Consider the following 144,179-nt stretch of genomic DNA (forward strand, 5'->3'; position numbering starts at 1 on the left):
ACCTTGGTGAGATGTATGATACTCGAAACTGATAACTACAAGAAAGAAATATGAATAATATTTATTAGTAAAAAAAAGACAGATCTTACAGCTAACGAAAACAACAATTGAGGCGGCGGGCGTTTGAAAGAGCGGACTTTCTCTAAACACCTTGCTTTAGTAAACTTATTTCCACCGTTCAAAATAATCAAAGGGAAGCGTACATCATGTTTACAGTTATAAGAAGTACATCTCAATCTACACCTACTACCTTAAAGTAACAAACAAACAAGGAAAGAAGGAAGAATTGGGTATGTCTTGCACGCAAATAATATTTATAATGGCCCCGTCAAGCGAAATCCGTATGACAACGCCCAATTGCCTAGAGAAGCAGCACGGTATAAACAACATGCGAAAATACCAAGATAGATCAAGTGCATTGAAACAGAGTAGGAAATAGGAGTTTGTCAACAAGCCCACTTTCTTAAATCTTTCCAAATCAAGTGTACTACGTCTTTTGGGAAGAAGATATCGGCTTGTAAGTAATTTTGACCACATAGGTGTTAAAATGCCATTACCAACCGACACAGCCATTGCGAAGGAGTCTATGGAAAGAAGAAAGAAAAGCACTATGGAACAATTGCTGTCAGAGGAACACTGCTTCAATCTACAAACTACTCAGTGAGCGATCAAAAACAATAACAAAGAAGAGCTATGTACAACTCTACAAGGGTCTTGATACAACAAGCCATTACTTAGATTATGAGGAACGCTAAAAAACGTGGGAAAAGAGGAGCATATCACAACTTTGGACAGTGAGAGCACAGACGAAGAAACAGCACTACAGTGAGGTTGAGGACATAGGCAGTCGTTAGGATGAGGACGAAGGAAGAAGGTCGTGTATAAGCGTTGACCCTACGTCATGTGGCGAAGTGAGTGCGGATGGCGAGAGGACACTTAGAAAATGAGAAGAAATCACTCCAATTTGAAAAAGCGCAAGCTGTGAAATTTCACATAGGCAAAGAGTTCTTGGATAGCTGGAAGTCAGGCATGTGAAGTGACGTACTCACAGACTGCATCTTTGACTTGTACGTTGCTATGATAGTTGATTTGAAAGATTTCAGAGTAATTGATTAGAAAACGAGTAAAAACTCAAACCCATCAACTACCCACGTATCAACGCATACTGTTCGCAATCAAAAATACGCGACACACTACGCTTAATCGGCACCGTAGCTGCAATAGAGCAAATAAATATACATGCATATATGAATATGAAGAATTTTCACATTTTTTTCTCCGCATGTAAGCTATATCAATAGTTTCTTTCATCGGCAACATATGAGAAAAAGCCGCTGTAGCTACACAGAAGTAGCTTGGTTACGGCGGAACTGGACCTGAGAATCATCGCTGAGAAGATCAGGTATGTACAGTAAATCACTGCAAATACGTCGTGCGTGGACCAAGCAACTGAAAATAGGAAAAGAAATAGAGCAGAGCTATTGTAAGTAATGAATAATATGGTACAAAAAGAAGCAAAAGTACATACCAAGTCCATTTTAGAATGAAGACCTCCTTTAATCTTCAATACCTTCTGGAATTCCCTCTATTGGAGGACTATCGTCGATCGAAACGTGTGGTGACTGTTGAGTAGATGTTCCTCCAAGCTCCGTGTTGTGTGCCGGGTCCAATATGAGGAATTTGAGAACGTCGGAAAGGGAGATGATTCCAACTACCTGGAAGAAACTTGTTTCGGTTTTTATAGACTTATACAAATAAATCTCAATATGCAGAAAAACTCAGTGCGAAACCAATGATTATCCTAGAAAAGTGCATGAATATCAAAGATGGCCGTGATAATCTACAAACGATCCAACAGTAACTACGAAATAGGCACTTTGATGTCATCTCCCATGAAAGCTGACGACGTAAAAATCATACTACTCGAAATTTCCTTTTTCACACATTTTTTACTGTGATTACTAAGTTCTAAGACACGTCAAAGCGCAGTAATTGTACCTGGTTGCACACCTGAGTAAGCACGTAAACTGTGGTTTCGTTGTACTTTTGAGCAGGTACAATTACCTGTTCACCTACCTCCACCAACAAATCTACATCATGTTTCTAATGAATAAATACCACAATATAGTCACATTGCATGGTCTTCAACCGGGCAAACATGAAACACTTTTGATCGAGGCATGGGAGTTAGAAAGATGAGTGTGCGTTAAAGAAGGAAAGAGTGTGCGCTGGAAAGGGCACCCCCTCTCTTTATTCGGTTGAACACATTCAATGCTGCCTATAAGTCAGTTGATATGTTTAAGTCATCTAACAAATGCACAAGTCTTTACGAGGATGAAAACCTTGATTAGTGTAGAAAACATCTCGAAGTGAACTGTTAATAGAAGAATTATTGTTTAAAGGCATCACATCATTTGAAAGGAGAAAGGTAAACAAACCCTCTGCTCCGTATCCGTCACTATTAACCTGTGAACTTCAGCGCGAACTATAGCTTGAAGCACATCAAATAGTGAATCGGTCTCACGACAACATTGTACACCTTCGAAACACTGGAAAAAATAACTAGAAAAATTAGTACTGAGAAATAGAAATAGCGCGTTAACGTCCTTTAAAGATATCGTTCACCTACAAAACGAAAAGAATGCAACGAAAACAAGTGAGACCCACATCAGAACGATTTTTGAGTGCTTCCTGTACAGTACAGTCGAGCCTGTTGTACGATTTTTCAGCTGCCAGACTGATAACGTCGAATTTGGCGTATATATCAACAACCTATGCAAAATGAAGTATTAGAGAAAAAAGTTCAAATGGAAATAAGTAGTTTAAAAGATTGGCAAAAACGAAAGGGAAGACTGATTTATGCATGGAACGTCAAGATGATCTCCGAAAATAAATGTCGTTAACGTGAACAGTAGGTGTAGAAAATAACAAGTGAATAGAGCTCTCACCCGTCCTTTCTCGTCCACTAAAGGTAGAGCCGAAACCCTATTTCGCAGGAAGATCTCCAGCGCGTCGTGGAGTGGCGTATCCACATGAATCGTGACAACGTCGCCCCAAGATCCTATGCCCAGCTCTTTTGGCGTGCGTTCCATAAATGCTGGCCTTGGCAAGTCGCCCAGCTACAATGTTCGACTTCAGTAAAAAAAAAAAATCAAGAAAACTACAAATCAGGAGCTCACATATAAAGATAGAAATTTGATAAGTCTTTTATGTGTAAGGATATAGCTGATGTTGCCAGTGTTCTTATCCATAACTGGTAATCTATGAACTTTTGACTCGCAAAGCACTTGTACTGCCCGATGCAAGCTGAAAGGAGAAAAATAGCCAATACAGAGACAAAGAATGGATTCGAGAACAGTTACCTTTCGTTTGGATCGATCGTTACGAGAGGCTGGACGCCATTTTCATCTGATTCAAACTGTTCTCGCCAATGACTAATTTGCTCCTCTTCAAGAGCCTGCATTTTTTCTTCCTTATCGCCAGCTTCATAGTGCCTTAAACATACGATTAGAGAAGTTGTATTCAGATGAATTCGTTCCTTCTGTGCGATTAATGTTGTTCGAACTAGTGGAAAAATGGATATCAACTGAAACTAACGACGTATTCGCTATGAAGAAAAAAAAATGAAAACGCTTTTGGATTTGTAAAAGATAGATCTAAACCTTAATAATTGCAAATCTCCAGCTTACTTTATTAAGATCTTGATGAAATCCGTGATTGTAAGCATGCCGATAAAACGCTGCTTCTCGCTGTCCCACAAAGGTGCTGCACGAACTCCATTATATACAAGTGCGAAAAATGCTTTCCTTACCTACAATATCGTGTGAAAATTTATACGTGTGCAGTAAACATCGTTTCTTGGATCAATGCTAATCCGTTTGAAATCCCTGACCTATTAAACAAACATTAAACTCGTCGCTAAGATGCGTCGGAGTAAATTTTCTCATCAAAGATGCCGGTGATAGAAATTACGTCCTTTACACCGAAGATTTCAAGGGAAAATTCACAAACAACAGATGTTTGTTCTTTGAGGAAAGTTTCAAGAAATCTCACAATAGGAAAAACATACCGGTAGTTGTGTGTCGAAAACGACAAGTTTTGTGGATGTCGGTATAAGGTCGTAACATTTATGTGCTTTCATGAACAGTGAGTAAACAGCATCCTGGCAATCTGAAGAGAAAAATCATAGCGTAATTTAGCGTCTATGTAGGAAAACTCAGTTGCTTTCGCATAGAACCGCACCGAAAAACACAGTATTTATATCAGCTACAGTTGAACCAATGGTCATTGACTCAAATGAGTTGAAGAGGGCTGCCTGAAATGGTAACGAGATAGGAGAAGTACTTACTTTCATCAAGTGCCGATTGCCATGCTTGGAAGTCAAACACTGGGTCATACAGGGCCACTCGTGCAATTGGTGAAATGCGACATGGCTGCGCGCTTTGACGTCTTCTGGGTAGTTTCAGGATAATGACCGGTGGTGGATGATGGTAGAGCTGTGGCGGGACACCCAGATGCCCTTCCACATCTACATGAAGATGATGCCCAACACGGCTTCTGCCATAGTGACCCGTGGCTGGGAGTGATTTCACCGTGTCGTAGTTCGTCTGCGTGTAGTCGTCGTCTTCCTCTGCTAAAATGCTCTCCGCATCCCTAGCTCTAGCAGACTTCGATTTCTGGCCAAATAACGTGCGCCGGAGAGTTCCTGTGGCACGAGAGCGAGCCTGTGCCACCCAGTTGTAGGCTTTCTTGCTCTTTTTACGTGGCTGTTGGGATGGCTGCGGTTCGAGCAGCTCATTTGGCGTTGTACGACTGGACTGCGACACCATATTTACGGAGAACGGCAACGTGACTGAGGGAGAACGAACAGAACAGCAACAGTGGCACAGAATCAAGTGGTCGCTGAAGCAGACACGAACATGTGACTCATCTTCTCATTTTCACTGTCTCAGTCACGGGGTTAGATGAAAACAGGAGAAAAGCTGAAAAAAGCATATCCAGACCGAGACATAAAATTCTTGAGCGAGAGCGAACATTATAGCAGCGTGAATGTGCGCGGAATACTGGGAATATCTGATCTACGTTGTGACCAAAACGAATTTAAAGAGCCGTTGACTCAAAAAGATGTGAAGCGTGTATCTAACAAGAACGCATGAGTAAGTAAAGGAACATAAATCATAGTGGTATAACGGGACTGTTGTCTAAATTCGCCTTGTTTGAAAAGAGTTTTTATCGTAGTGAAAAAATCACCAATTTTAGAAAAACAAGTTAAAGAATCTACGAAGACTTAAAGAAGCGCTAGCAAAAGTGTGTCGCAAAGAAATGGCTAGAGATCCCGATCAATGACAGGCTCAACAGAGAAGAATCGCACAGATCACAACACAGAGAGCATTGGAAATGCAACTCAAATCCAACAATGGAGCAATGAAAAACCCCAGATAAATCTTTCAGGTTCACAACCATACGTCTAGATATACAACCTAGACACATTTCCCTAGCATTGATACAAGAACTTGTAGTTGCTACTGATTTTTTAGAATTTAAATCAATAGGGAAAGTGAAAACGTGAAAGAAGTAATTAATATATCGGAATCGACTAAATATCGATATGGGGCCAGCAACCAAATCCAAATGTAAGTAAACAAAGTTAAGACTGAAATATTTCAAATTGATCGCTCTCTGAAAAAGACAAGACAAGCGCGCTTCGACGGCAGGACGTTGCACTGGAAAACGAAAAGAGTCTATTCAGTGAGATTAGCAACAATAAAATAATCATGGAGATGGTAAGCACATAAATGGTTTCTATTTACAGCAAATAATGACTTTGAATGAAGTTAAAAAGGGAGAAAAACATGGGAATAAAAACTGCAACAAGACCACTTAAACCACAAAAACCTCAACCAACACGTCCGCATAGATTTCAGATGTCCAGCTCACTTCATATGCGAACATATCAAAGTGCAGTACACTTATCCACAGAAATCGACCAGTGTAATGATCGATTCCTTGCAGATGAACTGTTCTACCTAACTACGAACAAAGTTCAGTTCATGGCGATCATCACTTTCTAAGACGAAAAAGAACTACAGCTTCCCATTGACAGTAATTAGTAGTGGAAAACTCCATTAGAGGACAGGAAGCCAAGTTCTATTAACGTCTGGAGTTCTTTTTTTTCTGCCCTCGAAAAGTAACAGTAGCGCAAAAGTTTCGTTTAAGAGGTAAATTTTAAGGAAAAAAACGGAAGTCAGTGTTTTGGCAAGCTTGAGAACTTCATGCAGAAATGATATGTTACACATTGAAATCTACCACTAAAATAATCCATAATTTGCTCTTAAATCAAGAAATTTTCCCACTCTGCAGGCCAATATATCATTATTATAAAATTCGCATAAATGGAAATGAGAAAATGAGCGAAAACTATTTTCGCTCGGTTCGGAAACAAATTTTCGACCGTAACTCTTGTATGACTAAAATTAAGCAATTCCATCACTGGCCGTTAGAAGTCACCCAACCTATCTACAGCTCAGCACCTGTCCAGTACAGAACTCTAGAGAGACCGGAGGGGAACAATAGTTTGTTGACAGCTGAGACGATTCGATTCTTGAGCGAATATGGGAAAAGGGATACTGTATTTATGCAAACAACTAAGGGAGACGTCAAAACATATATGAGTAAATAGGTCATACATTAGAGTTGAGATATTTCATTCCTTCGGCGACGACGAAGCAGATTCACCTCATTAATCTGTAGAGCTGTTGCGCTTCGAAAGCAGCGTTCGAGAAGTAATTCGACATTAGGTAGTTCTCAACTGTGAGTAGGGCACGAGAACTAAGCAGCAAGTATCGCAGTGAAAATGCGAACCCAGCATATACATCCAGCAATTAGAGATATGAGAAACATATAGAACAACAGTTTATCTTACGAGGCAACACATTCCAAAGAATTGACGAAATGAAACCGCAAAGTGATAGAATTGCGCGATAATGATGACGCTAGCAACAAAGTCAACTTTACGCGATTTCATCTCGTCAGTAATTTGCGTGTAGAGAGTTGGATCGTCGGGTGAATTGGTCAGACCACTGATTCATCTGCTTTCCATAATCGTAGAGTTTTCTGGGACTTTCGCATAGTACGTCCCGAACCCTGCTACTATTACAACAAATTAAACATCGAAAATGCCCCGAATGCTACTATCAAAAATGATGCAAATCTAAACACAGATATCTTGAAACAGCATTAAAGGCATCACCCCACGAATCTGAGGTGTTACAGATTTCGGGTGGAGTATTCGTATACGAGATAGTAGATTACGGAGAGGGGAGGGGGTGGGTGATTCCGTCCATTTCTTCCTAATTGTCGTAAAAAACGGGCCGGAAGACACGGCTTAGAGCGTTCCGGTGCGCTATTTTCTACAACGAGTTCGATTGGAGCCTGAAATCCGTACCACCTCAGATTCGTGGGGTGATGCCTTTAAGTGAGTAGAAAAAACTGTGATTGCTAGAATTTTTTTGGGAATATTGAACCATAGTTTTAGCATTATTTAGCTGTTCCTTTCCTTGCCAGTGCAATAGTGTCAACCATTAGCATAACCCCGCACAGCGAGTACATAGAGTACAAAAATAAAGAAGTCTTCATGGGCGAGGGAACTCGGAGGAAGTGATATCCTACCTTTTCATTAAGAGAGTAATAAAATTTCGTTCATACATATAAAGTAATTTATTGTCACTCATATGTTACAACGTTTACTGACTAGAAAACGGCAGCAAGCAGAGAGTGCGTTCTTGTCGAAGAATGCTACACAAAAAATTGACAAAAAAAAAACTGAGTGAAGCAAAAAAAGACTTGAACGTGACTTGGACTTGAACAATATCTGTTCAGGAGGAGGGAATCCATAACATATTGTTAAAATTTTTAACTACATTGCATTACACTTGCTAGTGATGCTCTTTTCAAAGCATGCAAAAAAGAAAAATCAAGATTTTCAGAGCTAAGCTAGATTGAAAACTTTCACGGAAAGAGAAATGCAAGCAATAAGAGATCTGACCTTATAGTTGGAAGTGCCGTGGTACAGAAAACAGCTGTAGGATTTGTGGAGATGAAGGTGCGGCCGACGCCGACAGGTACGAATCAGAGGATGATCACAAAGAAAAGCGTACTATCACTATCAATATAAATCAATATAAATAGAATATCAGCTAAAAGTTTCGAAAGAGATAAGAAACGACCGTTTACAACAGGAATTTAGTAGATGATATCTTTTTTTGAATTTTAATAGAGTCCTATTCAAAAGCAGTTAAACTACACAACCGTTTAATTAACAAAATCATTCTGTAAAAGGGCACTGCGTCTTTTTAGTTGCGTATCACTTGAATCGTACAACTATATATTTCCTTTTAATGTCTCGCAAACCATAAAACATACATACCATGAAGCAAAAAAATGGATGGCAAAAGGTACCGCTAAGTAACACATGCTAGATGAAGAATCGTTTTTTAAAATAAAGAGCGCACCATTCTTGCGGAGGCTGAAGTTCAGAAGAAAAATCAACGAAATCTTTGCTTTAAATTTCCAATGGACTGATAGCGAAGAATGTGCGAGAAGTTCAATTCTAAATCAAATAACATTTCAATGGTGAAAATATGTTCAGATAGTTATCTATAAATGAATAAAAAATGATTAGGATTACTATGATTATTATTTTCTAGAGCTAATTGAACATTAACAAGATTAAAGGCAGCACACCATGAATCTGGTGATGCTAGGGTCTCTCTACCAAAACATTGTGTTAAGGAAGTAGATCACGAGTAATCGTGGCCCTTAAGTTAAACTTTCCACAAGCAATAAAAACGCGAGTTTCCTTTTGAGTTTTCGAAATGCTTGGCTCTGCAAGCCAATGAGATACACATGATGCAATTAATGTTTTTGTTATTAAATCCTGCGAAGCGCATACTTCTAGATCTCTGCAGAAACCAGATAACTAGGCCAACTTATAATTTCTTTCCACATCTCAAAACGGACCCCTATGAGAAAGATCACTTTCCGCACAGTATCACTTTCCAGATAGCAAACCTGACGAACAACGTTGCCCCACTTACCATGACCTAATCAGCCCCTGTTTAAGTTGAATGAGAAACAGCCATAAAGAAATGCCTGCACAAAACCCTTGGAGTTTTTCTAACATCGAAAAAAAAAGAACCATTAGTCATATTCACACTCGTTGACGCTAGTTTTCTCCGGATTCAAAATTGCACTAATGGCGTCGTTTGATTACGACATTAGAATAGGAGTAAATCATTGGAAAAGAAAAAAAAATACGAAAATAAAATAACTGCGTCAACCTTATTGTTTACACAAAATACCGTTAAAGAGATAAAGGTTAGGATGTTGTCAGAGTGACACTTCACTTAGTAGAAGCCCAGAATGAACCAATATGTGCACGACACTGCAATACATTACCATTCTCTCTTCATTAATTTATTTCATTTAATTTGTTTACCTTCCTTTAAAACGAAAGGGTGGCCATGTTCTCCATGGTTTCTAAGTTTTAGTCTCCAAAGGAAGTAAGATGGAAAAGGAATATAGTTTCGAAAGTTTGAGAAAAATTTCTAGGCATGCAGTGGACGAATAGTGTTAAAAGAATCTTTGAGTTGACATCTATCCGCTAAAATTTAAAAAAAAGAGAGAGCTACGCAAATATTATTCACCTTAAATCATCACAAACCGGCAATATACCACTTCAAGCTGTTCTGTTGGACTTAAATTGTTTCCAAAAAAGAAAGTTATCAACTATTCGAGAGATACGAAACATCTAAAGTCATCAAGAAGCACCAAAATTATCATGAATATGTGGTGAAGTTCGGCGCTGTCGCCTGTTTATCAACAAGAAGACTGCCGAGCAGCCAGCACAGAATGTCACATGTGCGGGAGCGAAAAGTGGCACAATCTTACAGCATTTACGCCACGTCTTCCGCATCAAACTTGGAAATTCACGTACAAAAAAAAAGATGGCGTGAAACGTGCAATGCCTAGAACCACGAGGAAAAGAAAAACTCTAACAAGAAAAACTGTACCAATTGTAAACACAATGAAGTGCTGTACGTCCGCTGAATATGGATAAAAACGAATTGATTGGCCTATGAGGTAGGAATAGCATCGAAAGCATTAAAGGAACTTGTTTATTCGACGTACGAAGACAGACGTTTATGGCCGCCAACTACGGACAAAAAAATCCGACGACTGCCGGCGCACATCGAATCGAAGCGCACACCTCACTGCCCTGCCTTTTCGAAAATTATCCCATGGCTTAAGTGAACTGCATCCCTCACTACTTAAAGGCAACGTTCAATTTTTACTCCGAACAGATCTCGAGAAGTTGGTAGGGGCTGAAACGTCCACTGTTTCCAAGTGCTACGGTGAAATTTCAAACGGAACCTCCTTTACAAATCCTGGAACTTCTAGCTTCAGAAGCACTCCAAGCTGTAAATCAACACGACGCCTGAAAACCACGTATGGTAAGACGATTAACAAACTTCCATAAAATAGGGGAAATTTCCACGCATCCGATAAGCAAGTTATCGACAGGTTAGGAGGAAAGTCATTGTTTTAGCTCCCCTATGTCCTCATCCAGTGTGGGATCCAGATCATTTTATCGGATGCGTTTTCGCAGACGTCTGACGTTCCCGAGTGCACCTGACGTTTTAAATCCCTGGATATTTGGCAGGAATTAGCGTTCCCACCTTATATTTTCAAATTATCTTCGGCCCCCTTCAAGTTAGCTAAGAGATCCCAACCTCGAAAATATCGCCGAACTCTGCTTTTAGAACAGAATCTTGTCTGAATTTCACACTTTAAGGTTAACAATGACCTGGAAAATTGGGTTGGGATTTCGTACAAAGTCATTGTGTCACAAATAAAATCCAATCAGAACTGATATTCCAAATGTTCGAAAGATAGAACGGAGATGCTGAAAACGAATTCAGCGAACCGACCTATTTGAATTCTACAATATATGCACGATGGAACAGAAATGCAAATTTTGACAAGAAAATCGGGAAAATCTACATCCAAACCAAACACTGCAGAATGAATTGCTGCAAGAAAGCAATGCATCCGTCATTTTCCGCAAAAGCAGAAGTCCTCATGCAAATCAAATTCTGAACGTTCTTCGCCATTATACAGCTAGAAGAGCACAACAGCTGAGGTTCTTTCGAGAAGGAAGCCACAGAAGGGGAAAATAGTACACACGGAAAGTTGCTCCTTGAAAGCAGTGCTCAACGCAAATTTTCCAGCAAAATTCCACTTGGTTGTCACACTACAATAGTTGTAGTTGGGAGCAAAAACATGTGGGATCCAAGTGAGTAGGAGAATCTTTAGATTTCCTTGTTCTCTTCTAGAAAATGTTCAAATCAAAGAAAATGCACAGGTTTTCTTAGCATACCCGCTGCTTTAAATAAATTTATTCGATCTATCAAAGTATAAATAATAAAAACTGTGATATGAGCGTCACAATGAGAATAAGAATCTCGAATGAAATAGAAAAAAAATGAATGAACGAAATGGAATAAACTACTAGAACGTAGATTTTATGATATAAATGCATGAATGGACAAGGATAGGGGCAGCGGTGCAGAAGTAACTCATATGAGAAGGCGTTGGAGGCAATGAATACATTTTTTGCTCGACCTGAACTTTGCTAGGAGGTATTAAAAGGAGAAGGCAAGATGATAAACTAATGCTGACCACAAAATGAGAGAGGGCGAAGAGGAGGGAAGGAAGAGAATGACATATGTTACGTGAATCAACAACGAAATTTGTCTGACAACAGCATCCAACAGTCTCGATAACAATAAGGCAGCTGTGCGTTTCGCTGCAAAACATCCACTGTGGAAATAGAATAGAATGCAATAATCACGGGCTCAAAATGTGGAATAAGGCAGTTGTGATACTACGAGTACAAATTTCAGATACTTTATAGATATGCAGGCTAGGACTGAAGGAAAATATGATCTTACCGCTTTAGGCGACGACCGTTATTTCTTAGGAGTAAGAAAATGGTGCAAAAAATGTTCAAATCCTCCACAAAAATTCCAATAGCAAAGGATTAGAACAAAACTACAATTCAAAACCTTTGACATACTGGTTACTGGATGATTTTTGGCTAACTTTTCTGTCTCAGCGACGTTACTGTTATCCTTCTAAAAAAGGTTTTCATTCTCAAACCATATATACTTTTAGTAGTCAAAAAACGCTTGCTACTGCATTGCCATCCGTAGTATGTTGGACGCTCTGTTTGGGTTCTGTATTATCAAATTATCAACAGAGCGGATGTTATTTACGGATATAATCGGGTGGTGCCGTAGTTCTGCACATGGCTTCGCTCGTGAAAATGAACTCGTAATCTCCAAACGTGAATGAGAGAGTGCATCCAAATATCCACAGACTTTTCCAGAAAATTATACAATTTCCTGAAATTCATCACCGGCGGGCAAAGTGGTAATTGGGCGGAGGAGGGACACTCAACCGCGCTCTTATATATCACGTGAAGTTACATGTTACAAGTGAGCAACTAAGTCAGTCGGTGACAGAAACCTAAGAATTAGTGTTACTACGACAGCTAAAGCTGTAGGCTAAAGCTGCTAAGAGAAGAAGGAAGATGGAGCTTCCAAAAAATAGAATGCAATTGAGTTGCCCTGCCTTCCCTTCCTCCCAACTACACTTTACCCGTCACCATTTCTTACCAAAGCAGAGATCCAAGGAATGAACAGAGATTTGTAATAACCACAGGAATCTACAACTATGAATTGTTACAGCGGAGGCGACAAGGCGTGCTTTTGTAATGCGTTGCAACTACAATCGATATAAACATGATGCAAAAAAAGAAAGAAACGCAAAAGAGAAGAGGGAGTCTAAGATAAGTGTGCATTTTCGGCTAAAAATGCGCGATATGTGTCCGTGATACGACATTTGAACAGGGAACGTGAGCGCGTGGAATAAGAGAAAGCACACAGCACACGATAAAAGCCCCCGTTGCTGACGCAAGTACACAGGAACGCAGAGAGCGAACGATAATCTCTTTTTCTCTCTCACCCTCTCTTTCATTCTCTTTCACTCACTAACTCTCTCTTGCTCTCACTCACTTACTCAGTCACTTAGTTGTATCACAAAACTATTCCAGCTGAAAACTGTAAATGGGCGGCAGTACACCATCACATCAGACCATGTGACAGCGATGAGATCACGTAGGCAGGAAAACCTTGCGGCTTATGTTAATGTGTTCAGTCATCCATACTATAGACTACATAAAAACGAATCACGAGAGTCAACTGAGACAAAAAGACAAAGTTGTGGGTGACAGATCGCAAAAGCTTCAGTTGGATGCCATCTAGTTATTTTCACATTAAAAAAAAAGAATGGAACAAAATTAAGTCCGCTTTACTAGTCGCAACGAGTTTACATTTAAAAATTTCTTTGAAATTTGAAATACCAGGTGAAATTCTCTGCGTATTTTGATGTTTAAGGGCTCGGTCGGGGCTACTGCGCCATTAAAATACTCAGAGGTTGATGTACTCTAAAATGTCCCAGAAAATACATAGCAAATCCAGTGAAAAAGAAGTAATGAAAGTCGAGTGGGAATTTCGAAACGTAATCTAGCGATACGATATCAGAAATCACTTTCGAAATTGCTTCATACCTCAAATGTTAATTTAAAGAAATAGATGGTCATGAAAGACATGTTTATTAGTCCAAGATCAAACAAAAATGTCTCTACCACTACATTTAGCTTATCCATGAAGAACATTACTAAACCAAAAGGGGAAATGGCGAACTTTTACCAGCAACTCAATATGGTTGGCCGTTGATGTTGAAGACCGCTTCATTATTGTTTGCAGCGCAATGGACTAAGTAATTGAGACCACCGGGCTACCTAATAAAGATAAAATTTATGGGATAATGCGCTGAAAGTTCGACAACACAACCCGAAGGGTCGGCTAGTAGTTGTAGGTTACAATGCTGCATTTGTACAAGTCATAACTGCCAAATTTGGCACAAAGAAGCACATAGAATCAAATAGTGCACAATTTCAGAAAACATCACACAAAGATTGCAGTGACGTGAACGCATTAGTTCTTATCGCACTTCAAGCTACTCATTTAATGTTTATTGTGCAATTAAGATCATAATATGGTAACTCATGCCCGCACCTGACACAATCTCGTTTCATGCATCATTAATAAGACATGATACCTCTTCAATTTGCGGGATTTGCTCTCAAATCTACTTCTACAATATTTGTAGAAGTAAGTTTGAGAACTAACAGCCTCTTTCCGAGGAAGTCGAAGTCGCTGGAACGTCATCAAAATGATGATCATTTCCTGTCTGTCTGATAAGAAAGAAAGGTCAGAGGTAATTTCGTTTGAAAGTTGAATTGAGGAGACTTGAGATTGAGGAGGCGAAACCTCGGATATTCGGATCGACCACCTCGATTTTTTTCCTTGCTCAATAGATTGTATTTCCTTGGAATGGCTCTACAGCGTTTGCTCACGTGTTGTTTCTTTGCACTACTTACGAAGTGCAATCCTAGAGCATCATATGTGTGAATAAGGTGACGAAGTGCATGACATTTGCATGATATGCGCATATCATTTTAATAAAATCATAGAAGAAATATCGTACATCGCTGGTACCCTCAGAATATGAAACAATGAGGCTCTTCTTCTAAACGGACAATGTTCTGAAGAATTTCGCCTCGGCACTCATCATTTGGACGAGTATTAGACTAATAACTCAAGGTACGCAAAAACACTGAACAAACAACATTTAGAAGTCTGATAAGGTGTTTCATCAAATAGAGGAAGAATTTGGGCGTTTACGTGCTTTCAAACCCGGTTTATCTTCAAAGAAAAAAGAACTTAGCAAATAGAAAATTGTATTGTTTGAGAGGAACCTCAGTGGACAAAATGAGGAGTGTGTTGATTCTTCCGAATGGGTGTTCACCAATGTTTTGTACACTTATTCGAACGAAGAAATCTAATTTCTTATACTAAAAAAAACTTACACGATCTCGGAAAGGGTCCCTCTCGCTGGAAAAAAAGAAATGTGGGACGGGAAATGAAGAGGAGTTGTGCGAGAAAAGCAAAAATGACGAGAAATCGACTAACTGCCGCGGTGCACGAGGGGAAAATTGCTTAAGCACGTTGAACGCTGCTTCTCATCTAACAGAAGGAAAACGAGAGAAATAAAGCGAAAGAAATTCATTTATCCTATGTGGCAAAATTTACTGCATTGTCCAGTATTTGCTGGTGCTAAAATAAATGTCAAATTCCCAAGAAGGTAAAAGCAAGCAATCTAAAGCTAAAATTGAAAAAGTAGGATCCAAAATTCATGAGGAAGCTGCTTTCACCGCATGCAAAATAATGGTACTTCGTATCCGTACGCCTGCGTCCGATAAAATTATTCAAGACCTTGAATTTTGAATAACATGCAAGCTACACGACATATTTCAGTCCTCAAACATTTGAAAGCAGAAGTGACAAACATCAGTTCATATAGTAATTTAGAAATAAAGGATAAAGTGGCGGCGTTGATCGATGCCTTTGGGATTCGGAATCCCGAAGGTTTATGAATGTGTGTGCAATGCATCATGCGAGGCAGGCGGCATATTAGGTTAGTGTTTTTATCATCCCGGATGAGTCCATCTCCAATTTATCTTAACTTATCGACTCTGAAGATTGGATGGCACCTTGGTGCAGTTTCGAAGCACCGATAGTGCAGCCGTAGAAGCATCCATTCCCGACTACAATGCACCTGCCCAATTACTCAGAAATGTTTTATAAAACGGATGTACGGAGATTTCTTTATCAAGTGTTGGCGCAACATCTAATCCAAGAAGTCAAACAATGCAGAGTGATTGAATCTCTTAACTGCAGAAAGTTTGTCTGTACAAAGACTGAAACATCAGTTAGGTGGTTACGGTATATATAATGTGATATAGAAAAACGCTATCCGATAAGCAAACTGAGCGCAGCAAAGTTAATCTCTTTTTTATTGAAGAATTTGCAGCCGGCACTTAATGTTCGGAAATGCAGACATTGCGAGCTTTGACATGTAGCGTGTGCCTAAAAGGTTCCTTTCTTTCTGTTTATTTTATGTTCTGCTTCCTTTTTTTAAAAAAAATTCTCATCAGGACTTAACTTTTCCTTGATTCCGATCAGTCATTTTCTGCGGCACTATCAGAATCTTCGGATTCACGGTGATGACATGTCGAAACCCAGTGGAAAAAGGAAGCGAAGAAAGCATCGTAATGTTGCAATGCGAAAAAAAAAATTAAAATAAACAAAATGTTCAAGATTTTTTCACACTAGCAACAGAAAAGCATACTACATCTTACGATACGATCTCAGAGTACATTATGATACGTTGTTTTCGGATATTCCAGTGGTAAAAGAAGATGCCTTTAGATACAGGAGCTGTAATTAGTCCATTTGTTAAAAAGCAACTGCTATTCGATCCTCGGAAAACAACGTCCAAAATATGTAGAAAGCGTTCACGTATGTGCGTATGGGGAACCAATTCCTAACCTAACCAAATATATGCTGAGCTAACCAAATATATGAGTTGAGTCGTTTCATGAAAAGCCTCTGGGGAACGAGAAAACGAGGCTATTTTTGCGAGTTTTCAGTCATCGTATCAAATGCAGGCGAGAACATGCGTTTGACGGCGACCGATTTAAAAAAAAAACTCGCATCATTCAAGAATCAAACCACACTCATAGAAATTCTGGTTGGATCTACTGACAGTGTTATAACATAGCCAAACACTGAACAACTCAAATGCAACTGCATCTTTCATATGATCAAGTTCGACAAGGTGTACTATCCCAAAAAAAAAGAAGAGAAGAATGAAATTCTCTAGTACATAACACTTAACTTTTCACTGTTGCTTTCACTCAGCGTGTATTTTCGTGAACCTTGAGCTTTGCAAAATAAATACCAATAACGGCCTCATTCGTTTCCAGTTCCACTACAACGAGCAACGCATAACAGCCGTTGAATGCGATTACTGCGAAAAATAATGCTGTGGCGGAAAAATAGAAGCCTAGTTCCACATCACACCCCGAAAGCTACTATGGCTACCTGCATCAACATCTCTGGAGTGAAAATAATTATAATATTTGAGCAAATACGACGGAAACAAACAGAAGTCTTTGAAAAATGAAGTGCTGCAATGGTTCAGACAAACAAAACAAGAAAAATAATTACTGAAAATGACGAGAAAAACCTCAACTAAACATCAACCACTAGGAAATCGGGAGCAAATTCAAAACCTATGAAAACTAACCTTCAAGGAAGTTTGTAACAGTTTTGAAAACTAAGATTGCGACGTGCTAAATTTCGATTATTAACTAATTACCATCAAAGGAGAAATATTAATGATTGAGCTAAGTAAAAGTAATATCACTTGAAGAGGAAGCATGAAATCACAGCAGCAGCAATAAGCGTTTCGTAGACCGCTGTGAGACGGCTAATGGGTAGTAGTCTTATCAAGCAACCTCACTGTCAGCAATCTTTATCGACATCGACAAAAAAAGGGTACAACGAAAAAGTGACATACGAAGGGAGAAGTATGGACGAGAACTACAGTTAACAACATAATGTAGCAACCAGCAGGTTACGCAGAGTTCCTTTTGGCGGGCTGTCACTCAAGTCACTGAATCGTCAGTCGAAAAAAACAGGCAATCTCTGGATCGAAGCAATAAAACAAACATGAATGAATCGAAGAAATAAGGAGAAAACCTTACTACTAGCAGGATATAAGCGACCGATTAAAATAAAAAATGAAACTCCTAATAAAATAGCAGCGCCTCGATTTCAGAATAATTAACAAGGCACTTCTTCTTGACAGATAAGATGTCTTTTTTCTTTTGACATTCACGATGTAATTTTGCAGCTGCTAATCGAAGAGATCCTAAGGCAAATTGTAAAACTATCAGTGATGAAATTAATGATGATTACAGAGTGTAATCTTTGGTTGGCCGTTTAGACGACAAGGGATCAATCCTTTAAGACGAAAGTTAATCACGAGAGGATTCTTCTTAGGCACGTCGATTCGCTTTTCACTTGTAGATGTAAGCCAATACTCAATATTTATTCATACACTGATGAAGGTGTGAAGGTTCAGTGAATCTCGATGAATCAAATGATGATTGTACCGATAAATAACGCTCAGAAAACATGCTCCATCCGGCAATTTGAACACTATGGTGACGATTGTAATTTGGACAACGGAAGCGTGTTCTAGTGGTGTGCACACAGCGATGTGGATGTTCTGGAAGCGGCGCGGAACTAGGTGTATCCGCCAAACTCAGATCGATATGGCGGAACAGCACCGACACCAAGCGGGTCGACCAGCACACACTGTCGCCCGCCGCGCTTTAGAAACGATCAGAGTCTACAATAAAAGTCGATCCGCGAGCGTTGAACGAGCAAACAAGGAACTGCATTAAACAAAACCACATTGCCTAACTGACGGCAAACTCTAATCGTGCAGCGCTGAAACTGTTTTCGAATCCTCTGCGCTGCACGACAAACGAACACTTGTTTAATGTTTAGACAGAGGGGAAAAAAGTTGCCGGATTCGTGCAAAACGTTGAAGTTGAGAGCATTGGAGAACCCACACGAGGCGAAACAATTATACAAATCTGTTTCGCCGAGAAGGATGAATCCAGATAAACCGTTGCGGCAAAATTAATTTGTGCAGATGACGTGAAAAAAGAGGACTGCTGCGAAAATCTGATAAGAGGCAGGTAGGACGTGGAGAGACTGGCAGAAACGAAAAAGGGAGGTCATCCTGTTCTATGTGATTATATGAAAGAAGATTGTTGAATTGCTTGAGGCGACTGGTCAGTAGATGACTAAGAATGTATGCTTGAAACACAAAAAAAAACCGGAGAACCTTCTTCAATTTGTCACTTTTGACAATAAAAACTCGCAATTACTGAAGGATTAGAGTTACTACGGTCGCTCAACTTATATTTCTGTCTTATTTTACGAAAGGAAAAAGTCCACGACACAGTCTCTGTTAAGGAAAAAAAAAACTTAAGGACGAAAACAGCAGAAAACAATCTTCAGGACGGGGTCTTTGAGAACGTTTTCGAAACGCAACAGCATGTCAAAAGCAGTTGGAATTTGATGAAATATTAAACTCCGTAACCAAACACTGACAAAACATGAGTTATTGGAAAGATTTTCGTCAATACACGTGAAAAACATCCAGCGATACTAGAAGGTTCACTACCAAAGGAATGAAGATTTAAGCACGTTCCTCCTCACGTATTCAATGACTGTGTGCGATTTTTCCAAGCAATATCGAAAGGTATGCCCACTATATACACAAAACGACTTTTTCCAACGAAAATAAAGCTTCGGTAGCGATAGCCAGTTTTCGAGACGTTTGATGGCGAGGGAAGTTGTGTCTGCACGGAGAAATGAAAGGCCTAACCTCAAACTAGGGGAAAAAAAACAAGCGCTGAAAAATGTATCAATTGAGATTACACTAAGATTACGCGCAGAACGGCAGGTCAGCGCGTAATCTTCTGTTGGCGGCTCTACCTTCACTTCTTACATTGTCATCTTAGGATTCTTCAGAACTAGCATCTACTGTCTTCCAAGCACTAGATCAGATAAGCGATGGAAAGAACTCCCCCCCCCCCAAAAAAAAAAAAAAAAAAAAAAAAACAACCAATGCAGAGAATGAAGACCTAAAAGCGAGACTCGTCCTTTATAAGCGGCAGAAGCGGTAGAAGGTACAACATGAAGTAATCTTATAAACAAACAGAAGGAAAACACCGCAAAATCTCTTAAGAAGGTTTCTGGAAACCTTCTAAATGATATAGCTTGATTCTAAAAATTCCAATTGTAATTATGTACAGTTGCTCTAAGAATAGGAAAGCTTTGATGGAAATAAAACTCCGCCAGTAGGTTCCAAATATGAAAGAAGGAAGATTAAAAAGTCCTCTAGTTTCAACATTGACCTTGAATAGAGGAAAAGTGTCTAGCGTTAACCAATCTTGGTATGCAGGCAACGCGTTCCTCAATTCAGAATAGTCTGAAGCATACAAACGTGCATTTGGCCTAGGGAATAAATTGCGAGAGCCAGACGATCTATTAATGAGCTAGACAGGTCTGCTACTAATTTATCGACCTCGGAGGGGTGAAGGATTTGTTGTTTGCCCTTCTGGGGGTTTCGAGCAGCATCTGCAATCGAACCTCTTACCAACTACCCTTCACTGCTACACTTATACTAACAATGTTGTTATCATTTTCGTGGAATTTTCCTTTCCTGGTCTGAAAATCTAATATTCAGAATGAGTAAATCAGTAGGAACCGATAATCTTACCTAGGATGACCCCAATGAAGAACACAAGCATAACAGTAATAAGAACCAGATAGTGATGTGGGAACCTATGAAGCTTAACGCAAGGATAAGCTCACTACGTTAGAAGGACGGGCTGATGCAAATCCAGCACTTTATTTCGCAAGCGCTGTGGATGTTTTCGCTTTTTGTCGCCACGATAACATACTATATGACATGTTCGGAATAATAGAGGAGACTGTAGTCGCGATTGTTTTCTTCCAGGAAATGAAACGTCTCAGCAAAGAATGTCGAATATGAGAATATGAGTCAAATAGAATGAAGTCATCGCTAAGTGATGTCGGCGCTAACCATAAGCTTTTCTCAAAGTGCAGAAGCAACGAGAAAGTCATGTCATTAAAGAAACTAAGAATAAGTTGCTTTCATGACCGCTCCGAAGATAGGGACGAATGCAGTACGGAGAACTCTGGATTAAACAAAGGTGCGCCTATGTCAATTCATCACGAGTTCACCACGTGTTTACGGGATCGCCATTAGTATGTACCAGACAAATTTATGGCAGTACCAACAAATATTATTGGAGAATTGCATCGCAGCGCAGCCGTCATCTAATTCCAGAGAATTGGTCTGCTATTTTCTTCGCATAGCTCATAACGGACTCCCTACTAGCAAAATGCAAAGAAACTTCGGTGAAGAGTAATAAAATTAGATGAAAGTCTGCAAAGAGCCTTTTGCCTCAAGTAAGAACCTAAAACTGTGCATAGTGAAGAAAACAAAATCGATGTACACTGACACGAGTTCCGGAGCATCGAAATGAAAAGGCGGTGGTCCGCCCCTCTCCGACAACTATCGATTGCCGCATGGAGTGAAGAACATCTAGCGCTCACCCTCACTGCACCTATTCGTAGATCTATAACGGCTATATGAAATCCATTAGCAGAAATGTACCAAAGAAGTTCGCGTCAGACCAAATTCCCTTCAGCAGGAATACTGTAGGATAGAAGAGACTCAAAAACGAGAAAAAAGGAAAGCAGCACTCGGAAAAGAAGTTACTACTCTTATATTAACCAGAAATCATCCAAGTACATCCACAGATTCACTTGAACGGTTCTAATACAAAGAAATGAAACAAGCATCGAAAGCGAGTATACGTTATTTAGTGGAAGAAGAGTTCAAAGAATAATGTGGATACCAATAAAGTCTATGCCTACAAATTTTTTTTCTTGAAAAAAAGTTGGTAAAATTTGTTGATTTTGAACAGTTCAGAAATAAACCACTGAATAAACCATCAGGCGCTGTGACTTTGAACTGTGGCGCGTGAAAGAGAAGATGCGGATAATAATATTTCGAGACAAAATTTTGAAATCACCTCTTTGCTAAATGCATGCCGCAAATTTGTCCGCATGAAAATGTACACGGAAAATTACCAGACATGAAATATTTGCCCGCCCAGCCAACCGCTCCACCCAACGTTAGATCCTTGGCGCCCCGAGGTTCAACCCAACTTTAACTCAAAATTACTGTTGAAAGTTCCTCATTAAACAGACTTGTGTACGTCGACAAAAAATACTTCTTTAGAAAGTGAGAAGATATCAAGTTCTATTAAGATTCAGAAAATCTGTTGGTATTGCATTCAAGCGAATTCACGTGGAAACTTTGAGCAAAAAAAAGACCGATTGCACCCATTTGTATAGATATATAATAACATTTGAACACTTTGACGCTTTTAACTATAACATTTTCATAAAAGAAACACTCTGAGAAGAAGCGGCAGGAATACGCAACTAGTCCACAGTCAGCTTCAAGGCAGCATAACACGAGATTGACGATGATGGGATCTCACGAAAGAATAGGGTTATAAGAATCGGTCACTAGAATGAGGGCAATCATGCTCAATTTCCCCCAACGCCGTGGGAAACGGCTTTGACGGTCGAATTTTCCTACAAGACGCCAAGTGACGTGTAACATTTGCGATTCCAGGGGATCGTTCGTACTCGTAACTACACCCGTAACCGTACTTTCTCATCGAGAGGTCCCAATATCGTCAATTCTTAGTATGCTGTCTTTAACGTCCGCAATTATCGTGGCAATGAAACACTCTAAAGAGTAGCAGCTAGGACAACCAATCCCGAGTTGTCATTTGTGACTGGACAATGTGTTAACCTGACTGGATGAATGCGCTCTTCTTTTCCACTCAAATCCAAATTTTATGCGGAACTAGTAGACTCTGATGAAACTCCTGAGATATTGAGATATTCCGCTGCACGACTCCTCGGGAAAATTGTGGTGATCACTTTTCAATATAAATCGAACCTATCTCACCAGAACGTAAGGAATATTCTGATTCTCTTTCTGCAAACTCCAGCTGAGTTTCTATAGTTTGAAAATCCAAGTATGGCAACCGAACACATGACCAGTTAGACAACACAAATAATTTTTAAAAAAATGTTTAAACGGATCTAGTATGAAACGGTTGTAAGAAAATGCTGGTAAATACCTCTTTGATAAGCAGTGCTGTATGTCCAATCGTCGGTGAACTAAGGTCAAGACCTGAATCTAAACTACGCATTCCAGGACGGTACAATCTTGAGAGCGGTGGGCGACCATTATTTCGTGGCTGAGGAGAAAACATCGGCGCTAAAACATCAAAAATATTTCCCAATACTTCATGTCTTTTTTCGTAAGCGCCTCCACCAACTTCACCGTTCCTCGTTTTTAGTTTCCACGCCTGGACCGTACAAAATTTTCCAAATACCTTCTGGCTGTTGTGCTGCCATGGTGTTAGGAAACGTCTGATGTTTACATCTTGATTTCCACTCACAAGTTGGCATGCCTCCATCAGTGGACGCTGATGCTCGAGCTGACACTGACATCGGCGCAGGCGGTGATGGTGGAGTTGCTGGTCCCGATAAACTCAACTAAAAAGAACGCATTCTTTGGCAGAAATGAAAAAAAAAATTCTCCGAGTTTTTCACGTAAGAATTGCGAACCATGAATAGTTTTTCTTCCACCTTCTTTTAGAGGCAGTATAAGACGAATCTCATGTGGTGAGAGAACCTGCGGGAAATGCTAGAGATGGGGACGTTTATTGCAGGACCCGAGGTGGTTGCGTTCATCTCTCCCTGATCGTAGTAAAAAAACGTCGTGTGAGATGCCGTTTTGTGGCGATTTCAGTCGCGACGCGCCACCCTTGTGCATGCGCCGCATCTGCGTACGAGCCGCCGAAAGCAAGAGGCAATGAGCTCTACTCGATTACCTATTGAAGCGAAACCATTGAACAAGCAGGTGAGGGAGCCGGAGCGTGAACAATGTGGTACGTTCTAACGTATTTCGTTGGAAAAAAACTCCGTTCCCACGACTTTTTTGCGACGATTAGGAAAAGCTGAGCGGAACCATCCCTGATCTCGCAATCTACAACCCAATCTCTAGCTTTTCCGGCCCATTCCCTCACCACGTCAGATTCGTGCTATGCTGCCTTTAATTTCGTGTTACTGCGGTTCCACGACATATTGGGGAGAATGACTCTTTCGTTCCGCCTACTACTTGCAATGAAATTACTACAAGCGGTCTACTAAGAAAAAGTGAGAAAGTGTCCAATATTTACAAAATTTTGCATATTTTACTTGATGTGACATCATGATTTCAACAATGCTTGGTGCTGAAGTGTCCATCAACTCTCAATTAGAAATCAGAAAATTCTATTCTACCACCAAGTTCGTACACAAGAGATGTATGCAATCACGTTTCTCGCCTTATGTTCCGATAGACGGTAGCCAATTGTAACATTAAAATAGGGCAGACTTTCTAAAAAGTGCGAGTAGAAAGAAACAGCTGTAGACAAAAACAATGCATTTGCGGTGATCTCAGTAAAAGGTTTCGTAGCAATTTTGCTTCAATCGTGCAAGACTCTTCTCTGTTCCAAAATGTACGACAAAGTTCTGTTGCGCAAGACAAATGAAGCTTCAGGGAAGTTTGGAAGATGGAAAATTTTTGGGTAGAAACGGAAAGGTATCTTTCATCATATTCGACAAAATCATCTTCCTGATCAACTGTTCCATGAACTTGTTGTCCAGAACTACAGGGAGTATCATGAAAAAAAAACCCGTAGAATTCAAAATGCAATTCCATTAATTGGATTGCACTTCAAATGAAGAGACCTATTGCCTTTTCTGAGGGTGAGAGAGCATTTTAAATAAAAACGGACTGACAGTATCTTTCTCTACAGAAATCGATTTCAGTGCCAATGATTCTATCAAGTTAAGAAATAAGACATTTGTGTTTTGAAGTGGAAAATGTACATAGAAAAAAGAAGTATTTCCGAAACCTATGTATAAAGAATGTCATTCTACAGAGACCATATAACATTCTATAGAGAATTTCTCACTTTACAAGAGAGTTCTGTGCTGACTTTTCTAGTTCATTGACTCGCGTTTTTTCAGATCATTGAAGTGGAGTGTCGAATTGACAAAACTGAGCGCATTCAGTCCTATGTAAGCAATCAAGTTGTTGATGTAGCGCGTGAGATTTCTGTTCTGCGAGGCATCAGATGAGAGTTGAAAACTAAAACAAAAAAAGCATGGAAAAAGATGAGAAAAGGACAGGAGAGAACATGCAGAGAATCAGCAAGTGACATAGGAAAAGTATCAAACAATATAAGCATGTTGTTGGAAGCTATGAGAAAAACAACACAGAAAAGCATACTGTTCATTAATTTGCAGCAGCTTTTTTGTTTTCAAAGAAAAAAAAGGAAAGATGGAAAAAATGAGTTTTCCCCCAATCGACGGCGGTGGAGTCGATAGGCGTGTGATCCGTTTTCGAAGTCAAAATTTGAATTTCTAATTCTGAAACGCGAAAGAAAAACGGGGAGCGCTTTCCTTAAGCATCCACATCAGCTTCAGTGGCCCTACTCTCTTGGTTAAATGCAAGAAAAAAATTGCGTCAAAAATCCTCATTTTCCCCGTTTAATACTCCTGTGTAATGATCTGAGAAAACACAAGTTAACAAAGTGAAGAAATCAGTGTAACACAACCTTGTGGCGACACTCTTTCTAATGATACATGTCATTTTCGAATACTTTCTATATCCACGCGCATTTTTCTCTTTGATTAAAAAACGCTCGCTACTTAATTCTCAACCTAACACATTCGAATTGGAATAAGAAGTAGTCATCAGTCCAAATGCCATTTCACACAAAACACCAAAACCACAAATATGTTTTCGCTAATGCCCATTGTCGTTGGTTTTACATGTACATTTCATTTTACATTCTACAATGCGACAATGTGTACGTGCGCGACGCAGAATGATCAGAGTAGTGAGTCAATTTCTTCGTGTATTCCTTGGTTTTTCTTTTCTTGTCTTCTTACTGCTGTTGAGTGTTTTTCTCTCGGAATTATGTAATTAGAATTCAACACTTAAAACTCCCACCGATGCAGCACGGCTACGTCCTCGAACAAAATCGACAACGCTTGTGACCGGACTTCTCCGTTTTTCGGACATCCCATTCGCCAGCTGAGTGTCGACGTAAAGAGGGCGACGTGGAGAGGATTGACCACCATTTTCACCGCTTCGTGGAGTGGCTGGTAGAGAACCTGGAAGTAAAGCAACTGTTAACCGAGTATCGCTTAAGAATCATGGAGACTTCCTATTTCTTGGAATTGGCATGAAGCTAAGCAGTGTTTGTATTTGAGCTCAAATACTAATATTCCTTCTATCTACATTCTCCGACTTCTCCAATACTTCAGTAATGCCGTCCCCTTTGTTACTTATTTCTTTTGCACTTCATCGAAGAACAAGTCTGAACGTCCGACTAGCATCGGACTTTTGTTATGCTCGATTCGCCCATTCTTTCAGTGAACAATAAAACTTTGAAGCAGAGTCATGAATTGAAATAACTCCTTCCCAAGCCTCCTTCACTCATCTCTTTAGAAATATGAGCAGATTTCATCAATATCTATTTGTACTCTGTCAGTACTACTTTTAGAAAATATTCAAGCTTGATTTTATATCTGCATTCCCTTGATATCCGTACAAATTTTGGGAACATTTTTCAAAGTAATAGAAGAAGTTCTTCTCGTCATTTCTCTCAGGAATTAACAGAGAATGATGTGCTAAGGTGAAATGACGTGAACATCATCACTACTGTGATAAAGACAAGGGTCCTGGATCACATTAACTGCTAGCTACTTATTTCAGCATCTGTCTTCAATTTCTGAAGAGAGGATCAGGGAAACATATGATTAGGATCATGAATAGAAAAGTAGCCATACAGTAGTGTGGAACACTATGACTGCTATTGCCACCGGTCACGAAACCGTTTAGAAAGTCTCATTCATCACCACACACGCCACACGCACGTGGCAGACTAAGCCCGTTATTACGTAGTTTGATAGATGATAACCCTGTATTAAATACAAGAGCGCGTATAGTGCAGAGAGACGCTGGAAAGTAAAGTCGTTCCAATAAATAGGATATGCTTGGTGGTATAGTAGAAAAGAGAAGACATTTTAACATTAGCGAGACATCCAATTCCTGAGAGGTATCCATCCGTCATAGACGTCATCTCTCAGGATTTCTGAGATACTCTGACGTGTGAGAATCACGGAGCACATCGAAACAGACATAGTAACATTTGCAGCAGGTTTCTTTTATTGCAATAAACTCGACTACGACAGTTTCACATAAGAATTTACAACGTCTAGCAATCAAATTTGAAAACTACCAAGGAAATGGCGGCGGAATTCCTGATTTAACATGGATCGAGCAGCCCTACCACTACAGTCAAAACGTCCAACGGAGTTTCAATCTTTAAGTCAATATGAGAAGGACGATGATTTGGTTCCGTAGGAAGCACCAAAATGGTATATCCGTATGAAACTTTCTCCTGGTAATTGGAAAGACTAGAAAAATTTCAAGTATACAACGCCAAAACTTTTCACTTAACCGTTCAAAACTAGGTGTTTTCGTCATAATTTCTAGGAAGATTCAGCTACTCATTGGCGTATCGGACTAGCAATAAATCCAGAATTAGTATGGCCATCAGTTTGCACTCTCGATCCAATTTCGCTTATTGCATCTTCATTTTTCAAACAACGTGTAAAAAAATACGATATGATGGCCCATTTTGAGGCATGTCTATGAAGCTTATCTTCACTTACTTTACTCATTTCACATTTCTTGCAAATTTAGAAGGGAAAGATGTTAATGATTGAAAATAAAGGAGAGCAAGCGTGGCCACAACATTGGTGCGAATAAAAAAAAACAAAGGCGAATCTTAGGCGAGTGAGTAAAAGCTGGTAATAACCCTGAATACTCGTCATTTTCGCATTTTCACATTCCACATTAGTAAAGTAGCTGCATGCATAGATACTTCCTTTAATGGAATTGTGCAAAGAAAAAATCCTTTCAGAAAGTTTTTGCTTGCGGTGCAAGACAGAGCGAAGGGTTATAGTTGGCGCCGAATGTATTCAACAAGGAGAACAGAGTTGCTCGACATAAATACCTTCTTACCTCTCCACCACTAGAATCGAAAATGCAAGGCATCCCGTGGGAGAAGAATTTCAGTGCTGCCGGCACACACAAAAAGCGACTTTTTTCTGCTCGAGTACACAGATAAAAGCTCGACGCTGTGACTGCCTCTAAGCAGTTGCGGTCTGCCCATGTAAATCTATTGTAGATTTACCGAATCCACACAATAGACAGAAAGAAATAACGAATTTTTGATGTTATTAGAATATGCTACGATCACAAACCAGTATAAAAATGACATATATTATGAATAAAATAAAAATAGAATAAAATAATAACGACAAATAATAAATAAAACAATCATAGAATAAATAATAATATATGGGAAAATATATAGATGAATCATAAATAGAATTGAAAAGAGACCAGGAAGGATTTATACATCGCTCAAAAATACTGCGTAAATATATGAATTTAAATAAATAAATATATATAATGTCGTTCAGGCAAATAAGCGAAAATTCGAAGTTGCCAGCGCTAGAAATTCGTTGAGTTGGTAAGTTGGTAGAAAAAATCACGCATAAATCTACAAAACAATTCCTTTGAAATAAAAACTAGTCGCTTTTCCAAAAAGAAAACATCTGCTCACTCATTTTCCCTTCCAGGCTCAATATACGCCTCCGAACTCGCTGCATGAGACTTTTGGTCGGCAAAGGAGATGGCGATTCACTCGCCTCCGAATCGACAAGGACAGTCATCCGGAATCAAAGGCGACGCAAATCAAGCAATATTTGGGAAGTTTGGAGCTGTCTGTTTAGCACTTGGCGGCTTTCCGAGATAAAGCCACAGAACCTTAGAAATTGATGTGCAGAGCGCTGAACGAGTATTAACTTGCGAAACGATGAGAACAGATGAGAGAATACGCAACTATATGTAGACTAGAAAAGAACTTCAAATAGTTTTTCAATACTCTCTCTTAGCTCTCATAAGAAAAGGCTAGAAGGCAATTCAAGCTGTAAAACGGCACTAGAAATCGCAAAAGAAAAAAATGCAGCAACCCGACAGGAGAGAAGGACTTATGCTGGATTATGAGAAAAACGAAGACATCGCCAGTATACGAAGTGTCCCAAGTGAAAATGTTCACAGCAGAGCTCACACAAGCAAGAAAATATCTGTCATTACATCGCATTCGTACGTATCAGAGGAAAAAAAGAGCAACAAAAAAGAATGATTTATGAAGAGTGGAGATGTGGAATGGGACGGAAAACAGCTTGAAGCCGTAGGCATTTCAATAGGCAGGGAGAAAGAAATCATACTGGTTCGGAAAATTTCGGAAAAAAAAGAAAAGCTTCAATCATGGAAACAAAGGCAATCGCTCAATATCTGGTGCCGAAGCTAAGATGTATCCCAGTGAAATTTGAAAAAAAGATGCGGAATAATTTAGCAAACAGCGGGTATGCTCAACTGAGACCACAAAAAAAAAGTTGCGCTTCTGGAAACCCATCTAAGTTTTACGACTTCTGGCCCAAGCCTTGTGGAAAGCACACTAACATCAATCAAACTGAAGCAAGGCATTCATGGGTATTTCTAGAAATGTCTATGTTCAAGAAAACCGACTGCATTGTGGAGAGGAAATGACGATGGAATTTGTTTAATTGGGAGCTTCTCCTTTATGGAAACTTGTAGTGTTCCCCAATTTTTCCACATAAGAATAAGAGAGTATGAAAAAATGTATGAAATGTACGAATATGAGAGAATAGCATTTTCCTTGTGCTCTTGGAATCTCTCTAAAAACACGCAAATAGCATTCTAATTATCCTCTTTGAAATGAACGAATTGCCATTCTTTTGGAACTCTTTAGAAATCAAGTGATTTGTTTAACAGTGAGAGTTAGACTTAAGCATTCAGATTTTGAAAAAATGCATCCGATCTATTGATTTCTCCAATTAAAAGTCTACAAATCACATCATAATCACGTCGTATCAGTAACATTCTCCGAGACTGCTATTAGTATTAACTACGACATACAATTTCTCAGACAATACGTATTCCTCAAAGAACAGAAGAATACCTACGAAATAACTCATTGATTTGCTTCCGTCAGTGATATATTAAGTATTTTCACCGAAATTTTTGTTAGCAAATTTTAACATTCATACTTTTAGCAATTTTCAAATCTTGAAAAAAAAACTCTGGTGAACTGCTTCATCAACACATGCTGGATGTGCATATGTTAGCTGCATACATACCAAACGCAATAGTAGGATTGGAGAACAAAGTTTAATAACACTGCTACTTCCGCTCGCTTCTTAAGGATGTGAACACTTGCGAGGGAATGCAAACTCAGTTTTTTTCAGCAGTAGATAGCGTCTCGAGTGTGATTAGCATCGAAATCAGGCATCAGTTTTTTTTTAATAGTCATCGGTTTACCCAACGATTCAACCTTCTATAAATAAATAAAATTGACAACATGCTAACTGGATTCTAGATGAAATTACTAAACTACTAAACAACTGCCTTACTATACGGGTACTTCAGCACTCGTTACAAAGCCTAATTTTGTCAATGATTTCGTGTAACGAGTTGTCCCATTGGCTAAATTGATGTCTCCGGTGCTCCTGATACCTCTATCTCTGTCAGCTTTGAATAAGAGTTATGACCCAGATGTTAGCATGCATCGCGGGCACAATAGCATCGCTTCAAAGGAAGAGGAGCAGCAAATGAATGGTTAGCGCGACACTTCTAAAAGATTGAGTGAAAAAAACACTCTGATTCACCTCTTCTACGTCCCAAAAAAAATTCAAACTGAAATTCAAGCGCCTAATGAAATCCTGGGAAAACGCATCAAACAAAAAGCTGAACGAAACTGAAAATCGATGCAATATTGCTTTTGTTTTCTTTCATGTTCAAGACGTCGCTGTTCTTATATGTTCGGGATAAAGGATAAAGTCTCTGGCGTATCAATCCGCTTGGGATGGGTCAACTCGTTTAACTGCAATCCGTAGTCGTTAAGGTTTTGTGTGTGCCTACACAACGAGCCGAGGGGAGGCCAGCCGCTGATTAAGCTAGTGTTTTTGTCCTCCCAGACAAGTCTCGTACCAATTTACCGACTCCGGGAGGACGAAGGGCTTGGTTGGCACTAGCGCAGTTTCGAACCATCGACCGTGCGGCTACCGCGGACCTCCAGCCGACTGCGCCCGCCCGATATTCCGAGGATAACGCTGCTCTCTGTATCATTCTTCCCTAGTCTCCTACGCTAAGAACTTGTTACAGCTAAAAAGGTCCCAGCCGAATCTCAAAAACCAGATGAAGAAACCGAAATTAAATTTCTAGAAAGTCCGTAAACGTAAATGGAGAGGCGTTAGCAAAAATAAGCAGGAAGGCTCGTCACACTCCAAACAGGAAGTGATGGCATAAAGAACTTTAACAACGAATTTTTAGAGACAGACGCGCTCACAAATACTTCAACGCAGTTCGGCAACGCCTGTTATGTGCATACGGGAATCACAGAACTTTCAGATAAGACAAGGCGGTCAACGATCATCCGACTTTCCGTACAAATGAATCGTAACGAACGGTTCGTAAGTAGGTATGGTAATACAATTCATCTGATTAAAGGATTTTTTCTAAAGATAAAAGTAGTGGGTAATCTCAAATATCGTTTCGCTCACCACAGACCAACGCTATTTCTTACAGATTTCCATGAAGCACTTCTCAAACAAAGGAAATAACACTAAAAAGCCCGAGACATTACAGCTCTGGGAAATAGGAAATATAACTTGAGAAAGAACCAACAAGGCCTCTAAGAAGGCGAATTTTAACTATTTGTTCTAGATACAACCACATCTATACTTCTAGCAATCTACACTGCGCGGCATTTAGGAGTGTGGTTCCGCCAGAATGAATTCTACGACGGCCACTGAAGAGCGGCCACTGAAAGGGTTCCGCAACTTCCAATTCAACGTAATCCCAACTCGTTTTTAAACGCCGGAAAAGCCAAAGGTTAGTCTTTCATTTGAGAAGCGACCAAACATAACCTAATCTACAAATTCCCCATTCTTCACAATGTTTTCTAATTGTATGCTCCTTCTTCGTAACTACCAAACAATAGTAGTGAACGCTAAGTCGCACTTAATGAGTAACTAAAAAATTAGTGTAATCATTCCTTTGCAAAGATACGTTCTCTCCTTCTCCTGCAACTTTTTAATTCCTTAAAATTCACTAGCCATCGAAGAAATTTCACTGGTAACTAGAGGACAACAAGATCAGTTGGGCAAATTTTTAAACAGTCCTAGGTATTTTTCTCATTCGGACACAAAGACATGACGATGAGGATATATAAAGCAGTGGGCAGAACGCAATCTTATTGCATATTTTTCGCGTTTATTTTTTTCTATTTTTCGCGTTTCGCATATTCACTTACGTTTCGGGTACACTACCCGACTGTGTGCATGTAATACAAATATAAAATTTCAAAAATTATTTTGTAAGCATCGAATACTGATACGAAGTGTTTTTTATGAGAACTACATAACTAGAAATCCTTGGCACAAAAAAAAAATGAAAATATCAAACACCATTATAATCAGCAGCTCCCTGCATGTAATGGTAAGAGTACTTATCTCAAAGCAGAAGAAAAGGAACAGAAAAACACATTCAGCGGCAAAATACAGAGCAAAATATTAATCGCAAAATGCTCTTTAGAACTTCTCAGCGACTATTTTCTTTCAAAAAATTGCTGCTGGTTAGGCGCCACATCAGATTAATTGCATACTGTCCGTACTTGCTCACGTTCCTTAGTCCTCACAACGATCCAAAAATGGCTGAGAGAGCGATTTTGCATATACTTGTGTTTTGAACAACTTCTAGGCTTTTTTCTTTTCATAATTCTATAGCATTCATTACTCCTGCACAATAGATGAAGTTCTATGCAGAAAGAAACTGACTGCTTGAGATAACCGATAGAAAAAAACGACCCAACCAAACAAAAGGAAATGTTCCTGAGCCTAAAATTTGCGGCTCTCAAGCTGGGATTTTCGGAAATCATATGAAGAAGTCGAACAGAACACGCCAAAAATCGATTTTCATCAAAGTTGACAAATTCCGAAAAAAAATTACGGTGCCACATGAATGTGTGGTACCCATGCATCAATCAGCACAATTTTACGTAAACCTTGACAATTGTTGTGGTTTACTTACTAAGTACAAATCATATTGGAACGAGTAATCAGGACTCAAATGAATTTTGTTGCCCCTATGGATGTAAAGAGTTGCCTTATCGGCCAATTTCACCGCTATTCCAGCTCATGCGCTTTCATTTCGTCAATTCTATGGGTGCAGAGAGTTGTCTCGTTGGTTAAAGCGATGCATTGCGTCCTTCTTACCTCCCATTTACTGCTCTGTAGGAGGGTTTTGTATTTCCACTGTAATCTATGCAAACTAGTTCCCGACGATTACCCAAAGAAAACGTAAATAGCGAAACTTAGGCGAAGTTCTGGTGAGCTCTGTCCCTCTTGTTTTTGTTTTATGGCCCACCTGTATGTGTTTCCAAAAAAAGAATAAATAATTATTGTAAAGATTCCAACAAAGTGAAGTCCCCCAAACGCCTCCTCTGAATCAGTTACTCTACGACAATCAAATGAAGGACGGAGTTAAAAAATAACGCAGATCAGGTCAAAATGAGCAGTTTTTTCACATGCGAATCCCCAAATCACCTCATCGAAGAGTGAGTCACTGTCAAGCCTGAACGATAGGAAAGAGATAAAGTGAGCATTTCAACTACTCACTGACAAGTGTTACCACATTAATTCAAAAACCAGTTATATCTCAAAATAATACCCACGACTAAGTTTGAGGTAAAAACTCAGAAATCTATGTTGTTATGTTGCGTCATGCGAAGTTATTATTCTAATATCATTCTTGTGTGTCAGTCTAAGAGAGCTTTTCAAAATCTAAATCCGTAACGACCATTCAAAAGCAAATACTTTCGCAATAAATGGAAAGAAATTCTATAGTGGTTTGATTAGACTTTTCCCCGAAATGCTTTCAATGCACTGCTCTTACTAACACAAACTTTTACAATTGTGCGGTTTTGTAACACTTGTCGCTCCCAAAGCAGCTTAAGAAGACTTGGAGGCTGAACCACAGGATGAGACGATGGGAAGACAGAGTCGCAAAAGATTAAAACGACGTTGAAAATAAAAAGGTGAGAAGAGAGAAGTTCCATCTCCACTTTGAATGCTGAGGAGACTAACAGCAGGTGATCGACAGAACTTCAGAATTTTTGGCTACATATTAAATGTAATGCAAAGGAGATTAAAAAAATATGGAGAATTTGTGAGGATTACATCAAAAATTCAGCACATGTCTTCATACATGTGCTCCAACTGTAGTGAATGGGAGTTTTCGAACGGGTATCATACTTTATCGCCTTTACGATCAAATAGAGGATGAAAAATTTCTCTATCTATCATCGCATAATACATAAGAAAATATGAAACTCGTTAATTTCAACAACACGCGCAAGTTTCAGAGAGCTGCAGCAATGGTAATCAATGATGCTCTTCTCCAAAAATCTAACGAAAGGATATTTTCCTCTCAAAATTTTCTCGGTTCAAATATTTCATTATTACAAATTGCAAATTTTCACCATCGGAATTCCCTTGATCGACAAAATCCCACTGGGAAGTTGGAAATCTAAATCCATTGAGCTATAGCTATTTGATTACATGCACTGAATTGCAAGGGATCCATTAAGGATAAAGGGTAAAGTGCACGACGCTGATTAATCCCGTTGGGATGCGCCTACGCGACTTTAACTCAAAATCGTTTGAGGTTTATGAACATGTGTGACGAATACAATTACTAGTAAGGGCTAGTTGATGTCAAGCCTCAGAGCTAAAAACCGCATTTCTTAACGTTTGCACTTTGCCCGCGGACTTCTATTTAAAAAATATGAGCAACACAAGTCAGGGAATTTGAGATGTCGAGCGGTGGAGAAGCTCCCAGCTACGACATTTGGAGTCACCAGTTCCATACCAGCTACGGAATTTAGTTTAGTTTAGTTACGAATTTAGTTACGTTGCACTTTGAGTTAGTTAGTTTTGAATTCAGCTACGTTGCGTGAAATGCCAGAAGAAATAAGTAGGTCGACCACAAGGTTAGGTTAGGTTAGAGACTCGCAACTAATAACCGAGTGCAAATGATAGATTGAACAATAATGCAGCGGCAATAGTAGGGTTGGATCTCGCAGAGCGCTAGGATTGAGCAATATCCTAGACTAAGTGGAAGTATACTATCAAAAGTTTATTTTAAGGTCACACACCACAATTACACTCCCACGTAAAGGTGAACAAGCACTACGCAGCACGTAAACGTCCCCTTTACGTGGAGATACCATCGTAGTGTTATTACTACAAACTAATTACAAATGACACACTTTCTTACATTACATCGCCATAAGAGTAGAGGCAGGACATAAATCTTCTAAAAAAAAGCGAAAGGCAGCTTGCAACAGCTTCACCACTGTTATAGCCGAAACGAGCAGTGGTTAACTATCACCGACTTGCTTTACCTTTTCAACCTCAACCTTAACCAACCAAAGGCAAACACAAACCCAACAACTACAAAAGCTGACGCTGAGTAAATTCCATGGTGAGGAGATTTTGAGAATAATATGGAACTTTCACAAAAGAGATCGACAGCTCGAATAATTGACTCGAATAATAATAATATTTCGAATGATATATAATGCTGATGAAACTGAACATTAGACAAAAGAAGATTCTAATAAAGTTATGCATGTGTATAGGTGCCGTTACATGTCACGATACGTTAGAGGTATCGGAAAGTAACGGCCTTTGAACAAATGTCAATTTCAAATTTTTGAATCAAAACCTGTCTTCAATCCATAGATCAGATGTCCGAAATTTGCTATCAGGTTGAAACAGATCACTGATAATGAAGGTAATTACATCGTTTACTGAGAATTCAAGACATCCAAAAATTATCTTGCTTTGACTTCATAAGAAAACGACATTATCTTCAGATTCCTGAAAATAATGTCGCTCCCCCGTCAAATCAATAATAAAACCTGCTTCAGTTGATTCTAACTTGATAGAAATCGCATTGAACTAGACAGCAATATATAATAATCCACCCAAACTTATCTGCACTGGAATTTCAATGCAATTAGATTCGGAATACTGACGCCTTGATGAGTTCAGCTGCACTTCTACAACACAATGCACGAGCGCGTAGTTTCAAATTGTGCTGAGATGATGGTTGCAGATTTAGCCAAAGATAAATACAACCATAAGAAATTTTAGGGGAGGAAGTAGGAAGTGAGAAGTTCCATCTCCACTTTGAATGCTGGCTGTGCCTAACCATATCGGAAAGTGGATAGTTGAATCGAGTTCAAATCACTCAAAATAAATCATTGAAATCGTTTCATAGGTAGAGTAACTACTAACGAAGAGCATATGCACGAGCTAACAAACCGACGTTCTAGATTCACAACGTAAGAAGGCGGTCAATCTCGGTGAAAACGAGAGGCACAACTGTTGTTTGTCCATGTGCAGTATTTGCAGTAATCATGATACACAAAATCAATAGAATTATCAATCAACAAAGACCCAAAGAATATGCCCGACGGAGCCGATCGAGAAGAAATTCAAGCGATCATAAAGAAGAAGAATAGGATTGAAAGAAGAAGCAGTGGTTTATTCTTCTGCGCAACATCCCATGCCCAACAAAAAACTAAGATGAAAGACAGAACAGCTAACCATCATACCGCGATCGAAAAGATTTACATTCTATACAGGAAAAAAAAAACTGTAATAACTGAATCCCCAGCATATGTGGCAGAAGAGAACGAGTGCAAATGAACATTCAATTTCACATGTACAACATTGTAGTAACGAAACAATTGCATAGATTGGTCTAAGCTACACGAAGAGCGCTAAGAAGACACAGGTTTTGTTCTGCTTCTAGCCTAACCCAACACTGTTTGAAACTAAACAGCATAAAATAAACAACAGAAGGCGAAAGTTTGGAAGAAATGAGAACGTCTATCCGAAATTCAAGAAATGACATTCGGAAAAACTTTTCCAACTGGTTCCTGTGTACGTCTTGATGTGTTGCGCCAATCTAACGCCCAATCTCAGATGCAGAAAAGACAATAAATTGCTGTATTTTTGTAATATTTGGGACGCTGAGACGCACCTATAGGCTTGAAAACAGTCAATGATGATAAAGAAACCAAGAGAAATCACACCAATGGAAATTCGGCCGAAATTGGTTTGTCGAGAATCGCTACGGAAAAATAAAATATTTGCATATGGTGTTTTGAAGAATACTAACAAAAAGGAGCTGTTGGTGGCTTCTTTTCTGCAAATGGCAGCAACGAATTCAAAGAAAACCCGAAGAATTTGAAGAATTCAAAGAGTAGAAAAGAACCACTACATATACCATTTCTAGCTGAATAAGGGGCCGCGTATACGAGTCTGATTGCTACCTGCACGTGGTGGCCCTGCTTTAACTAAACGCAATCAGGCGTCCGAGTGTACGCATTGGGAACGTACGAGCTATATAACCTGCACTGTTATATGGCGAAAGCTTCCCATACATTGCAAAAAGGTGCTGTCGTCCAGCACACCGCCAAAGCCCATAACCTGAAAGGTCAACTGCCTGAAGGGAGCATGGAATCTTTGGCAACAACCCAGCTGAATAATGCTGCTTCCAAATAATTTCGACATATGAAAGCAAACGCAAAACAAAAACGAAAGTATTACGATATGAAGAAGGAAACAACAAAAAAAATGTCCTCCGATCGAACTGGATGCGAATTTAGAAAGAATCTTGACAAGTAGTTTATGTTTCTGAGCTAAAATTGCTCAAACTTGAGAAGGAAGTTTGTTTTTAAAAAAAGTTCATACTAAGTTATGAAGGGCGAAACATTATGACGAACAACAATTATCAGTGATAAGTGATGCTATTTGTTAAATAGACGCAAACCCCAAAATGAAACTGGTGTAATTCATTTCACTATCAGCAAAAAGGGAAAGAAATAAAAGAAAATGGGACTTCGAATAAAAATCAGTCCAATATTCCACTATTTATTACGTCAGAAACTTATTTGCACTTCTGGTAAGCGTGACTACAATGCACATAAATGTTTGGAAACTCAAAGATGAAGAAATCGAAGTTGAGTAACTTTAAGAATAGAGAATAATACGAAATATTGTGGAAAAAGTATCAAGAAACTGACCTTCAAAACTTTTTGATGCGCCAGTTCCGGCTAAAAACCCAGAAGGACGCTTGCTAGCTGCAAGAGTAGGAGTAGGGGTACTGTGTAGAAGTTCACTATGAGATGAGGGAGAGTGAGGAAAAATCACGAGAACCCCAGAATGTCGTTTGCTGAAAAACTAAGTCATATATTTTTGAGTCTGCTGCAACTGAAGTTGAATTAAAACAACTGAAAAACGCAAAAAAATAAAACAACAGTACTAAATGGCCGTGATACTCTTCCAAAAAAAATCGAGTGAAAAAAGCTCACTTGTTTAAAACAAAATTGATGCCCGTATGAGCAGCATCTGATACGGTCCTTCTCCTAAGTCGCGGTCCACCAAATGTGTCAGGTGTCGATACAGGGCCTACATCCGGTGGAGGTGAACAAACGGGTGGAAAACCGAGATCTAAACAAAGTGCTACTCTAAGAACTTTCTAGCTGCTGGAACACTACAACCAGTATTACCAGTGAACTTCACTAGATAACAAAAATAAGAACGACTCAATAGCAGCAAACTTGTCGTTTTTGCTTCTATTATGAAAAGTAATTGATTGCAAAAGCTAAAATCAGAAGTGAGCAAAAATTAAGGAAAAGGGATGTAAACCATACGAACAACACATATTCTTATGACTACTCCTTTAGCTTTGTAGCAGTTGCCTGCACGACTTTGTAGCAGTTGCCGCCACTCACTATTAAATGGAGCTGTAAATCTAATTTATTTGCCAAAAATTGTTTGCAGAATTGAAGATTAACTCGTTGCTGTTTTCTTGGAATATTCAATAAAAATACACAACCATATATCACTTCGATGTTGCAGTAACATTCAAAAACTCCAACGCCGTACCCATATCTAAGCTTTCTTGTCCAGTTGCTGGTACATTACATGAACGAAGTCTGGTTCGCCTTCTAAATCCGTCAATAAATCGAGAGTGGGGAGAGGGTGCCATCATTGGTGGTTGCGACGAAGGCGGCGTAACACGTGATGACGATCCTTCACAACTTGCCACATTACTCGTCGCTGTAACTATGTATAATCATTAAAAAATATCCTCAATTTCCTGAAGTATCTGCTGCGACTACATGTTAATGATATTGTTGAATACGCAGCTGCCGTGAACGTTTAATCGCTGGTAAGTGAACAAAAATATGCATATTGCTGGGGACTTGTTTCACAATTGTTCAAAAAGCCTTAAGAAATCCTTTTCAATTATCAAAGCTCTAAGAGAGACATGATAAAATAATACGAGATGGAGACGGGTCTACACAATTTCAAATCAAAATTTAGTACAGTTTACTTTGTGTAGAATTGAACATGTGCTCTAGTTTTTTCTTAAGTTAAGTTCTGCCAACATGATCTGTTAACATAATGGTTTGCTCAACGCCTCCGGTATTTCAAATTTTGTGACATTTCAAATGATTCAGATAGGTGTAGCGCAATAGTAAGTTCTACTGCAACAGCACAGTCGACATTTCAAAACTGCCCCAGACCAGCCAATTTCTTCACCTCTCTATGTTCGGTAAATTGGCACCGGGCTCGTCTGAAAACGATGACTTGATACATCGCCGGGCCCCTAGCAAGTTTTTTTAATAAGCTACAAATGCGCTCACTAATCTCAAACGATTATGAATTCGAGTCGATCGCATCCAAGACAGATTTGTTAGCGTCAAGCATTTCATCCCTCTATCACTCATTCAGTGCATTGTCTGCCGACAGCGACATAACTGTCGAATTCCATCCCGTAAAGATCTCGTTGTGATCACATATGATTGCTAGAAATCGTCGTCAGTTTTGACAAATCAAAAAAATTACCTATGGATTAAAAACAAAGTGTCGCATTCTTATCTTTTTTATGAATGAATATGATTCAATCTTGAAGCATTGAATACCTTCTTGCTTCAAAGCAGTGAGGATCGAAATTACTATTTTGAGTGTCAAATGTCATTCACATTTACTTATGGTTAAATTCAATGCTTCTAATTCGAGCAAATCAAGCCTTCACATATTGGAAAAGTCATCAACACTCTAATCACTTATACTTTTTTGGAACAGCTACTTGTCCAATTCGAATGTTAATTCTAAATGAGCAAGCACTACATTGCTTTTTATAACAGTGACTGGCACTGCCTCGAAAGACCAATTACTACAAAAAGTAACAAATTAGGTCATCGTGTCAGGTACCACACTCCTCATAAGCGATTGATAAAGGTTAGTTAACATTCTGTTCAGAGAAAAACTCTCACATCTATCCCTGTAACTGAAACGGAGAGCTTAGAATGTTCCTAAACACCCAGAAACACGCAAGTCGCGAAAAATGATGATTGGTGGATGCGTTGTTTTCCCAGGCTATATTCGCAAAAAAATCCCTGTATGGTGCACTATAACTCCCATACAAACAGCAGTAATTCTTATTTGTACGAGATCGTGGAGAATAAACCACTATTCAGGAAGGTTTTACAGCATGTGACAAATTAATACCCAGATGTGGATGTCGAAGGTGTCCCACTTTACAACAGAAATGGAAATCAAATCGGGAGTGGACGAAAACAATCCACGATGGAAATTTTTCCCAGTTACTAGAAGCGTGATGAAAGAAAATCTGATGAAAGAAAAAGAAAAGGTCAACCTTCCTTCAACTCGAGCTGCCAGTACAGTACAGAAACAAAACTGTTGTTATAGAAACGGTAGTGTCGAATGAAAGGAAAGTAGATTAAAGAAGTAGTGCATATGAAGTCAAAAATCAAACACGTACCAGGCGGATGCACATAGGGCGGCCCTCTCCCTGCTTCGATATCTGTTGTTCTTTCATAGACGTTGATTGGAACGGACGTTTGCCTCATTGATGTCATTGTTCGCCACCTATAATAGTGAAGATTATTAACAATAATTGATCGTATTTTGGACCATTACGATGGACCGATGCGAACAAGCAGTCGAAAACTACAAAAAAGCAGAATTGAAGTTCCCACAAAAAAGGGATGGAAATACTGCGATAAAGGAAGTCTGTGTGTTGAAGAAACAGCAACACCGCCCTTGTACTTCTATCTTCGTAACTCTTGAACCGTTGAACTAGTTGACAAGGATGAGAATACATGAGAGTTTTCCTCATTATGAGAAACTTGAAAAATACCAATTCCAAAAATAACAGATATTTTCTAGGGATCAACAACCACTGTCTTTGTCTCCAGATGAAGAGAGCTGTATGAACAAGCTATTGCTTCATACACATATGAGGATCGATTAATTCAGCGAGACGTTGGGAATGAGACTATCGAAGGAGCCAGTACCTACAACCGATATCTGTGCAAGTATTTCAAATGATAAACTGAAGTAGTAGGGTCTTTTTAGAAGCATTTGTACAGCTACTTCACAACAACGATAGACTTTTCTCTTTTCTCTCGTGCTCGAGCAGTCGACCTTCCAATATATTAACTACGCAGTGGGCACCAACGAAAAAGTGAAGCAGGTGGGTCCACTTCTTCGAGATTTTCATTAAGAGGTTTACGAGATCTTTGTGAGGTCATGAGGTTCATGACTTGACACATCGGCTAGCCTCCGCAAGTTATCGTAAAGCCGCGCACGCGTTCATAAACTTCAAATGATTCTGAGCTAAAGTCGAACGAGTAGACGCATTCTCATGGGGATCGATCAATCCCTTGCACTTTATACAATTTATTTTGCCCTTTCATCGAGAAAACGTCGTCCAACAAACGCGTTCAACAAAAACAGTGACGAAAGAAAAAGGATGCTCTGTTCGCACATTTAGAAAACTATGAAACAACAATAAACTATCATATTATAGAACATTAATGGGGCATATGACAAATGACATGCGTATTTGTATTTGCATAGTTGAAGTGGGACCAAAATGTGAAATCTAGAATTTTTCGAGGTGAGGAGTAAAAAAGAGGGAGGGGGAGATAAAGGTGTTCTTCATGAGTAAGTGTTGGCGATCCAGGAATTCCAGTCAGAGGTTAAGGAACAGCATATAAATCTTAATACAGGAACAGTTGAGGGTTCAGCGTGCAAGATTCAACCCCTCCTCCCCTCTCCCTCATCCACATCTACAGAAAGGACAGCAGGTGACCGCCCGCGCTGCACGCTTGGAACATAGGAAGCAGAACTTGTGGAAAAGAAAAGTCCGTAAGAATAGAAACTCCAAAAATGTGAATACAAATCGCTTGTAGAAGCATGTCAGTGAACAGGATTGCATGCTTAACTGAACCGCGTACCAGTCGGTGCTATCCAAAAGTTTCCACTTATATAAGATATGCGGGAAACAAATAGCGTAAAAGTATGAGATGCCGGCACCAAAAACATTTGAAATGTATGATGCATTCCCACAGCAACGCTAAGGTACTTTGGATACTGCTCGAGTAATTATCCCTCCAGAAGACATAATTCTTGACTCATCTAAATATTCAAATTACGCGGAAGTGAAAATTCAAGAAGGGTTCACTGGAGCTGTATATCAATCACGTCAATATCGCGCCCTACCAATGCACTCATAGATGGGTCACTCAAGATTGCTTGAAGGTGAAGGGGTCACTTTGCCAACTCTCCAAAGATGAAGGGGTCGGAGTCCCGCTCGCTACTATCGCATCTAAACTACTGATCATCTAAATAAGCGAATCTCCTTCACGGTGGTTGAAGCAGTATACTATCGATCCAATGATGCTCTTCGCGAAAAAGAAAACTAAGCATCAACTAGAAGTAAGTGAGTGGGACCAACAGCAATTAAAGAAGCATCTTTTCTTTTGAGTCCGATGACGGATGGGGAGGGAAGTTCGCTCACATTCTGCTTGTTACAACAAATTTTTCTCCGAACTATTGTCGAATGACGATGATGCGGACAAAAAGAATTAACAAGAAGAGAATACCTTACTGCTCTCACGAACTAAGTGACGAAAAGCAATGACATCAGAACCGCACAGCCCAATTTTACAATTCACTTCCAATGCTCAAATGATGATATTCAGTACTAAAACGCTACTTTACGGACTATCTACAAATTTCTCATGCAGATATTTTCTTTACTAACATGCTATGGTATATGTGACTAAAAGCTTCAAAGCTCTACAGGTTAGTGATGAAATCTTTTTAACATTGTTCTCAGGTAGTATGCATGCTTGTACTTCGTCGTGATAGAGTATGAACATACATGCAAGACGACGGCGAGGAGTGCGGCATTTTAACTAACTGTAATCCGTTGTAGTAGTGACTAGATGCCCCAATCATTCATAATTGTCCCTAATACAATAGAATTTTGATGTCTTACAGAAATAGTCACTTTTTAAACTTGTCTTTAAAGTTTCAATGACGCAAATGACAATCCAACACTTTTAGCACTTACATATATTTTCGCTTCATTCTGATTCAAAATTAAAAAGTAGACTCCTAAGAGCTCGTACAAAATGATCCGCTTACCCATTCATTTTATTCCTACCTTGTTTTTTTTTTCAAATATTTGAGTGTATTTCCTTCCTCATCACTTGTCCCTGTTTTTTCATTGTCGTCAGATTCCAACAGTGTTGATCTCACACTAAGTCTTCCATGTTTCATTATATTATATCACTGCCTGGATTCACAGGCAATGTCGACTGAGTTGAAAGGAAAAGTACAGAAAGGACGATCTACACGGTCGCCTCCGCAGAAGTCACTGTCAGTTACCGCAAAGCTGTTCTGTCACGTATGCTTCAGCGTTGCTTGCAAAACCATTTACACAGTTCCAGTTGTGGCATCATATCAAATAAAGGGTAAAAAACGACATGTGCAAAATCTCGGCGACAGACGACGCAAAGGTGGTAAAGGAGATCTTCGCATACGTCTGTCACACACACGCCCTGCCTGGAAATTCAGGCGTTTCGCGGAATACAAACGAAAAATAAACGCACACTTTGCCGTGCTATCGACTCAGTGGTGCACATATGCAGCGGTTGCTTCTTTTTCTTCCGTCTTTGAGTTCAGAGTGGTAAACACATGAAACATTTCTTGATTATTCGCGAAAGCACGCATCGTATCACATTCTTAACAATCGACTATTCATTCGAAAGAAAGGTTTTGTCAACTATGAATTAGAATCATATAGAAAAGAGAAGAATGCGCGACGCTTTACTTATATTTTAAGTGATTCGAAATGTTGCTTCTCCTTCAGAGGCGCGACAGAAATTGAGTAAATAATATCCGATTTCAAAAGAATTGGTGAAATACTTGAGAATGACTGAGTGCACATAAACATGTATGCGTAGAAATGCGTACGACAACACTATACGACGACGTTTCTTCTACTGAAACTGTAGCAAACTGAAAAATCCATAATATGATGGTTACTATGAGACAAAAACTCGCCAGAAAAAAAAGCGTTGCAGCAAAATTTTTCATGTGTACATAAAGCATTTCGAGAACTGCAACAACGCGTCGTGTGCGTAATTCATGATTAATTACAAATTCTTACTCTGTTATGACCTCACCCAATAAGACTACGTGAAAATAGTGATACTTTGCTCACAGATGTAGAGAATAAAGTAAAGTTGACATAATACGAATAAGCAAAACAAAAACATCATGGTTTGAGAACTCCGAAGTAGAGCTTGAACGACAGCTGTTGGAGATGTGATTTTGTTATAGAATTACAGACATGAGCCTTCGTTAGCAACACTAAATGTCTTCGGAGCAATATCTAGAAGAAATCAATACTGATTATTTCCAAGATTTTTGAGCAATGAACATCTTGCAGTTGTTAATGAGAGTTTTCTTCTAATAAGACCGAATCATTTTCTTTCCCAAAAGCACACATGAAAATGAAGTTGAAATGAATGTACGGACTTCGCGTTTATTTCACGGTGATTGATAGCTGTGTTCTCTTTAATGACCTACAATGAAAGAACCAAGTAAATTTTGCACACACACTATACTCAGTAATAATCAGATGCGCCAGTCAAGATTATGCAATTGCTAGGCTTGACCACAGTCTAGACTGGCGCATCTGACAAAAAATACGAAAATGTCGCAATTTCTCCAACGCAGCGACAATGAAACGCTTGCACTTTTACTCAAGGTAGAACTTAGTCGGCCAATGTTATTCGTCGCAAACAGAATACAGAAACCTATCTTCAACGGTACTGAAACGTCAGGTCTAAAAACGCTAACGTATCTCTGTTGACAATAAACATGCTTCTAAATGGAATGCGCTACATTCACGTTAAAGGCTTCCTCTGATTCTAATTTTCTTCGATTACGTGTTCAATTAGTCGTAGATGTAGCGACTCTTATAATCACTCCAAAAACTTATTCATGGGAATCGATATGGAAACATAACAAGTGTACGATTGGAAAGCACGTGATGCTGAAATAAAGAGAGAATCAAATTTTAATAGAGCACTCCTTCATTGGTGACAACATTATTGTGAACTATGGTACTACGAACCAGCCCTCATATGAAATTACGTTTCGTCATGAGTTTGTATGAAATAAAATTTTAGAATGACTAATATTCACTAAACTCAACGATATAAAAGGAGTTGACCGTTATGCTTATTGTGAAGTCCAAAGATGAAAAAGGTTTATCTCCTACTAGGCTCCCGTTTTTCGTCAGTATTTCGTAAATGCCGACGTAATTTAACTCAGTGAATTGTTAAGTGCTTAAAGTTCTTATAGGTTGCCAGCATACGCGTTAAAACTAACCACTAAACTAACAACAGGTTTAACTTGTAGAACCAACGACTGCATCAACTTTTTACGTCAAATTCCATGAATGAGAAGAAATCGTGAAGAGAAGGTTACAGGGATGGAATGAAGGACATGAAAAAACAGAAAACAGCGAAACCGCAGAGAAACGAAGAGACCTTGGCTAGAATGACATTATTCATGCTCCGAACACCTACTTGGCGCCCATCATAAGATGGAAAGAAAACGCAAAATGTGCTAGCAGTACACAGCCCGGAACTACAGTGACAACTCCCAGTGAATCCATAAATTAAAATACCGATCAGTTGTTCTGCGCGTTAAGCGCACTTTTGAACCATAGCAAAGAACGAACATTCAAAGATTTCGAACGCTTCACAGTATCAACTATGGATAATAATAAAACCTGTGATCAACATGAAATTCCCAAACATACGTACTAGAGATTATCACATTTATACTCTACTGCTGTCATGCATTAAAGCCGTCCCCCCAATAGGTAACAAGAAAATATCGACTTTTTACTAACTTTTTGATCGACAAATTATTCTCGCTCCGTTCTAATCCGTGCCCAAACGCGTACATTCGTTACGTCTTATAATGTCACTATTTCAATGGCAACAATAGGAAATAATATTCTGATAAGAAGTAGCCAGTGCTTTCCTGCACAGATCAGCGGCGCAATCCAATCCAGGTAATGCGCATTTAAAAAATTGGTTTACTTCCTCAGCGGCCCGCATCCACCCCTAGCTTTCCTGCGTTATCAGGTTAGTTCAAAAGCAGTTCAAAAGCGAAAGCTCGACATAATGGACAAATAAGAACAATGGAAACAACTTTGTTGCTGTAGTCGGGAAATATTGTTTCGAAGTTTCGTTGTAAGGTTCTTCTTAACATTTCAGAGAGTACCTACTAGAGTCAAAGAAGTGGCATTCTTTCGCGGGACTCTTTTTGTGAGCTTTGATTAAGCCAGAACACAAACTCAAATGACCGTTCCTACCTGTGGTTTAAAAGTATGTTGAGCGTATGAAACAACTGATCGGTATTCGCAAATGGAATTCGCAGAATAAACAAAAACTGCGAAGATAGGCCAGATTAAGTCGAACATTCATTCACTGAGCTTAATAACTTGACAATTTCCAACTACGAAATTTACTTTATTTTGTAGACTCTCCATATCACTAGATGTGGCAAAATTCAAAACCTCTCCAAATTACAATGAGAGGAAAGACTCAATCAAATCTGAATCCGTATAAGTTTTCACATTCCATAATTAGACATAATCAATTTGAGATGGATTTGCAGGACTATACTATTCACGTCAGGATACAACCTGGAGCTGTTCCAGATGCGCACACACGTCTGTCCAGCAACAGATGTAGTACCGAAAATGAAAGCGTTATAGATAGCCAGCATCTAGAACCATGTACGAAGAAAAAGTTTGTGCTCGATAGTGGCAGTGATGAGCCAACAGCATCATAAAGTTTTTAGTTAGTCAAAAAAAAGGCCGAATCATTACACCAGCGAAAGGGGAGCCTTGAATGGCGTGGATTGATCGGCCGCGCAGAACGTTTCCTGAATCATCTCGCCTTACTGGTACGAATGCATACGCATACACAAAATAACACACTACGTTCAAACTGAGAAATTTTCCTTCCACTCCCGTACCAGACCAGCAGCTATACCAAGAATTTGACTATCACAAAACAAACGTCCGTCTTGTATCTTTTTCCAACTTCCCATGTATTAAAAAATGGAAGTGTAGCTCGAAAATGGAACCGATAAACTAAGGTTCAATATAAACATTAACGAGTTGTTTACGGTTTCCTCAAGAATGGAACTTTTGATGTGCAATGTATTTGAATGGATAGAAAGCTCCTATGGAAAGATTGTTTTCATGTATACAAAACCTTGACGCGTGCGCTATTCTAACGAAGGTCAACCATGAACATGAACTTCTTTAGATCTAATGAAAAAAAAAACGAAGTGGAGAAGTCATACAAATATTTCAAGGTTGAACAAACAGTGAGGAACGAAATTATTCCTGCAAAGATTTAAAATCTAACACTTTACGGCGAGCATCTAGAGAAGTCATAAAGTCCACACAAAAAAGGCTCCAAAGTGCACATTTATAAAATCTAAAAGGAATACAGCAGCCCTTTGAAATGGGTTCCTACTGCAATCTTTTTTACTGAACTTTGGAAATGTAGTGGATCTTTTTAAATTGATTCGTACTGACTTCCTCCAAATATTCCGTGTAGAAAAACGGCTGGAATCCCATTAACAAAAGTGTAGGATTATGAAGAATGACTTGAAGAAGATCAAATATCAATCATCAATATAAAGAAGAACACGCGACCTAATTCGCACGTGTGGTGATTGCGATTAAGTATTGCATATTACAAAATTGTATTGTGAAAACCTCGCAGAAAATGTATAGGGGCGCGAACTACAAATATAAAGGTGACCCTTCCAGTTCGATACGGCTTCGAGCGTTCCGGCGCACTATTTTCTACGAGGAGTTCGATTGGAGCGCGCCAGCCTTGTGCGCACGCGCCCCATCTTCCGTACCGTTTTTAACGGCAATTGGGAAGAAATGGACGGAATCACGTTTCTCTCCATAATCTAAGATACCGTATACGAATACCCCACCTGAAACCCGTACCACCTCAGATTCATGGGGTGATGCCTTTAACTGCTGAAGCAAGTACAGGTCCATGCCAGAAATCTTAATCTTTAGAGGATCACTGGATGGGTAATAGTAGAGGCGAGCCTTTTTTCTGCTGACCGCAACGCATTCAGATTTTATCAACCAAACACATTGAATCGCTTGTGCAAATGTATCAAACAAATTAAATTCTCGAATCAATTATAGCATATGATGAAAATGAGAGTGGTAATAGCACAGCAACTTTTTCGCATGTACGATTGCAGACCTACATAAATAGTCTATATAGTGTGACCGATACTGAATATAAGATGGTGTTTGAAGACGCGCACGAAAAATCCAACCTTGGCTGGAACTGATAAAACAAAAAAGGAAAAATCTAGAAAAGAACAATGTTGAGAATGCGCACACATTAAACTAAAACCGTTCGTGAATTCGAAACTAGCAATCGACGCTGATGAATATGGTTTAGTCATAGCACGTCGGTAGACACACTAAAGACAGTAGATAGATCCAATGCACCTTTCACATCTAGAACGTAAGAATGGGCGCAAAACGAAAACGGAAATGGGCAATGAATAGCAGAAAACAAGTTCTATCAACGAGTCTTGTTCACACGAATAAAATTAAGAATGGAATTCAACAAAAACGCATGTTTCGACAGCGGAGAAGAGCACTGAAGAAAAAAACATCTGTGCAAAAAAAAACTATGCCACACAGTCAGGAGTAGTTCCAATCTGCTCTTGAGAAGCGGGCGATTAGTTACCGTTGCAAAAAAACCATCAAAATATCACATTTACCTCAGCTAAAATACTAACACAAACTAAGTGCATAATAACAAAGCACTCTAAATATTGAGATAGCCATATATACAATATATAGAATTGGAAAGGAAACGGGACAGTTCTAGAGCTGTTTTAGTGGGGTCAAAACGACCTGAAGCTGGCTGCAGTTGCGGAAGCGGCTGCGCTCGGAGCACCGCGGTTGAGGTGGCTGTTGCAAGCGACTCCAGCAGAGATGAGTGAAACTGGCGGGGGTACCACTTCGATTACAACCACTAGTTTCACCGCGCCGCTTTAACCGGAGTCGCCTACGCAACTGCCCTGCGCTTCAGGTCGTTTTGATCTGACTATAAATTAATAAGCAAGTCACTTGGCTGAAAAAAGTCTCTTGCTCTCAACAGAAACAACATCACGACAACGATCTCCACATCATCTAGAGGAAGTTGATTCTTATGAAGTTCGTTTTCCTTCTTTCTGTACATTAGAACCTCCAGCAAAGAGGTGATCCGCAGACAGTACAAGGTAATTCTCAATTCTTTTCGGATTTGTCGCAAAGATGTCGAACCTTATCGTCATCAATGAAACGTGCTTTTCCAGCGCAACTTAATACGAATGTTGTCCCCTCGAACAAAAACGATCTGCAGAGCCAGAGTAGTCCAAAACCATTCTTCCTTCTAAAACACTGAGAAGTTGCGAGAAGATCCCATGTAATTCTGTAAATTATCAACAGATTTCGGACCCAATTTGAGCCAGAACCGATTGTTTCAAAGCGACATTTGGGAATATACAACTTCTAACGACATTTCTATTCTGAATTTTAAAGTAGCAACATAGCAGCAACGACTAAGATGAAGAGGAGCATGTGGCTTCAACTCCCCTCCTCTTTCAAGACAAAAAAGTAAGAAAAAAGACTACGAGCTGTTTTTGAGTGCTGCTAACAAAAGGACGTTTGCTATGACCCAAAGACCCAGCGATTATCGCGATAATTTTATATTCGCAGATGGCGCACCGCCAAACTAAAACTAAAAACTAGAGATTCTCGGAGTTGAGAGGAAAATTCTATACACTCTAGCGTGTAGTATGATTCCCATTCGGAACCATTACAAGACAACGACAAGAAGAGTTGAGTCCAACAGTATATCTACGTGTAGGAGCAGAGAAATTCACTGATAGACGAAACTGCGACAAACCCTCTAGATGGGCTGCGATGGAGTGGCGATCGAACCCGCTCAAAAAGGTCAGCGCGGGAGGTCGTTCAACGGCAAAGAACACCCACCCAGGAATACGAATCATGGACTCATCAGAAGTAGCGACTCAGAACAAAAAGTGTGATGAAGGGGACGAGGAGAAGATAAACGAGCACGTGTGGCACAACACTAAAGAAATGATAAGCATACATTCCCATATGCACGCAAACGTCCAGGTGAGTGTAATATTGTGTATGGAGAACGGACGACGTTACAGGAAACATAACAGTGTGACTAAAGTCAACGTGATGTGTGTGCGAGCAAACCCACATTTCCACGAGTTTTACAGCATAAGAAATGGTCACCAATGATCTTGTGGGAACCGTGGTTGGCTTAGTTAGAATAGGTACGAAAAGTTCAACTAAGACGATAAGAAAAATGCACTCACAATGGAATGTGTAAGCTTCATGATATGAATTGCACTCTTCGACAAAGAGTTGCTTGATGTTTGAAAGTAACCTCACTGAACGTGAAGATAAGAGTACGCTACCAAATGTGAAAATAAAAGTTTTGGGGCACAAGCAAGTTGGTTAATTAGTCCTTATAGTATAAACAGTAATCTGAGTGTCAATACACAAATCTCATAACTCGATTTGAAAAGTACAAGCCAACAACTGCAGTAGTTTTATCAACAATAGCAAACAGCTGCTGAGAAAACGGCTTATTTAAAAAAGCAAAAAAAGAACAGCGTGGAAAACATAGGTGCGATAGGGAGGAGCCAGACCTTCCTCAATTGAAGGGGGTCTACCCCAAATGATGAGAACCCCTTCGCCAACCGTCTAAAAGTGAAGGGGATAAGAACAAAAGTTCCAAGTTTTAATTGAACTAGTCGGCAAACAACGTCATATATTCCCGTAGTAAAAAAAAATCGATATGCCCAGGAGTTACCACGAAGTGACAATGTAACAGAATCATGTCTCCGAGCAGTGCCCGCAGGCATTGGTCGGTCGCAGAACTCCGTTAGAGTTGAACGCAATGCTCCGCTGACTGTTATGTTATGACTGTTAGTTCCGACCTCTACTATCTACGATACCTTATTGCAGACACTGTGTTCTTTAGTGTACCACTGAGCTTCGTCTTCCAAAGAAAAAAATGAAGAAAAAGTTTGAAAAGAAAGGAAAGAACAAACTTGAAAATATAAGAACAGAAAATATGCAGGTATTGGTGGTGAAAAAAACATAAAGACTTGTGTATTTGAATGACATAAAGAAAAATTGAAATAGTATAGGTGTACGAGAAAAAATCGAAAGGTTGGATGGGTCTCACCTTATGTCGCGTAACCATCAAAGTAGGTAACCGTAAGTTTCATTAGGAAAGAAGTTGACTCAGAGATTTTGATGACTAAACTCGGTTATGGTGAAGTGTTGACCATAATTACGTAGTAGTTCTCTTATGACTGATGGAGCGGTTCTAAGGCAATGTCATCCTCTCCTAATTAATGTCGTTTATTTGGGAACCTTGAGTTTCTCCTTCATCCACAACGGCGAATGAGGAGGACACAACAGTATGGTGTGGTGATGAAGTCAACATGTCGTGAACTGTAATATCGAGATATCCTTTGGGTCGTCGTTAATTATTAAAATTTTCGAGGGAATAGAGGGCTGAAGCAAAGTAGAACACGAAGATCTCGGCATGGTCTAGAGACAACATCATTCAAGCAATACAGATTAAGTGCACTCAGAATGCTCATTTCATTTTGTCACGCAAACAAGCAAATTAGGAGCTTCTCGATCATACGACGCCTTTGGGGGACGTTTAAAAGTTTACAAATGGCTGTAGTCATGCGATCACTACATTAAAAAGAGTGATGTTAGTAGAGGTACCACACGTAGGGTGCGTTCGCTGTAAATTTATACGATTCCATTTCCTCCATTTATTAGCTAGGGCAAAGACAACAATTGAAAAGTAAAACCTTTTATTACCTTTGGTACCTTACCAGATAGTTTGAGCTGAAAAAGATAATACATTTTGAAAGATACGGCGCAACAGTTGTTCATTAGCAGAGAATTTCAATAAAAGTATTAATGGTTTTGTACGTTAGATATTGCAATTCAATGACATCCCACCTTTTCAACAAACATTATGGAACATTACGAACATCATATTTCAAAAATAAATAAATAAATAAAAATGAATGCCATCAAAACGTTAGCACGGGGAGAACTTCCGATTTCAAAAACCGTCCTGAAAGAAAATGTTTCGCTTTGGTCCTAGGTGGGCCGGGAGTTAGAATGTGCAAATGCGACACAATTCTACAAAATCGTAGTCAGATTGTGAGCTTGCGACAAGTTTGCAATTTGCTGCCATTACTGCAGTAGAACACAGAAAGGTGATAAGATAGCAGGCAACAGTAGATTTTAAGCAAATGATGCGATATTGCACGAAAACACTACAGCGGTGACAAGCTATATATCAGCACTGGTTGCAGCTTCATTTGCTCAAAAAGTTTAATAACAAATGCAATTGTCCAACGATTAAATACTCTATAGTTAATAGCTCAAATAATAGTGAACAGTTTAACATCCACCCCTTAATAGTTCAAGTTCTAATGGAGTGAACCGATCAATTTTTCCGAAATGCTGAAAATATAACCACACAACAAACAAGAGGTGAATCACATCTCAGGAAAAAGGAATCTGCTAATTAAATTCTAAAAATAGAAATAATCCTACAGGAGCAAGCCTTGCTAGTGAGTGAGTCCCTTTTAAGATAACGAACATAGCGTCATTTGTCATAGAAAGCCCGTAACATGCCAAAGAAAAAGAAGAACATATGCTAGCAGATGAGCAGATTAATTTCTTACGGTAAGTAGCCATTCCGGTAGTGGCCACAATAGATGCGATAGTCGGAGCCGGCGCTCCGACCCCCTTCACTTTGGACGGTTGGCGAAGGGGTCCCCATCCCCATGAGCTAGGCCCACTTCACGAGAGGAGGGTCCGGCTCCCCTTATATCGCACGTATGAAGACCACCTTGGCTTTTGATTGTTACATTTACGCCGTCTTCCAAATCTTCTGCATCATTTCCAAAATTTACGTTTTATTCTCTACTGGAGAAATGGAACTGAACGAGCATTCCTCCACGAAAACGCAACTTGCCGCTTCACATCACTTGCTGTTTCGAGGAATGGTTGTTACTGGGTTCTAATGTGAAGCTTGATTATTGTTCGTCGGTTCTAACGCAGATCATACCACCTCTAAGGTCCCATTTGTACACTAATAAAAATTGTAAAGAAGAAGACGAAAACATTAACTGCTTGACGAAAAATTTGGTACCGGTGACTAGATGTGAAGTTAGCTACTACTAAGTTTTTCGTTTAATGGCAGTTTTGGCACGGATGTCCTCTGGAGTTCTATAAGAAGCGAATGATCATTTCTTTGTTGTTATTTCAATTAAAATGCTCAAGTGGCTGCTTATCAATAGCTCTACGCTAATAATCTGTTGAACTTTGTCGTCATATTACAGCAGAAATGAACAAAATCGAACTCCAGCTAGAAAAATGAAGGAGACTGGAATCTCTAATTAAGCGTTCACTGCACAATTTAGCGATGAAGAATATAGACTAATTTGGATGTAATCTGCCCAAGTTCATTTCAGATGTTATTCTCCTGGCAATTAGTTGGAACCTTCACACATCTTTCAAAACACCTAATGTGAAATCGCTACAAGTTCGATAAACACGTGTGTGAGAGAAAACACGCTCTCGAGAAGTCCTCAAATACACGGATTCATATCACGAAATTAGTGTCTAGGGTCTTACAAGTCTAAGAGCATCAAATTCATCGCTTTGGACGTTAAAAACTGCAGTGGCGTGAAATTGCACAAGAAACCGGTCCTCGAGAAAAAGAGACGAGAGGAAGATGGGCGGAGGGAATCATGCATACAAATACACACTAAAAGCGTGAAACCACCGATCAATCATAGGAAATACGAGAAACAGTCAGCATGGAAACACTCCCATTTGCTGTCGGATCTCAACTCAGTCACGGGCTGTGGGATAGCAAAAGGGGTGCACTTTGTTGCTGAAAAAAACTACAAAGTAGTCAATGCTAACAAAAAACGAAAAGTGAAATGACAATGAAAAGAAATAGTAGTTTGAAAAAACGAAACAGAACACACACATATTATGGCGCGCAATTTTGTGGGGATCACGTGCGGAAGAGCGCAGACCACAAAACGAGGCCTCGCCTACGCTGCCGGGTTGGCTGCGGTCCAATAGCGAGATGAGGCGAGGAGCACTTCCACAGAAAAAAAGGAATTTTGAATGCTAATGCGGACAGACGAAGGTCGTAGACACTTTAAAATGAGGAGAAAAACTCACTGACTGTGGCGTACTGTAGAATTTTGCTAGCACTAGATCTATAAAAACGAAAGAACATAATATAACAGGAGGAACTCACGGAAAACGATAGAAAATGTGCGAAAATGGAATTACGATGGAAGCAATGAAGCATCCAAGAAAAAAAAAGGAAATATTAACCAAAATTGAATAGGAGGAGACAGTAAAAAGGATGAAGAAAAAAAAACCGAAAATAATCAAACAATGTTAACAAGGCACATTTCAACACAGCTGCTGAAAAACGTCGACAATGGAATACGGATGTAAAACGAGGCCACTTTCGAAATCGTTTGGAACAGCACCGAAATCGATTGACAAGAAAAATGTACAGAGACGATACGGAAATAAAGCAATTCGTACGGACATCATAAGGTTAGAGAGAAGGTACAGCAAAAATAGTCGTAAGGAAGACGTATGATGTGCCACCCGATTAAGGTTTAGGTCCCTAAGGTGGCTACTCAGCTGTTCCTGGGAGCTTAGTTATATGGTAAAATTAGAAATAGAGATCTTAGTAGGGCGCTCATGCAAACATCAGAAGACATCCGCGATCGCGTGCAAAGCATGGCGGGATGGGTGTTGCTCGGAACATGATGATTTAAGATGTTTAAATTATCATGTTGTTTCTCCTTGTCGGATCATACGGCAAGGAGGCGGTCTGCCTGTGGAATTTGATGCTTCTTGTAGGTACCGTGTATGGAAGGAAATTTGTGAGCTCTTCGCTTTATTTTCTGATGAACTATATCCACTGAACCACACGTTGTTTCACCGGGTCTAAACCCATTTATCGTGATCCACCCACCTCACGTGCACAGAAAGCGCTCTTATTTCTGGAAGTAAATAACTAAGTCAGTCGGAGCTCTAAAACCTGAGCATTAGTTTCGGATAATCTATGACACGTAAGCTATTACCACTACAAGAGAAAAAAAACGAAGATATAGCTCCAAGAAATAAGGGCGCGGCTGAGAGGCCCCCACCTACATTTTCCCCCAGATAGCAAATCCTACTGAACCATTCCTAAGCTCTAAATCAACACTGACTCCGAGTATTGTTATACTATACAATACGAAAAATAGAAATGGACTGCATATATAAAAACTTGTAGATCCCCATAATGTCCAACGGTGTTCGACGGTCGCTGAGCACATAGCGTTTTATTGATTTGCTTGAGCTCTAACCAAGATTGGTATTAATCTTTTTTTGTTAACTAACGGGTAACGTTCCGGCGTTATCGCCTTCGACTGAGCCTGGAAAATCAAAGTCAACACTGATTTATCATCTCAGGCGCGCCATCGCCACACAGAAAGCACTGAGATGATTGGGGAACTTAAAACCAGCAAGCTAGAATCTGGTGAGGGAAGCCAGAACCCGCGTGAAAAGCTAGAGATAGGACTGTAAGGATCCGAGGTGGTTCCGCTCATCTCTACCTAATCGTCGTAAAAAGAGTCGGGGTGGGACCATCGCGAGCTGCAGCGCGAAATGGTGTCAGCAAGGGTCCCCTCAAGTTTCTAGCCGTTGCGCTCGCCGCACAACTTCGAACGCAGCCGCTTAGGCAACTGCATCGTGATTCGTTATCGTTTTGACCCTACTGTATCTATGTTTTTTTACTGAAAACTAGGAATTTTCCTAGGAGCAATTGAAAGGAACAGGATTTCTTTGAATGTAGAAGGAAGAAGGGCTATAGTGCACACGCTCAAATCGAGAATGCGCTGGAACTGCGGGCAAGAAGTCAGTTCGATGTTTTAGATTAAACTCTCCACGGAATGCTGCGAAATGTTATCAAGATGTACTCTCAGATGACTAGTAGCTCAAAATCTCTCAACAAACACCACATGCTGTCACATAGAATCAAAAAAAAATCACAGAAAAAGATAAAGATGTAAGGCGAGACAAGAATTCATCAACGTGATTCCAAAAAAACTTCTTGTTTCATTGACGTCCTCAAATAATACAGCATAAAGAGAGCAGGAAAACTTCCACAACAAAGAATAAATGTACACGAATCCTCGCAAACAGTTTTGAAGCCTACATTCAACCTTTGTCAACTGTCCACCTCACAGGTCGACGCAGCCATCATTACTGATTACTACATTGATGCCCATTAAGTTCGAGCATAAGTCTGTGTTAAAGGCAGCGTGTCACGATTCTGACGTGGTCCAGAACCTCCAGCGAGAGCTCAGAGTCCTGCTAGATTGCGGAACCCAGCGTGGTTCCGCTTATTTTCTCCTAATCGTCGTAAAAAAAAGTGTGAGAACCGCTTCAGTTCGTACAAGGTACGTTGGAACGCGCTTCTATGTACACGTTCCGGTCCCCTCAGCAGCCTATTCATTGGTGGCACTTGAATAAGCTGGTGAGAAGACATAATTGATCATAACCGCACGCACTTGGGTGCGGCGCGTGCACGAGGGTGGCGAGGTAAAAACGGCGTCTTCCAAGCCGTTTTTTGACGACGATTAGGAGAGGATGAGCGGACCCACTCTGGGTTCTACTATCCGAACTCTGCGCTTTCGCTGTGGGTTCCGCACCACGACAAAATCGCGATACCGCTGCCTTTGATTGGGGTTAACGACATCAAAAAAAAAGATAAATATAATATAAGAAATATTAAAGCGAAACATAGTGCCCCTTACCGCACAGAAAAAAACACCAAAAACACCATCAAAATGACGAGGATGAGTGTAGAGATAAAAGGAGAAGAAAAGAGAATTTAAAGTATCTCTATAAATTGAGGTTTCCCTTGCATGCCGAGTTGAAACTTCTACAAGTGCACAAATATTTTAGTATGCTACCAGGACAAATGCGTGAATAACACGCGCCGATAAATTGCTGGATGACTTTTTCAAAAATAGTGTTAACACGACCTTTCATTACCGATGAGTGGCGGATTGTAAAGACAAAATTCAATGCTGATGTTATGCATACGTGCATAAATCGGTCGTTCACGATTCTTTTGAAAATGAGCGTAATTCGTGTGATCACTGAAATAACAATGATCTCTACATTACCCGTCGAGGTGGCGGTTCAAAGTGCACGCGGTCCTTCTGAGAGGATTATCTTCCCCGCCCACTACGGCGGGTGCCACTTGTATCTCATCACTACTTTCACAATCATGTGCCGAAGCTCATAGGCAACGCTCAGAGAAGTTTTCTGTGTCATTTTAGTATAAGAGAGGTTTGGGAACGTAGTAGGAGAATACTCCATTAGAAACACGAGACACTCCTTACAAATTCAGGAATTAGAATAGGAACAAGAGCGTACGAGTGCCCAGGCAACAAGGAGCAACTCTTGGAACCGATAAGATTGATTAGATCAAATCTTTTAGGTACAATTTAGCTAATGGATCTCATTACTACAACTGTAAAGAGTTGCTTTACCGGGTAACTGAACCAGTAATTTACTTCTCGTGTTTAGATTTTGTCATTCTAGGTGTAAGGATTTGTTTCGCTGGATAATTGGTAATTGGTGTTTCTGTTTTATGAATTTTGTAGGAGGCGTTTCTTCTTTTCATTATTTGTACTACTTGTAAACTACGTGCTAACCTTACGTACTAGTGAGAAGAGCTTAACATAGAAAATAATGTTTTTTTTCTCTTTTCAAAAAAAAATCGTTTCCAATGTCTGTTTCTCTGCGCCTCGATCAACAGTAGTTTCCGCTCCTTTGTCAGTTAAATATTTCTTCAGTCTGCACCAAAAAAGCGATGCTACTCCCAAGGAAGTAGCATTGGGCTTCGAAAATTACTTACAGATTCTTCTCTCGCTTCGATCAAGCCCATCGATGGCCTCTAGTGAGTTTAGAACATGGAGTCGCTCAAGACCGTTCATAACACCTGTCCTCACTGCCCTATATCCACGCAACAATGAAAAAAGAGTGAGACAAATGTTACGAAGAGCAGGGTACACCTCTGGACCATACCAAGTGAAATCTTATATATTTGTTTATTTGTTTGTTTCATTAACATGTATTTTTTTCTTTAAACAATCTCAATTAATGGTACTTTGTGACCACTTGCTTCTTAAAGTCACTCGCTGAATTGTCGCCTCACCATCCTACTCACAAATCCTAGTTCTAGTTAGTTTCAGTTGAATGATAGTGGAAAATGGTTTTTGAAACTCAGTTCAATAATTGAAATAATTGGAAGGAGTAATTAAACGTTAGTGAATGGATGGAAGGAGAGAACAAAAGAAAAAAAGGAAACGGAGCAATCAAGCACTGTCCTACAATGGAACTATACGAAGTTGGTTCATTTTTCAGGCCTTATAGTGACCATGGATTTCTTCTTAGTATTTTTGGGTTGACCTTCATGCAATTTAATCTGGACAATCATATGCGCATACTTCAGTTTATGAATGACTTCCTAAAGATACAGAGATGGCGAGGATTTCAATTTGAGACCCTGTTGTTTGGAAAGATTTTAGTGCACATGGCTATTACCGAACGTATCGCATCACAGATTGTTCCTCTGTTGATGCAGCCACCAGTCACCTCCTCTGCCGATCGATATGGCGATAATCGATGGTGCGATGGCGGAATTGTTCTCTTTTCTAACTCGTGGCATTATCCATGCATAACAGCATCGTACGTTTACTAACGGCTGCAACTTTGTGTGGATCTCAAAGACGTGGATGCGGTGGTGAAGAGGGAAGAAGCACAACAGGAAACAGGCGAAAGAAAGAATAGTAGGAGCTTAAAAGTACAACGCAGTCATCTTCTGTACAACAGTTGGGATGGAAGCTTTTAAAATGTAAATTTAAGAATCAAATACATAATCAAATTTTAAAAAATTAAAAATGGGAAGAAAAACTCACTTTCTTGTGTTTGGTAAAAAGATATGACCTGATGTGTCGTGAAATTCGCTATGTGAACGACATGATGAGATTACAATTGACGGTGGCACAGCGGGCGAAGGAAGCATAGGGGGATCCCTGAACGATGACTCCTAAAGACGTTGAAGTAAGTGTTAGCACTGAACGAGAACAATAAAACTACTCGGGAAGAAGGAGAAGAGCTCGCGATGAAACAGAGAAGATCTCGATTTATGATAATAAAATATCTATGGAAACGATTAAAGTATGAACATGGAGGGCCACATCAAAGCAACCACAGCGGAGTTCCTCCTCCTCCATAACAGACAAATCAGCTGGTTAACTATCTTTTTTTTTAAACTGAGCGAAAAAGCGGAAGGAGATTTTACGACTAAGAATTAGGACTGCAGCCACAGTTAAGAGAAACTAGTGTTGAAGAACTGAGGAACCTTGGGAAAACCTGCGAATAATGACAGGGATTGAAAAATATCCAGAATTTTACCTAAAACTTTTTGTAACTTCTTCAAGTTCTATGGTGATTAATATTACTGTAAGCAGAGAAACGAAACTGAAACGGTACCCTGAAAAAAACCTTATTTTTTACTTATGTTATGAAGGCCGTCTGGTCTCGGCAAGAACGCTCTAAAAAATTTTATATTATTATAAAATTTTCTGGTACATAAGCCCAGTTTACAATTTTAAAATTTGAGTAGTAGTCATTTATCCACATGTCAACAATAGAAGAGAAACTGTCTAGAAAAGGGAATAGCAGAGAGCTTAAATATGGCGGAATTCGAATAGCCAGTTCAGGAAAAAACCTCGGGGGTGAGTACAGGCTTAAAGATGCATAATTATGTATATCTGATGAATAGCTACGAATGATCACGGAGAATTTCTTGACATTAAAATAAGCGAAATAAGTCCAGAAAAAGGGATTTCCTTAGCAACCATTCGCTTGTTGCACGACAAAAAAGCGAAATAACGCTGTTTGATAAGATAGCTGTAGTAAGTAAGCTAATAAATTGTGAATGATGATTAATACAATGATTAAATATGGTGTGAAATTAATAAATGTAGTAAAATAAATGATATTAATCCTTTATGAAACTTGGAAAAATAGGAACGAAATCGAGTTCATTCATAAACATTCGTTTATCCACAAAAAAAAATAAAGAGAAAAAAGCGAAAAGACGAATTGAGATAGCTACTAAATCGACTACTCATCTTCAGGAAATTAACTAAAAAAGGAGTCTTGACCGTGCTAAGGTTCACGGTTAGCCGAATCCTGACTTTACATCAAAAAGTTGTTACGTTTCACTTTTCTAATTGGCAATCCCCCCACTCTGTTTTTGAATGTCGAATTTTGTTTGAAACCACTTATGTTGAATTCCTAGTCGCTGTTCTCTACTAGAAATGATTTGATCTACTACATAATATACGATATACTACATAATATATATATATATATGCTTTGATATGTATTTATTTTACCACTTATTTACCTCATTGAAATCGTTTGATTAAGGCGTGGATGACATCGTTTTAGTTTGTCATTCGGAAATGACCCACTTGCCAAGAAATGACTCCTATCACAAAGAAAATTCCAAAGTAAAGTTGAGAGATTTGAAGAGATTCAATCCAGTAGATGAAATCAATACTGATTCAGCTAGAGTTTCTAAACGACAGGGCGTTCACAATAGGTATCATTCGGTCAAAATATTATTCTCACATAATCGTTGAGTCTTGTAACCTCACTTTTCCCTAATAATGCTGAAACAAACTCGTAACATCACTTTGTTCGGAGAAAATCGAAAAGCAGCACAGAGCAACAGAGAACTGTATTGTTGCCAGATGCGATGGGACGAGAGCTAATGATGTTAAACGAGAAGCGCAAATAGACATCATAGGGCAAAAAAGACATTAAGTGCCTTTAAGTTAGGCTTTTAATGGGGAAGCAGGCTGCGCAAGGCACAATTCGCTTCTTCAGTGAATGCCCAAACTGATTCGTTGGATGCCATTCGAGTGGCCACCCTGTGACGGCGAGAAAGTACGTTTGACGGTTTGACACCTCCCGAAGTTAGCAGACAAAGCCGTGGATGATCTTTAGAGTTCTAGATTTACTTGTCAAATCTCGCGTGTTAACAAATTGATAAAATATTACTGAGAACTCATGAGCATTCACAGCAAAGTTACCAGAACTGCTATTTTTAAATTATCCTGTAAGAGTTAGAGTTAGTTTAGAGTTGGAAATTGCAAAAATGTGCAATAAATATTTCACAAACCTCATTTCTGAATGCTTTGCTTTCAAATGTTGTTTCGAAAAGGAAGTGAGTAAGCAGAAGCACTTAATAACTATGTAAATACAAATTCTCAGAAGCAGGAAAATAGCAGCAAATTCACCTGCGGCAGCTGGATACATACACAAAATTAAATGCTGGTAAATAAAGTACTTCGACAAAATTGTGGAAGCGAAATTAATCCAAGGACAGGATTGATTATTGATCTATGATTTTTGATCTATTCGATGCTTAAGTGGGAAAACCTTCGATAGCTCTTCTCCCCACCCCCTTTCCTTATTTGATTGCTTCTTCGATTGTTTTACTCGGCTCTCAACGAAAATGTTGGGTAGTGTTCTGGGAAGTGTAGAGGTTTGGTAGAAGATGTTTTCTTGCAGATAGTTAAACTAGATACTGCGCAGTTACCTCCTGTTTTTCGTTGAAAACCATAAAAAATTTTCCCATCGAACAAGGAGCACGTCATTAGGTGGAAGGCGACAGACTGGAGCACAAAATCCTACCACTAGCGAAGTAGTGGCTGCACCAAAGTCAACCGCTGGTCGCGGCATCTCTAGTCCTTGAAAAAGTTTGTATCTTCGACAGATTATCGATGCAATTATATCAATATCACATGCAAAGATGTCTCAGCGAAATGCCCTAAATATCAGTGAGTGCAAGATTTTAATGATTGGCCTTGACCTTCTGCAAGTGGACTTTTTTGTGTGGTAACTTGTTCACAAACTGCGTGATTTCTTTCAAATCCATCGCACCGGCTGCGCTGACATCAACGACCGCAATGCGACCTTTTCGAAGGCAACACGACGGAGAGACCGCTTTTTCGGCTTTCGCGAACGGGACGTTCGTAAACAGCGAAGTGTCGCACCCTGCTAACTAATAACTAACGTGTTGGAGAACATTTGAAGGGCAACTGCCGGCGAGAAGGGGCGAGAATTTCCGTCATGCCGCAAAGGACCTAGTTTAACATTTCAAGGCCCACCTCTGTATACATACGAGACCACAGTTTCCTTATCGCTAAACTTATGGTAAGTTTTATGATCACCATGGTTGGAGTCATGAGACAAAAGCAAACATCAAGTTTAAGTCGAACGCAAACAATAAAAGGAAAGCCCTTCCCGTGGAAGGTCATGCGGCAAAACCCGTTAAAAAGAACTCTTTCTTACGGAAGTGGTAAACGTTAGCTTGGAAATACAAAAATAATTCCTTAAGAAATAGTACGATAATTAACTGGAGGAGTACAACAAACGTCACTTTCTGAAAGCTCTGAAAAAGTTCCATATTGCTAGCAAAGTGTTCTATTTCTGGCAATCTTTGGTAGTTCAATTTTTAAAGTCCCACTCCTCGACATTTTTAAGGCCGGACCTCATTGCAACAATGTGAAGAACATTTTTACCCAAGAAATAAATACAACATAATAACCAACATAACCGAAAATTTTGTGTAGCGAACATTTATAAGGACTGACTTTCCGAACAAAAAAAAGCATAAGAAAACAACAATTTTTCTTTACATCTTACTTTACTAACCTTCAAACCAACTATAATCTTACAGCATCAACTGAAAACACAAACTACGTTGGTGAACGCCAAAAAATCTTCATTACCTCGAGAAACTTACAAAAAAAAAAACAAAGAAAGAGAAGTCTGAAGAATAATGCTTATTCCTGGAACTCTCAAGGTCGTTATTTAAGAAAACAACCAACAACATCTTCGTTAGAGCATTAAAATCCTTGCAGTAATATTTGAATGAACTCGTAAAATTTCGAATACTTCTCAAACGAGGATCAATTGCTATTTGTTCGTTATTATTTCACAGCATTTTGTGAGATTTTAAAGTGAAAAAACAGTAATCAAAGGAAACGGTAGGAGTATACATCTCTTTTTTTAAAGGAACAACTGCGCGTACGAAATGTTCATGAAAAAGTTATGAGGCAGAGCGGTATGCTGTGGTATTACCTCTTATTCTTGAGTATTTTCCCAAACGATCGATATGACGGAGGCAGCGGTTGATTCGCTTCAACGATTTCCTTTATTTGTTCTTTTACTCCATTGCCACAGCAAACACTTGCCTAGTGATTGGAAAAATAATAAAAATTGGCTCAGAAGGGAATTTCCGACGAGAAAAGATTCTTTGCAGCAGGAGAAGGTTCAGAATACTTCAGCCACTTCCAAATCAGTTTAGAAAATGCAATTTTAGCAAGACATACTTCCAGTGTAGACACACGACCAGCGAACGCGCACTCTAACGGACAGCTTAGCTTTAGAGCAGCTCTCAACTGCCGTTGCGCCTAGTTCTTCGATAATACTAGGCTGCTGAGAGGTCTGTGGAACCTAGGATTACCTTTCTCACTGGATGTTACATTTACTTTAACCCGACAGAAGCACTTCTCAGAAATCCGCACTATTTTCCTTTTCAGATGAAGTGTGTATGGAAGAGACGAAGGGTATGAAACGAGAACAGAAAAAACGCCTCGGCTTGGCTTACTCGGTCGGCATCGATTTTTAGTCTGGATAAATTTCCACTTGGCTAGGCGGATTGGCTCTTTTGCTCTCATAAGTCATGGATTACTTCACCGTTGTTTAACATTGGTTTTTCTTCATGGGAAAAAGACTATGGAAGTGGACCACCATCCGGCTCTGGAGAGATAATAAACCCCTTTTTATTCGTGCTACCTTCTTGTTCTATAAAACTTCAGAAACAAACGAATTTTCATTTAAAAATGATTTTGGGAAAAGCGTCCGCAATCTAAGGCCACTTCGAGGGTATTAGCCAGAAGTCACATGAACACTACGGCCTCCGGATGCTATTCTATTTTTATGCATCCAGCGCCGTCCTTGTGTGGTGCTCTTTCGCCGAGGTGTGCGTTGCTGATCGTTGATCATCCAATTCGAAACTGGCGCCACTCGCTCTCATCACGTGCAATACCCAGGGCTGCCCTCGGACGTATGGCTGCCCCGCTCGTCAACAACAGCAGTCAGCTGTCGTACGGGGATGCAAAAAAGACAACATCAAACAGCAGCAGTCGCCATTCACCGCTCGCAGTACATTTGTCAGCTCAACTGGTCGAATTGCGATTCGGACCTTTTTTGATGGTGTGCTCATGCAAGGAGAGTGCATAACAAGGGCAATGTGATCTTTTGAGAGGAAGTTCAGTGTTTACGCAGCTATAACAATCGACTATATCAACATTTCGCTACGATCAACGCTCAGCGAGGAGATCTAAAGTACACAGATCGTAAGTGAAAATCCACGAACGCCTAAAGGCAGCACGAAACTAACGATTTAAGGTCTCTGTGGACAAAGATAGATTCCGGATATAGACTACGAGTATGAGCTTGGCCACGCTCAATTTCCCCTAATCGTTCTAAAAAACGGTGCGGGAACGGCGGTCATTCCACCGTCAGAAGAACGTCAGAACGAGCTACTTTAAAAACGCTTCGGCCCCCTCAGCAGCCTATTCACTGGTCCTACTTGAGTAAGCTGGTGGAAAGGCCTCATCGATTTTCGACCGCTCGCTCGTGGACGCGGCGCGTTTTCACGTATCTCCTACGAAGAAACTCCGTTTTTCTGTACGACTGGGTGGAATTGAGTGAAGCCAAGATCACAATCCTGATCTGAATCTCCGAACTCCGAATTTGCACGCAGAGATGCCAACATCGTCAGTTTCGTTATATGGTGCTTCGAGGAAAAGACAGACAGATTTTTTTTGTAAGATATCGAAAGTGCAATGAGACTATGTTAAAGGATACTTCTAAGTGTCGTGTCTTCCGTTCCTGTACGATTTCTTCCTCAGGGTTCAGCGAAGACTGATATTCACGCAAAAAAAAAATCTCCAAAGTTCGTTATGTGCATTCGTAAATTGAAGGAATAACGTTGCAGTCGGTGCGTGGAATCAGTGATATTATGAGGACGAAACATGCACACACCGTACAGCCAGGTCAGTTAGTCAAAATAGATTCAGGCGCAGAGTAAAAATATAAAGTTAGAACCAGATGGAAGTGGTTTTAATTGTTGTTCAGCATTTACGCAAAAAACGAAAATTAAGCCATCTTTTTCTACTTTTCTACTCCTTGTTTCCATAAAAATTATAACTTGAATAAATAATAAACTGTAATAAATCCAACTGACGAGTGATGCAACAAGTTGTCAGAATTTAATTGCAAGTTTTCTTTTGATTTCAGTTGCAAATTCTAAAGCGACAAGCTCCCTTTAATTTCTTGATATTTCTTATATCCACGCGAAAGTCGAAAAAATAAGAAGGAATTATGCAAGAAAATATCCAGAAACTACAAGGAGACAGCTGTTCCGAAAAAGTAGATGAGGAGCGGAACAAAAGCGGTGACAGCACTGTTGTGCATAGTGTTTCGGATGTGTAACTACTATGAGAGAAAAGCAGGACGAACAATCGAGTGTTCCAGGTGGCCATCGGAGCAAAAACAAACTGACGAGGGCCAATGATTGATGCGGGTTCAATGTGGCTATCGAACCTCTAATGAAATACATGGAGCACCTTAAAGTACACCTAGAAATTTGTGAGAAACGAGAAGGATTTTTTTTTTGAATGCAATCCTTCTACTCTACTTGCTTTCCTTCTATACAACCAGATAGGCGACTTTATCCCAGAAAATTTGGAGGGAAGCCTTTTTCTTTCTGCTTCCAACTCGCGCACGCTCAAAAGAAACTAGAAAGTGGCATAGTAGAAGTGTTTTTCGTACGGACGCAGACACTCAAAAATCTTCGGAATCTTTCTTATGATTAGCTGTAAATCATGCTTTAAACTGTACACTTGGCAGTAACACCATGTTCAAACAACAGAAGTTGGAGCGAAGTTACACTCAGAGAAGATCAGAAGAGAAAACGCATGAAACGTAAAACCATAAAAATCAATGGGAAAACGTAGGGCATAGTGGAGAGGAGAAATTAAAGTCCAAATCATTGTTTCTGTTCGTTGGGAATTAGAAAATTTTTGCGAGCACGAATACGTTTGGAAAAATCATGAACAGCTGATAAAATTTGTCACCGTAAACAAGGACAAGATTCTGAAGACGTAATCTACAATATAATTTAATACTGAGATCCCAATCGAGGTGTGGAAAGGTCACAACTAATCTCAGCGCATGGTGGCGCGAGATAAAGTATTCAATTGAGCAGATTTCTCTCCTTCTTCCTTAGTGACGAAAGGTCGACTTTGCTCCAGCGCTAGCTGAATTCTTCTTAGATGTATCGTTGCAAAGGAGAATTTGACATTTTGCACTGGCGGTGCCGAATGTGTTCAGCCGTGTGATTGCGACGCATCTCCTCAAAACACCCTCCTTCTTTGTTCTACCCTCTTTTCTTTCTGATGTCCTCTAATCGATGGTCGTCCTCGACACATTCACCGCCGACTGTATAGCAGCAGATTAATAGAACAAAACGCATATATCTACAAGCGTCGTATCTCTGATATTGTTTCTCGGCAACGTTCGATGCATGTGGTTTCTTCAAAGGTACTGGAGACGCATTTTTCTTCACAAACAAGTGAGTTTTGAAAGAATAGCATTAAAAGTTTACCAGAGGTATGAAATTGAGGGGAGTACATTTCAGATTACAAGCAATTCTGGTTTTCTTAATGTTGAAAAATAAAGGAAGTATAACTTTGTTTGACCAGAACCAAGACTATCCAATGATTGTAAGTCAGATTAGGAGCAAGTATTGCAGTAAATCCGCCGCCGGTTCTGACTCGACGACACATTCATTCACCTTCGCCCCATTTTCTAGTCTATCTCGCCTTGGAGCTTAAGTAAGTTATTGCTCGCGTATTGTTGGTTTCAAATGAGCGCGTTGGGGAATCGGTTGAATGTGCAGCTGCGCATAATAGCATTATATAGCACGGAAAGTAGGACACAACAACATCTACAGGAATATCGCGCTTTTTTTAGGGCAGAAAAAAACGCCACACACAAGTCAACTTCTTCCTTTCTCTCTGTAGTTTTAAAACATACTATTTTGAAAAACACTTAGTTGTGGACAGGGAGAATAGAATAAAAATTCTTCTTCTATAGTTTAAACACGTAAACATCCCTCCGACAAAAATTAACAAAACAAAATAGTAATAATTAAAATTTAATTCACTGTTGTCGGTGTACTCATCCACACTTTGTTGCGTCGCGTCATGGTAGTGTTCAAGACAAAACGAAACAAGAATATGTCGAAGATCGGCTGAACAGGTGGTAGACGGCTGAATAGTTGAGTAGTCCCTACAACCACGACTTAATTGCTGTCAGGAACCAACAATGACAATCTTTCTTTCTTTACAACAAATTTCAAATTTGAATCCCAACGGTTTCGAAATTCAAAGGAACATCGCGAGAGTACAAGATGCCGCTCTGTCTCACTTTCATCGATTTAAAGAAAGTCTTTGATACAGCAGAGACCGAAGCGGTCATGGAGGCCTTGGACAACCTGCTCCATGCATAAAGATGCTTCGAGAGGTGTATAGCAGCTTCACGACCAAAATTTCGCCATTCTACAATGACGTCATAATCGACGTGAAGAGATGGGTACGTCAGGGTGACACAATTTTACCCAAACCATGAACATCCGTGCTCACCTATTCAACACCACCGTTCTTCCTGCTTTGACCATTGCTTCAGAAACGTGGGCGTTTCGCAAGCAGGAGGAAAATGCGACCAGCGTCATAGAACGCGGAATTGAAAGGGTGATGCTAGGAGTAACCCGCTCTACGCAACTGAAGGAGGGGTTCGAAGTTCACTCTTACGTCACTGATCGAAGATCAGAGACGCTGCCGCATATGCCAAGGAACGCAAAATGAGGTGGGCCGGACACCTGATGCGTTTCAACAACAACCGTTGGACCAGAGCCGTAAGCGACTGGATACCACGCGACATCAAACGCATCGCAGGAAGACCGTCGACCCGATGATCAGACCTCTTCACGAAATTCTTAAAAGAAAAGTACGACGCTCTTCGAGTTCCTCGCGAGAAGAGATGCCACTGGGCAGCACTTGCGCGCGATCGGGACAAATGGAAGTATTACTCGGGCCCGCTCGAACAAATCGATGAACAACAAGAGCACAGGTGATACCAGGTGATACAATAAATTATAAAATACGATAACTCCCGAAGGAAAGTATTGGTTCAAAATTCCCAGGGATGTTTCTAGCATAACAAGTTCTAGCAATTTCATTGGCAGAGATGGAATACTTATGTTCATACACATAAAGTTACAGCCGAATGTAATGTCTGAGTAACGATCTATCGCGTTACTTCTTCGGCAGAAGCGGAAACGCTATCTATCTCTACCGATCAATAAAACTCCAGTCGATTAGGGCATAACGCCGGTGACTTGTGCGGAGTTCTATGACCTTGTTTTGGTAAATTTTGTCTTTTTATTGTATAATTGTCCGTCATCTGAATTTATTCATAGCCGTAATAATAAAAAAATCCTTTTTTGTCAGCTTCAGCGCGCCCGCCCAATCGATTATCCCAACATCGATCGCCGGAAGTTCATACTAGTGCTCGGTTCCGCCGAGAACGTAACGCGTCGCGCCGGTACAATGCACTGGCCCTGCAAGGCTGCCTTCAGAGCCGCGCGGGCGACGTGGTTCGACGGCTCTGCGCTTCGATGGTTATTGGGCGTTCACCGGTGTTTTTTTGCTCGCGCCCGTCGAGGATAAAGGATAAAACATGCGGGAAAGAAAAGTTTTACAGGTGGTTCCCAACTGTTCTTTGCTTCATCACTTCTACATGAGTTCGAAAACGAGTTTTATTGCTGACGGCGAACAAAGGAGAAAGTGCACGGCGTCGATCAATCGCCAGGTAGACGCGTTCGACTTCAACTCAGAATCGTTTTGGGTTTGTAAACACCTTCCAATGACTTGTGAAGGCAACTCTATGTGTCAAGGTAGTGTCTTTATCTTCCCAGAGTAGTCTGGCACCGCCTTATCGACACTGGAGGGATAAAGGGTATAGTTGGGTTTAGTTTGGTTTTGAACCATGGATCGTGCAATCGTAGCAGAATTTATTACCGACTTTTCTTTCTGTGATTCTTGAAGTATGTTTTTATATGTGAGAATGAATAGTAGTATGGTCCTAGAAATCGTAATGCGCTGCGAAATGCGTTTCAAAGTATGCTTTCCAGGGTAAGAGAGTTATGTGTAGCTGTTTCATATGCATGTTTCATCGGGTCCACAGTGTGGAAACATGAAATTTTAGAACAGCGACTAGGGATTCAACATAAGTGGTTTCAAACGCAAAATTCAAAAACAGAGTGGGGGATTGCCAATTGGAAAAGTTGCAAGGAAATTTGTTGTTTCGAAGGTGATGGGATCTTCACCGTATATTCTATGAGTTGAAAAACATCACAAGGAACCTAGTCTATCGAGGAACTATAGTGAACAAGACTGGTTTATTACCGAGAAGATTTACTTTTTTCTATTACTATTACTGTAAAGAATGGTTTGGAAATAGAAATACGCTAGAATAGAAACACTACACTAAGGAGAACTAAAACACAACACAATACAAAATTTTGGTCAGGGTGCAATGTCTTGTAGACCAACAAAAACTTACTCCGTGCTTCGTTAGATTGGTGTCAGTATAGTACGCGAGAACAGTGACACTAGATAAATCGGTTGGTCCCCGTAAATCATGGTGTACGTATACGAGGTCATTAACTTCTACAATTTCGAACTGAAGTCCAACGTGGGCCCATCTCAAGGGGATTGATCTACGCGAAACACTTTACTTTCTATTTTTTATCTTGTGGAGTGGTAGACGAAAGCGATCATATACTGAGCTCCAAGCCTGAAGGGTACTGAACGTGCGCTCCGTACAGAGACAAACAAAAGAGTATGGGACCACAACACAACAATCCGGATACAGTAATTTACAGTGGAATTACTGCGGTGAAGACCTGTGAGATGGATTTTGATTATTTCAAAGTTTGTCTTTTCGTTACTGTTCAACTCCCTAAGATCCACCCCATTTCGGCTACGATTTCATCGAATATTCTTGGAGGTGAATTTTTCAAGGAGGAGCGCTTTGTTCTTTTCGTGTCCGATTAACGTCAACAGAAGAAGCGCGGAACTGAGCGTTGATCATAATTTATTATTTGTTATAACCTCGAAGCCAAGTGCTCTTTCCGTTCGAGCTGAGCAGGTGAGTTACTCATTTTTGTTGAAACCCTCACAAATGGATCATCGAAGTAATTATTAGAAGATTAATTATTCGAGATAACTCGCGTCAGGATTCTGCTTTTACATGCACAGCATAGTTATAATAAGGCAAACATTCAGTATTTACGAACATACATTAACAACACAACGCATTCCTAAAAATAGCTAACTTCGAGAATCCATTTGTGAGGATTTCAACAAAAAAAAACTAACTCTGCGAAGAACAAGTTTTTTTTTCTGCAGAAAATCAGAAATTCTGATCACACTAGAGAGAATATTAGTATAAGTTGGTGCTGTGAATATCAAAGAGTAAGCGAACGCAAAATTCCTTCGAATACACAAGATTTGCAACCTAATTTTTCTTTTTTCCCTGTGCTTCTCGAAATCATTGCTGTTCTGAGAATGAATCGCTATTCAGTTTTTTCGTGGATCGATTCTGTTTGGGCCACGTCCACTACCAGTCAAACGAATAATGAGCAGACAAGAAGCTTACAGAGGATAGTACACGGCTTTCGTACATTGGGTAAATAATACAGCTGAGTGAGAGGGCATTCTTGCCGCGCTGACTTACGCTGGACTTCTTGGATGTAAAAATGCTAAGAGAATTGGTATTGAACACGAATAGTTCAATTTTCCAGGTGAATGGCTAAATAAAACCCAGCAATTTTCGAAAACGTGTTCTCGCAGGAATTTCTATTTATGGCACAGAAATATTGAAAAATTCGAAACATTCATAGCCTTCTTCCGGGCATGCGACCACTTGTGGCTATTGCGTTGGATTGCGTTTTTTTTCGTTTGTCCACATTGGTAGCTCGTGGAAGGATTTCATAGCTACTTGAACACCATATTGGAACAATCTACACAAGTAGTGGAAAAGATTGACGTCGTGACGGAGACGTTGATGATGAGCTGCATGTGTGGGAGTCACGACATCGCCGAAAACAACGCTCGCATCGATTTCGCAGGCGCTGCAGGCCATCAGCGGCGTTGGTCGGGCGGACAGAATGGTTTGTGATGGTGCGTACTGTTCCTCTGTTTTTCTATTCGTTCTGTTTAGTTTTTTTATACGTGATTGACCTTGCACTACGGTCTATGATCCAAAGGCCGAGGGCTTGCCTGCGAGCGTCAGCCACGAAATGTGTTTACACTATGTTCGCTCGGACAACACGACAGCAACGTGAACATCAAAGACCGATGGGACAGCATCACAAACAAACATTCAGTTTTCATTCTTTACTCTTTTGAAACAAAAACATTTTACCTAGGCATGTGAATAACAAAATCCTGAGAATTTAGGTGATTGGAACGAACATTCATGGCCACTTTAGTTTTTCACTGTACATTACATATTTGACCATTGCGGTCTTCTAATGAGTCGATGTTGCAAGATTTTTAAATTCAGAAACCGTGAAAAAACTTTGAAAAATGAGAACGAAGAAAGCTCAACGACATCGGAAATAGTGATAACTTCAATCACTAATTGAATCAGTCTTTTGTTTCATTTTTTCGAATGACTGCTGCCAGAGTTGTCTATGTTTGCAGAAAACACAAGTTCGTAAAGCTAACATTTAGTAAAACCGCACAACTCCGTCCACCCGGGGGAATCTTTTTTGTGGTGAAACAAAATAACACGACACTATTTGATCAACCTCGGTGGAGGGTAACTGCAGATCACTTTTTTTCTTACAAATTCCATTGTGTGTGGACGTCACTATCAACTTCTTGCACATGCTGAAATCCCAAAACACGATGTGTCGGCGATATCCGACACTCCTTGATAATTCATTTGTGATGATGTACCGGCGAGGACTACGTAACGGACCTACACATGCCTGTGGTATGCCTGGAGCAGCAATGGCGAAATGGTCAGAGAGTTGAAATCGATGCTTCAAATAATAAATATGATGAACTGACGGTGAACAGCATTTGGCAGCGCCGATGCGAAGACACCGATGTCTCAATGCTTTCGAAAAAAGAAAAGTTTCATACGGATAACTCTAGGTCCTTCCCTATATTTTGTCTACATTTTTTGAACGAATGAACTTTGTCGTCGTCTTCAGGGATAAGAGGAACCAGTTTACATGGCAGGCGTCTATGTACCTCTTCAAGTGTGAAGATCAGGGATGATGGATACTCTCAAAATTTAATTACGCTCTGATAATGAAAATGCCTCTGTCGGAAGTACGGAAATCTAGAGCTGGCTGAGATGTCGCATCCGGTTTTTACTTGTTCTCGTCATCTTAAAAGTTGTGTAAAGCGGTGAGTGAACATAGTGATATGTATTATAAATACACTGGTTCAGCGGTAGGTTTTTATCAATAGGCCGACTCTTGCTCCGAGTAACAGTGATGAGAGGAATATTCACTCACTGAGTGAAGAGCACTGAGCTAATTGAAGCTTGAGAAGATTACCTTAAAGGCGTCACCCCACGAATCGGGGTGGTTCGGATTTCCGGTGGAGTATTCGTATACGAGACCGTAGATTATTGGTAGAAGGGTGATTCCGTTCACTTCTTCCTAAGTGCCGCCCGGGAAATACCGCTTCGGGCGTTGTGGCGCACTGTTTTCTAGAAGGAGTTCGACTGGGGCGCGCCATCCTTGTGCACGTGTCGCATCTTCCGGGCCGTTTTTTACGGGAATTAGGAAGAAATGGACGAATACACCCTTCTCTCCATAATCTGTGATCCCGTATACGAATACTCCACCTGAAATTCGTACCACCTCAGATTCGTGGGGTGATGCCTTTAACTGACTTCACTCAATGAGGTCACCTTTTATAAAATGCGATAATCGCAACAGCAAGACAGCTGAAATCAGATTGTACGCACCCTCTTGACTACGATCACATCACGGCGACATCTAGGTACGGCAGAGGCGGCAGAACTCACTTCCGAATAAAGATATTAGATTGAGGAAATATGAAGGCACGTTTCTTCAAGAAACAAAAATTTATTGTGAAAACAACAATTGAACATCTCAGTCTAAACGATATTAACCAAAATTGTTAGTGATACTTTGCCATCCAGAATCTTCTCCTTCTGAGAACGCTTAGTCGACCGAACAGGCGGGAGTCGGAAGGCGCGAGGTCAGGCCTTCAAGGCGGAAGAGGTGGAATTTCGCAGCGCACTTTCTCTATTTTCTGCTGTGCGATGGTTGCGGCGTGTGGTCAAGCGCTGTCCCGTAGGTCGACGTCGCAACCACTTTCTGACGGTGCAGGTGCTGGTACACGGGTCAATTGTTCTGCATAGAGTTCCTCCGTAATCGTCTACTCATAACTGTAATTAATCGAATCTGATACGATGGTATCTTCTAAGACGCCGCCCTTATCGACGGCTTCAGGTCCGTGCCCATGGTTTTTATCCATGAGACCTTCATCTCCAGCTCGGAAGGGTAAGTTCCGGCAGTGGCTCTGGAATAAAGCTCTGAAAGGCTTACATTCCGGAGGCGTTCCACAAGTTCCGGTGAGAATCAGCGGCCATCCTGCCCTCTTTGAAATCGTACAGCAGGCGCACGCACTCGGAATTTTTGGTGTTCATTTTCTAGAAATCGTTCTTACTATAAAAAAAACCGATAAACCTCCAAACACGAGAGGGTGCCGCTAGATGCACAAAAAAGAGCTTTTTTAAATTAGTGAGAAAATAGTGCAAAAATTGTTGCCGTACCTGAGAAGCAGGGAACTAAAAATAGCATGAACTCATATTTCCTCCACCTAATTTTCTTTCCGAAAGGATGAAAAGTTCCACCCCGACCGATGTTTAGCATGGCAGGTCTAAAAGGGAAGAGTGGAGGAAGAAATCCGCTCAATCGAATTATCAGTACTGGAACACAGATGAGAAAAAAGCTTCATGGAGCACCTCGCTGAATGCATTCAGAACGCTGCAAAAAAAATTCTGGTTCTGATACAGAAGAAAGGTTCATCTTTGCATCTCCGAAGAAAGATATGTGGACAACTTTGTTTATCGAAATCCAAGCGATTGTACTTGAACTAGTAAAACCACATAAGGGGAAATTGCGTTGTCATCCGCAATGCGATCACGAGAGCCCACGAATCCCCAACAGCTGCATGTAGATTCGATCTTAGTAAGGTAAACTTGCAACTGGGAAAGTATTATCCCTATGGTTGCTGAGTAGGCAAACACCGCACATGTAAAGCAACCGATACGTATTGATTTAGAGAGGGGAAAGTCTGGCAAAGCGACGAAAATAGCTGAGAATTGAGAGGAATTCTTCTGTCTGAGATTTGTGGGTTGACAAAGACCATATGGTCCAACATGAATCCACAAAAAGATCTACTTCGTGGAGAAAATGTAAAATGTAATTCTCAGTACAAAGAGTTTTCTGGCACAGAATCCAAATCCTTCCAAAAAGCTAGAAACGACCATTTGGTTCTGGATGAAAATGGTGGAAGATCTAAGGACAGACAGTTCGGGCAAGAACTCATCTTCTACAAGATGGAACAGCGACAAAAGGATTGGTTTGTGAGTGCTACTGATGAAGATAGAAATCAATATGGATTCCATTCAATGAAGACGTGTCTCGACAGTGATGCGGGCACTCATGTTGGGTCGCATCCCCGCCTGAAGATTAAGAAAGCATGGTCGGGTCAGAACGACATGAAGACATGCGCTGGAGCGTAGCGGTTGGGGTCGAGGAGGGACCATCACGAATGCAGCAATGAGCGGTGCTAGCAGATGTCTTCGCTCGATTTCAACTGCAGCTGGAGCCGACTCATTTGTCGTTCTGATACGACTATAAGCCAGTGCGCCTGAATTTGTTGTTTTTTTTTTAAATTCCGCTCACTGCCTATCACAGAATTTTGAACAGATCCTCTCAATTTACCACGACTTTTAGGGCTTGTCTTACGACTTTTGCAAACTCCAATCGGATAAAAGGTGTTCGTCTGTCTTTTTTTCTGTCAAGTTTTAATCCATCAGAGATGGCCAAGTGGCCTAGTTTTTTCCCCTGAATTTTCCGAATCTCCCATATTTTTCCATAGTTTGAAACCAGAGGCGCAAAGATGAGCCACCATTTTGGCAGCGGAAACTACCATTTCCAACTCAGTGGAAGACAATTTCTTTCAACCGAACGTCTCGCATCATGAAACCAACCACTATTCAGGAATTCTGAACATCCATAAATTAGGTAGAAGATTGAGATAAAGCTTATTCTCAATACCGGTATTTGTTATATTACACTTCGTCTCCTTCAGGTTCAGCTTCAAACCGATCTTTCCACACACCTCGTCGAAATTAGGCCACGTTCGTTCCGCTCTCCCATGTTTCTATGCTTAATATTTTTGATGAGATCAGCTCTGTTGATGTTGATGAAGATTACGGTTACTGTATAGTGGGGAAATTCCGCAATCCCTGGAATAGCAACCGATTCTATGGGCTTGCCGCAAAAACCAGCACCGAAGACGGATATTCTATTGTTTTTTTTTCTTTTGGAAGCCTTCTTTCAATCTTCTCTGACCACATAACAAAAAAACAAGAGATCATTCTAGGTGAGTATGCTTCTGAAGTGATTCAGTTCTGATTGAACTCAGCATACCACATAATTAGCGATGTTGGGATCTCACTAAGAATCATCTCTAGGAAGGGATAAAGGGTGCAGCTGCAGAGTACAAGTTTGTGCGTGCTCATGCTCAATTCCCACTGCTCGTCCTGAAAAACGTCGCGCGCGAAACGGCCTTCTCGCACCAACTTTGGACGAAGCACCTGAAAGAGTGGACGATATCAAATGAGGTTCCTCCAGCAGCCTATTCAACTAAAACCAATGGGTAAGTTGCTGCGGAAACAGTCGCGAATAGAAAGCGAGCGAATGCCTCATTGGAGAATGGGGAGGCCGTTTTCCACGCTGTTTTTCAGCACGATAATTCCAAAAAACAAGTGGTGTCAAAAATGGTTCATCTTGTCATCTTGACACTCTACATTAATTATATAAAAAAAGTTAATGAAATTAAAACGTCGCAATAAAAATTGTAAAGTGAGAAATTCTCTTTGATGTAAACGTTTTGCAAAGACTTTTTACTTCTATGTGTATTTTTCACTTTCAGAAAGAAAACTCATGGCCTGCTCCTTAGCCAAATACATTTCACCAGCAATGATATGTATGACAGTTCCGACATCAAAAAGGATAAAGGCACTGCTAAATTTTTCTGCTTCCATAAACTTATACTACGGACGTGTTATTTTTGGACCTCCAAGATTATGCGCTTTCACTGCGCAGAAAGCCTTGTCAGTTTTGGATGAATGTTCGTGTCCCTGGTCGCATCCAGCAAATAAACGCAACTGGGACCAGAAAATGAACTATTTCCACATGATGAGGCCGAAAACCTTTTATACTCACTATCTGGTAATAAATGCTCAAATCTGACCGCGTTTCAAAACTGGATTAAGTATGCAAGTCCGGTAATGTTCACTTGAAGAAGAAGTTTATTTCCAATGAAAAAAAAACTAAAGAGAACACAATCTGTATAATCAACAAAGTTAAAAAATTCCATGCATAGATCACAATTAACAAGAAAATGATGTGTGCTAGGATAAAATTCAACTAGCAGAACGAAGACTATTTCTCTCTGAAAACAACTTTGCCAAAAACACAACAGAACACAGCACAAAAAGAAGAAAGTTAGAGACGTGAGCAAACATTGTTTGCAAATGACTTACAAAACAGTGGCCATGAATGTGCGCGAAGACGTCAACGCATTAAATATCTAAAAATAAAATAGAAGCATATCGAACTCCTTACGTGATGTAGCAGTAACCACAAAGCTTGTCTCTAACCTTTCTTTCAAAATTTCTTAAATGCAACAAAAACGGTCTTTCCGAAAGGTTCTCGAAAAGTGATAGAATGTTCATCTTCTTTTCAAAAAGTAAAGGTAAAGAGATGAGATAGTAAAGATAAAGGTAGATATAGTCTCCAGGTGGCATGCGCCAACGCGTTTTACTGCAAAGATCGTTGAGGTTTCAGAACGCGTGTCGGCATTGCAGATTTGTAGAGAGTGTCGGACCTGCAGAGGTCACCCAATGTACCAAGTCAGTGTTTTTGTTCTCCCAGACAAGGCTGGTGCCAATGCTAACCACCCTGGGTGGATGAATGGCTTGGTTGGCATTAGGGCGGTTTCGAACCATCGACTCTGCGGACTTCTTACCGAATACGCTACACCCGCCCGCCTATTTTCTTTTCAGGTGTATGTACATAAAACAATGAGTTTACCGTTTAGCTATTGCTAAACAGGAGGCAAACACCATCAAAGGCTTTAAAGATTACACCCTGCCTGAAGGTCTCGCTCAAACTTCATTAAATTGTCAAAGTGTGTAGATCTAGCGGAAGCGACGTGTAAAGAAGAAACCGAGCCGACTCCTTCTCTTCCGACGATCCGATGGTCACCATCAAGAGGAGCTTTGAAATAGTACGTCAAAAGTGCTCACATCATCAACATCGTTGTTTTTGTATGTACAACAACGTTCGATGACGTCAGGTAAATAAGTTAGAGAAATTCACGGAGATGGTTTAAATGTTGGAGGTATGTTGGAAGGTGCTTGTAATGATGCAAAAATACTCACCATCGAGGAGACGTCAGAATAATCTAAGCATAATAGGTTAAACGCAGAAAAAATTGTGGTATACTTGATACTTGGTCCAGGGTCAAGCGTGTGAGGGGATTTTCCCATCGAGGGGGTCGTAACGGGAGAGTGCTGCAAGAGAAGGGGGTCGTAAGGGAGTGTGTGGTGGCCAGTTGTGGATTGAGGATAGCTTGATAACCAGCAGAGAAGTAATCAAACTAGTAATTAAATAATCACATACATTACAAAATATCACAGTAAATAATATTAACTGATGACACAAATTACAAATATTATATTGTTTCAGGCGTAGGACAGTAAAATGGAAGCCTCAAGATTTCGCTTTGACAATGTCCAATGTACTGATAATGTAATAATGGAACCACACAGGTTCGACACCCCACTGAGGCAAATTTTCGCAAAAGAGATGGGAACTTGAACCAGCTTCTAAAAAATGAACAATTCAATTTTACGTCGTTTGCAGCAGTTCAAATGTGAATTTAACAGAATTTAATGACCAAAAAAGCTCAGGTCCCGTGGACAATGTTAGGTCTGGGAGATCGGGAATAACTTCGTCATATGAGGACCAAAAGAAAACGTTCAGGTGGTTTTTAAGAGAAGAAGGTTTGCCCTAAAAACCACTCACATCGCTGTTTTTTCCACCTCCTAGTCTTTTTGGAATTTTGATTGAACAGAGATGGGAAAAACGGCATTTTACCATCCTTGTCCCATCAAAAATTTGGAGAAATTTACTCATAGAGAAAATCCGAGGCTACAACATACTGGAAGATGAGTTGCTTGGCACTAAGCTGCTCCGAAATTTTTTTCAAAATCATACACTTTTCGGCGCGTGAGCGAAAATTGGGATCTTGGCGATTTTTCCTATTGTAAAAAAAAATGGGACGGCGTTTTAAAAAATCACCCATATATTCGAATGGAGGGTCTAAGAAAACCTCTATGTGCAAAATTTCTCCTTTCGGAATAGTCCCATTTTCTAAAAATTTAGATGAGAAAAATCCAAAAAAAGTCGAAAAATTTTAAATTTTGTCCCATTATAAATCCAAAAAAAAACTAGGAAGTAGAAAAAAAACAGCGATATAACTGTTTTTTAGAGCAAACCTTCTTCTCTCAAAAACTATCTGAACTTTTTCTTTTGGCACTCTTATGACGAAGTTAATCGCAATCTCCCAGATCTGACAATGTGCACAGAATCTGAGTCATTAAATTTTGTTAAATTCACTTCTAAATTGCTGTTTAGTACGTGAAATTGGATTCGTCATTTTTTAGAAGTTGTTTTAAGTTTCGACCTCTTTTGCAAAAATTTGCCTCAGCCAAGAGTCGAACCTAGGAGGTCACATTGTCATATTGCATATTGTCATATTGCTTCTTTTCTTCGTCCCTCTGTGATTTTACCTATGCACCTGACTATCCTATTTTTTGGTCGTATTATATGCTTTAATCAAAATTTAAAGATAATTCATGAAATTTAAAGTAGAAATAGAACAAGATAAAAATGAAAAAAAAAATTCAATACCACTATTTCAACAGCATGTCAGCAAATCTTCGTCTTCTAGTAAATGGTATTCCTTCGCTATATGTCAGCTACCAAATTTCACATTTGCCATTTGTTCCTCGGCTAATTTCCTACTTTTCGAAGCACATGAAATTTCCAGTATATTGAATTAGCAGGAATCGAGAACTGCCGCAGGAACCTTGGAGGAGAACAAGAAAGGGGTTGGGGGGTTCGTATTCGAGAGGCTCGTATCCCATCACCATGATTGACCCTTGACTGGACATGCTTGCTTTTCCTCACTTTTAATGCTCTATCTTTTCTAGGCTTTCTTTCCTCTTGTTTTTGTTGTTTCGTTTGCTAGTCCGGCGTTTTTTCATTCTTATTTATTCATTCTTTTCTACTTTGCTTTGATACTCTAACTGCAACTGGTTTGTCAACGGCACCTGCGCCTTTGTAGTGCAAATAAATAAAGAAATAAATAAACATAAACTCATTTGAAACCTTCCGGAAAGTCAACGAATAAACATTTCGAACAATTTCTCAAAATGTTGTATTGTCTTATTTATATTTCCTTACAATAAAAATCGGCGGGTGTGGCGCCGTCGGTTGGAGGTCCGTTGTAGCCACACGGTCGAGGGTTCGAATCCGCCCCAGTGCTCACCAAGCCTTTCATCCCTCCGGAATCGATATATTGGTACCACTTGTATGGGAGGATAAAAAACATTGACTTGACCATCGGCTGGCCCCCACAAGTCATTGTATAGGCCAACACGCGTTCCAAAACTTCATCGATTACGAATTCCAGTAAAACGCGTTGGCGCATCCCAAGTGAATTGATACGCCAGTAACTTTATTCTTTTTTTTACAATAAAAATAGCAGTGGAATGTATATTTTTGACGAACAGGTTTTGGGCCCATGCATCTCAGCTATCCTGCACACCGTCAAGAGAACTAAATATGTGTTATTTTTTCCTATAGAGAAGCCGTCACGATTGCACTTTGATGGCATAAAAAAGATGAAAAGACTCCGGCGAAAATTTGCCAGGGCGGTCATACGGTACAACACTTATGACATTCGTGACATACGTCATGCAAATCGCTAGTCCACGAATATCACGAGTACCATGCAACCATAATTGAAGGTTACAGTAGTAGTACTGGATACAAGGCCAATCAGCACTTGAATTCATTCAGGTCTACTCAACTCGCATGTAACAAAAATCATATCCGTTTTTACTGTAACACCATTTTGGAGTTAGATAACAACCTGTGCGTTCAAAAAGTGTAAAAGTGCAAGTAAAAGTCAATTAGCCTGTTATTTCTCTCCAATGAGGTCAATGGCCCAGGTGGCGGAAATGACAAAGCATGTACCGAGAATAGAACAAAAGATGGAATTTCAGAACAGGCGCTTCACCTGTGGCCATGAAGAAAATAGCCAAGGTAGGAACCGATCCCATAGTTAAACCTCTGAGTTCTGCAAAATACTTCTCGGAATATCTGGAGATATTGCAGTAAAGGTATCCGTTGAAAAAAAATCATCATTTAGTTATTGAGAATCCGTATAAGATGGTGGTTGCAATGTTTTCTTTAGCAAGATCAAGAAAAGTCTGCACTGAAGAGTCATTACACACATTCGTATACAATGCAAGGCCGAATCAAGGCCGAATGACTCCCTGGTTCAGTCTCAAATGGGCACATACAATAAGGCAAATTTTGTGTTTAGAAACCACCATAATTTGTTTGTATCCTACGTTATTAATCATGAGTCTTTGAAAGTATCGGCGTCAGTGGAAGCCGAATTGCTGTTGGACTGGAGTTTGCGCCTTTTGACAAGGAGATAGATAGACTAGATCAATTGCGGATTTTGTCATCCTAACCCATTCTTCTTTTGAAATGCGGCACTTCCTCAAGAACTTACTAACGGAGTATAAACGATATGCTGGGCCGTTCTAGTAGTGTCTCTCTGCTACTGCAATATCCAACATGTGGAATGAACACAAACTCCCCACCTTTGTCACCTCTGAAAACATATGTGATAGTCATGACCAGCGGCTCAAAATATCCCCTCAAAATATGGGCAAAGATAACGAAAAAGAATTCAGAGCCAGCGGTCCAAAATTGTCCCACAAAGCATAACGATACGTAAATGTAAAAGAGGAGCCTTGAGATAGCAAAGGAATTTAGAAAACGCAACAGTACTTGAATGAATTCTAGCTCTTTTTATTTATTTGCATCACTTAAAAGTGGTGACATACAAAAACCACGAACACGAAGCAAGTGGCGAAGCTAACTTAAAGTGAATAAAATATGGAATACCTAAAAAAAATACACAACCACCTAAAAGAACATGGAAAAAAAACGATTTCGCTTCGGGAGAATAGCCGAACCAATAATAGATGGTTCAGGCAACGAGAAAACGTTATCAAACAAGATCATGGTTGAAAGAAACTTGAACTTATACCTTGTCCAACACCTGCTTTTTTCTTACAAACCTCAGAATCCTCTTTTTGTATGGTTGTGTGGAAGAAGCAGGAGCAGAGTGCCTTTCAACTGAGTCAACTAGATGGGAATGTTTTTTGTCTTCAGCAGGGATCAGTAGTTAAAATTCTAATCCAGAATAACTGTAACTGTAACAGCAAATCCATGCTATGAAAGCCATCACAATAACTTCGTGCAGAATTTTTTCGTAGGCAAGATAAAGAAGCATATAGAATGTTCTTGCCAAATTCAGGCACGGACGAAGGCACAAACAGGTATAACTCATCATTTACAATTAGCAGGCAGTTACTGGGGTAACCGATAAAGTTCAGAGGTAGAATAAAATATAATAGAGAAAATATGGAGAAGAGGACCTTATGTACACAATCTTTCACGAATATGCTTACCTTCTATTGCAAAACTAGTCCTATTTGTTGCGGTTTCATGTCAGGACACCTCCAGTTGTAAAGATAGTACTGAAGGTTACCGTCGCCAATTCCAAATTTGAGTTCTTCTAAGATAGAAGCGTTCTCCATGAGATCCAACGCATTGAAAACGTCAAAGCCGAGCTGTAATTCAGAAATGACATTAATTAACAACGTTAATAACATATATTAAGATTTACATAACATTAATTCTACGGAGGAAGAAGACTCCCAAACTTGTATAGAACACACTTTATGGGCAAAAATAAGAGCGTCATTCATAAGCTGCTTGAAAGGAACGGTCGTAGCCACGTTGTAGAATGAATACACAGCACGAATACTCTTGTGTACTGGATGGTGCATTACAGATGATGGCAGCGAGTAGAATGATAGCATGTCTGTCACTTTTCCACCAGCCTGAAAATAAAGAAAATGTCAAATACTGTTGAAGCACGGGCTTCACTGCAAAGATAGCAATAATAGAACGATTTTAAAAAGGGTAATAGTGCCCATCGATATTTCTCAAAATTACCTCTACCACATAAGTGTACACCACGTCTTCGATTGGCATGAAAATGTGCTCGAATTCTTTCTTTGTAAAGACTGGCGCCAAAGAGAACTGTTTCAGATACTCAGACAATAACTTCCACGCTGAAGGAATGTCCTTCTTCTCAAGCGGTCTCAATCCAGCCGTTGCAGGATTCTGTAAACTCTTAATTGGTGAAATGGTAGGAACGAAGAGGAAATATTATCAAACGACTTAATGGTTCCACTGGATTCTTGTATGAAGGTGATGAAACAGAAACGGTTACAATACAGACAAAAATTTGTTTTATTTAGAACAGAAAATATAAGGGCTAAAAAACATGTCATAAAAAGTTTTTTTTGTATAGGGTTTTTCCGCCTTCGTTTCATTTTATTCAAAATGGAAATGAAAGTAATGCGTAGTAGCTGCATGTGATATCACCATAAAAGGGCGTCGTGACAACATCAAATATCGCATCCTTCGCTCTTATACTATCAAGATTTAGAAACATGGATTGAAATCTCTGGAGGAACCTACTGTATTCTTCTTGTCCAGAAGCTCTTTTCTTGCAACCTCAGTTGTAAACTACAAAACCCAGTTACTGATCTACACTCTTCCACTTTTTTGTAATCAAATGCTCTATTTTCCGTGTTTCCATTCTCTCACTAATTGTTTCGAATTTGAGCAGGTGCGTAGTGCATTACTGACACATTAAATATACTTTGAATGAATGGAAAAAAAACCTGTTCGTTACATGAAACGTCAGGTAAAAAAAGCAAGCAAAACATCAACTGATCGAATTCACGGCTCACATCTGGAAGCTTATACAGTTTTATAGTTCGTGCCATAGTCATTTTTGCTGAAAGGTGAGAAAACCGTACATCGATAAGTTTCTTAGGATTGAGAGAACGATGCCAGTACCTGTAAAATGAAACAAGAAGTACGAAAAATTTGTCAAGAATTTCCTTGCAACACATACCTACATACTCCTACTGGTTTTGGTATTACAACACCGGCTGTATAGACAGCTTGAAAAATTTTCTGTTGATTTACGCGCCTTGTTATTTCGCGAATCAGCACTGGAGCCACCCGCTTCGACCTAAATTTCTATAGATTAGAAATGAATTAGTCAGAATTTCAACATCGCCGTCTCATACGACTGAATTTGCATGCCTGAGTTTCTTGTGAACGCAAAGGAAGTTGATCTCCACCATAGGTCGTTCTTTGCCATAAACCCGAATTGTTTGCGGTACTGCAGCAATAAATGCGAGAAGACGACCACTCTGTTTTGCACGCACACCACAGTGCCACTGTGGCAGCCATCCCGGCATGTGCACTGCCCTGGGAAAAAAAGAAACTTTGATTTTATCATACCGTCAAAATGCGCCTTTAAGAACATTAGGAGAACAATAAGAATGCAAACAAGTTCACTTGGTTACTAATTAATTGGAAAAATTTGAATTTGAAAATGAGACCATAAATCATCTAGCTAACAAAAAAAAAGATTATATAATCGGGTCGTTAGTTCAGCGCGCCATCGAAAGCAGCAGTAGATTTCAAGTAGTTTTGATCTGGCTGTCACACTTACCACTTGAGAAATGCAGCGGAATAGTCGAAGCGGAACATATTGTCATCATCTTCAACATAATTCTCCGTCAACAACGTATACAATTCCTAAGATTGAATGTTCATTCCAATGCAATTACGATTACATTCGTTGAAGGAGTAACGTATGAGGTGCGGTGGCTTAGATAAATGTCCACGTATACCACAGATAGTAAGTTACCTGTAGCTGTTTCTCATCATTCAAATCAACATCACTCCATACGAATGACTCCGGTAAAGAATACGGCTCATGCCGAATCTGTAACACCAATTCATAGACCAACTAACAACATAAAGAAACACAACTTGAACTTAATTACTTTCTCCGCAGGAAGATCAGGCTCTATGAAATTATTTTCGTTTGAGGGTTCGCCCTCGTCTGGAAATAGGTGCTAACTCTCCAAAAATGACGCTCGAAAGAGAGAAAATAAATCAATAATAATAACAAAAACAAGCACTCTGATAGAGAAAAAAAAACAAGAAAAAAAGAGGAAATAAACTTACCGAATTGCGGTACCGGCTGGGTACTCCAAAAAGCAAAGTTTTTCGTCTGCAATTGAGCATTCAGAAAAGTTGATTCTAATTAATTCAAAAGTCTTCAGGGAAACTTGTTGGAGAAGAATACATGGGATGAAAATTAAAAAGGATGGAAAAGGAAAAGTCATTTCTAACAAGGATTAGCATTGCATAGAAAATCAGTCAACTATGTTTTTGTTTTTCTCTCTCACTCGTCTTGGCTCTACATCATCTTGGAATTGAGAATTTCTTGAAAAAAAACCCGGGGTAAGGAGTAATATTGACTCCAGCTGCTGCCTAGCCCCAGTGCATTTCATTGCGGTTACCCTCTTGTTTGGGATCTACACGTTTGTTCTATGTTTAAGATATCAATCCCAATCATCCATACCCTACCCTCTTAAGAAGTGCCGGTCCAAGCGAAAATATGCGTGCGAGAGATGCAACTAAAAGAGGAGTAGACTAAAACAATTAGAAAAAAAGAAGAGCAACGAAACAAGAACAAGTGTTAGAAGGAGTGTATAAAAAATGATAGGGGAAACAAGTAATCAAACTGTGAACGAAAACTCGTGCAGTTTACTTATAACACTCAACTTAAAAGTTTTTTCCGTCGATATTCAAATAGAAGAAAACAAACCTTTGCCTCTTGTAATTTTGCAGCCCCACCATCAAGCTGAGACATGTCGAATCCGACACGTTGAAGTTGCTCGGCTAGTTTCACCATCTGGTTACAAAAACTGATTTAACCAAATTTGAAAATGTATCTGAACACTTGCTGGAGTAGGTGTAAGAACGAACCTGTTGCATGTCGGCTCCGGAGGGGAAGCTATTTTGTTCCGAAGAACCCTCACCATGAGCATCTCCAGCATGGTTATGGTCACAACATTTGTCATCACCTCCATGAGAATGACCATGACCACCATGCTGCTTCTTCCCTGACATCCTCTACCTGGCAAACAAAGATACGCCAAAAGTTGAGTACTAACATGAATAATTTTTCACTGTGATTGAAAGCGAAGTATTCATCATCACAAATCAAACGAACCCATAAATCCACGAACTAGGGGAAAAGAGAAATATAGAAAAGAACATAGTATTGAATAAAAAACGGGGTATTGGAAGTTATCTCCTAACAGAGAACAAAAAAATGCGGACAGCCAACATACGACTATGCAAACATCATATGGACCTTAAAAAACAAGAGGAAAAGTGATTGGATGTAATAAGTAGTTAATTGAAATAAGTAGTACTATTCCTGCTCGACAGCTTCTTCACAATTCCAGAAAACCCCATCCCAAAAGAGAAGCTTGACGTGAAAAAGTCTGGGCCGTAGCCACGGTCGTCATAAATATCGTAATGTGCACGACATAATACCTAATCTGGGTCTTTTCTTCAAGAGATGAAGCCTCTCAGTCTTGGTAAGGAGACAGGAGTTCACGACAAGTAAACAAGTATCGGACAATAAACACTCTGTGGAAAAGTGCAAAATTCGCAGAAGTGTTTTGTTGTTGCCATCGAAGGCGCACGCACATATCTCCATTCTGTGCCAACATTAAGGCACAACATCTTTCAGTTAATTACGAGCAGTACCTAGTAAAATCTCGTATAAGATGTAAGACATGACAGTCAGTCAATATCTGATGTTAATACCTAACAAAAATGCAACTAACTCAAGAAAAACTTTTCTAAAAATGAATGGAACTGCATCCTTCAGTGTATGGTTTGTTTGTATCATATTGCATTCTGGAACGTTTGGTGACGATATTTCCACTTTCTTTCTTTCGAATGATAAATCTCACCACCCAAAGAAACTTACTGGGTCACAGTTTCGGAATTTAAAAAAAAAAACTATGCAAACCATGTATTAATCAGAACTATAATTTTATACGTTTTACCATAATGCATGAAATATTGACTGTAACGGAAAAAGAAAAAGGAATTTATAGAAGAGGGAACAAATAAACCAGTAATATAAATTGGAGACCAACATAACGATGGATATGCCAGTTATTTTTTTTTCAATGGAAGTTCACTGAATCCTTCATGACATGATACGCAATTATCACTTATTTGCTAAGTCACAAATATAACTCTACTCAATCTCAGGACATAATTTAACAATGAAATTAAGATATACATCACTAGATATTTGCACAGGAAGTCCACATACAGCCAATATGATCATAAAAATCAGTAATACATAACAAACTAAGGTATTTTACAAAAATGCACAAGTTGCACTAAAAAAGAGCGATACATAGAAGCAGTGAAGATTTCTGTGGCCCACCTACGTTAATCCTCGGCACCGTGCTGATCAAACAGTATTTGTAAAAGAGAAAATTCTTACAATTTCAGTGTATAGATCGATGTAGCAAGTAAGTGAAACAGTCAATTATTCTTACATGCAAGTGATTTTTTTTTATTTGTAACCTTTGCTCTCTGCTATTTTCTTTAGATAAGGCTTAAACTTCGGAATATCCAAGTGTATCCATTCATCGACAAACCATTTCGAATTTTGCATCGATATGCGGAACAGCATGGGGCGGTAACAGAGCGAGGCTAACCTGAAAATAATGTCTTAAGGGGTAAACATCAGTGAGATGAAAACAGGGGAGTTGTATATGCTTAATTATAATTATCAACAGAGGGTACAAAAATTTAAACATGTAAACAGATAAAAAAGTTATTTCATTTTTGATAAAACTCCACACGCTTCTGATAGGTATCAGAAGTAGATGGGCAGAGTAGGTCTCCTCTCCGCCTGAGTAGTAATGCAATCACTTAGTTCAATATTATTAGGTTTGAACTACTCTGTGAAACGTTAAGACAATAAGTCAGCCTCACCAACACCAAGTGAAAAATACCTACGTTGATTGCAGTGACTGTTTATTCAGCCTCACCATTGCACCAGCAGGACGGCCAACCAATTTTTCGGCTGCATCGGTGGACAATATTACATCAATTATGCCGCTGAAGTCAGCCAGTTCTACCTGTAGAATAGCCGTAATTTTCAAACTAAAAAATAAGCTAATAACAAAACAGTACTGATACACTGACACTAAGCGAGTAGAAATATCGAGCTTTTCTGTTGCGGCAATGCTGGCAGTCAATGGCTCCTTTCGGATTTGGGCTAACCGATGATTTACAGACAGTGCATCTGAAGCTGATAATAGTTTAATTTGAAACAGAAACTTTTCGAAAGTGAACGAGATTACCCTAAGTAGACAAGTTTGTCCAAATTTATGCCGAGAATCCTTGCCATAATTGTCGATGTTTCTCCTGGGTACTCGTTAAGACGACCAATCATGCGCAAAGAAGTACTGTCAACTGCAACGACCAAGAAAGTACAATGAAAAGAATTTTCCTATTATAAAGAAATGTCAGTACAGAACAAGTCTTCGGCCGGTGGCTCATTAAACAATCCGGTTTCGAACAACCGATGAAGGCACTGTGCTTCAGGATCAATCGGTTCGAAATCTACGAATGATGAATCATTTGATACGAGTGATATTGCCCCTAAAAAGATCTTAAAGAAGGAGTAGTGTAATCAAGATGATAGAAAGAACTTGTATGCTAGGAACAGCAGCAGTTGATAAAGAAGCATAGGTGTGATAGGAAGGAGCCGGACCCACCTCAGGTGAAGGGGGATCCAGCTCATGGGGTGCACCTTAAATGGTGAGGATCCCTTCGCCAATCGTCCAAAAGTGAAGAGGGTCCCTTCGCCAACCGTACAAAAGTGAAGGGGGTCCCTTCGGCAAAAGTATAAAAGTGAAAAGGGTTGGAGCACCGGGTCCGACTATCGAATGTATGTAAAGAAGTAAATAACTCAAAAGGACAAGGGAAATAAATCAAAGGGAGAAGGCAAAGAGAAGAAGTCAGTAAATAAAATCGGGAAATTGAAACGCACAAATGGAAAAAAAAACTAGATTAAGAGCAAACCTTCAACTCGCTTAACCAAAGCCCCTGCTATAGAAATAACAGAGCCTCTTGAAATGCTCGGAGGAATCGAACTCGATATTAATTCAACGGACACTGATTCACCATAGCGGTCTCCCAACTGCAAAAGAACCTAGATTTTGCAAAAAAAAAAAGATAAAGAATTTTGGTGCATATTCGCACGCAGATGTACTAGATTAGGAAAATAGGCAATCCTACACTATCTTGAACTACGCCAATAAATTGAGTTATAAGAGGCTGAGAAATCCGCATTAGAACAATCCTGACTCATAATGTTATCGCAACTATGCCAAATTTTTGTTCTAGTAATTCACAAACGCATCAACGCTTGTTAAATGCTTCGGAATAAGTAATGGTTCTCCAAGTGATATTCACATCAGCCTTCATGCACATTACATGCTAATAATTGTTAGCACACAATTAACATGTGTAATTAACAATTGCAGCTTGTTTTCACTTTACATGGCAAAATCTATACTTTCGATCATCAGATCGCTCAGCCTTGCTGTAGTTTGCCTCCACTCCAGTTGTTATTCTCTGATCTACCAAGTTCTTGTTTGCGTTATTATTGATAAGAGTCATTTCTGAAGTTTTTCTCCTCACCATTTAAATCTACTATATGAAATGGTACAAACGATAACATTTTATCAACACTGAGGTTAACTGAACATACTTCGATAACGGACACCCCTTCAGAGCTGTGCTCACCAGGACCTCCTCCTTTTATAACAATACCAAGGAAATCTGAATAGGTCGTCGAAAGAGTAAAGTTGATAGGCATGGGCATAGGAAAAAGCACCTACCAACAGAAGGTGACATCAGATTCGATAGATCACGAACGCATGTGACTCGACAGGAAAACGCAGACAGAGCAGCACAACTAACTCCAGCAAGTGGCGGTACGCTCGTAGTAGTTCCTGCATGAGTACATTGTAACTAGGAAAGCGAATCAATAGCTCAGCCTAAAATATACCAGCATTCGGTTTAACCATATTTGGCGTTGAAGAACTAGTGTTGATGAGATTCTTTGGATTTCTAGTCGTTGTTGGCGTACCAGATAGCATGACTGCTCTAAAACTGGAAACACAAATAGTTACGTCGAATGTGTTCATCAGAATAAACGCGATAAACAAAAGTGGACGACGAGAATACATATTTTGCAATTCATGCGCTAAATACATGTATAGCAATGTTATGGTGTGTGATATTCCAGCATCATCACACATGAGAGTTAAAACAACATGAGGCAGGGCACAGTTGCGTAAGCAGTTGCGCTCGAAGGGGCGCTGTGGAGATTTTTAGCAAAGAACGCTCACTCGACCCTAATCGCTATCTCCACCACGCCGCTTCGAGTGCAACCGCTTACGCAGCTGCACCGTGCATCATGTCGTTTTACTCGACTATATTACAATTACACTTCGAGTCTTCGATGCGCATACTGATTCAACGTCCTATCTAGCTCAGGAGTACTCACACACTTCGGCGACAGCCGTGAGCCACAGATATACACATGCATTCCAAAAACCCAGAACTGTGTACCAAATCTAGCAACACTGGATCCACGAACTATCGGCAAGGTAATGTATAATAAGATCAAAACAACCTGAAGCCCTTTATTTACGTAAGTGGCTACCCTCGTTCCAGTCGGACTGCGCAGATGAGCAAAGGTCCCATCGCGCACTTCAAACGCAAATGCAGTAAGCCACAGGATGTTCTGACTCAGACTGTAGCTAACTTAAGTGGCGACAAGTTCTTTCTTTTCTTATAGGAATGGAAAATTTGGCAGTATAACATTTGATAATTTAATAACAGTGATTAATGTGTGTGAACTGTGTGTGAAGGAAATGTAGCTGGGATCGGGGGAGCTCACTCAACTGCGCTCTTATTTCTGGAAGCTATATCCTTTGTTCTCTTAGTAACTTTAGCTTACATGCCATAGATCCTCTACGACTAATCCTTAGGGCCCCGACTGATTTAGTTATCTACTCCCGGAAATAAGAGCGAGGTTGAGTACCCTCCTTCTCCTCAACCGAACTACACTTCACCTATTTACTCAAGTGTTTTTCATTCAGAACACATAGTACTACTGTCACCATAGGCAATGCAACAAGTGATGGTCAAAACAACCAAGAATTTGATAATAGTGCAAATACTGGTGTTCACGTCGGCTAAATCTGAAATACCGGGATGTTAAATGGTGTTGAGAAGAAGTAGTGAGAGGGTTCGCACTGCTACTTTGTTATTCTATCAAAATAAGAACTAAGCGTAAGAAGTATCACAGGAAAACTCTGGAATCTGGCTGACGTGGGCCTAAATGACAAAGGCTTCATCGAAGCTGGGAAACCCCTCCAAAAAAAAACAAGTCTATAGAGGCAAAAACAAAACGTTGACCTTTTGTATGTGGAATTTCTCCGCAATAATGTTCCTACAGAAGGATCAAGGTTCTCCTCGTCCGCCACCCGTCCGGAACTGAACACGTACTTATTAATATTAAAAATAGTGTTCATATGTCGGAAAGCCACCCACGTTGGAAGTTGCACGTCAGGAACAGAATCTAAACGACGTCTCGCTAATTCCAAAGCAGCTTCCGACACGTGAATTGCCTTATTTGATCCTGCGGTTACGAAGCCTAAGTGCTGGGCGGGAGCGCTTGATGCACTGGACATTATGTATGTTCAATTAGAACAGCCAAACAGAGTTTTGGTAGAAACTAAACGAACCTATCCAAGACTTTTTCTTCAATGCATGTGTCTTCTACTGACGAACGGAGACGAGCCCGGGCCAAAACGAGGGCTGTTTCACTGACTTTGATTTCACGATTTGATCCAGCGGTGAGGAACCCACTGAATTTAGCTAGTGGACTTGACTCCGCTAAAACAAAAACATGAACAGCGAAAAAATAACTCCACAACAACTCATGTCTAAAGTCAAAGTCAGCTGAGAGGCTTCGCCCTGCATCCACTGCTAACTCGCCGCGAAATCCGAACGGGAGCAGTGGCTACCCCTTTCCTCAACCGTGTCAGAAGAGCACATTTAGATGACAAAATGAATGCTCAATAAAAACGTTTGGAGCATTACTACTGCAGAAAAGAAGGACATCAGGAAAATAAGAAATAGAAAATGAGAGCGAGGAAGAAGAAAAATTCTCATAGGAAACCTGGTAGATCACACTGGAGCACAGATTTTTGATAGGGCGTCTGAGTATTTATATCTCTCAATCTCATACAATCAAAACGACATGAAGCACGATGCAGTTGCATAAGCGGTTTCGCTCGAACAAAGGCGGTGGAGGCAGCCGTTAGAGTCGAAGTGGGACCAGCGCGAAATGCAGCGATGGGTGGGGCTACCAAAGGTCCCTCCTATATTCTAGGCGCTACGCTCAACTGCGCCTTCTCCGCAACTGCACCGGGCTTCATGTCGTTTTGACCATAGTATAAACTTTAGCTTGGCGTATTTTTGTTTGTTGAGTATAGGCTTAATTGATGACATTGCCAAAATAGAAGCTTCCAAAATAAAACTTAATTTTGATTTGGGTTGCTTGACTTTTGCTAGTGTGATTAGCATTCTCGTTAACTTTCCTAGTTTAGCAGAGCCACCCATATCAGGTATACGACCCATAAACTTGTGTCTTCAAATACAGCACAAAGAAACTCGATTGATCGATTGAACCCGTGTTTTTTTAATTTCAAAACAAGGTGTATACGGACTTGCTAGAAAGAGCAACTCCAGGTGAATTCGAAAAAACTTTACATGGGAGCTGTTAGAGACTGCTTCAGGATTTCTGCCGTAATCCAAGCGTTAATCTAAAGTGACTATCATCAACTGTAAGATAAGGGTCTTTGAAACATCGCACAGTGCTCATACAAACTATTCCTGAGTTTACAGGTCTGAAATGAAACGGAGGGAACAGCTAATCGTTGCAACCACTTGAACTTCTTGGCGCGCTTGCATTGGTCCGAAGGGCGGTGAGCTTCGGTGCCGTTTGTAAGTTCATTTATATATGAGTGTCATTTTAAAAATAATCACCTTCAGAAGATGGCCCTGGGGCTATGCCATTACATGCCCTGAAAAGGAATTATGCACAGGAACCAAGCCCAAGCAAAAGAGGAAATGACGAACCTTTTGACACAGTATGACTTCTTGTGAGAACCAGGCGAATTACTCTCCAGATGTCTTTTTAACGCGCAAGAATTTCGACCTTGAGAGTTTCTGAAAATAGAAGTTTCACACCTATTTATGAGCGAAAGTTAGCACCAAACAGCAAGAAACTCACAAATCCAAACTCTCGTCGAAAGAATCCTGAATTTCCTGCGAGGTACTCATTCCATCTCCGGTTCCAATTCACCAGTACAGCTCAGACCACCAAGGACAACTATCTTACAACCCTGAAAAAAAAACTAACCTAGAGAGAGGATGAAGCTTTCAGGGCAGGATCTCTTCATGGAATTCTCATGGACTAGTAACAAAATGTGCTCGGTAGTGAAATCGGACGAAATTTCGTTGCCGAAATGTCACAGTATCAAACAATATCCATGTGTGTGTGTTTCCCTTATCTTGGTGCGGGTGGTTATTTTCGTTTCTCTTTGGCAGCGTAGATGCATATATGTATGATCTTCTGTTAGGTAACTGAGATGCATTAGAAGTAGGGTAAAATGTGGTTCAGAGAGGGGAGGGGCACTCAGTGACGCGGTTATTTCCGGAAGTAAATAACTAAGTACGTCAGTCGGGACCTTAAGACCGAAGCATTAGTCATAGAGGATCAATGACATGTAAACTAAAGTTACTAAGAGAGAAAACGTAAGATAGAGCGTCTAGAAATTAGGGTGCGACTGAGTGCCCTAACCCTACTACGTTTGTACTTGAGAAATATACTTGGTGGATGTCACAATCTCCTCATGTTACTTATTTCTATTGTTCTAAAATATGTCAGTGATTTCCTTAAGACATTATTTCTCCAGCTTTACAAGGATAAGGGTCAGAGTCAGTCAGGAGCGGAAAAAAATCAGGTGAACATTACTAATACCATAAGTGTGATGGGGAGGACCTGGACAATCCTTAGGTGAAGGAAGTCCAGCTCATAGGGTGCACCTTAAATGGTGAGGATCCCTTCGCCAATCGTCCAAAAGTGAAAGGGTCCTTTCGGGAACGGTCCAAAGTGAATGGGGTCCCTTTGCCAACCAAAAGTTAGTGATACTTAATACTACGTATAAAAAGTAACAATGTATGTATATAAAATGCTATTTCTGCCTATTGTAGCAGATTGCCATGACCTGTTCGACTAGAAGTAGAAGCAATCACAGCATGAAATTTCGCTGTTCAAAATTTCTGAAATCAGAAATTGGGTAGAACAGCCCTTGTGATAACTGCCTTCGAGAAACTAAGGATTTGGGACGTTTAGGAAAAGCAGACGTCAAGAGATGGGAACAATAGGATAGACATGTACACTGGGCAGTGGAGAAACTAGCATAGTAAGGTCAAAACGACATAAAGCACGTTGCAGTTGCGTAAGCGCCTGCGCTCGAAGCAGTGCGATGGAGCATCACGATTAGGATCGAGGGAGGATCCTTGCTACTGGCACCGTCACTAGCTGCAGTTCGTGGTGTTTCACCGCGCCGCTTCGATCGCAACCGCTTACACAATTGCACTGTGCTTTATCTCACTTTGACCCGACTATGATGCTCGACGTATCAACTACACTTCATAGTTACTTTATGTGCTCCTTCTTTTCTTCTTGGGAAAGATCTCCACAAATTGCTACTTCTATGAGTGGTAATGGATGAATGGTCATTTAAGGACTATCGGATTAAAGAAAGCAGACGCTAACATGTAGCGACAATTTTCCTGAAACATAAGGAAGGATTTTCTAGATTAGGAGATCCATATAACTTTTTGAGCGAAATGAGATTGCACATATGTTTTCTCACTATTGTAAAGACATGATGGATATGCATGGAATCACCGCACATAATTTCTGGGCATACGTTGTGTTGAACGATTGAAATAGCTACAAAAACTTAAGTTAGCTTGTCTTGTGCATACAATGACTTCCTTGTCTTTCTTACAGTTTTGACAGAACTCACTTTGTTTTCGATTGTGATAGATAAACTGCATTTTTGTATCACATGGATTAAAGTGATGAAAGTGTGATATGAAAGTGTTCGGGTCGTCCAGTGACTCTTTTTATCACTTTGCTGGACTCACTTCTATGCAACTAGCTAGGAATAAAAAGGAGTTGAATCGGCTGCTACACGAATACTTCAGATTTCTACTGTTTAAAACAGCTGGACACGAAAGGTTTTATATGGATGAGAGCGGATTTCCTACGTACAGTCGCAGCCGGACGTACTGTGTAGTTCTTAAGTGCTAGATCCACTAGAGACAGGCTCCTGTAACTCATCCACCAATTAAGGAGTTGATAGTCGATAGAAGCTAACGGTAACGAGAAACGATTTTGTTACGAATAAGACTGTGGAGTAGTATTAATTAAGTAAAATTATAATAAAAAAAAGGAAAAATTGCCTAAGTAGGGAAAAATAGACCCCGAAGATCTACCTCGTCGACTATCGATCGATCGATGGGATACCATCTCTTCGTCACGCTCATACTCGTAATCTAAATCCCGAACTCAATATTTTTTTCCGCAGAGTTCCCAACTGTCCCAGTTTCGTGATATACTGCCTTTAAGGAAGTGTTCATAGTTTGGTCCAAAGCAGTGCTGCTGTGGTTTCTCATTTATGGCGTATGTAGTATGCAATTGTAAAAAGCGATTTTTTCCATAATACATAACATTTTCATTTACAAACGTTGTAGGATGTCAGAGAAATCAGCGGCGGACGATTTCTTTGGCATAGAGCATATGTCTAGTCAGTTCGGAGCTGAGGAAGGAGAGGTTGGCTGGTATTTAGTTCTCTGTTTATTTCCTAGATATTGGATATTTATAGTCTACATTTGCTACCCAATGTGGAGCTTTCGCTAACACCATTATTTCAGCGGAAGGAAGGGAGCACAGCCGAAAACAGAGAAGTGGAGAAAGCGTTCACAGGACTTAATCTTGAGAAAGTCGATAAGCAGCAATCGGGAACTGAATTTTTCGACCGAGCATTTTTCGGCGAATTCAAGCATGTGTGTTGAGATTTTTTGGTCTAGACAAGTTTTATGTATGTCTCTGCATATTTGAAGGAACGAATTACCTGTGAGCAAGAAACTAACCATTCAGTTGACTTCTTCGAGGAAAATTTTTTTAAGAAACTCCCTTCTGAGAGGTGGTTGCAGCGGTACTGAACTTCACTTTTTCTTTGATGATTTAATAACATTATAGCAAAATTGCTGTACCGTTTACCAAAAAAGTTCGTGAGCAGCACTTATGTGAAGGTGTAACAGAAGATCACCTACAACTTGAAGGACGAACAGTTCCCGTCAGGACGTTACGTAATCTACAGGAAGACGTGACTGGGAAGAAAGGACAAGAAAAAGTCGTACCACCGTTAGAAGAATACGTTGAAGTTTGTAAATCCGACTACATATTTGTTACTACAAGATCATCTCCATTTTCCACAGAATGAAGTTGTTGGACACCGCTCTGAAGAGGTATCTGGTTTACACAATATTCGATCAATGATTACCCCTATTTGGAGAATGAATGACGAGGAGTTAGTGGATTTCATGACAAAAAGAATAATTTATAAAGATGGTATGGGGTTTTTAGTATGTGTCAAGAAAATACCATTTATATCTGTATAATTCAGATAACATAATTGCATTTGATAAACCGTATGGAATGGCTTATTCAGGTGCTTCTCAGCACACCCCTCAATTAGACAGATTGCTTCAGAAAATCAAAGTGAGCTTGCACACTTTAAATATAGTGCTTCACTCTTGTACAGCATACGATTTTTCCTTTTTCATGCGAGAGTTGCACCTAAATGTGAGCGTTTACACCTAGTGAAATCACTGGATAAATATCAATCTGGCGTTGTTGTATTTGCTATGTAAGTTATTATTTTCTGATGAATTATTCCCCAAAGAATTATTCGTAAATCCCATTACTTTCGAATTAAGGAACTCATTAGTGAAATCGGAGCTGAAAGGAAGTGTGAGTAGTGGATTGGTAGAACAAGTAAGCAGGTGAAGAATGGGTTTTTTTTTTCTCCATTGCCTTTTCCTTCGTCACTTAATTTATTTCTCTCTAGGTGTATTGTTCGTGGAGAACTTAGTGACTCACCATTGAAAATAACAATTCCTCTAATCAAAGCTATGAAGGAAAGGGACATAAAGGTCAGTGGTAGGGGTTTCTTGACAAATACGTGGCGTTTTCAAGAACATCCTCTTTGTTTTTTCCTTTCTTATCCTTCTTGTTTCTTATTTATTAAGTCTCTTCTTTCAGTCTGATTTTTTTGTTGCCCCGTTGCGTTAGACATTAGTCATTTTTTTTCTGATCACCCAAGTGATGTTACAGAAACGTAGTGTATCCCGCGACCCATTGGACTACAATGTTCTCTTGCAATTTTTTTCTAGGTCGTGCAACCAATTTTGTTAAAAGATAAAAGGATGAAGTGTTTGGCGTTAATCAGTCTGCTTGGGATGCGCCACCACATTCACTTAAATTCAGAATCTTTTGAGGTTTATGCACGTGTAACTGGCCTATACATGACTTGCGGGTGCTAGCCGATGTGTCAACTCAGTGTTTTTATCTCCCATATAAGTATATTACCAATTTATCGACCCCAGAGGGATGAAAGGCTTAGTAAGCACTAAGGCGGATTCGAACCTCCGATCAATCGTGCATATAGCGGAACCTCTTACCGATTGCGCTACACCCGCGAAGACCAATTTATTATTTCCAATAGTTGAATGTGTGGAGTGCAGATACAAATTTACTGAAGGCCTTTATATCTCAAAATCAGTGTTCCACCTACGCTTCAGTTTTTACCCAAATTTCCCTGCAGTTATTGATGCGTGGTACTGCAGTGTGAGTGGTGTAAACATGACTTCACCTTACGTGCTACGATTTATTATTATAGCAACTTCATCACAGTTGGAGATTCGTTGAGAAGAGACGATTCTGAGCATTCTCACTCTGTGGTTTGATATGTTATGAATGATAAAAAGGCATAACATCCGTAGAAGATTGTTGCACGTTGTTCGTTCTGCTCCCCCACTTTTTCTTGAACTAGAGCTTTTTTTTTGTTTTTTCCGTAAGCGCTTGTTCAACCATGGAACTTTCCTTTCTTTAGATGATGCCTTTGGTTACAAATAAGGCTGTTGGAGAAATTTTCTACGTTGAGTCAGAGTGCCGCACCATAAAAGGAAACCAATACGTTTCTAGCGTCGAAGTAATCACACATAAAGGTAATGTAGTTATACAATAGTTAAGTGCATGAGTGCATCGGTATTGGAGACACTTCTAGTCTAGGACTTGAAATAAACACTTAACACTTGTGTTCAGAAGCTCCTCATCAAATACGTGCCCACCTGGCATTAGCAGGGTGTCCTCTTATTGGAGATGCCAAGTATAGTAACTCTTCACCTCGACCGCCCAGGTGTGTTCAGGCTTCTTAAAAACAGCTTGCCACGAAATTGACGATGTTGGGGTTTCAGTGAGACAACTTGGAGTTGTAGATTATGAATATGAGTGCAGCCTTGCTCAATTCTCCCTAATCGTCGCGACGAGCGGCGTGAGAACCATCTTGGTTCCTATGTACGTTGCAACGCGCTAACCTCTTGCACTATCCGGTTCCCCAGCAGTATACCTACTAGTTTCACTTGAATAGACCGCTAACGAAACCCCATTGATTTTGGACTGTCCGCTCTTGGGCGCGGTGCGTGTGCAAGGGTGGCCTATTTTAACGTATCTTGTAGGAACCAGTGCCATCTTCCACGCCATTTTTCAGTACAATTCAGGGATTGAGCATGGGCAAGCTCATACTCATAATCTACTGTATACTGTCAGAAGACCCTAACATCGTCAGTTTCGTGATAGGGCCTTTGAAACATTCACTAACTTTTTTTTTACATATTTTTTCGTGGAAAGAGAATGAAAAGTACATTTCACTGCTGCTGTGTGCTCACGGATTTTCGTTTCGTTGAGCAAGGTATATTTCCTAGTGCTGACAAACAAAAAGACGTTTTCACGTTGTTTGCATTGTCATGAGCTTCTAGACTATTCACTTCAAAGAATCGCGTTGATATCATACAACGTAAAAGAAGTCACTTCCAGTGATCTTAATATTGTACTAGTACTAATGTTAGTTCAATATCGGTTTACTTTAATATTATATCCTTTGTTGTTTTCTGAAAGGTTATTTGGAACCGGAGAGACTCATCTGGTTTGAGGCAGATTTCCACATATGGCATTTTCCTCATATGAAGAGCTTTCAACTGGAGTGAACTTTAACTCAGGAATAACTTGAATTCTTACTGTTCTAGCCACAGGCTTAGCGCGGACGCCGTTCCTTTATGAAGATATCGACGCCAAACGAAATTTCACTTTTCCTGCTCGATGGCCGAATGCCACAGCGGTCTTTCCGTTTTTCATGTTGAGAAGAACCAAAGTTTAGGTCTCTTTGCAAGTTAAATATGCGAATTCTCAAAACTTTCCCCATTTCGAAGGCAAGTTCGAAACCTTACCTGAGCACAAATGTTTATGATTTCGAGCTCTCGCAAAACTTACAGCTAAAGGTCGCTTAGGAGCTGATAAGAAGGAAATATCTTTGTTTCAAAATTGTAGTGTTCGAATGGATTGACTGGTTCACATTGCACCAAATATAAGACTATCCATTCTCCTGGGACTACATCATAAAGAATAAATCTACACGCGTAATTGTTGTGTAATAATTGGTGTTAAGAATAAATAAACTGTAAATATATATATATATATATAAACTTACACGAACAAGAACTTAACCTAATGACCGTTTTTCTTCAGATTATCTCATCGTGTGCTTAATCTGTTGGGGATCACAGATTCACAAAGTCGCAAAATCCCTATGTATCTCCATTTGAAGCAGGTTTGTAGTCATTTTCACTCTCATAAGAGTGCATTTTCACGTTTTTATCCCTTTTAGATTCACTTTCCGGACGCTTCAAAGTCAATGAAGCCCATGCGGTTGTCAGCCCCGCTTCCGGAACATTTTTCATGGATGTTGAAGAAACTGAAGCTTCTTAAGTTGAAATAAGGTTCACACTATTCATAACTATGAATTCTCTTCATTTTAGTCTTTTCTTTCAAAAAGTACGGTCTTTCAAAAAGTGGGTATAAGGCTGGATTCATTTGTACTTGTTACTCATAGAATGAGATCTGAGATTGTTGTTTTTCTTGTTTTCTTTGTTTCATATAGTCAAACTAAGATAATTTCCTTGTGTTAATCTAATTTTTCGTTTTGTCCTTGTTGTTATTTGTGTTGTTGAGGTCCTTTTTGATAGCTCAATGAACTTTCAGCATCGATTTCCACGAAATATTTGCATGGTTAGTAGTCCACCACTGAATTATATCACAATCTCAAATTCGTTAGTGCTCCTGAAATCGAAGGCTCAATTTCTTTGACTACTTTCTTTTAAATACTTGAGTTTATCCCGTAGATGGTTTATGCTCCAATATAACAAAACACGAAAATTTATTCCTTCTAACTATACTATTCAAAAAAAAAGTAAGCGGCGAAGTTTTTGAGGTTGTTTGCAGTTTTTGACTCTCGGGAGCTATCTATACGGGATTAAAGACATCACCCCACGAATCGGGTTGTACGGGTTCCAGCCGGGTAATGCCTGTGCGGGGTCGTAGATTGTGGGGTAGAGGGTGATTCCGTTCACCTCTCCCTGCATCTGTGTAAACGGTCGACCCCAGAACGCGGTTTCTTACGACGACTTCTGTTGCAATGCACAACCATTGCGCCCCGTCCCGCCTTCGATTTGTCCGAATGGGTTTTCGACAATCTACAACCTCGTAAAGGCATTCCCCGCCTCAAATCCGTACCACTCCCGATTCGTGGGGTGATGCCTTTAAGTCAACCGACAAGTATTAATAACCACTGATATCAGAAGTGCCACAAGAAACCTAACGAGCTTCTTCTTCCGTGTACGGAACATCAATTTCACTTCATTTGTTTTCCAGGCTTTTTATTTACATTACAATTGCAAAATGTATGTAGACATTCCTACTTGCTCATCCACTTCTGGATCGAGGTTGACATTGTTAAGATGGAGGTGTACGCCAGAAGTGGCAAGTTCTATATTCCACTTAGCTAAACGTAACAAGGACAACTTTGAGAAGCAAATTAGAGAACACTATGCATTGAGTGTGCATAAGGTGAGTATTTCAAATGCGCACAAATGGTATAACTGTTGGCTCACATATCAAAATGCCGCTGAAACAGTTTGCTAGGATATTACCAACTTTTGAATGACCAGATACGGGGGAGCTTTGAGTGCAAAAGTTCATGCATGCAGCTGGTTGTACCAGCAGCTTCACCAGCACATCGACACTTCAGAAGCGTCATTGTTTTAGGGTTTGTGATGAGAGCTGTGAGAACAAAGAGATTCGATTGGGCATCTAACTCCCCTTTTTATTGATCAACCAGAAATCTATTATTGATCAATTGTATCAACAGCAACAAGTTACACGATACAGGTTGTTGGTGAATACGTATCTCACATTGCATTTCCATTGTAGATGTGATAGGCCTGGAAGACTAAAAAAAATCCCAGCAAGCAATACTGGCCCTCATAAGAAACGCACACCGAAGACAAAGGCCGTGATCATCTCATTCTTTTCAAACATTCTTCAAACGACATTCTTAAGGGTCACTTTGGCTTCATAGTTTTCGAATTTCGAAAGTTTTCGAAGTTGGCATCCCGAACTGCATTACGCAGTGGGATCTATAGTCCCAAATCTGGATCGAATATACAACATTGTTTAAAGGCATCAACCCACGAATCTGAGGTGGTGCAGATTTCAGGTGGAGTATTCGTATACGGGATGGGAGACTACGGAGAGGGGGGTGATTCCTTCCATTTCTTCCTAATTGCCGTAAAAAACGGCCCGGAAGATACGGCTTCATTCGTTTTGGCGCACCACTTTATACAAGAGGTTCGATTGGAGCGCGCCAGTCTTGTGCGGCGCCGCATCTTCCGGGCCGTTTTTTACGGCAATTAGCAAGAAATGGACGGAATCACCTCCCTCTCCGTAGTCTCCAATCCCGTATACGAATACTCCACCTGAAATCTGCACCACCTCAGATTCGTGGGGTGATGCCTTTAAGCTAGGCAGCCAAATTGCAGCCTAGTCGATTCGAAAGAAAAAGCTAGCAGACAGGCCATTGCTTCAAGTAACATAGCAAGAGCTGCTAAAAAAAGTTTACATTCTAAAGAAATAGTTTTTTTAGAATGTTCACAAAATCTATGGTACGTTAATGAAGATAGAAAGAAACCAATGAAAAAAGCCCACAGAAACTTTCTCAAATTTCAGTTTCAACGAAAACACTTGCGTTGTCCTCTTCTCAAATTCTTTTTATTACTGTTCTCTCCCAAAAAAATCTACTGATTCGAATGTTTAGGATTTTGTGCTGAGACTGTTTCTGACGAAGATCCCTGTTGAGAACATTGACTATGAATGGTAAGCTTTGTTAATGCTTTTTTTGAGTCAACGAGCAGGTCAGATGCAACGGCTGGAATAATATTTTTGCTTAATTTCACCTGCACATGTTATCCTAGGGAGTCGAGAATGCTGTGCTTGTTTACGAAGTATCTTGAATTAGAACGATTGGTATGGAACTTGTCAACGCTTGGTGGTGCTTGTTCTGCCATGGGAGATTATGACATATCATTTGTAAGTAGTTAATACGAAATATATTTATACATTGAATACTTGTACATGTATAATTAAGGATGAGTTTGCATCTAAAAACCTCTCTTATATCCTTTGATTTTGCATGTTTGATCTTACCTCGATTAATTATAGGCCAAACGGGCTGGTATAATCTCAGAGAAGCAATTGCAAATTGCGTCAGAGTTGGATGACCGCACTCTGCTGGCTAGATGCCACCTTTATGTTGCTCTTAGTGTCGCTCAACAGGCCAATTTTATTGAAGCAAAAAGAATTGTTAGGTGCATACTTCTCTTCCTATCTTTCTAATCTGTTTAGTGTACAGTGCTTATTTATTTTGGATGTGGTCATCTATTTCAGGATTATTTATTTATGGGCACGCCACACTCAGAATGAGTTCGTTAAATCTTGCTGCCAAGGAGTGCGAGCTAAAATCAAGTCGATTGAGTTGTTTGGTACACACGCTCTCCGAAGTGACTGTAATACTGTAAGCAAGAAAGAAAACTGAACTTTTTTCATTTGTGTAATCTTGCGTGTTGTTTTATTGTATTATAGACAACCGGGTTCATTAGGTCACTCAAGCTCTTTACGGGTTTGTTGACACAACTGTTGTGACATGCAAATACACAGATCTGACCAGTCGATTAAATATTCTTCGTTTCCTGAATTGTTCCCAAGATCAGTCGCCAAATCCGCAACACTGCAAGCCAATCAAGGGCGGAGCAAGACAAACTTTTCCTCTTCAACCCTTATTTCCCCTTCGGTGACCTTCACGCAAGTTGTGCTAACGCTTGCACAAATATCATTCTTTAATTCATCTTTACCTCTAAATATAGACTGGTTGGGCTCAATTTCATCGCAAGAAAGCTAGTTACTGCCACCTGTGTAGTATAATATATATATATATATATATATATATATATATATATATATATATATGATATATAATAACGAGCTTAGTCCGTGTGTGTATGTGTATGTGTATGTGTGTGTATGTGTGTATGTGTATGTGTGTGTGTGTGTGTGTGTGTGTGTGTGTGTGTGTGTGTGTGTGTGTATGTGTGTGTATGTGTGTGTGTATGTGTGTGTGTATGTGTGTGTGTGTGTGTGTGTGTATGTGTGTATGTGTGTATGTGTGTGTGTGTGTATGTGTATGTGTATGTGTGTGTGTATGTGTGTGTGTGTATGTGTATGTGTATGTGTGTGTGTGTGTGTGTGTGTGTGTGTGTGTGTGTGTGTGTGTGTGTGTGTGTGTGTGTGTGTGTGTGTGTGTGTGTGTGTGTGTGTGTGTGTATGTGTGTGTGTGTGTGTGTGTGTGTGTGTGTGTGTGTGTGTGTGTGTGTGTGTGTGTGTGTGTGTGTGTGTGTGTGTGTGTGTGTGTGTGTGTGTGTGTGTGTGTGTGTGTGTGTGTGTACCTATAGAACAGATACCTATAGAAGGGGGTGCGACGGGACCACCGGCGCCAGACACCTATAGAAGGGGGTGCGACGGGTCCACCGGCGTCAGATTGGTGCGCCGGCGCCAGATAGCTATAAAATGGGCTGCGACGGGTCTCGCGGCGTCGGATTGGTGCGCAATAACTTCGTTTGCATGACGCAAAAGATAGATGGTTGCAGCCGTTTGATGGCAGTGGTCACAGGACGCTTTGCTTTTCATCTTTATGACTCCTCCGCGTGCCTATTTCCTTCTTCGCTCGCCTCATGTTCGTAGCATGCCATTCTCAGAAAGTGGAAATACTCATGCAAACAGCTGCTTAAATAGTAGCAAGATGTTTACGTGATCTGACGTGGAACGTTATCTTTATCATTAGGATGATGTCTTTCACGTCATTTTATGTTAAATCATCATTCTATGATAACTATTGAGGGAAATCAGGAGGAATACCCATACTTCGAGTAATGCTTTCAAATAGTATATACATTAATCTGGCATCGAAGGAGTGTTTGTCGCTGATGGTTGAATATTCTCCAAATGTAGAATTGACGCGTTTAGAAGAAAAGCTCCGTAATCTTTCGCCTTAATTTATAATATAAAGAAGAGAAGGAAAGCGTTGTTTAAAAAAATCTAATTTTACAGAAAACACTACTACTATTAACTTTCATTGATCAGTGAAGGGGAGCGAAACTAAAACCACCGAAAGTCTGAAGTCCGGCTTTAGCCGGACATTCAGACTGGTATATATATATATATATATATATATATATATATATATATATATATATATATATATATATATATATATATATATATATATATATATGGGGGCCGCGTATACGAGTCTGATTGCTACCTGCACGTGGTGGCTCTGCTTTAACTAAAAGGCGTTCGAGTGTACGCATTGGGAACGTACGAGCTATATAACCTGCACTGTTATATGGCGAAAGCTTCCCATACATTGCAAAAAGGTGCTGTCGTCCAGCACATCGCCAAAACCCATAACCTGAAAGGTCAACTGCCTGACGGGAGCATGGAATCTTTGGCAACAACCATTCGTTTCGTCACGCTGAACTGCCGAACACTATCGAGTGAACTCCAACAAGCCGCTCTATCCAGACTTCTGCGGTATCTCTGTGTGCCTTTTGCTGCACTGCAGGAAACACGCATGTATTGCAATTTTTCCAGTGATCGCTTGCAAAAAACCCATTGGGCACGTACGAGCTATAGAACCTGCACTGTTATATGGCGAAAGATTCCCATATATTGCAAAAAGGTGCTGTCGTCCAGCGCATCTCCAAAGCCCATAACCTGAAAGGTCAACTAGCTGAAGGAAGCAACAATCATTCGTTTCGTCAAGCTGAACTGTCGAACAGTTTCAAGTGAACTCTAGTGAAACCGCAGTGTCTAGGCTTCTGCAATATCTCTGTGTGCCGTTTGTTGTACTGCAAGAAACACGCATGAGAGCTCGGCCCGTCATCAGCATCGAAAATTACACCATATACTGCGGCGATGTTGATGAGAACAAAGTAGGTGTGAGGAACGATTACAAGAACCTGGTGGAGGAATTTGGCTCAACGTCGTCTAGATGCGCCTTTCTACGACTGCGGGATCGCAGAGGACGTGAACTCTGGATCGTAAGTGCTCACGCACCTACGGAAACCGCTGAGGACAACAGTAAGGACGCCTTCTACGATGAACTCAATGCGTTGATGTCTAAAATACCAAGCCAGCAGGTGGTCATTGTCGGAATCGACGCAAATGCGAAGATGGAACTCGAACAGCAATCCGATGCGCTAGGAAAATGGTATTATCCAGCGGAGCGCACGTCGGACAACGGTGACCGTCTGGTCGACTTGTGCGAACAGACGGGCCTCATCATCGCTTCCACGTTTAAGAGGAATCATCGACGCCATCAGCTCACGTGGCAGGGGTCAACCCTTTTAATGCCTGAACAGCAGCGCAAGCGGAAGATGAGGACTCTTAAACTTCAGCTCGACTACGTTCTGGCGAGGAACATTCCTCAGTCAGATATCCGAAAATCTAGAGCTGTTTGGGACGTCGCGTTCGACTCTGACCACCGTCCAGTTCTTCTCAGCTTCAAGATACGGTTCAACAAAAGAAACCGAGGAGTTCCTCTTCAACCGAAAATCGGCATGGCAGGTCTGAAAGACGATGAATGCAGAAGAAAATTCCGCCAACGTGTGTCTATTCATGTTGGAGTACGGACCAGGAAGAAGCTTAGCGATGCGGATTCCTTCACAAAGTGCATCCAGGATGCTGCAAGGGAAATGCTCCCGGTTCTATTGCCGCGAAAGAAGTTTGCCTTTTCATCTGCGGAAACAAAATCCACATACAATTCTGTATGTGTCGCGCGCAGCGCTGGTGACTTCAACCAGGAAAAGCGTCTTAGAAGGAAGCTTCGTCGTCAACTGCAACAAGACCGCGAGTGGACGTCAAGAGCGATGGAGCTTGAGAAGGCGTTAGAGCACAGGAACCCGCGGAGAGCCTACGCTCTACTAAAACAGTATAGCGGCAAAATGAAAAGATGTTCCCATGTCCTCAACACTGCTAGTGGGGTAGCTGTCGGTGAAGCAACCCTTCCAATTTGGAAGGAACACTTCAAGACCTTGCTGAACCGGCTAGCACCGTGAGCTCCTGAACTCGAACACGTTCATAGACCGACATATGCGGTTAACAAGGAGCCACCGACCGAGTCGGAGGTACTGGTCTCTATTCAGAAAATGAAGAATGGAAAATCTGGTGGAGACGACGGGATTAGCGCAGAAATGCTAAAATATCTTCCTCCGTCTGGGATTTGTGAGATGACAAAGATCATCCGTTCAATATGGATAAACGAAAGGATACCTGATTCGTGGAGACACACTATAATAATTCCCCTCCACAAGAAGTTATCCGTCAAGGACCCAAGGAATTATCGAGGAATCTCTTTGCTGCGTGTTATGTACAAGGTACTGGAGCGCATTATCCTGTACCGACTCATTAAACATCGCGAAGAAACAACGCGCGACGAGCAAGCTGGCTTTCGTCCTGGCCGATCTACGATTGACCAGGTGTTCATCGTCAGGAGAGTGATCGAAATCTGGCAGCGGTATTCGAAGCCAATGCAACTAGCGTTTCTGCACTTTGAAGCCGCGTTCGACTCTCCTCACCGAGGCCGTCTTCTCAACGCGCTTCGCGCCGATGGAGTACCAGGAAAGTTCGTTCGCTTGCTTGATGACATGAACAACTGCTGCAGTTCGAACACCAGCCGGATGTGCAACACCGTTTGAAGTGGTAACTGGAGTAAGACAAGGGGCAGAGGCAGGACCTTTCCTGTTCAATTTCGCCATCGACGACATTATGCGAAAAACAGTTGACCAGTGTCCTGCCGACATTGTCTTAGCACCATCAGGGTGCCCCTTGACTGACCTCGAGCACGCCGACGATGTTGTTATATTCGCGGAAAGCAGTACGAAACTTCAACATGTTGTCAACCTTGTATCGAAGCTGGCTGCAGCCTACGGACTACGCCTACGCCCTGATAAATGCAAGTAAATGTGGATCTCTTCGACACCTCGAACGGGAATCAGGGTGGACGGACAACCGATAGAACTCGTCGATGAGTTCTGTTACCTGGGCTGTATGCTGAAGAACAACGGCAGCTACGAGAGAGATGTTCAGCAAAGATGCGCTAAGGCCACTTCTGCATTTAACTCCTTAACGAAATGTCTGTGGTCGACCCCCATCACCAAAGAAGTCAAGCTGCGAGTCTACCTATCCGCAATTCGCCCCATCGTGATGTACGGATCGGAGACTTGGGCAGCACCATCAACGGTTATGGAGAGGCTTGACTGCACGGAAAGCTGCTTAGACGGCTACTTGGCTACTTTTGGCCAAGGGTATGCCACAATGAAGATCTTTACGCAGAAATTGATGTGGTCTACCGGCCGATGACACGTGGAAGATATCAACATCTTGCACCGCCTTCGAAAGCGGCTAAAGTAAATCGCCTTCGCTTCTTTGGTTATATATTAAGGAGACCGGCAGATCGCCTTGTCCAACGAGTTCTGAAGAGTTCGTCAGGTTCGAGCTGGAAGACCGAAAACGGAAGTTCTGGACTGAGGTGGTAAAAGAGGACCTGAGGACACTCGGCGTGGATAGGCAGTTCAGGCGAGACGTAAGGTTTCGCAGAACATGGAATAGCGACGAATGGATTGATTCTGTGCAAGCTCTATATATATATATATATATATATATATCTGGATCTGGACTGAGGTGGTAAAAGAGGACCTGAGGACACTCGGCGGGGATAGGCAGTTCAGGCGAGACGTAAGGTTTCGCAGAACATGGAACAGATGGATTGATTCTGTATATATATATAATATATATATATATATATATATATATATATATATATATATATATATATATATATATATATATATATATATATATATATATATATATATAGAGCACGCACATACTTCTGAAGTTGAAGTGGTATCGCGGTCATTCGTGCGAAGAATTCGACGTCGCCTGGAGTTAAGCATACGGTATGTTTTCCTTCATATGACACCATAAATCAAGTTTTGAAGAGGGTACAGCCCAGTCAGTAAGGGTTTCGGTCGTGGCTAACATTTCATGGTTCGAAACCGTCCCGCGCATTTCGCACCCTTTATCATAAGTTATTTGGGAGGACAAATACAATGGCTTGGTACATCGGCTGGCTCTCCAAATTCACTGTATAGGTCGCATATGCATCCATATGGCTCAATCGATAGGGACTTGAAGTTGGACGCATCGACACTTTTCAAAGCGTCAAACAGTATCATTTTTCCTTTATTTGAAACTTAGACCCGAGTATATGATCACCGTCTCTGGTAATAAAGTAAAGGATAAAGGATAAAGTTTCTGGCGTTAATCAATCCGTTTGGGATGCGTCCCCACGTTCACTTCAATTCAGAATCGTTTGAGGTTTACGAACGTGAATCTGGCTTAAACAATGACTTGCGGTGGCTAGCCGATGTGTCAAGTCAGTGCTTTTATCCTCCCAGACAAGTCTGGTACCAATTTACCGACCCTGGAGGGATGAAAGGCTTGGTGAGCACTAGGGCAGATTCGAACCTGCGATCGATCGTGCAGGAAGCGGAACCTCTAACCGTTACACCACACCGGCCCCGGTAATAAAGTGTAGGAAATATTTGTACAACAGGAACAAGCGTTTTTTTACTTCAACAATCCAAATAGCACCGAAAACGACACGATCGATATTAAATCCAAATGGAATGTTCACATCAGACAAGAGACATTTTCGAAGTCGCATTATAACTGACATGTTCGTCAGAGAACAACGGCTCGGAGATATTACTAATCACAGTTCCTCAAAACTAACCATCTGCGTATATATGATGAACAATTAAACTAAAACAAGAATAACAACTATATTGTTTACGAACACAGTGATAGAAAAAAAGATGCTAGAAGTTGAATCTGGTGTTACCGTATCCGATGTACAAATTCTTTCATTTGTACTGAATATTAGCATGCAGTGAAATGTACATTTACTATGAACTTATAACAATAATACTTGTCGCAGTTAGTGTACAAAGAAAGAAAGTGACTAGAATTCTCAAATCACATGCTATATATATATATATATATTTATATATATATATATATATATATATATATATATATATATATATATATATATATATATATATATATATATATATATATATATATATATATATGAAACGACAGAACTCGGTCAGCTCGCTCAATTCTGCTCAATTCACGAAAAAGTTCTAGAAGGCTCTTGGAACAAGAAAAGAAACAAATCTAGTTTTTGTTGAGCAGACTGAAAGACAAGAGAGAGCAAAGGAAAGAGGGAAGCATATCATTACACCCACAAATCTTCAAAAAGTTGGCCGCCCGATTTTCCTCTCACTATGTAAGGAAAATTGTCAAGAGAGAAAAATGGTGCAATGTGTAAAATATCTGAGCACGTCTCCTTTTTTCTTGAAGAACAGTGAGAATTTTGAGCTTACCTTTGTCGAAAGTACCAGTAACTAAATATGTAAAAGAGAGGAGCAATGAAAGTGAACTAAGACAGAAACGAGGAACACTTGAAAATATTACACTAGTCGATTTGCGTTCAATTTAGTGGTTTTACACAATGACTATCCCAGTTATATGACATCACGATACTCGATATTTGCAGTGACCTTAGTGATCATAAATCGGTAGGGGGTGAGCTTCCGTGTTGAACACCCATCTGTCTAGCGGGAACAACTCATTCTGGTCATCAGCAAACAAAAGAAAAAGGTATTTCAGAGTCTCGGCAAGGAAGAATGACTCCATGAGGTCCCTAGAAGAGCAAAATTGTTTGAATATATCAATTCAGAGTTAGACGCGACTTTATGAAAGTAGGCAAACCTGTAGGACACAGGGATTTTTTTCACGCTTTTCACTGAAGAATAACCGTTCTTAACTCTTGCATACTGCTCAATCGCTTGAAAAGCTTGCCATCCCCAGTCCTGGTACATTTTATCACCTAAAATGAGTGCAGAGATTAAGTAGAACAGCTATTTAATTCAAATGCACTACAAAATCTCTTATGTTAATACTTTTGAGACAGACAGATAAGCGAAGATTAACAAATGCTCGAAGCTACTATCAAAATGCAGAGGGTTGCGATGTCAAGTTATGAGAAGACGACGCACTTCACAGAAATGAGACCATGAGATGTCAACTTTCAATGCTGCCTAGTGACTTTTTCCTACACAGTGCTCGACTATAAAATTTCAGGAGTGGTGAGCACATCATTATGAGCACTGAGGGTATTTTAGCGTAATGCTAATGATTGCCCACCTGTTAGTCTATATAGGTAGAACCATGCTTCAATTGCTTCCGGCCTCAAAAGAGAATGTGCATCGAGAGGCTAAACATATGGCAATACCTGAACGAACGAACAATAATCAAGAAAGATGGCACCTTGATAGAGAGGTCCTCATGTTGACCAGGCAGCATGTTGAAATAAACTATTTCCGGTCCTAGTCCCGTGGGATTTTTATACATCGCCTGGCAAGCTTTACCAATTCCCTTAAAAAAAAGGTGATTTAAATAAAGGAAAATGTACTGTAAAACTCGAACATTTCACATCTCAGATCACTGGAACATCTCACTGAAACATTCTGAAGAAAAGAGAAGGTTATAATCACCTCGGCTAGTTTCATGTGGCCGTCTGGCAGTCCGTTGCGGCTACCCAAGGCTAGTGTCCCAGCCAAGAAACATGCAAGATGGTCCTAAGAATGAGGCAACACTTCACAAAAGAAAATTCGTTTGTTACAAGCAGTAACGAAGACAACCGTAAGAAATCAAAATCCCAATGTACCATTTTCGGGGAATATACAGCTCCTGGAAGAAGTTCGCCCACAAAAGGTAACTTGCTGGGTTCAGAATATCTTAGTAACTTCGACTGCATGGATTCCATAGCTGTTGCGTAGTCAGACAATAACCTAAATTAATGCCAAGACAATTGCAGATTATTTCATCGGCAACTGAGAACATCGTACAAAATACCAGTTATCTAAGTGCAATACACCAAGTTTGTGAAGTGAAATGTCTATCTCACAATACATAAGAACAAACAGGTAAAGAGAACTCTTCAAAAACTCCATATAATCGGAAACAGCCATTCAGGAGCAACTAAACTGAACAAAAAAAAGGGACCCTAGCCATTCACCGTTCAAAATGTAGTGAATGCGATTCGACTTCCCTCCAAAAACGCACTGTTTAAATAAGAGGCTACGAAACGGAGTGAGATTTCCTAAATAGGAAAATGCAAAGTAATGCGAGAGTCACAGCTAGCCTAAGATATGCCTGCACTGGCCTGCCAACAGGCTCTTCTGCGGGCACTTATTCGACCGCAGATAATCGGCAGCGTGTATCTAACGATCGCCCCTACCCCCGCGAGAAGAGATGCCACTGGGCAACACTTGTACGCGATCGGAACCAATGGAATTATTACTGGGGCCCCCTCGAGCAAATCGGTGAAGGACGGGAGCACAGGTGATACAGGTGAAACTAGATACACAGAAGACGTAAATCCAGCAAAAGCAAGGCTCCACAAGGCTAGAGTGCACAGCTGTACTTCCTTATGTTTTACTACTTACGTACAACCGAAAATCGCAGCTAATTTAACAGTACTAACATTAACATTATCAGCACAAAATGTAAATTGCAGATCAAGTTTTAACAGAATCGGACTAACTGTAACAACGTTAAATAAAAGGGAAGGAAACGAAAGCAAAGGGTTCTATGTAAATCGAAGGACAACAGCTGTTTGCCAAAAATACTAGTTTTATGGGGATCATAGAAGATATAAGAAGAAAATGAATCACCAACCAGTCGATAGTTTTACCAGTTTGGAGCCACTGCTTTAATAGATATTCATAGTAGCTATCTGCTCTAGCGCCAAATGTGATTGTAGTACCCGCTAAATAATAACCCTGCATAAGCATACGTGCATTCATGAGAATGTGATCTTTTCAAAACTAAAACGATATTCGGACATACAGCGGAACTTTCCGGTGTTTGAATTCAAGTACATGTCGCAAAGACCTTCGTTTTCACCGCAACCGATGTCATGGATATGTGTAGAGACTTTGAAAGAAATTTGCTGAAGTGTAGTAAAATAAACGGATAATCGCAGCGTAATCTATTAGGAGAGGTTCTCTACGATACCTCATATACACTTTTCCCCGTCACTCTAGAAAGATCTCGGAACTCCAGCTGCAGAGACGTGACCTCTGACAATGACGATTCACTGCTCCAAGGAGGCGTTTTCGCTTTTCTGAATGCTTACGCAAGGCGATATTCTTTAAAGCAACAAGAAGACTGTTTGAAAAAGCTAATAGAGAGTATGAGAATACCTCGTTTTAAGGTTAACATCACTCAACGGAACCGCTGATTTTGAACTTGTAAAGCCTACGATCAACCTTTTTCCAAGATCTTCTGCTTTTGCAATGAACATCTATAATCTCAGAGAAGCGCGGTAAAACCATGCAGCAACTGAATAAAAAACGCGAACCCTGTCACCGGTGAGGTGATATGCACTTAAGAGTCCGCCTAGTGTGCGAATGGTGGTCTCGAACAGATTTACATAGATATCTTTCTCAAAAGAAAGAGAATCGCGAATCCATTCCGTTCCTTGTGCAACTTCTGAAAAAGTTTCGAGAAATGACGTTTGCAAACTACAAATACACATCTGATTAAGATCACTTCACAAAATAGAAACCAGCACTGTGCCTCAAATCTGTAAAACCCCGACCTCTAATATTAACTGGACTAACTAACACAATATCTCCAAAAAAAAACCTACAAGGAAAGAAAAGTTGAAAGAGCTGATTTATAAGCCCAGCTATTTTTTTCCAAAAGTAAGGTTTGTTTGAAGACAACTCTATCGGGAAAAGAAAGACAAACACCGCAAATAAATTGACTGATCCGCATGAATACAACCCAAAAAAAGAAATAAAGGAATGGTCGGTAGGAAAAGCTAATATTGAAAGCAAAAGGAAAAACCCTAAAAATCTGAACTAACCTTCTTTAAGTCCCATAATGATAGCTGTGTCTAACGCGTCAACTATCGTCAAACCTGTGTTGAACCAATCCGAGTACCCGCCACTGACCGGTTTAAGCTGATCATGTCCCCAGGCAAATTTTTTGTAACCTTCCCATGCGTGTTTAAAAGCTGCTACAACAGCACGTTGTCGATCGTTAGTGGGTCCTGCAAAGCGAAGAAACAGTCCTATCTTGCAAAACATCCAGACGGAAAGAAGAAAGGGCACCTGCGAATGTAGGGACTGAGGTTTTATTTGGTGAAGATATTCGTTTGGCGGTGAACACCATTTGTGGATAATTCTCTCTCTGAAAGATACCATGAGGGAGGCCTATTTAGTTTTCAAAAGGATAGCTTTGCTCTCTCGTATCAGCACACAATTTTTAGGCATTGTCGTAGAAATAGAAAGCAAATAGAGCGTTAGAGCATGTACTGGCCTCTCTCCAGAGCACTAGAAGCTCCCCGGAAATCATTTGTTGTTCCTTCTTCTTTTTTTGTATAATACTTAGTTATATAGTCGGGTCAAAACGACATGACTCACGAGTGTAGTTGCGGTGCAATTGTGTATGCGCCCGAAACGTCGCGGTGGAGGCAGCAGTTGGAACCGAGTTGGGACCTTAGCAAACTGCAGCGAAGAGAGGTGCCAGCAAGGGTTTCACCACGCTCGTGGCCGCAACACTCCACCGAAGCGCCTCCAGAGAAGCCCCGTACACAATTTCGTACGTGTTCCATGTCGTTTTGACCCTACTGTAGTTTTTGAGTAGGATAGAAAGAAATCTCAGCTAGTTTTGCTCCTAGAGCGCCTCTAAGATGCCAGCTTTCAGCGATTCGCAGCCGGCTCAGACGACCTTGCGTTCAGTGGAGCGGCGAAAGTAGCTAGGCTCAAAGCAGCAGGGTGAAACCAGTGGTTGGGGATCGAAATGAGACTATCATGGTGGAACCAGTGGTTGGGAACCACCTAGCTTCACCCGGGCTGGAGCGATGGGTGTCGCCGAGGGTTCCCCCCAATCGAACTGCTACGCCACTGGTCCGCCTGCGCAACTGCGCCGAGCCTCAGATCGTTTTGCTCTGACCGTAATTTCTGTATGTGCTCTTTTTTGTGATTGAACACGTTTATTAACCTACACATTCATAACACTTTAATAGAAACCTTTTTCCTACAAGTGTATCAGTTCCTTCTGATGCCAAGACATCATACTATAGAAATTGGATTTCTGTCCCATTTCTTTTCGAAATAGTGCAGTAGTATTCTTCTAATACGGACATTGGAATTTTACGACGGTTACAATGAATGAACGTTAATAGGGCCACCGCTGCGCCGCTTTGAGGCGTGAGGTAGGATTTGCAGCAGTTAATAGTACACGATTACATTTCAAAAAATAGGACAGAACGTGAATATCTACATACTAGTATCTTGGAAGCGCCCCAAGAGCAAAACAAACGAAAAAAAACTAGTCGGAAAGTACTGGGCTTAGACTAAGCAAACCTATCTACAGACTAGTTTATAAAAAAAGAGTGATAAACTATGGAAAACTATGGAAAACTAAACTAGGAAAAAAGCTCCATGGAGCTTGCCGCAGTTGTGGAAAAGAACCAAAGCACGTCTTCATCGAGGATGTGATCCCTGACCCCGACAGAACGTTTTGCGCCAACTGTACTTAATCTACACACAGATTGGTTGTGCGTTTAGTCATTTCCAACCAAAGTTGCGTTTAGATCAGTTAATTTGAAAGCTCTACTCCAGAAATAGCACAGTATTAGGATGACGGGTAGACATCACATCTGGATACATCAATTGGTTTTCGGACATTCACAAGAGCAGATCAAAAGCAATTGATCGTCGGTGTGATTCGCAATCATTGTGGGACCACAACATCCCTGGACGAGAGCTTTCACAAGACAAGACACTTCATCTCTATTTCAAGAGATGAACTTGTCTTTTGCATCGAGTATTCACTAAAACGAAATGAATAGATTCGTTGAATGAATAGATTTCGTTGTCTTCGTCATCTAGATCCTTTCAATACCAAAAACTTTAAATGCTATTTCGAAGCATTCGAATCAGTTTTTCACTTATTTTTTGTTTGACTTCACTTGACACATAAGACATGAGATTATTATCGTCGTCAAAATGATTAAAAAGAACTGAAGCAATTAGAGCCGCTGTTACAGTTATACTATTTTGTTTGTGTTCAACAAACTTATCTTGCAACAAATATCTGTGAACAAAATTGTTTATGTAATTAGTTACACTAGAGCTAAGGCTTGATCGAAAGACACTTATAACCAAAGAATGTTAGTATTATCTGAAACACCTACGTCGTTAATGGTTCTCAACATGTCCATTGAAGCTTCGTCAGCCATTTGGATGAATGGAGATGCAATGTAGAATGTGAAGATACAAGTTAAAGTCAGCAGCAATATTGCAATTACCGTCCTTTTCATTCGAGGAAATGAGCGCCATAGCTGCAATAGCGAATTCCCTTCTCAGCAGCGTAAAACGCTTTAGCTTGGAAGAGAAGCAGAAGAAGTATGTGCATCTCAATCAATAGCAAAAGGTTCATCCAAGCAGATATGAGAAGAGAATCTCTTACTTACCCGGTATAGTTTCAGCCCAGAGGACCTAGGTTCGTTAGTGACAAAAGGCAGCCCCTCCTGTGTCCGACTGAGCTGATTCCATCGCATATTGCGAAAACCGCGCCTCCAAATGACGTCCTCAGGCACGAATTCTGTAAAATGTGAATGTCAACTGAAATTTTGTAACCATCAGATAGCTGGGTAACAAAACAACTTGAAGCTCGATGCGACCGTGCTCAAAACGGCGCGCTGAAGCTCGTGGTTGCGATCGAGGTGGGCCCTCTTCACCTCTCCAGTCCAAATGGAGGTCTGACTTCGATCGCAACGGTCACGACTGAGATGGGATCATCGCAGCATTTCGAGCGCAACCGCTTACGCAAATGCAGCAAACTTGAAGTCGTTGTGACTCGACTATACCAAGAAACGTGCAAGAAGAATCAGAATGTCAGTGAATAATAACCAAAAAAATACGATGGTGAATTCGCTCAAGCAATAACAAATTATATAAAAACAATAGTCAAATGTGATCAGCTATGTGTTCGCGACACCTCGGCTGTATTCCACGTTTTTAACTAGAAATGCGCTCCCTGTTCTCTCTGCTCCGCTTTAGTCGAATACGCGTATGCTCTCCTCTGTCGTCCTTATACGTTATGAAAATTGGAGATACCGCATGGAAATTAGAAGTTCTTTCTTGCTGGCTTTTATTCGCATTCACAATGCTAAGTATGAATCCGACCAATCCAATTGAAAAAAAATTTCATTAAATTTCGCAGCCCTGCGTACTATTTTCGCCACAATACATTGCTGCCGGTTACTTTGTGAATACATGGCTACTAAGTTTTTGTTGTTTTTTTTTGGCAAATATTGATGAGGGAAGCGAAAGGAGGTCGCACTGATGAAGGGTGTGGAAGGAAATCGCACTATCAGTAATCGATACAAATACCAAGAAACCGTGCAGGCCTTCTCCTAGCTAAACATTCGATAAATGTATCATATAATTGCTATAATTTTAGTTTAATGTGTTTATGAATGCAATAATACAAAGTTATGTGTTTTTGTGGTATTGGTGGTCCACTCCTGTATATTTTCCCTTCACGGTCATATTTTTCCATGCTTATTTCAAATAAACGAAGCAAATTAACATTCTAGGAGAAAAGTTATTATAATGTCACATTAAGTGACAGAAAAAAATAAAAATAAGGGAAAGCAGGAGGACATAGTCACGTATTCCACATCTGGAGTGCGAGTTCGTTCTCACTGCTATATCTAAGCGTAAAACCACACCCGCACCCAAGCCCCAGGAAATGGAAACTCTTTGATCAGCTCTTCGAATAACCGTAACATACACGAACCTGGAGGTAGAAGTGACTAACTGCAGAAATGAAACGTCTATGACGGCAAGTATTATGGTGAATAACTGCAATTCTTTTGACTAGATCTTCAAAACGCCGAAAAAAAGGAAATTTTCTGAGGGCTTATCTCTGATTCGAGTCTACCACGGCCCCAAGGAGATTTTGATGCGGAGGATTATCGTAAGAGACTCCGAAAAGGAATAGATGAGAACCATTTCCCAACCTACTCCGAAATTCAAGAAAAAGAGCAACCCAAGCCGAGGTAGCTGGATGTCCAGTCAAATATTATATCCAAACCACAAAAAAATGAGAAGCGGTTGATGCTGAGTATAAAAGTCCTGAATTTCGTCGAAGGGAGGCAAATGAAAGAGAGCACTCCAAGAAAAACAGAATGTTGGATGTAGGGCAAGTGCCTTGCAGGTGAACCATCACTGCGCCGCATGGCGTGGGCGAGCTCCGCCCACAAGTTGCCACCGAAATCGTTTGGTTGCTTGTCAGATTTCCATTCCTTTGGTTCTTTCTGGTTTTGCCATGTTTCTCGGATCAGTCTCTCTTGTTTCCCTCATATATTCTCACTCAAAAAATATTCGTTTGAAATCTGACTCCTCCTTCCTTGAACTCTCGCTCTTAGTTTCAACAAACAATTCATGAACCTCATTAGTGAATAGGTTAGGGGCTTTTTGAGGCCGCAAGGTGGATATGGTTATTCGAACTGATCGATCCGCTTGGTATTCACCAACCCATTCGTCTTCAGTTCAGAAAACAGCGATTTACATTTCCATATGTGGTTTGCCTGTCTTGCGGGAACCGCTATACCAACTCATTGTCCTTATCCGCCCATACAGATCTGGTTCCAATTTATCGCGAAGAGAAGTGGAATACTCAAAAAAGGGCAGTAGTCTTACCACTGTGCTACATTCACTCTTTTGAGACTCTACATTTACATTTCTCGTTTGATTGCGTTGGGGTGATATCAAATGATGAGAGTCAGTGGTTGGTACGTCTGCTTAGGCCTTAACCCTTCTACAGCCGATCTTCTGAATTGCTGCGAACGCACATGGCAGGAACTTTGAGGCAATTCCATAGTTTCCTGATATGGCGCAGCTACTTTATGCCCGGATTTGCCTTCGAGCAGTTCTAACCGAGGATTTTAAGTTGAGCGCAACAATAGGTCAAAAAAAGTTCTGCTTTGCTGCCTATCTTACCGCCATGCTGCCGCCGGATATCAGTCTCCGTTTCCCACGTTCTGCATCAGCATCAGGTTAACCAATCCAACCAAATGAAACTTCTGATAATTTGTCTCAGGGCCTGGTTTGGCGCAATTGGAGGTTAGGAGGTTCCACATCACCTGCGCAGTAAGTGATTCGAAACTGTCCAAGCATTTAATCCATCCAAGGTCGATAAACTACTGCCACACCTGTTTGAGCAGGTAAGGACACTGATGTAATTCTTCGAATGCCCCCACAAGTTATAATGCGGCAATATAAGTGCTCATAAAGCTATGCGATTTTGAATTTTAATTAGCCTTTCTCTTCAGGACCCTCTTTTATTTCTATCGTTTACGTTCGAAATAGGCGCTGTGTTCTGGTTGGTAGCTGTAGCAATACTAGGCGGACAACGTTTGTTATAAGTATTTTTCCTTGCCTGAGACTATGACTGCACTGTATAGCGGATAACAGACAACAACACTGACAAATGGCATCGATTGGCGAGTTCAGGTGTCGTGAAAACAATAGCACATGCGTGTGTTCACATACTGCTATGCTTTTGCTCTTGTTTCTTACTAGAATCATCATCAGAGAGTATAACGGATGAAATTATCATAGCCTTTCTCTCAGGACATAACAAGCACTCTTAGGTGCTGCACCAGTAATTGTTCGATCATTACAATTGCTGTTCAAAGTGCGTCTTTTCTCACCGGAAGATGTTCACTTTATTTGTTCCACACAGCAGAGAAATTTGTTGTTTTTATGCTACGATACTCTTGGTTAAACTGTACTAAAAAGAAATTTTGAAGTATTCAGATCATGAGACCTTTGCACTTTTGCCGGACTTTCTTGTGAGCCATTATGATCGGTGTCTTCTTAAGGAATCACTTCGAGCAAGATCTCAGGATCAACTGAGAGATTTAATGTCTATTTGAATCTGCGGAGATGTTGATAAGCGACTCACTTTTTTTGTCCTTCTTTTTGGTCACTGGATCAGATTCTGGAGCTTGGTTTAATATGTTAGGCCAGGTTAGATTTAGCTTTAGCTCTGGAGAGTGAAGTTGATGGTAGACAGAATCGTTATTGTTTGATATTGTCCACCCGAGTGGTGGTGAAGTTAAAGGCAGCGTACCTCGAATCTGTCGTGGTGATAGAATCCGTGGGAAAAGCTCGAGATAGGGTTGTAAATTGCGGGATCTGGGGTGGTTCTGCAACTCTTCCTAATCGTCGTAAAAAACGGCGTGGATATCGCTTTATTTCTTAAGAGGTGCGTTAGAATGCTCCTCCATGTAAACGCTGCGATTCCCTCAGCAGCCTATTCATTGGTTCCACTTGATTAGGCTTGTGAGGAAACACCACTGGCCTTCGACCACTCGCACTTGGATCCGACTCGCGGACGAGGATGGCGCATTGTTTCTAGATTACGAGTATGAGTGTAGCTACGCTTAATCCCTCTAATCATTCTGGTAAAAAAAACTTTATTTCCCACTATGTATGTTAGAATGGGCGGGTGTAATGCAGTCGGTAAGAGGTTCCGCTGTCCTCACGATCGATCGGAGGTTCTAATACGCACGAGTGCTCACCAAGCTTTCATCCCTCCGGGGTCGACAAGCTGGTACCAGACTTGTCTGTAAGGATAAAAACACTGACTTGATTATCAGCTAGCCCTGCAAGTTATTCTATTCTATCTATATTATTCTATCGCATTCCTAACCTTATTAAAGGCATCACCCCACGAATCTGAGGTGGTGCAGATTTCAGGTGGATTATTCGTATACAGGATGGGAGACCACGGAGAGGCGGGTGATTCCGTCCATTTCTTCCTAAATGCTATAAAAAAACGGCCCGGAAGCAGCAGCACCGCACAAGTCTGGCGCGCTCCAGTCGAACTCCCTGTAGAAAAAACTGCGCCAAAGCTGAAGCCGTATCTTCCTGGGCTTTTTTTGCGGCAATTAGGAAGAAATGGAAGGAATCATCCCCCTCTCCGTAGTCTCCCATCCCGTATACGAATACTCCACCTGAAATCTGCACCACCTCAGATTCGTGGGCATTAAAGCGAACGAGATGGGGCATCTCAAGCGGATTGATTAACGCCAGACACTTTATCCTTCGTGTACGTTAGAATGTGCCGCAATCAGTGAGGTCTCCTCAACAACCTATTCAAGTAAAACCAGTGAAGAGGCTGCTGAGGAAACCGGAGCATGTACAAAGATGCCGCTTCTCAACGTGCTTCGTAGGAAAGAACGTTCCCTACAACGTTTTCAGGACGATTAGGTGAATTGAGCGTGGCCACGCTGTTAGTTTTGTGTTTCTGCCTTTAAGCTGTGGTTCGTTTTGTTTTGATAGAGGAAAGTGGCTATTTCGACAAACGATAAGAACGAAAAAAGCAATCTGCACTCTTTTTTCCTTCTTTTAGAACTAAGATGAGAACTTCCATTTACTGCATAAAAAAGATGAGATTCCATGCTAATGTAAACCTCAACTAGTATGCTGTGGATACTGCTTATTCAAGAAAGAAGCTTCAAAAATCCATTGCGATGTGGAGTCTATTTGCCGAGGTAATCCAGTGCACTGGTGTGTGGGCGACTCCTTGTCATTTGTTTATCCTCAAATATGAAACATTTTCTGTAGCACATTCTCAATGACTCTGACCTTGACTCTCTCTTCAATACGCAGCTACTTACGTTTTTGGTATTGGAAACGCATATCTCACTCCGGTTACGCTTCCATTCGTGTGTCCAAAGCCCAATTTAAAGGCGAATCTGGGGTGCTACGGGTTTCAGGTGGGTTATGCCTATGTGGGGTGGGGATACGTAGATTGTGGGGAAGAAGGTGATTCCGTCATTTCTCCCTGTATCAGTGGAAACGGATAACCCCGGAGCACTGTTTCTTACGACGTCCTCACTTGCAGCGCGCCACCCTTGCGCTGCCACCCGCCTGCGATTCGTCCGAATTGGTTTTCGACCAATCGCAGGCGGGGCGCAAACGTTGGACATTGGAACGGAAGCCATCATAGGGAACAGCATTCCGGGGTCGTTCGTTCCCACTGATACAGGGAGAAATGGACGGAATCACCCTCCTCCCCACAATCTACGACCCCGTATAGAAATAACCCACCTGAAACCCGCACCACCCCAGATTCGTGGGATGACGCTTTTCAGTCGTGCTGCACACCTAGGACCCTATTCCAACCAGAGTTCTGGAAGAGCAACACCAACAAGTGTCTTTGGCTCTTTTTAGTTCTGTATTTCATCGATATTCTTACCTGGTTGTTTTTATCAATTCGATTTTTAACATTTTCCAAGCTTATGAGGTTGTTCACTGTCCTCTCATTCGAGCAATATTTCTTCCATTTCCAGGACTTCTGGCGCTACTGACTGACATAGTCGGGTCAAAACGACATGAATCACGAGTGCAGTTTTGGTGCATTTGCGTACGCGCTCCAAACGGCGCGGTGGAGGCAGCAGTTGGAATCGAGGTGGGATCGTCGCAAACAGCAGCGATGGGTGGTGCCAGCGAGGGTTTCACCACGCTCCTAGCCGCTGCGCTCCACCGAAGCACTTCGAGAGAAGCCGCGCACCCAACTGCGTACGTGCTTCATGTCGTTTTGAACCTACTATATACTTGGGGCAAAACTCGTTGACATATGTTAGAAATCGTCAGGATTCGCGACGCTTTCTGATGTTTTTTTGTGAATGTCGGTAAGACAGAAAAACTCAACGGCGCAGTTGCGTAAGGGACTGCGCTCGAAACTATGCAGTGGAGCGTAGCGGTCAAGATTGAGAGGCGACTCTCGCTAGCATCACTCATTGCCGCAGCTCGCGGTGGTCCCACCTCGACCCCAACGCTAGCTCCACCGCATTGCTTCGACTGAGAAAGAGAAAAAAATACTAGAATTACTGTGGAATAATAGAAAAAGTCGCACTCGTGAAGACCATTTCGAAGAAGTTTATTGTATTTAAATTTCTTGTACTTTCTTCCTTTTCCAATTCTTGAGTTGTCTTTCTTAGTTTTTTTTTTTTTTCGTGCCGCTTTTCTTTCTTGTTGTGTTGAATTCTCACCAATTTTTTTTGTCAACTTTGAAGTTGCAACATATTATATTTGTGTATTACTCGTATGAGGTTACCTATGGCAACCTAGGTGAGAACATTTTTCTTAACTCTGTTTAACACTTCTCTGTCTAGCTAATATTTCTTCTATTCGAAGGGGTACCTTACTAGCAAGGCGCAGCTACGTCAAACACCAAAACCTCTGTGTTCTGATGTTTTTAATGACCACGATTTTATTTTCAGGTAGGAGTCAGAAGCACCTGTCATCTATCGCCATGGTGAACAGAGCTAGAGCGAAAAAAATCAGGTGAACATTACTAATCCCATAGGTGCGATAGGCAGGAGCCGGACCCTGACCCTCTTTTGGCGAAGGGGGTCTAGCTCATGTGGTGCACCTCAAGTGAAGAGGATCTTTTCGCCAGCCGTCCAAAGTGAATGGGATCCTTTTGCCGACCATCCAAAGTGAATGGGATCCTTTCGCCGACCATCCAAAGTGAATGGGATCCTTTGCCGACCATCCAAAAATGCAGTGGATCCCTTCGTACAAAAATGAATGAGGTCCCTACCCCAAACGTTCAGAAGTAAAGGGGATCAGAGCACCGGCTCCGACTATCGCATCTATGACTAATGCTAACCGTCTTCGTCTACTTAAAGAGAAATTAATATTTATAAAATGCCGGAAAACTCTAGACTAGAACTAGAAATCACTGATAGATCCCTTTGTTGCTATTTCCGGTGCATCGGTAGTTTTGGTGTGAACTGGAAGTCAGAAAATAATAATTTCATAATTTTCGCCTAGGAAATGGAACATATAAAACAATTGTTCATACTTTATTTCTTAAAAAAAGATATTGCAAAAATGTTAATGTTATAGAGTCAGCGTTCTTCTCTCGTCTCCAACTCCAAGTTCGGCAGCAACAAGGCAGTGTCCGGTTGTAAGCTCCTTGCCTGTTATCGGGTTGGATATTTTCTGTTTACCGTACGTGCCCTGAGACGTATCTTTAGTGCTTTATTGCCATTAACGGAACCTTATCGTGCTGAACTGAACTGCGATTTACAATTCATATCGAACACAGCTGGTCCATTTCCCATTGTTCCAGTTTAATAAATACATTAACTTTATATACAACCTGAATTTGCTGCATATATACCATACCATATACTACGATAGGATGTTACGATAGCATAGTCGGATCAAGACGAACTAAAGCTCGGTGCAATTGGGTGAGCGGATGTCCTCGTGGTGACATGGTGGAGCGGAGCGGTTAGGATCAGGAGGACCTTCCGTTAGCACCAGTCATCGTTGCAATCCGAATGAAGATAGCGGCGATCCGACCTCGATCCAAGTTCTGCCGCTTCGAGCGCAAACGTTTACGCAACTCCACGTAACTTCGTTCAGATCGTTTTGACCTGGCTATTCTTAGACCTAATTTATTTTTTCATCGAGATGTGGTAGTTATGTAATGAGAAGGATTTGCGCAATGATTTGAAGCGATTTCTGTGTGATGTGTGTTTTGTCTCCTAATCGCTTCATCCTTAAGGATGAGGATCGATATCGATATTCGGTGTAACAACGTCGTTTTCATGGTTATGATCCTCAATGTCATTGATTCGCACTAGCCGCATGTTGTGTCAGTTCTTGCCATTGGTCTTCACTTGTCACTCGTCTTGTCCTCGGTCTTCGTCTTTTCATAGTGAACTTCGAAGTTGATTTAGCAATAGAGTTAGTTAACAGTAGGGTTCTCCCCATTAAAATCGGTGACAGCAGCCTATTTTTCGGCGCGAAGAGGGTGCATCTCTACTTTATTCTGTCAAAACGACTAGGTTCTACGGTGTACTTCGAAGTGTTTGCATTTTCGCTTTCCAAATACTCCGCCCACATACAAGTCTAGCGGTCCCGGTCTTAGTGAAAATCGAGTCGGTTTCCCCAGTTATTTGTCGATTGCTTGGATTATTGCATTCTAACTGCAGCAGTCGTTTGTATCTTCTCGTACAGAGTGTACTTCAAGTGAATGGAGACCGCTCTAGATATTTGTCTTGTAGAAACTGAACAGAACTGCAAAAAGTGTTTAGGCTTCAATGCCTTTCCTTGTGGACTTCAAATTGATGTGACATCTGGATGAACTTTCAAATGTAGAGGATCGTAGATCGTAACAAACAACAGAAATTTTTATATTAATTTCTGTGTTCTTACAGCAACAACCACATCACTCCAACTACTACTTTTTCAAAGATAGGGAACAGTAGTTCTCCTTCTGAGGTTGCTCATGCCGTAGCTATAATTCGGATCCATTTCGTAATGTTGTATTTCTTCACGACTTGGTATTACTTGGTATTTGTTTCTCTTTGGCCTAGAACTCAGATATGCATCTTTTTGTAGTGCACCCATGCAGAAGCAGTACGGTGAGGTCAAAACGACCTTACTTGTGATGCAATCATCTATGCCGTTGCAACGAAGTGATGAGGTGGCCCCGTCACTGAGCATAGATGCGATAGTAGGAGCCGGTGTTCTGATCCCCTTCACTTTTAAACGATTGGCGAAATTACCCCCTTCACTTTTGGACGGCTGGCGAAAGGACCCCCTTCACTTGAGCTGCACCCCATGAGCTGAACCCTCTTTATCCGGCTCGCCGGCTTCTCCCTATCGCACCTATGTCGCTGAGCTCTGTAGCCTGAGTTGAAGTAGAGAGCATTCCACTGCGATCCCAACGGTCTATGCAAATCGGCACAAGTCAGATCGTTTTGACTGCCGTGTGTAAGTGGTCGGGGTTATGATCTGCGCGTTGTCTTTTTTCCTTTTCGGGACCATACCGGTTTCATACTTCTGCTACGTGAAACAATTCCTTTCATTAAATTGCATTGAAGATCTATAATCATGAAAAGTAAGATGCTTGTGCATCTGCATGTTTTGAAGACATCACGAATTTTGCGTACTACGGAAACACGGAGTTTAGTTTAGTTTAGACTGTGAACATGAGCGTGGCTCCACTTAACTCCCCCTAGTCGTCCTGGAAAACGCCATGGAAAACGGCATTCCTTCACTGGTTTTATTTGAATAGGTTGGTGAGGAGACATCATTGATCTTATACCGCATCACTCATGGATGCTGTGTGTGCAGAATGTTGGAGCGTTCTCGTAGAAACAAATGTAGTTTCTCACACCTTTTTCAGGACGATTTTTGGAGGGAATTGACCGGGGGCACTCTCATATTCGTAATTTAAAACCCAAACTCTGTGTTTCCCATCAGGTTTCCACACTATTGAGTTTCATGGATACGCGTTGTTGTATTTATGCGTTATTTGTGAAGTGTTTGGATACTGTCATCCTGGAATCCAGAACTATTTGGCATCATTGCCTGTAATTGGCTAAGATCTTGTCGATTATTGGTAGCGCTCGTTCATTCGGAGGGAAGATCATGACTTGGACGCCATGCGCTTGTGACCTTGCACCACAAGCGCATGGCCTTTTTTCAGATCTTCGCGTTTCTTCATCGTTGGTTCTGCACACACAATCTTTCATTGTTGAGTATGCCACCAATCTCATAACCGCTTTGATCGGTAGTTTTTTTCTTTTTGGAATTCTCTGTTTTGGTTATTGTGGTAGCACGAAGAAAATCTTTGTTTTTACTCTTTTTCGTAAATGCAACTTCTCTTTTTGAGATCTTAAGTACTTGGACGTGAACCCTTTGGTTTTTACCACAAACTGAGTGTTTTTAGCAAAAATCACTGTATTCAGGTCCACTTCTGGTTTCGATCCAAGATGTCCCCACTTTTTTGAAGAAGACGTAGTAGTTATTGATCATTCTGTGCAGGTGATTCGTACTAACTAATATTCTAGGTGCAATGACTGATCTTTCACATTTTTAGCCGAGTACCTCAGGAAGGAGTGTAGAAGTCGCAAGGAATGCACTAACATCATCGATGAGATACAGCGAGAAGAATAAGAGGTAGTACAATTTTCACTGCCTCTTTCACATTTCGATTTCAACGGGTCCTAAGAAGCTCTTGCTCCTAAGAAACTTTTTTTGTTCTTGTTTTGGTGGCAAGTTTTACATCATTGAACTCGTTGCTTGCTGCATACGATTGTCGCCTTCCAAGAAATTGGTTTGATTTGACGAAGGATAACATAACTGCTCCTGTGCAAGTGTATGGAATTGGACAATATTGAACATATGAATACAGCCCGTTGCAGCATTTTTTTCTTTTTTGGCTGTATTTTCCGCATCGCAACCCCAGCGAATTCCTCTCTACCCCTATACTCAACCGTTGCAGTTATCAGTGCAAACTCCTAACCAGTGAAGATTTTTGAAAATGATTATTCAACTTACGACCACGAATATTAGAGTAGCGTGCGCGTGCAGAGTACCAATCGCGCTGTACCAGTTGAGTACCAGTTGAGATGTTGGTTGAAACCAGAATCTAACCTTCACGTTGGATTATCCATTCTGTGCTTTAAAGAAATGTTCTGTGTTCTGAAGAAGTCTTCCAAAGTGTTAGTCCATAAAACCAGTTAAGAACCTGTAGTTTAACTTATTAAATATGAATCCATCTCTTGGCAACTCGTGCTAACAATACTGTTAACGAATCAAAACGTTGTGTTGTACGGTGGATTCAGTGCTTTCCACCGAGATGGGGCCATCGCTAGTTACATTCATCTCTGCAGTCTGAGCGGACGCTTTGCTGCGCCGCGTCGAGTACAGCTGCTCACACAAATGCAGAAGGCTTCACGTCGTTTTGATTAGGCAATAGGTTCATGCTCATGAGGTAGACATGTAAAAAATTGAGTGCAGACTGAAAATGAATGGTCAATTGCCGATGTAGGTGATGCACTTGCGCAAGCTGGTTCGCTTGAAATAGCTTATTGGAACACACCTTTACTCATCTCTGCAGTCCGAGTGGGGATGTCGAAGATCCCACCTCGAGCGCAAGAATTGTCGCATAAGGTTTCAGGTCGTTTTTATCTAACTGTGCGCAAAGTGCGAAACCTTGTATTCTCAACTTAGGCATGGTTTCTGCGTCTTCTAGGTATGCAGTGGGAACAAATTTGCAACTTTGGAAAAATTATTGAAGATTAGGCTACGAACAGTGGATTTTTGTCGAATGGCTATGACTCGGGAGGGTACCGTTTCAGCGAGAAAAGTTTGAAAATTTGACCATTTTTATTAAGATGTTAATATCTGAGTTTTGTAGAAATCGTCTTTTCGATCCCCTCGCGTCCATCTCATCTCGGTTGCAGCGTCAAGAACAGGAAGACCTGGGTCGATTAAGATTCCCTAAGAATGAGTTGGTAAGTATATCAGAATTTACGAGTTGGTTCTCATTCTATTTCCATTCGTTTTTCTTCGCTGTTTTTATTCTTCTTCCCCTCTATCCCATAGGCTTATTTCTACTGGTCAACCATTGATAGCCTCCGCTCTGAAAGTTGTAGACAGCTGCGCTTAGTTCCTACCAGCAGAAGATGTTTCAGGAGAGCAAAAAAACTCCGAAAGCCTCGGCAATAAAAACTCCAGAAGTTTCGCCAATAATCACGAAGGAGCCCCAAAAGCAATCGAAACCAAAAGAGGTAATCAATTCTCACCAGCGACTTCGTGGATTTAGGGTTTAATTTTTTTAGGACAGAGCGGTAGTTATTTGTGAGAGATCTGAAGCTCCTATAATTTGCTCACGGAAACCTATACTGTACGGGTCCTGCGACAGCCGTCCATCTTCGTCTTCGCACAAAAGCGTTTCAGAAAAAAGTCTTGATATTGTAATCCGTAGGGATTTTAAGGTATCTTGTTGAATGCAACAGTGATTTGAATGTTGAGTTCATTGATATGATCCATTTTTAGGATCTTCGTGTAGTTAATTCTTCCAAAAGAAAGAGAGTGGCTGCACCCATAGAACGGCGTGAACAGGTATTCTAATTCTTTATGTTCACAATTATACGCATCCCATCCGTTTCATGAAAGCTTGTTCAGGATCCGTCGTCTCCACCGCACATACACAAGTCAGAAACATTAACAGTTATAATCCCTAAGAGAAGATCTGTGGTAGCAAAACAGAACACGGTTAGTTGCACAAAAAATAATTAACCTTGATTTTTATACTCTGTACGTTCTTTTGATGATTTTAGGATTCTCTACGATCAACGTTGATTCAAAGAGAAAACACTGTTCCTTCAAATAATGTACCTACTACATCGAGTATGAAAGATGTGACTACAGATGGAGAGGTACGCAAAGTCTGCGTGTAACTCGCTGTATGCAAGAATATCGTCAGTAATCCTAGGTGAAATGTCTAGAGGAAAACGTTCCAACTACTTTCTCATCTTTGACCGAAGTACAGGTAGGACTCTATATTTTTAAGTAATGGAATTTATTTCTGCATTTATCACAGCTTTTTCTTTGAAAAGGTGGATTTATCCTCTAGAATAGAATGTTACTTTATTAGATTACTTCATCCACAAGGTTTGTTGATTTGTTGATTGTGGTTTCTTCATTCGGGCTCTATTCTGGAGTCACCGTTGTAACCACATCACTTTCCATAAACCTTAAAAACCACTTTTCTTTCGTAATTCCATTTTCCCCACTATATGCGTTAGTGAATTAATTTATAATTAATAAATTATTTTATAATTACTTACTCTAATTTGTTCTTCTGAATTTATCGTAACCTTAAGAATGGTCAAAAGGAAGATGACTACCCTGAGACTCCGGTTTCGAATGGAGGTGTGGTGCAAGATGTTGCAAAAGTGGATGCTAATCAAGAAGAGGAAAAGGTGACTAGAAAATGTTCCCTTCGTTTGCTTGTGTTAAAGTTTTACTTGTGTATAGTTAACCTCTTAAGGGTGTAGAAGCACCGGAAGAATGGGTCGAAAGCGGTTCATTCTTGAAAACGGCTGCTAGTGCTGCATCTATTCCGTTTGCTCGCAGACGCGGCGTATGCCTGCTTTCACCCACTTGACACCCTATTAGATGCCTCATTGGGGGACTCGGTACAACATGACAGTTTTCCTTGATAATAAAGGGGATTTGAGATCATAATTAGATTTGATCATATTCACACTCGTCAACTTCACATTCAACTGCTGTCCTAGCCTTATTTATTAGAGGAGAGATTCCAATGTCCGCAATTTCGCAGATTGGTGCGTTGAAGTTGTAATGATAATAGATCGGTGGTTTCGAACAATTCAAATCTGCTCACTCAACGAACTTCAGCTTCAGGTTTGGTCAGATCAAACGAGCAAGTGCAGGGATAAAGTGGTAAACTTCAATGTTTTTTTAAAATCCTTCGGAAAACTCGAAGGAGAAGACAAGGGTTCGTGGAATGTTCTAGAGCGTTCTTTTCAGGGACCCTGTCATACAAAAGAGTAATTCGCCTATCCGACTCGAGTTTTCATATACGCGTTTAGAAATCTCTTTTTTCATTGGGTACCTGTTAGAGAAGTCGATACGTGCACTTTCCTCTTTTTTTGCTATTTGGATGTATGGAATCTTAGAAAACTAAGAAAAGTATTTCAGCAGATGTATCTAGTCAGTATTTTTTATCCTCCCGGGCAAGTCTGGCATCATAGATGCGATAGGGAGGAGCCCGACCCTCCTCAGGCGAAGGGGGTCCAGCTCACGGGGTGCACTTTAAGTGATGTCAACCGTCAACTCTTTGTCAACCTCCAAAAGTGAGGGGCCCCTCCACCAACCGTACAAATGTTAAGGGGTCCTTTCGCCTGCCGTCCAAAAATGAAGGGGGTTCCATCGTTAATCGTCCAAAAATGGAAGTCGGAGCACTGGCTCCAACTATCGCATCTATGTCTAGTACCAATTTCTTGACCACGCGGGATGTAACGTTGGTTCGCACTAGAGCGGTTTCGAACCTCCGATCGATCGTGCAGACACAGCGGAACATCTTACCAACTGCGCTACACCCACTCTAGCGACTAATATACTTACCAGTTTGTGCGTGCAATACTGATCGGCATAGAAAAGACAGTCTCAGAAGACAGAAACGAGAAATTTGCTCTTGTTCTTCGTGGTTCTCAGTTATAAACGCGTATAGCGTTTTTCGGACTTCTGTTGGTCTTCTTTTTATTAATTATCAACCGAAGAGAGCAATGAAATATGCATTCCGTGAGAGAATAGCGCTAGGTTAGATTTTGTAGATCTGATTTTGAAAGATTGCTGTTGCTTATCTTCTTACCAGGGGCAGTCGGCAGTTCTTGATACAGATGTTTTTCAGTCGACGAGCGAAGTCGTAGAAGAGGATTGTTTAGTTAGTGACGATGACTCCGAAGATGTAGAAGATGAGGTGGTTCCGTTTTTTGTATTCACCCTTTTCTGCTCCTCCAACGTCATTCATTTATACCTTTGCAAATTTACACGGTTTTTTAAAACACTTTTTCTGTTTTTCATAAAAGTAGACATTTCAGGCTTTCCTGGATCCACCCGTTTTCAAATCTACCATCTCAGACGACACTATCATTCCATTTTTTTCCGACAAATACGTATTTTCAAATCATTACCCTTGCCGAAGGCTATTCATTCATGGACAACGGTTCTCTTCGACTGAGCAGTTTTACATGTGGACGAAAGCCCGTGGGTATTATTGATTGAACTTTTCTCATATTAAATGATTGTTGATGATGTTCGGGAGTGTTACACCATAATGTTCGGGAGCTATACAACACTTATTTTTTCACTTCTTCCCGTTTTCAGGGTTCTGTAAAGACTTTAGCGCAGCAAACGCTATTCTTTACTTAAATGATCCTAAAATGATCAAACAAGTCGGAAGCCAATTAGGTGAGAGTTTCTTTTCGATAGTTGTGTTATTCATTATTTTACATTCATAACTCCTATGTCATTGACGAATTCCTGTTTATTTTGGTTATTCAACATCTTATTAGTTTACTTTAGAAAATTTTGATCAGCACAGGTGGAGAAAATTCTCATGGCGAGTAATGATGAAAGCGGTGATGGCCAAGGTTTGCAATTTTTCTAGATGCTTCAAGGTTTCCTTCGATAATATATTTCAGTTCAAACAAGATCGGAATATGCGATTTCAACTGTTTCGCACTGCAGGATCTATGTTAACTGAGGCTAACCCTCATGACAATTACTGGGGAATTGGCCTCGCTATCGGTATGTACATTTTCTTCGTTATGTCCTAAAGATAATGGATCTTTTCTCACATTACTATTTAATCGTCTAACTCATCTTTTTGTTCCATATTTATTTGAGATGGAATCATCTTCAGTGTTTTTACGATTTTGTTGTAAATACAATATGTGATTTTTGAAATTTGTAAGAAAAAACTCTGAGGGCGAGAATCAGAAGCTAATGAATTTCATTTCTCGCTTTTTCCTAATTGCTACAAGTTCTCTTTTCGATGAATATTACAACATTATGATGTTTCTGTAATACCACAGCTCTTTGCGTTCATACTAGATAAGAATTTCATTTGGACGCATTTGTGCCTGAGTTGGATAGCTCACAATAATTTGGGATTTTATACCCAAGAAAGAAAACGGTGGTTCAGTGGTGATGTTTATCAAATAGATGCGAAGAAGTTAAGAGCAAAGAAAAGATTGCCGGCCTGCTCCGGCTAGTACAAAAGCAACATCTCAACATAGAAGCGCGTCGCCTCCTTCCCATATGGTCGGCAAGAAGGGGATAGTATGGCAACAAACATTACAGATTATCAATTGTCCTGTTCCGAGATAGGAACAGTATTGTCCTTTGCATAGTATAGTAGTATAGTAGATGCGTCATCTGTTGGGGAGCCCCTCAGATATCATTATAGTTATGGAATTCTTAATTCTTTCATACACTTGCAGTCTCAGTATTGATTCAGCTTTTCTTTCTCCAGATGATCCTAACGTAGCTAATCCGTCGCGATGGAAGGGCTGTAATGTTATGGGTGAAATACTAATGCAGATTCGAGATGTTCTGTTAGAAAATCCCAAATATTCTGCGGAGGTTTGTTTCTACTGCTATTGTGATTTTTTGAGGATGAAGTGCTTTAATTTTTTTCTTACGATGTGACCATCACGTAGAAATCGGACTTAAGCGCAATATCCGGGGGAATTTTTGAGCTTCTCACCTCTCCACCACTAGGTAGAGGCCGTAACAAAATTCTTAAGTATCACTTCGAGAACGCGCAACACCCCTCTCAAATCCTGAAAATTGAGACGTCAGAGCCATCCTTATGCAAGATGGCGACGAATACACGTTTCTTAAAATTAGGTGTGCGCCCTCTTGAAATGGGAGAAATTTCGCGACCTTTCCAGCAAAATACCAATAAATTAGCGAAAGATTCCTAGCATCATACAGGTTCTTATTTTGTGATGTCGCACAAGTCGTTCACCTCGATCATGTCCTCGCAGAAACCTCTCGATATTCCTGACATTTCAAATTTCTAGATTTTTGGGAGTTTCTTGTTTTCATCATGATATTTGCGCCACTCATTATTTCCCTTGTGAAGGTAAGTATAGCTAAGTGATCCATGTTTCCTTGCGGGATAAAAGTTTGTTTCAAATTCTCTGAAGCCGGTTATCTGAAGCCTACTTTCAAGATATGGGTGGACTTTATTCATTTCCCTCATCGACGTTCATTAGTGGACTTAGTATAAGGAGCATATTTGCAGTAGTAAGAATGGCATCAATAAGAGGTGGCTATTCTGCTTAACCGAAGTATCTGTAGTTGCGCAGCAAGAGTGGAGTCCGCTACTCGGTTCTCGTAGCATTGAGCTTTTTCCTTCTGCGAGTTTACCTGCTGTGATGGTCACATCGCCCTTTCTATCAAGTAACAGTCTTTACTGTTAATTTTTAGGTGAAAAATGCAAAGCAACACCTTCTGGGATGTGTTTAAAAAGCTGATCTGCATCATTTTTGTATGCAAATTCGTTTGTTCGTCGTTTCTTTCTAGAATAGCTTCTACGCTTCTTGGACTAGCTCTTTCGTGCTTTTGTCATATTGATCTTATCTGTAACATGCTAGAAATAGTCGAAATTGTTAGTCCGTTCAATTTGTTATGTTTGCAGTTGTTTTAAATAGTTTCCGCAGCACTGTTACTGTTACAGTTGTTTCCTAACTTACGCATCCATAATCATGCATTGTTCGGAAAACTCAAGTTGTTATTGCAAATATGAAAAATTAGCATGAAATTCAATCAGGTAGGAGGTTAAAATTTAAATTTAATCTCGCTTTTTAGAGAAAGTTTTGGTTGAGGTTCTGAGGTTGGCGGTAGCAAGATATTTCGTTGACTTGCTGAAATCGGGAACTTGTAGAACATAACTAGCTTTGTTGTAGTTTTTTTTTTTTGTAGAAAGCAACGACTTCACGAGAATGAGGGATTTGAAGTTAGACTGTATCAAGCTAAATTAAACTCTAAATACTATTATTGATAAGCAGCTCTATTGTTTTGCTTTAGGCTTGTTCATTCCGTCAACTTATAATGGTTGTAAAATTGTGTATCTGCTTTTAAATTAGAATACGTGATGTAGGTGCGATAATCTTTGTAAATGTGGACATTTCTTCACAAATCTTAAATTTTCTCTTTCCCTTTCTCCTACAAACTAGATGAATATGTTGAACCTTTCCACCGCTTTCTCAGTTATATATGTTGTGCATTAAAGAATTCTAAGAATTGTTCTTTTATTTCCCCTCTCGCTTTTTTTTTCTGAAAGAGGAGTTTTGCTGAAGAGCAGCAGCTAACGTATGAATTCTTTTTTTTTTTTAAAGAAAGGCTTATTAGTACTCTGGTTAAACTTGAGTTCTTATTTGAGAAGAAAATACATACGTGAACCCTTGAACAGTGGTGCTTGACTTAGAAATTGTTATAGTCGGGTCAAAACGACATGAAGTATCGGTGCATTTGCGTACGCGTTCGAAACGGTGCGGTGAAAACAGTAGTTGGAACCGAGGTGCTATCGCAAAGTGCAGCGATGGGTTGGTGCCATCAAGCGTTCGAGTGCGCTCCTAACCGCCGCTCCACTGCACCGCCTCCACAGAACCCCTACGCAATTGCACTGTTCTTCATTTGGCTTCGTTTTGACCTTACTATGCAATTATACTCCTAACTTGGAGTCTGTGTAGTGTAATGAAGAATACATCAACAAAAGATAAGGAACATTTTTAATTAAAGTAACGTAATGAGTAATAAAGTAAAGTAGTGAAGGGGTGAAATGCTTGAAGAATTCAAGATTAATTCATTGGGACGCTAAGGCTGTGTGCAGTTGTATGCACAGTTGAATTACCTACATGTCGGGAATTCTTTTTGTAAGATGACGCATGAAAATTTGAGGAAAGTGGACTGTTTTCGTAGACGAATGCTGGTAGGTGGTTCTGAAAGCTATCCATATTTCAAATTTTTGAATTTGTGGGAGAAGTTGCGCATTTTTATCGTGAGATTTGTAACCTTAACTAAACTTTACGTCGATGGGTGCGTGTGGTGCAGCCGGTAAGAGGTTCGGCTGAGACCTCTTACCGGATGGTTCGAAACCTCTCTGCCAACCAAGCCTTTTATCCCTTCGGGGCCAATATGTTGGTACCGGAATTGTTTGGATGCATCGGCCAGACCTTGTAGGTGTTGTACAGCCTAGACACGCGTTCACAAAATGAAATTCAAACGAAAAATGTCTTAATCACAATTTTGAAATCCAGTCAAACGCGAGGCGCATCTCCGTAAAGATTGAGCAACGCCGGGCTCCTTTATCCATGAACCTGTGACCTGGGTCCTTGCATCTACGTGCTGGAGACATCTTTGCTTAGAAAATCCCCTCGAGTGATCCTTTGAGTTCTGCGAAGCTAACACTACATGTCTAAAAGTCGGGCGATCACAGAGCGTTCAGAGAAGGTGAAGCACAGTCTTCATGAGTAGATTCAGAACTTGGGTTTTCTGAATCCTGCAAACTGCTTAGATTCGCCTTCAATTTCCTTTTTTATCTTCTTTTCAAGTTGTTCGGAAGATCCAAGCGAGCATGTTGAACGCAATTGTACAAAATAGTTGACTACCATCCTGCATTCAGCGAGGAGGGAATTCCTCTCCTGGGCTATCTTCGGTCTGCAATCACACTGGTGAAAACATCCAGATATTATAGCCGGGTCAAAATAATCTGAAGGTCTGTGCAGTTGCTAAACGGTGCGGTGGAACGTAATGGTTCGGAACGACGGGGGACCCTTGCTAACGCCACTCATCGCTGCAGTTTGCGGCGGTCCCACCTCGATTCCATTCGGTAGATTCACCATGCCACTTGTTCAATTGCACCAAGCTTCATGTCGTTTTCATGTCGAGAAATAGTCATGTCATGTAACCACTTCTAAAGTGAGTCCTTCGTCACATGCTTTTCGTAGAGACTTTCGTACAGCTCTGTACATGTTCCGGAATATCAAAAGAAGACAGAACATGATTTTTTTGGTCGTTCACAAAGAGAGATTTTGAAGAGGGAATCATGAGCATGATTCTCGATGAGCACAGGCTTCAACAGGATATATATATATATATATATATATATAATATTTGCTGCCACATTTTGCGGGCTATTGAACATAAATATCTTTTTCCAATCTTGGCTTGCGGTCCAGACAACCTAATCAGAAGTGTTTTTCTTGCAAAATTTCACTCATATGTTTTGTGTGTGAAAAATTACGTGCTTCATGCAGCTTTTTGCTGGGTGCTGCATTCCTCTTGGTCATGCTTCAGTCCACATCTCCAAGCTAAGGATGATGTGCACTGATTTCTGTCAGCGAAATATCCTAACATTTAAAAATAAAAAGAACGGCATGAGCTCTGGAATGAGATAGGAAGTCTTTGTCAACTACAGCAAAAACTAGAACATTAACATCGTGATGTGCCCTAAGCTTCTATCAGCGCTCTTTCATTGTTTTTAGGCTATCATCTAAAGAAGATCTAGCTTTGAACGGTCCTCTAGTGATTGTCTTCAGTCGTGTACTTTGTGACGTAAATCTTTCGAATATTGTGATACACTGTTTCGAGATGTTGATCGTTCTAGAGAAACAAGACCGCCTTCTATTTGAAATAGCGTCAAACTGTTCACCATTTATCACTTGGTCTCAACGCATCTCACCTGACACCTGCAAACTGAACGTCAGCCGCTAATATTTGATAGTTGTTTGTTTCAGTTCTATGTTGAATCCACCTCATAAAACTTGTGTTGGCTCAGCTCCAATAATGGTTAGTGATGTAATGTGAATTGAAAGTGAATGTATGCTTAATCTTCAAAACTGGATTTGCTGCCACGGAAATTTTGAAGGTTTTAGTGAATCCGTTTTTCGCTTATGTTTGCTTACTACGCTGTAAAGGCATCACCCCGTGAATCCGAGGTGGGACGGATTTCAGGTGAAGTATTCGTATACAGGATCGTAGATTATGAAAAGAAGGGTGATTCCGTCCATTTCTTCCTAATTGCCGTAAAAAAAAACGGCCCGGAAGCCGGAACGGCGTTCGGGCGCGCTACTTTCTATGACGAGTTCGATTGGAGCGCTCTTCCGTGTCGTTTTTTTTTACAGCAATTAGGAAGAATTGACGGAATCACTCCCCATCTCCTTCTCTATAATCTACTATGCCGTATACGAATACTCCACCTGAAATCCGCAGCATTCAGATTTGTGGGGTGACGCCTTTAAGCCAGTTTTATCCTGATGCAATGCAGCTTTGATCCAGATCAGGTGAAACACGCGGAAATCTGGCTCCCATTTCTTTTCAAATTGCGAACCTTCGTCAACTCCCGAATGTTACGCATCATTGAAGTCGGATTTTGATTGTCTCATCTGTGCTTCATTCTCGATATTTTGCAAATATAAACAGAGAGCCTTCGAAAATATTTCAATGCATTATTTTCGCTGCGCAGATTTGCATACAGGTCGCAGAACACGAGTGTCTGGACCCAGAATCTTCTCGAAGGACATGTGGATTTTTAGCCTATGATTTGTTTGTTGAAAAAGGTTTGGGTTTTCGTTGTTTTTCCGAAGGTTGTCGTTTTTTAACTGAATGCAGTCTGAGAAATATACTCATTTTCTTCCGATGTTTATTGGGAAACACACTTATTTTGGACTTATGTCTCGACTGCATTGTCTCTAAAAGAAAAAACATTTCACCGACCACTAAAAAAGATTTTAAAAAAACAAGGAGTAAGTAATAAAAAAGCAGAGAATCTTTCGATTGAAGAGGCAAAATGAAAGCAAATCATCTTTACATGAATAATAACTTGTCACACGAAATCTCACTTTTAATTAAGGATTTATGATTTTGCAGAATTAGATAATGTGTTAGCCTCTTTTAAATGGGAATGTATTGCAATTTTTCCAGTGATCGCTTGCAAAAAACCCATTGGGCACGTACGAGCTATAGAACCTGCACTGTTATATGGCGAAAGATTCCCATACATTGCAAAAAGGTGCTGTCGTCCAGCGCATCTCCAAAGCCCATAACCTGAAAGGTCAACTAGCTGAAGGAAGCAACAATCATTCGTTTCGTCAAGCTGAACTGTCGAACAGTTTCAAGTGAACTCTAGTGAAACCGCAGTGTCTAGGCTTCTGCAATATCTCTGTGTGCCGTTTGTTGTACTGCAAGAAACACGCATGAGAGCTCGGCCCGTCGTCACCATCGAAAACTACACCATATACTGCGGCGATGTTGATGAGAACAAAGTAGGTGTGAGGAACGATTACAAGAACCTGGTGGAGGAATTTGGCTCAACGTCGTCTAGATGCGCCTTTCTACGACTGCGGGATCGCAGAGGACGTAAACTCTGGATCGTAAGTGCTCGTGCACCTACACCGCTGAAGACAACAGTAAGGACGCTTTCTACAATGAGCTCAATGCGTTGATATCTAAAATACAAAGCCAGCAGGTGGTCATTGTGGGCATCGACGCAAACGCGAAGATGGGACTCGAACAGCAATCCGATGTGCTAGGAAAATGGTATTATCCAGCGGAGCGCACGTCGGACAACGGTGACCGTCTGGTCGACTTGTGCGAACAGACGGGCCTCATCATCGCTTCCACGTTTAAGAGGAATCATCGACGCCATCAGCTCACGTGGCAGGGGTCAACCCTTTTAATGCCTGAACAGCAGCGCAAGCGGAAGATGAGGACTCTTAAACTTCAGCTCGACTACGTTCTGGCGAGGAACATTCCTCAGTCAGATATCCGAAAATCTAGAGCTGTTTGGGACGTCGCGTTCGACTCTGACCACCGTCCAGTTGTTCTCAGCTTCAAGACACGGTTCAACAAGAGAAACCGAGGAGTTCCTCTTCAACCGAAAATCGGCATGGCAGGTCTGAAAGACGATGAATGCAGAAGAAAATTCCGCCAACGTGTGTCTATTCATGTTCGAGTACGGACCAGAAAGAAGCTTAGCGATGCGGATTCTTTCACAAATTACATCCAGGATGCTGCAAGGGAAACGCTCCCGGTTCTATTGCCGCGGAAGAAGTTTGCCTTTTCATACAATTCTGTATGTGGATCTGCACTGCTGGTGACTTCGTAATATGGTAATATGTTTTAAAAATGTTCGAAAAAAGTTTGTTATAATTTATAAACGCTAATGAAAAATATTCTACTCCGACATATCTATAGATAAACCTAACTATAGAAATTATTGCATTTATGACCTTATAACTTTACTCGAATATATTCTAGAGAATAGTTTCTGTAAAGTAGGAAACAGATTATTTAAACAAATCGTAGGGGTTCCACAAGGTAGTAATACCAGCCCAGTTCTAGCTGATCTTACGCTCTCATACTATGAGTACATTTATGCCTCTACTATTCATAAACCCAAACTTGTTTTCTATCCATTTAGATATATGGATGACCTACTAATCATACATAATGCCGATGAAAAAATCCTTGCAAATATTGTAGACCAAACTTACCATAATGTTTTGACGTTGGAAAAAACTAATAGTACAAATTACGAATGTTATTTTTTAGACTTACATATTTACTGCTCTGACGAACACTTATATACTAAACAATACAACAAGACAGACTTATTCAACTTTACTGTCTCTAGATTCAGCCATGGCAATTCTTTTATTTCTAATACTCTTAAAACCGCTATTATATATACTGAGACTCTACGAATATCTAGGAGCTGTAGTTTTTATTCAGATTTTACAGACAGACTACAGATCATGCTTAAACTTCTGAGTGCCTTAGAATACGACAAGAACATTATTATTCAGGCTATTTTTAAATGTTTTATTAAGAACAAACATATTATTTATAAGTATCCTGAACTATATAGAATACGTAGTTTTAAGGCCTTTACCAATACGCTTGTATCTAGTCTGTTCTCGTGATCTCCTTGACCTAACAGTTAGTCATACGGATTATTTTGGCGCCTTAGCTGGCTATAAATAACAGGCTCTATATGAATTCCACATTCTGTCTACTCTTCCTTACTGAAGAGCCTCGGGAGTGAATAACACGTGTCATTCTTAATTATTCTCTGCTTCCCAATCTATAATTACTCCTTCCGTCTAAGGGTAGAGGCGAAACGGAAGAATTGCTATATATTTTAAGCTACTTTTCCTGATATTCTACTCTGTAATCTAATTTCTATTATTCTACTTTACTAGAATTCTATTATTCTACTGTACTAAAATACTATTACTACTATTACTATTCAACCAGGAAAAGCGTCTTAGAAGGAAGCTGCGTCGTCAACTGCAACAAGACTGCGATAACGAGTGGATGTCAAGAGCGATGGAGCTTGAGAAGGCGTTAGAGCACAGGAACCCGCGGAGAGCCTACGCTCTACTAAAACAGTATAGCGGCAAAATGAAAAGATGTTCCCATGTCCTCAACACTGCTAGTGGGGTAGCTGTCGGTGAAGCAACCCTTCCAATTTGGAAGGAACACTTCAAGACCTTGCTGAACCGGCTAGCACCGTGAGCTCCTGAACTCGAACACGTTCATAGACCGACATATGCGGTTAACAAGGAGCCACCGACCGAGTCGGAGGTACTGGTCTCTATTCAGAAAATGAAGAATGGAAAATCTGGTGGAGACGACGGGATTAGCGCAGAAATGCTAAAATATCTTCCTCCGTCTAGGATTCGTGAGATGACAAAGATCATCCAATATGGATGGACGAAAGGATACCTGACTCGTGGAGACACGCAATCATAAGTCCCCTCCTCAAGAAGTTATCCGTCACGGACCCTAGGAATTATCAAGGAATCTCTTCGCTGCGTGTTATGTACAAGGTACTGGAGCGCATTATCCTGGACCGACTCATTAGACATCGCGAAGAAACAACGCGCGACGAGCAAGCTGGTTTTCGTCCTGGCTGATCTACGATTGACCAGGTGTTCATCGTCAGGAGAGTGATCGAAATCTGGCAGCGGTATTCGAAGCCGATGCAACTAGCGTTTCTGGACTTTGAAGCCGCGTTCGACTCTCCTCACCGAGGCCGTCTTCTCAACGCGCTTCGCGCCGATGGAGTACCAGGAAAGTTCGTTCGCTTGCTTGATGACATGAACAACTGCTGCAGTTCGAACACCAGCCGGATGTGCAACACCGTTTGAAGTGGTAACTGGAGTAAGACAAGGGGCAGAGGCAGGACCTTTCCTGTTCAATTTCGCCATCGACGACATTATGCGAAAAACAGTTGACCAGTGTCCTGCCGACATTGTCTTAGCACCATCAGGGTGCCCCTTGACTGACCTCGAGCACGCCGACGATGTTGTTATATTCGCGGAAAGCAGTACGAAACTTCAACATGTTGTCAACCTTGTATCGAAGCTGGCTGCAGCCTACGGACTACGCCTACGCCCTGATAAATGCAAGTAAATGTGGATCTCTTCGACACCTCGAACGGGAATCAGGGTGGACGGACAACCGATAGAACTCGTCGATGAGTTCTGTTACCTGGGCTGTATGCTGAAGAACAACGGCAGCTACGAGAGAGATGTTCAGCAAAGATGCGCTAAGGCCACTTCTGCATTTAACTCCTTAACGAAATGCCTGTGGTCGACCCCCATCACCAAAGAAGTCAAGCTGCGAGTCTACCTATCCACAATTCGCCCCATCGTGATGTACGGATCAGAGACTTGGGCAGCACCATCAAAGGTTATGGAGAGGCTTGACTGCACGGAACGAAAGCTGCGTAGACCGCTACTTGGCTACTTTTGACCAAGGGTATGCCACAATGAAGATCTTTACGCAGAAACTGACGTGGTATACCGGCGGATGACACGTGGAAGATATTAACATCTTGCACATCATCATCGAAAGTGCCTAGAGTAAGTCGTCTTCCCTTCTTTGGTCATATATTAGGGAGGCCGGCAAATCGCCTTGTTCAACGAGTTCTGAGGAGTTTGCCAGATTCGAGCTGGAAGAAGCCACCGGAAAACGGAAGTTCTGGACTGAGGTGGTGAAAGAGGACCTGAGGACACTCGGCGTGGATAGGCAGTTCAAGCGAGACGTAAGGTTTCGCAGAGTATGGAATAACGACGAATGGATTGATTCTGTGCAAGCTCTCGCAGAAGATCGAGAAGGTTAGGCAGAGCTGTGTTCAAGGACGGTACGCCTCGACGAAGAAGCGGGTAATCGCGTCAGGCTATGACATCAGCCCGCCGATTAAGTCAAGTAAGTCAATTCAGTATCCCGTATACCGAACCACCTGCATTACAGGTTTCTTATTATGTCCTGGGAAACGTCTTTATTGCTCATTCTTTACCAACTCTTGTTCAACTTCATAGTTAATTTATGAGAAAGCTGGACATTTACAAAAGAGTTTGTGAATGTTTTTATTCTTGGAGTTTCATTTCAGTTCTGCTTGGAAGTTGTTTAGAAGAAGTACATAAAAGAAATCCAAAGAAGAGATCGAAATAACTGCTGGATTTTCTTAAGACAGAACGTCAATTGCCGAGACCAACGTGGAAGGGCTTATCTCTCACTCATAGGTACTGAAGATTCTTAGGGTTGACTGAAGACATCGAATCCAAATCATAGTATAAAGTTAGGGTGCTCGTTAGGGTTCCTTCTTTTCGGAAGCAGCTGTCCGAAGGCTGCTAAACATGTTGCTTCAAAGGTTCACAATTATAGACCTGATGAGAATCTGACTGCACTCAAACACTCCACAGAGCGAATAAGTTAGTTACGCACACAGTCAGAAACGACAGCGTCCCTCGGTATCGGGACTCTGGCGAATACGGCCCTTCAACCATTGTTTGGAACCTCTCTGATTTCAAGCAAGGGGAACTCCTAAGCAAGGGATATCGTTGAAAAGAGCCAAATTTTGACCGTGGCTTTAATCTAAGGTGAAACTTAAACTTAGGGTTAAGTTTTAGTAGCCTTAAGCTAAGCTGAGCCTTAGCTTAACAACAAGGTCACCTAATCCGGCTGCTCCTGCCTGCGCCTCATAAATTCTCGCTCCTCGAACTCGGTGGCAAATGCCGACAAACTGCCCGTGTTTATCGTATCG

General features: G+C 40.6%; 11 protein-coding genes across 22 annotated transcripts; 7 read left to right on the forward strand and 4 right to left on the reverse strand.

Annotated features, from left to right (window-relative positions):
* Nucleotides 1-1,556: 1,556 nt before the first annotated feature.
* Nucleotides 1,557-59,746, reverse strand: RB195_009710 (uncharacterized protein; the record flags this gene model as incomplete). Of its 5 annotated transcripts, XM_064190382.1 has the most annotated exons (18): nt 1,597-1,715; nt 2,073-2,103; nt 2,439-2,549; nt 2,668-2,772; nt 2,949-3,119; nt 3,180-3,306; nt 3,363-3,494; nt 3,690-3,811; nt 4,070-4,170; nt 4,243-4,315; nt 22,868-23,007; nt 23,192-23,288; nt 25,798-25,961; nt 38,105-38,253; nt 38,393-38,531; nt 38,970-39,143; nt 40,876-40,982; nt 59,640-59,746. In XM_064190382.1, the coding sequence occupies 18 exons, from the start codon at nt 59,744-59,746 to the stop codon at nt 1,597-1,599; spliced, it is 2,169 nt and encodes a 722-aa protein (XP_064047966.1). The 5 variants fall into 5 exon arrangements, with proteins under 5 accessions (XP_064047965.1, XP_013306094.1, XP_064047966.1 ...); XM_064190383.1 differs by lacking the exons at nt 2,073-2,103; nt 22,868-23,007; nt 23,192-23,288; ... (4 more) ...; nt 40,876-40,982; nt 59,640-59,746 and adding an exon at nt 4,389-4,829 and having other exon boundaries at nt 1,557-1,715; XM_013450640.1 differs by lacking the exons at nt 2,073-2,103; nt 4,243-4,315; nt 22,868-23,007; ... (5 more) ...; nt 40,876-40,982; nt 59,640-59,746 and adding an exon at nt 4,349-4,829 and having other exon boundaries at nt 1,557-1,715.
* A 15,629-nt stretch (nt 59,747-75,375) lies between these two features.
* Nucleotides 75,376-75,741, forward strand: RB195_009711 (uncharacterized protein; the record flags this gene model as incomplete). Its single annotated transcript, XM_064190386.1, has 1 exon — nt 75,376-75,741. One exon carries the CDS (start codon nt 75,376-75,378, stop codon nt 75,739-75,741), a length of 366 nt encoding a protein of 121 aa, XP_064047969.1.
* A 2,070-nt stretch (nt 75,742-77,811) lies between these two features.
* RB195_009712 (uncharacterized protein) lies at nt 77,812-86,674 on the reverse strand (the record flags this gene model as incomplete). 2 transcript variants are annotated; one of them, XM_064190388.1, is made up of 14 exons in its annotated part: nt 77,812-77,819; nt 83,071-83,073; nt 83,151-83,232; nt 83,341-83,505; nt 83,621-83,791; nt 84,427-84,535; nt 84,594-84,713; nt 84,788-84,955; nt 85,203-85,288; nt 85,401-85,478; nt 85,540-85,598; nt 85,724-85,769; nt 86,370-86,456; nt 86,531-86,674. In XM_064190388.1, 14 exons carry the CDS (start codon nt 86,672-86,674, stop codon nt 77,812-77,814), a joined length of 1,326 nt encoding a protein of 441 aa, XP_064047970.1. The 2 variants fall into 2 exon arrangements, with proteins under 2 accessions (XP_064047970.1, XP_064047971.1); XM_064190387.1 differs by lacking the exons at nt 77,812-77,819; nt 83,071-83,073 and having other exon boundaries at nt 83,074-83,232.
* Nucleotides 86,675-88,151: 1,477 nt separating this feature from the next.
* On the reverse strand, nt 88,152-94,012 carry RB195_009713 (uncharacterized protein; the record flags this gene model as incomplete). Of its 2 annotated transcripts, none has more annotated exons than XM_064190389.1 (15): nt 88,152-88,296; nt 88,601-88,722; nt 88,790-88,889; nt 88,948-89,059; nt 89,120-89,248; nt 89,672-89,789; nt 90,363-90,433; nt 90,493-90,606; nt 90,663-90,760; nt 92,081-92,158; nt 92,216-92,347; nt 92,410-92,560; nt 93,716-93,753; nt 93,809-93,898; nt 93,963-94,012. In XM_064190389.1, the coding sequence occupies 15 exons, from the start codon at nt 94,010-94,012 to the stop codon at nt 88,152-88,154; spliced, it is 1,548 nt and encodes a 515-aa protein (XP_064047972.1). The 2 variants fall into 2 exon arrangements, with proteins under 2 accessions (XP_064047972.1, XP_013306099.2); XM_013450645.2 differs by having other exon boundaries at nt 90,663-90,766.
* A 2,488-nt stretch (nt 94,013-96,500) lies between these two features.
* Nucleotides 96,501-104,120, forward strand: RB195_009714 (uncharacterized protein; the record flags this gene model as incomplete). 3 transcript variants are annotated; one of them, XM_064190390.1, is made up of 20 exons in its annotated part: nt 96,501-96,578; nt 96,680-96,811; nt 96,869-96,951; nt 97,008-97,191; nt 97,247-97,379; nt 97,435-97,479; nt 97,632-97,677; nt 97,748-97,813; nt 97,879-97,963; nt 98,923-99,037; nt 99,135-99,228; nt 100,614-100,695; nt 100,753-100,793; nt 101,723-101,824; nt 101,882-101,990; nt 103,237-103,295; nt 103,394-103,508; nt 103,641-103,786; nt 103,866-103,992; nt 104,061-104,120. In XM_064190390.1, 20 exons carry the CDS (start codon nt 96,501-96,503, stop codon nt 104,118-104,120), a joined length of 1,902 nt encoding a protein of 633 aa, XP_064047973.1. The 3 variants fall into 3 exon arrangements, with proteins under 3 accessions (XP_064047973.1, XP_013306101.2, XP_013306102.2); XM_013450647.2 differs by lacking the exons at nt 97,435-97,479; nt 97,632-97,677; nt 101,723-101,824; ... (4 more) ...; nt 103,866-103,992; nt 104,061-104,120 and having other exon boundaries at nt 97,247-97,338; nt 100,753-100,863; XM_013450648.2 differs by lacking the exons at nt 96,501-96,578; nt 96,680-96,811; nt 96,869-96,951; ... (9 more) ...; nt 100,753-100,793; nt 104,061-104,120 and having other exon boundaries at nt 101,823-101,990; nt 103,866-104,013.
* Nucleotides 104,121-106,399: 2,279 nt separating this feature from the next.
* Nucleotides 106,400-107,593, forward strand: RB195_009715 (uncharacterized protein; the record flags this gene model as incomplete). The annotated part of the gene is made up of 1 exon (XM_064190391.1): nt 106,400-107,593. One exon carries the CDS (start codon nt 106,400-106,402, stop codon nt 107,591-107,593), a length of 1,194 nt encoding a protein of 397 aa, XP_064047974.1.
* A 90-nt stretch (nt 107,594-107,683) lies between these two features.
* RB195_009716 (uncharacterized protein) lies at nt 107,684-108,232 on the forward strand (the record flags this gene model as incomplete). The annotated part of the gene is made up of 1 exon (XM_064190392.1): nt 107,684-108,232. The coding sequence occupies one exon, from the start codon at nt 107,684-107,686 to the stop codon at nt 108,230-108,232; it is 549 nt and encodes a 182-aa protein (XP_064047975.1).
* A 265-nt stretch (nt 108,233-108,497) lies between these two features.
* RB195_009717 (uncharacterized protein) lies at nt 108,498-108,896 on the forward strand (the record flags this gene model as incomplete). Its single annotated transcript, XM_064190393.1, has 1 exon — nt 108,498-108,896. The coding sequence occupies one exon, from the start codon at nt 108,498-108,500 to the stop codon at nt 108,894-108,896; it is 399 nt and encodes a 132-aa protein (XP_064047976.1).
* A 2,274-nt stretch (nt 108,897-111,170) lies between these two features.
* Nucleotides 111,171-117,249, reverse strand: RB195_009718 (uncharacterized protein; the record flags this gene model as incomplete). The annotated part of the gene is made up of 15 exons (XM_064190394.1): nt 111,171-111,312; nt 111,381-111,498; nt 111,816-111,885; nt 111,939-112,046; nt 112,166-112,249; nt 112,339-112,462; nt 113,352-113,442; nt 113,523-113,625; nt 113,691-113,799; nt 113,879-113,979; nt 114,037-114,167; nt 114,547-114,732; nt 114,794-114,872; nt 116,884-117,030; nt 117,163-117,249. 15 exons carry the CDS (start codon nt 117,247-117,249, stop codon nt 111,171-111,173), a joined length of 1,680 nt encoding a protein of 559 aa, XP_064047977.1.
* Nucleotides 117,250-119,588: 2,339 nt separating this feature from the next.
* On the forward strand, nt 119,589-134,590 carry RB195_009719 (uncharacterized protein; the record flags this gene model as incomplete). Of its 2 annotated transcripts, XM_064190395.1 has the most annotated exons (20): nt 119,589-119,754; nt 123,994-124,057; nt 124,625-124,708; nt 127,486-127,561; nt 127,617-127,696; nt 128,940-129,036; nt 129,217-129,312; nt 129,364-129,519; nt 129,581-129,646; nt 129,710-129,799; nt 129,865-129,963; nt 130,020-130,076; nt 130,411-130,509; nt 131,964-132,032; nt 132,154-132,319; nt 132,440-132,523; nt 132,638-132,705; nt 132,757-132,862; nt 133,590-133,699; nt 134,552-134,590. In XM_064190395.1, 20 exons carry the CDS (start codon nt 119,589-119,591, stop codon nt 134,588-134,590), a joined length of 1,872 nt encoding a protein of 623 aa, XP_064047978.1. The 2 variants fall into 2 exon arrangements, with proteins under 2 accessions (XP_064047978.1, XP_064047979.1); XM_064190396.1 differs by lacking the exon at nt 119,589-119,754 and having other exon boundaries at nt 124,026-124,057.
* Nucleotides 134,591-139,320: 4,730 nt separating this feature from the next.
* On the forward strand, nt 139,321-143,255 carry RB195_009720 (uncharacterized protein; the record flags this gene model as incomplete). 3 transcript variants are annotated; one of them, XM_064190399.1, is made up of 6 exons in its annotated part: nt 139,321-139,533; nt 139,590-140,219; nt 141,383-141,516; nt 141,670-141,809; nt 142,245-142,539; nt 143,030-143,255. In XM_064190399.1, the coding sequence occupies 6 exons, from the start codon at nt 139,321-139,323 to the stop codon at nt 143,253-143,255; spliced, it is 1,638 nt and encodes a 545-aa protein (XP_064047980.1). The 3 variants fall into 3 exon arrangements, with proteins under 3 accessions (XP_064047980.1, XP_064047981.1, XP_064047982.1); XM_064190398.1 differs by lacking the exons at nt 139,321-139,533; nt 139,590-140,219; nt 141,383-141,516; nt 143,030-143,255 and having other exon boundaries at nt 141,734-141,809; nt 142,245-142,543; XM_064190397.1 differs by lacking the exons at nt 139,321-139,533; nt 141,383-141,516; nt 141,670-141,809; nt 142,245-142,539; nt 143,030-143,255 and having other exon boundaries at nt 139,626-140,231.
* Between the last annotated feature and the right edge of the window lie 924 nt (nt 143,256-144,179).

Source organism: Necator americanus, chromosome III (assembly GCF_031761385.1).
Source record: "Necator americanus strain Aroian chromosome III, whole genome shotgun sequence".
Classification (NCBI taxonomy): domain Eukaryota; kingdom Metazoa; phylum Nematoda; class Chromadorea; order Rhabditida; family Ancylostomatidae; genus Necator; species Necator americanus.